Source organism: Macaca fascicularis, chromosome 15 (genome assembly GCF_037993035.2).
Source record: "Macaca fascicularis isolate 582-1 chromosome 15, T2T-MFA8v1.1".
In the NCBI taxonomy this organism is placed as follows: Eukaryota; Metazoa; Chordata; class Mammalia; order Primates; family Cercopithecidae; genus Macaca; species Macaca fascicularis.
In genome coordinates, this window is record NC_088389.1 from 61704881 (window position 1) to 61822229 (window position 117349).

The 117349-nt window shown below is 45.0% G+C and overlaps 2 protein-coding genes across 7 annotated transcripts; both read left to right on the forward strand.

Moving 5' to 3' along the window:
* Positions 1–26134: 26134 nt before the first annotated feature.
* Positions 26135–30424, forward strand: TOMM5 (translocase of outer mitochondrial membrane 5). Its single transcript, XM_005581267.4, has 2 exons — positions 26135–26338; positions 29909–30424. Exons 1-2 carry the CDS (start codon positions 26218–26220, stop codon positions 29941–29943), a joined length of 156 nt encoding a protein of 51 aa, XP_005581324.1. The 5' UTR covers positions 26135–26217; the 3' UTR covers positions 29944–30424.
* Positions 30425–44303: 13879 nt separating this feature from the next.
* FBXO10 (F-box protein 10) lies at positions 44304–112484 on the forward strand. Of its 6 annotated transcripts, XM_045373476.3 has the most exons (12): positions 44304–44443; positions 44942–45076; positions 79022–79612; positions 83177–84010; positions 90047–90196; positions 93134–93270; positions 97187–97257; positions 99512–99664; positions 100969–101238; positions 104796–105109; positions 107310–107491; positions 110666–112484. In XM_045373476.3, the coding sequence occupies exons 3-12, from the start codon at positions 79028–79030 to the stop codon at positions 110838–110840; spliced, it is 2871 nt and encodes a 956-aa protein (XP_045229411.2). In that variant the 5' UTR covers positions 44304–44443; positions 44942–45076; positions 79022–79027; the 3' UTR covers positions 110841–112484. The 6 variants fall into 6 exon arrangements, with proteins under 6 accessions (XP_045229411.2, XP_005581322.3, XP_005581323.3 ...); XM_005581265.5 differs by lacking the exon at positions 44942–45076 and having other exon boundaries at positions 44304–44761; XM_005581266.5 differs by lacking the exon at positions 44942–45076.
* The last annotated feature ends 4865 nt before the right edge of the window (positions 112485–117349 follow it).

Here is a 117349-nt window from a genome sequence, read left to right on the forward strand (position 1 = left end):
CATGATCTCGATTTAATCAAAAGATAATAATGGCTAATTTTACTGAGCATTTACTATGTGCCGGATACTTTTCTAAGCACTGGATCTACATTAGCATATTTAATCCTCACAATAATTCTATAAAGTGAATGCTATCATTTCTCCATTTTACAAGTGAGGAAACAGGCACAGAGCCAGCAAGACTTATCCTAAGTCACACAGTGGGCAAGTGGTAGAGTCTGAATTTGAAACCAGGCAGTCTGGCTCTGGCATGTGCTGAATGCAACACTCTCCCACCTGTCTGAGGTCAGAGTGTCTCTTGTTCTCATCACTCCGGCCAGCAGAACTGGAGGACAGAAGAGGCCTGAATTGTAACATCTCATTCTGAGATATGAAAGTTTGTCGTCACGGCATAAAGGGAAAAGCTTAGTTCTGCAGCCAGACAGAACTTCTTAGAAACACATTTCCATCATATTAGTGATCTTGGGCAACTTACTTAGCCTCTAAAGGTTACAGTTTCTTGGGCGTAGGATAGAGATTAAGAGCAAAATCACATACCTAGGCCTGAGCCTGGCATAGTGTGGGTGCTCAATAATGACTCTTATCGTGGTCTGTGTGCAGTCTGCAGAAAGCAAGCAATGCATAAGAATGGGTCCTTCTACATCCAGCAGTGTTTAGAGGAAAAGACTTCTGAGTCTAAGAGGGATTGTTCAACCCTATGTTTCCTGTAGCTTGGTGGTAATATCCCCCAGGAACATCAGCCCCCTTTATTCTAACTCTAGGATAACTGTTGTGCCTTCCAGTCTATGGTTCGGTCTTTGTTCCTGCCAACTCTGCCCTGAGGGGTCTGTCTAATCCTGCTGTTCTATCTCCTAGAGATACAGAGGGACCAGACCCATCTACAGTACTGCGAATCAAGCCCTACTTCTGATACTAGAATTTTCAATCATGGTTTCATGCTAAACCTCAACATCTGACTTCTGTGCTTGACCTTCAAGTGGGTAAATCTAACAATAGTATTATCTGTTATTTCTTCTCAGTGCAGGTGAAATTTATAAGAAAACTCTGTTCTTTTTCATGGTGCAACAGCAGGATGCAATAGAAAGTGGCCTGTCTCTCTGAGCTCTGTCTCTACCTCTTATGTGTGACCATGAGCAACTCCAATCCCTGCCCTTTCCCTCAAGAGTTCTTAGGATGATGGAATAAAAGAACAGACGTGGGCTGGGTGCGGTGGCTTACACCTATAATCCCAGCACTTTGGGAGGCCAAGGTGGGTGGATCACTTGAGGTCAGGAGTTTGAGACCAGCCTGGCCAACATGGTGAAACTCTGTCTTTACTAAAAATACAAAAATTAGCCGGGTGTGGTGGTGCACACCTGAAATGCCAGCTACTCAGGAGGGTGAAGCAGGAGAATAGCTAGAACTCAGAGGCGGAGGTTGCAGCGAGCCAAGATTGCACCACTGCACTCCAGCCTGGGCAACAGAGTAAGACTCTGTCAAAAAAAAAAAAAAAAGACGAGCACAGTGGCTCACGCCTGTAATCCCAGCACTTTGGGAGGCCAAGGCCGATGGATCACTTGAGGTCAGGAGTTCGAGACCAGCCTGACCAACATGGTGAAACCCTGTCTCTACTAAAAATACACACAAAAAACTAGCTAGGCATGATGGTGGGTGCCTGTAATCTCAGCTACTTGGGAGGCTCAGGCACAAGAATCACTTGAACCTGGGAGATGGAGCTTGCAGTGAGCCGAGATCGCGCCATTGCACTCCAGCCTGGGCGACAGAGGGAGACTCTGTCTCAAAAAAAAAAAAAAAAAAAAAACCCAGAACAGATGTGTTCATGTGTTTTGATGACAAAGAAACACATGAATGGAATGGAAGGAGGGAGTTATTATCACTGAGGTTTTACCTAGTTTGGGAAATCCTGGAAATGTTAAATAAGATTGCTTTAAGCCATCTGGGGCTTGGGGTACCCTAGAATCTTGAGGCTGTAAGTGTTGTCAGTACTAAGGGCAACAGTGAGTGATCCTGAAAGAATTAGAAATGAGATTGTCCTCTGAGAATTAAAGTAGGACATCAACACATAATGCATTAGAGATTTGCTAAGTCACCTTAAAGAAACAGAATGGTCCTCAGACCAGGAAAGCTTGATGAAATCTCATTGAAAATAGTAATACAGATAAAGAATAAAAGCTCAATCAGAAGGGAGGTTGATGAGCTAAGAAAACGCTAGAAACCGGTGCAGTGGCTCACGCCTGTAATCCCAGCACTTTGGAAGGCCGAGGTGGGTAGATCACCTGAGCTCAGGAGTTCAAGACCAGCCTGGGCAACACAACTAAACCCCATCTCTACCAAAAAATACAAAAAAATTAGCCAGGCATGTGGTCCCAGCTACTCAGGAGGCTGAGATGGGAGGATCACTTGAGCCTGGGAAGCCGAGGTTGCAGAGAGCCGAGATCACGCCACTGCACTACAACCTGGGTGACAGAGTGAGACCCCTGTGTCACCAAGAAAGGAAGAAAGAAAGAAAGAGAGAGAGAAAGAAAGAAAAGAAAGAAAAGAAAAGACTAGAAAAGGTAGCAACCCTGCAAGGTCAGACAAGCAAGTCTTGGCAATGTTCACCTAATACCATCCAGGGCAGAGGGGCTCTGGTTAAGAAGGAGATTTGGGTAATTCTAATGACAAGTATCTCCCTATTATAGAGGTCTAGGCCAGATGCCTCTAAACATTCTTTTAATTTTTTTCCCCTTATTTTAATTCCAAACTTATCAAGCAATCTAATTATAGTTTAGCTTCTCATGTAGATCCACCTACAAGAAATAAATTCATTAGCCATTGGACTTAGGCATCCCTTGGCAATTGTATTTCTTACCATGAGTTAATAAACTGACACCTGATTATAATATGACTTCTCATGTGGCCTACTTAATTGGCTAGAATGCTCTAGTCATAGGCCTTGAACATTTGAAACCTTCAGCAATTCTAGTTTTCCTTGTAAATTAATAAGCTAGCGTCCTGGTTATGTACAGTAGCCTTGTGAGCCTAGACACCCTTGAGGGCTGACAAATTAGACTTCTTAACCTCAGGGGCAAAGGGCCAGAACCTGGACCCTGCCAGCTCATTAAGGTAATGCCCCACCGTGAAGGTTTTTTGGGAAACGTTTCAGCTGGCCTTTCCCTGGAGTCATTCAGTCAATTTCATTGCCCACACCATTCCTTTTGAAACACTACAGAAGGAACTGACTCCCCCGTGCAATGCAGGGATTCCCTCTATGGCAAAGCCTACCAACAGATGAATACGAATAAGCCCATATTCTTCATCCTGCCTGTCTCATTGGGGTCCCAGCCTGCCTTCCCCATGTTATTTCCCAATTCTTCTCTATATGCACTCTGAATTCCAGACTTGGTGTCTTTGCCTGTGTTGTCTATTTCTGCCTAGAATAATCTTTTTCCCTCTACCCCTTAGTCCCGTATGCCAAATCCCATCTTTGATTCAAGACTTGGGCTAGGTGTCTACTCTTCCACAACCACTTCCATGATTGCTACCCCATCTCTGAAGTCCCATAGATCATTCCTGTTCACTTGCATTTTCTACCTATGTTAGAGTGATGCCATAAAAGGTCTCTAAGAATCTCAGAAATAAAGTCCCCTCTCTGCTGACAGCATTTTTCCCTTGTAAGAAAATCTTCCTGGGAAGTCAGATTCATTCAGTCTTTCATGTATTTATTCAGTCATTTGACAGATATTTCCTGAGTGCCTCTATGTGCCAAGCGGTAGGAGGCAAGGGTGGATGAGATGGACAGGGCTTGTGTCCTCATTGCAGTTTCCAGTCTAGTGAGAGATGACATACACTAAATAAATAAACAGTTAATAAATTATGGCTGTAATAAGTGCCATGAAGCAGTACATGGTACACAGTTCTCTGAGAGTACAGAAGAGGTTTTCCAGAAAAGTTATCTTTAAGTTAAACCTGCAGGTACATAGGAGCCAAGAGAAGAGAAGGTGCTTGAAAGAGTGTGAGTTGAATGATCTCAGTGGCCAGCGTCACTGAGCTGTGGCAGCCTGATGTTTTCAGTCCCTGGTTGACTACCCTGTCTTCAGATAATGCTAGGAACAAATTTAAAAACATTTTTCCTCTGCCCCTCTGTTTTCTAGCTCCAAGCAGACTATCCCCTTTACACAAACAGCCAGCAAAGTATCACATGATTTGTTGTATTTAAGCTCTCTTAGTTATAATTACATTCCTATCAGCCAATTGATTTTGTTGGTTTGTTTCACATTAACTTTTCCTAATTTCATTCTCAAAGGGTAACATTAACTTCATGCTTTAGGGAATCTTATTGTCAATCTCATCTACCACCTGTAAGGTACAAAAATCTTTGTTTTGTTATCTGTTGCATCTGCAGTGCTATGATGCCTGTCACATACATAGTAGGTGCTCAGTATATATTCACCAAGTGAATGGATGGATGGATAGATGAATTTTATCTTCCCTCTTACACCAGGAGCACACTACTTGCCTAGTTCACATTTGGGCTCCTCTAGCACTTAGGACAATGTCCTGCACATGGTAGGTAATCAATCAATAAGTTATTTGAAAATGAAAAATCACCTTGCCTTTGCTTGAACGTTTTCATGACTGGAAAGAACTTCTTGCTTTTTCAGGCAGTTGGTGCTAGTTGAACTGCTCTAGCTATTAAAGTTCCTCCCATTCTCAGGTTAACATCTACCTCCCTACTGGTCCTAGTTCTGTCCTCTGGACCCATGAAGGACAACTCCTCATCCTCTGCCCCGTGGCAGTCCTTCTGATATTGGGAAGAGTGACCAGGTTCTCGTAGTCACTTAAAAACAGGACATCTCTCCAGTGTGAACTCAAATCCTTTAAAATACTTTGAAGTAGGCTGGGCACAGTGGCTCACGCCTATAATCCCAACACTTTGGGAGGCCAAGGCACACGAATCACCTGAGGTCAGTTCGAGACCAGCCTGGCCAATGCAGTGAAACTCCGTCTCTACTAAAAATACAAACATTATCCCAGCTACTTGGGAGGCTGAGGCAGGGGAATCGCTTGAACCCGGGAGGCAGAGGTTGCAGTGAGCTGAGATCGTGCTACTGCACTCCAGCCTGGCAACAGAGCAAGACTAAGTCTCAAAAAAAAAAAAAAAAAAAAAAGGAAAAAAAAATAGCTGGGCATGGGGGCACATGCCTGTAATCTCAGCTACTCAGGAGGCTGAGGCAGGAGAATTGCTGGAACCCGGGAAGCAGAGGTTGCAGTGAGCTGAGATCATGTCACCGCACTCCAGCCTGGGCAATAGAGCAAGACTCTGTCTCAAAAAAACAAAATAAAACAAAAAAAACTTTGAAGTACTCCTAGCATACTTCAAAGGAGGACACAGCCCTCATAGGTTTGTGGGTGTTCTGAACTCTCACAGAGAGCCACTGGGCAAGCAGGTTCTCTCTCCAGGTCAGGAACCCAGACCGGAAACAGTGCTAGCAATAATGAATGTTTACTTCACAATTAATAATGGTTTACTGGTCAATCCACATCACACCCCTGGGATATAGGTCAGGGTTTCTAGGCCTATAAATGGTCGAGGAAAGGAAGCAGAAGATAAGGGCTTAAGTGTATTTTGCATACGTGCTGGGGCCTGAGTGGAGGAGAGAACCACTGAGCTGAGGGCTCAGGAAATCAAGAGCCTATATCCAGGCTGATCCACTGGGAATCGCCACTGGCCTCTCTCCTAGGCTGAGAGAATCACTGTAGGTCCAATGTCACTATAACCAGATCTGTGAAATGCTGCACGTTCTAAGATAAGGAGTAAAGGGAAAAAAGAAAACAGAAGATAGACATTGAAGGCTTACTGTGTGCCAAGCTCTGCAGTAAGCTCTGTGCACTAACATATGTCAAAAATGTTTCCAAATACAGCACCTTAAACATAACAGACCCAAAGCTATGCATACAGGTTTAATATTATTTGAAATAAAGGGTGTATTACCTGGAGGCTCAAATATCTTTTTGTTACACATAGCTTTTATTGTAGTGGGATTTGCTCCAAATCCTCTTAGAACCAATACACTTGGGCAAAAAAAGAGTCTACCAAATAAAATAAGTGCACATCTTTGATTTCATCAATTTCATTGTATCGTAAATGCACAAGACATTTTTAGTGATTCCCTTTGAAAATCAGAATCCTTTCAAAATCATTTTATAATTTGAAGAAATCCCTTCTTTATATTAGATCTTCAAGAGTAAGGCTTCCTGCAAGCAATGATTCTTAACCTGTTGGGAAATTTTGAGTCCTTTGAGAATCTGGTGACAGCCCCGCGGGCTGTCCCCAGAAGAACATGTAGATTTGCATAAGCACAAAAAAACTGCTTATACAATTTCAGGGTCTGTGAACTCAAGGTTAAGGACCTCTAACCTCTCACATACATTGCTGATGAGAATATAAATTTTTACAAAAATCAAGAAGGGAAATTTGGCAATAGCTATCAAAATTACAAGTGCTAGATCGGAGGGCACTTGTTCATCAATAGGGGACTGGTTAAATAAATTTTAGTTAAATAAATTTTAGAATGTCTATACACAGAATACAATGTATCTTTGTTTTAAAAAAAGAATGTGAGGGTGGGCGGAGGTGGCTCATGCCTGTAATCCCAGCACTTCAGGAAGCTGAGGAGGGCAGATCACCTGAGGTCGGGAGTTCGAGACCAGTCTGACCAACATGGAGAAACCCCATCTCTGCTAAAAAAAAAAATACAAAATTAGCCAGGTGTGATGGCGCATGCCTGTAATCCCAGCTACTCAGGAGGCTGAGGCAGGAGGATCTCTTGAATCCAGGAGGCGGAGGTTGCAGTGAGCCAAGATCACACCATTGCACTCCAGTCTGGGCAACAAGAGAGAAACACTGTCTCAAAAAAAAAAAAAAGAATATGAAAGTTATTAATGTACTGATATAACACAATCTCTAACATATATGATATGATAAATGAAAAAAGAGAGATATAGGACAGTGTAAACAGTATACCATTTTTTGTTGTTGTTGTTGTTTTGACACAGTGAAACTTCATCTCTAAAAAAATAAAATAAAATAAAGTCAAGCAAGTCCTAAGCCTCACTTTCCTCATTTATTCAGTTATTCAACAAATGGAGTGTCTCTTATGTGCTAGACACTGTTCTGGCCACTAAAGATACCGCAGTAAAAAAAAAAAAAAAAGAAAAAAGACAAAAATCTCTGCCCTTGCTTGAGGGATTGATATCCCAATGACTCTGATTTGATCATTATACACTGTATGCTTGCATCAAAATATCACATGTACCCCGTAACTATGTACAACTATTATGTATCCATAATGATTTAAAACTCAAAAAAAATCTCCACATTCATGGAGCTGACATTCTGTTGTGAGGAGAGAGACAACAAATTAAGAAAACTATGTAGTATGTTCAATGGTGGCAAGTGCTGGGAAGAAACTAAAGTTGGGAAGAAACATGAGGACTCCTGGCCGGGGGGAGTTGTAAACTAAATGGGGCTTCAGGGCAGGCCTTTCTGGGAAAGTGACATTGAACCTGAAAGTGAGGCAGCTCCAAACCCTGTGGATAGGGTGGTGGGGAAAGCAGTCCAGGCAGAGGGAAGAATCAGGGCCAAGACTCTGAGGCCCTGAGTGGGCTTGGCTTTCCTGAGGAAGAGCAAGGAGGCTGGAGCCCAGGAAGCTAGTGAGGAAGGCTGGGGGAAGGACAGCCAGAGAGAGAAGACACGGGCCCCTGTGGAGCCTCTGCAGCCACTGTAAGGGCTTTGATTTCCACTCTGAGTCAGATGGGAAGCCGCTGAAAGGTTTTGAACTTGCATTTTAACAGGAGCACTTTAGCTACCGTGATGAGAACAGACTTGAAGGGGGTGAGGGTGGAAGGTTACTGCAATCATCCGGGTGAAAGGGGATGGTGGTTTGAAGCAGGGATGTAACAGTGGAGGAGTGAGAAGTACTCTGATTCCCGATATGCTTTATGAAGGTGCAGCAACAGGATTTGCTGACCAGATTGGATGCAGATGTGACAGCAAGAGAGGAGTCAAAGATGACTCCAAGGTTTTGGGCCTCAGCAACCTAAAGGCTGGAGTTGCCACTACCTGGGATGAGGAAAACTGAAGGGGAGGAAGTTTCTTGGGGGCAGAGGAACGAGAAGGAAATATTAGGAGCCAAGTTTTAGACGTTTTAAACTTGAGATGCCTTTTTTTCTTTTTTTCTTTTTTTTTTTTTTTTGACGGAGTTTCGCTCTTGTTGCCCAGGCTGGAGTGCAATGGCGTGATCTCAGCTCACCACAAATTGCGCCCACGGGTTCAAGCGATTCTCCTGCCTCAGCCTCCCCAGTAGCTGGGATTACAGGCATACGCCACCATGCCTGGCTAATTTTTTGTATTTTTAGTAGAGATGGGGTTTCTCCACGTTGGTCAGGCTGGTCTCAAACTCCCGACCTCAGGTGATCTGCCCGCCTCAGCCTCCCATAGTGCTGGGATTACAGGCGTGAGCCACCGCGCCTGGCCTGAGATGCCTATTAAACATCCAAACAGAGATGTTGAGTGGACAGTTGGATGTTTGGTCAGGAATTCTGGAGCATGGTTGGACTGTAATAATATTCATCTGTAAAACTGGGATAATATAATAACACCTACATAATAATACTTATTATTGGGAGGATTAAACAAGACAATCCATGTAAAACTTTCAGTGTACACAGGGCCTAGCACACAATATGCCCCCAATACATTTCAGCTATTATTCTTATTGAAATTTAAATACTGTCAGTATTTTTATCATTACTATGAAGTTATGAATATGGTTGCTTTTAAGATTAATAAGTTGTTTCTGTGTCAATTCCCAGGAATGATTTGCAAAAGAAAACTAAGTCTTGCCAGGCACAGTGGCAAGTGCCTATAGTTCCAGCTACTTGAGAGGCTGAGATAGGAGGATCACTTGAACCCAGGAGTCCAAGTCCAGGCTGGGCAACATAGTGAGACCAACTACCCTCCTCCCATCTCAGGAAGGAAGAAATATAGTGGAAGAAAAGAAGGGAGGAAGGAAGGAAGGAAGGAAGGAAGGAAGGAAGGAAGGAAGGAAGGAAGGAAGGAAGGAAGGAAGGAAGGGAGGGAAGGAAAGAAAGAAAAAAGAAAGAGAGAAAGAACAAAGAGAGAAAGAGAAAGAAAGGAAGAAATGAAGAAAGGAAAGAAAGAAAGAAAGAGAAAGAAAGAAAAGAAAGAGAGAAAGAAAGAAAAAGAAAGGAAGAAGGAAAGAAAGAAAGAAAGAAAAGAAAAAAGAAAGGAAGGAAGGAAGAAAGGAAAAGAAAGAAAGAGGAGAAAGAAAGAAAGTAGGCAGTGCCTTTGGAATTGGTCTCTAGGCCCCAGAGTTTAAAACTCTGAAGAGTTGGGCATTCATCCTAGTCCTTATAAGTTATGCCATGTTTCTTAAATAATCAGTATGTTACTTCATCAACCCAGAATTTATGTCAAGCTTTGAAAAGGGTTTGACATGGAGGATGAGGCAGTTTATCAGGAGAAATTGAATACCAGCAAGGACCCTGTGGGGAAGACATTCCCAGCCTGTTCATGTAGCCTTGGTGACACAGGGTTTAAACGGAATGAAGCATGAGAACTGACTACCCCATCTCGCCTTCAATAGCTGTAGATGTTATCTCTGGCCACAAGTTTATCTGGCTCCTTTTAAAATTGATTCACAAAAGCCACGACCCATGTCTTCCTGAAATAGCAAGCTTCTCAGAGGAACTTCCCTTGAAGAAGCACACCCTCGCTATCGTCTATTAATTTATTCAGTGTTCTTTAGCTGTTTTATGTCGGGGAAGTAGAAACGAGAGCTGGTATGGTTTTATTACACATTTCTAGATCTTTGAAGCAGCGAGCTTCTAACATGAAAACCTAAACAATGAGGTTTCTCATTATTTTCACTTCTCTTTGAATTTTGACTATAAATCCTTGACTCTGTAATTCTCCTTAATATCTATGACAGGCTTGATGCTCAATAACTACCTATTAAGAACCCTCCTAATCTCCATTTATATGCAAAGGAAAGAGATGTTGAAGTGGTTCAAACAGTCCAAAAATGCTTGTGTAACAAATAGATGACGAAGGTCACATATAATCCCAGATCTTGTTTGATGAATTTAGCAATGGCAACACAACCACACGGATACAGATGGACGTACCGGTGAGAGAGAGAAGGAACAGTAACACGAAGGAGGCGCTTTTTCCCCTAATCCTTATTTTTCTTCCGTCTTTAAATGAGGCCATGTAAACTGAACTGACTGCCGCTAATGAGGAGGTCATTGCTCAATTAAACCTCATGAAACACCACTTTCATTTCTTTCCCCTGATTCTTTTGTTTCTAATGATTTTTTTCTTTTTTTTTTTTTTTTAGATGGAGTCTTACTTTGTCACCCAGGCAGGAGTGCAATGGTGCGATCCCGGCTCCCTGCAACCTCCGGCTCCCTGCAACCTCCGCCTCCCGGGTTCAAGTGATTCTCCTGCCTCAGCCTCCCGAGCAGCTGGGATTACGGCACGCGCCACCACGCTTGGCTAATTTTTGTATTTATAATAGAGACGAGATTTCACCATGTTGGCCAGGCTGGTCTCGAACTCCTGACCTCAATGATCCACCTGCCTCGGCCTCCCAAAGTGCTGGGATTATAGGCATCAGCCACTGTGCCAAACCATGTTTCTAATGATTTCTATATTCACGGTTACTATGCTTCAAGCAGTGGCTTCATGTGAAAAAATAAAAATAAAACAAAACCCTTCTCCCTTCTCCCAGGAGTCAAAGACTAACCCCTCAGGGTCTCATAGCCCAGAAGGACATGTGAGGGGCCAAGGGCTCCCTTACATCTCTGGTTCCGTGTGGACACCCCTACTCCAGCCTCTCTCTGGCTGTGTGTCCCACAACCCTGGGTGGAGGAGAGCTAAACAATCCAAGAACTGATCATTCTGAACTGAGCCAGTCAAGCTGATCTGTGGCAAGAACTTAATAAATTCCTATCTTGTATCTGTTTTTCTGTTTTAAAGGGAATCATTTTTGTTTTCTATTAATTTTAAAGTAAATTTTAGTTTTATATTTCCAGCAAAGCTAAGAGGGAAAAGGAAAGTTTTATGCATATTCAGCATCGTCGTGACAGAAGAAAATGCTATTTAGCAAGCGGTGCTTTATACACCAACCTCCCTTTGGCTTTAAAATTTGAACTCAGGGCCACCAGAAAAATACAGGTGTCTTTTTTCCCTTGGGCAGTGTGGCCATAAAGTTTGTCATCCAACCCAGAATACTACTGAGAGTGAAACAAAGCAATACAAAGAATGCCACCAGTACAACAAGCAAATCAGACATCACTTTCATCACCAAGTAAGTCCCTAGTCTACAACAATTTTTTCATTGCTCAAGAGGCTTGATCCAATAGACGGTTCCATGGCTAGCACACAGAATAAATGCCCTCTTCCACCGGGATAAATATGCCCTACTGTTTTAAGAATACAACAGCAGGTTTCTTTCCTTCTCCTTTCTCTTATCCAACCATCTCTACTGCCATTTTAATTACAGAGTCCTGTCGCAGATTCTGTCTAACCAGACCTGCCATAACCTTAGCCCCTACATCCTTGCTCCAAAAAGTTCATCCAGGGGTCTAAAGATTATACAACCCATCTCCTGAATTCAGTTAGTGGGCAGTGAGCTGAACATTTAAAATTCCATAAGGCTGAGTGTAGCAGTTCATGCCTGCAATCCCAGCTATGTGGGAGGCTGAGGTGGAAGGATCATTTGAGCCCAGGAGTTCAAGACGGGCCTGGGCAACAAAGTGAGACCCTGCTTCTACATAAAATTTAACAACTAGCTAGGCATGCACCTGTAGTCCCAGCTACTCAGGAGGCTGAGGTGGGAGGATCCCTTCAGCCCAAGAATTTGAGGTTGTGGTGAGCTATGATCATGCCACTGCACTTCAGCCTGGGTAACAGAGTAAGACCTTGTCTCATTAAGTAAGTAAGTAAGTAAGTAAGTAAGTAAGTAAGTAAATAAATAAATAAATAAATAAATAAATAAATAAAATTCCACCAGAGTGACAATACAATTTAGAATTAGTCTTATCTGCTATATAAACCAGGACAGAGGTGTAAGGCAATTTCCAAAGTCCTATCAGATAGGTGCCCTTTCTCGCCATTAGCAGGGGGCTCCTCTAAGGCACAGAATATGCACAATCTAATTCTATATTCACGGTGGCTAGTGCCCAGAGCAGGCGCTGGTGTAGAGTGAGTTCTCAGTATGTGCTATGGAATGACCAGGCTGCTTTCTCATCTCCATCACCTCTGGGTTTTTGAGTGCCCATGCTTTTCCTCCCCCTTTCAATGCAGTGAAGGAGAGTCCTGCCATGATCTGTCAGCTGGCTGGGGTGGGCTTTGTTCAGCCCTCAGGGACTGGCTAGCATTCTGCATCTCCCAAGGATTGTGCTGAGCCAAAGAGAGCCTCCCACAGACTCCAGGTACCAGGTTTGGGCACAGGCTGAGTCTGCTGGGTTCCATTCAGTTCAGGAACATCCAACAAAGTCCATTACCTTCCCAGCCCCAGGCTGGGTACTGGAAGCACAGCCTGAAAGTCATATACAACATTGAAAGGTTATATATGCACTGAAGCACGGTGACTAACAGCAACAACTCCACAGTCGGTTTGTATTCCAGCTCCACAATGTACTATCTGATTATCCCTGGGTGAATATTTAACCTCTCTACGCCTGACTTTTCCATTTGTAAAGTGGAAATAATAGAGCCTGCCTCAGAGGGTTGATGTGAGAATTACACACAATGATTTAGAACCATGCTTGGCACAGCAGAGATGCTCAATAATGCTAACTATTACTATTTTGGGGTTTTGGCTCCTCTTCCTGCGGCCCTAATGCTTGGCCCACTTCCCTTCATTCTCCCTGGTTCTGGCTGGTTCCCCCATTTTTCAGGAGGGTCTTTTCTTTGCTCCTGGCAATGCTGAGGACCAAGGACACACATCTTCACGCTAACATTTGGCTGGTGCCTTGTTCATCAGGATTTAAATCTGAAACCTTTATGAGGTTAAGCAATTATCTACCATCCCTGAACACAAGTGAATCATTACATAACTATTTTTCTAAGAAGGAAAGAAAACTTGGTCCACACAGAAGGAGGACCAGATTTGGAAGGAGTTGCTCTGAGCCAGAAGCCCCTGTTTCTAAGCATACCTTGTGACTACATATTTCCAGTTCTTTCAGGGACAAAAGTGGGCGTTTCCACCCACCTCTCAGAAATTCTGATACCAGTGAACAAAAAGAATCTTCTCAGGATTTTTAACAATCAGGCTGTTATTTCTTCTCTACCCACCCTAAGTTCTCTACCAGGTACTAGATCATCTTAACTAGTAATGATTGGTTATATTTATTCAATTAGGCAAATGGACACTTTTCTTTGTGCTTCCCAAGAAATCTTTAATATAATCACCAAAGCCACTACTACCTAGTCAAGAAAGGTAAACTTTGAAATAAACTGGATATTTTTCACTTAGATTAAGAAAATTCTGAATTTTTATAATTTTATAGTTCATAGCCTCAAACTCCAAATAATTTTAATTCACACACTTAACAGCTGCATTCAAAAACACTGCATTGCTGCCATGCTTGCCCTAGCCAAGTTCCAGGTGGTACCCTTTGTATCATCTCCAACACTTAAATTATAGATAATTTCAGTGAAAAGCAAATAATCAAAACTATTAGGCCAGGCGCAGTGGCTCACTCCTGTAACCCCAGCACTTTGGGAGGCCAAGGTGGGCAGATCACCTGAGGTCAGGAGTTCAAGACCAACCTGGCCAAAATGGAGAAACCCTGTCTCTACTAAAAATACAAAAAATTAGCCGGGCGTGGTGGCACGCACCTGTAAGCCCAGCTACATGGGAGGCTGAGGAAGGAGAATCATTTGAACCCAGGAGGCAGTGGTTGCAGTGAGCTGAGATCACGCCATTGTACCCCTGCCTGGATGACAAGAGCAAAACTCCGTCTCAAAAACAAAACAAAACAAAAAGCTTATTAGCCAATAAATATAAAAACCTCCCGAAATGTGATCATTCTATTAAGTATAAATCACCACTGCTCTGCCACCCACCTCCCCTACTCCAGTCCTTAGGAATGTTTCCTTCTGATGGATCTGGATTAAATCCTTAAGACACAACAGTTGAACTATTGTGTCCCAGAAGTCTCTACTTCCAGGATGACTTAAACACATCTCTGACCTAGCTCGTTTTTTTTTTGGTTTTGTTTGTTTTTTTGCTAACGATGTCTGCTGACCTGAACCAATGGTCAGTTGCCATATGCTCCTAACACACACTTACCTCCTTCCTTCCACCAGTGTCCACAGTCTTCACACTGATCACCAAATCCCAGCATCAATCCTGGAAGAGACTGTAGAGACCGGCCAATCCAAGCCCTCATTTTACAGATATGGACTCTGGAGCAACTAAGAGATAGACACTTGGCCAGGGTCATGCAGCTCATTAATGCAAGAGCTGGGACTAGAATTGCTTAACTGGAGATTCATCTCCCTGTGGTGTCATTCTTCTTCCAACTGGTTCTTTTGCCCTCTGCCCTAGTTGGCTTTCCTGCACTCACACACAGTCCACGCCCTCCTGGGATTTGGCAGCAGCCTGTGAGGCTCACCTGGAGTGAACTAACCCAGCTCAGCTGGCCTGGGACTCTACCTGCAGAGGAACAAGGATCACGTGGCTCTCCCGGAAACATAAATATTGTGTGGGGATGCACAGGATGTTCAAGTATATCCATCACCACAGGTCTGCCAAGTCTGCCATGCTGGGAAGCAAACAGAGCTTACAAGTCATTTCTAATATCTGAGACTGTTAAGTTCTTTCTTCCTATAATTTCAGGTTACCCTGCAATAAGAGCTTTGGTAGTGTCCCCTAAAATAAACTTGTTTACAATAAACATTTACTTAGGAGATAACCAAACAGCTGTCATTTGCTAGGCACTGTGTTAGCATCAGAGATACAAAAATGAGAAGACGTGATTCCCACCCTTATTTTGGTGGAAGAGAAAGATGCATAGACAATGGTAAGATGTTATGCTAAGTGTTTTGACGCTTGGACAAGAGTAGGCACAGGTCTCACAGACATGCAGAAGCAGCAGCTGAGCCAGCACAGGAGGGCTAGTGGAATTTTTTTCATGACCTTTTTATTTAGAATAATTTAAGATTTATAGCAAAGTTGCAAAGATAATGCAGAGAATTCCATATACTTCTCACCCTGGTCTCCCCAGTATTAACATCCTATATTACAGTGGTACCACTGTTACAACTAAGGAACCAGCACTGGCATGTAACCATTAACTAAACTAGTAAAGACTTTTTGGAAAAGGTGATATCTAAGGTGATTTCTTTCATTTATTTATTTATTTATTTATTTATTTATTTATTTATTTTCGAGACAGAGTTTCACTCTTGTTGCCTAGACTGGAAGGCAGTGACTCAATCTTGGCTCACTGCAACTTCTGCCTCCAGGGTTCAAGCAATTCTCCTGCCTCAGCCTCCCAGTAGCTGGAATTACAGGCTTCTGCTATGACTCCCGGCTATTTTTTTCTATTTCTACTAGGGGCAGGGTTTCACCATGTTGGCCAGGCTGGTCTCGAACTCCTGACCTCAGGTGATCCACCCGCCTCGGCCTCCCAAAGTGCTGGGATCACAGGTGTGAGCCACCACACCTGGCCAGGAAAAGGAATTTTAATCAGAAAGAATTCATGTACAAAGACCTATCTTCCTCAACAACATCATCCCTTTTTACTCTCTTCCTCAACCTGTTGACTCTTCTTCACTCTTCTTCTATTCTTCTCTTTTCCCACTCAATCTCCCACCTCTATCTCCACATCTGCTGGATGTTCCCTGAACTCACCAAACTCTTTGCTTTGGGTCTTTGCACTATAAAATGTATATTTAGGAAGATCACTCAGGCTGCAGGGTAGAAAATGCACTAGCGAGGATAAGACAGAATAAAGAAGACCAATTAATGGGTGGCCTGAGCAAAAGTGGTAGTAGTGGGAACAGAAAGAATATAATGACTTTTAGAGATATTAAGGAGATAGAATCAATGAAACTTAGTGGTTAATTCAAGGTAGGGCCTATGGGTGGGGCAAGAGTCAAGTCGACTCCCAGATTTCTGGCTTTAACAACCAGAGGGAATGGATGGTAGTGCCAGTCATTGGGCTAGACAGCACAAGAGTTAAGATGGATTAGAAGAGTGCTATGGTTTGAATATGTCACCAAAAATTCTTGTGTTGAAAATTTAATCCCCAATGCAACAGTATTAGGAGGTGGAATCTAATGGGAGATTTAGGTCATGAGGGCTCCACTCTCTCGATTGGATTAATGCTCTTATGAAAGGGCTTTCAGGAATGGGCATTCTCTTCCCCTCCCACCTTTTGCGATGTGAGGATACAGCAAGAAGGCCCTCACCGGACCAGATGCCACCACCTTGATCCTGGACTTCCCAGTCTCTATAACTGAAAGAAAATAAACTTCTGTTCTTCATAAATTACCCAGTCTCAGATATTCTGTAACAGCAGCCCCAAATGCATTAAGACAGATGGGAAGAGGATTGGTTCTGCCTTGAACAGGTGAAGTGTGTACCCACGGGACATCCGAGAAGACAGTGAAGTTAGGAGGTTGGTTGGATATACAACTCTGTGTTTCTGGAGAGAAGTGAGCTGGAGACATATGTGGTAAATCATTAGCCTAAATACGGCATTTGAGGCCAGGCGAGATTACACATGAGTACAGAAGAGAAGGGGATCCAGGAGAGGTCCTTAAAGAATGTTGCCATTTAAGTGTGACCCAAGGAAGAGTGTGGAAGGAGGCTATGGAGCATCTAGAGAGGTGAAAAGAAAGCTAGAAGAATGTGGTATCCCTGACGCTAAGAGGGGAGGCCTTTCCTCAAAAGGCCACATGGCCAATAGTGTCAAATGCTGCAGAGGGTTTGAGGCCCACAAGAATCTCCTGGATTTGGGAATAAGGACTTCTTTCAAAGGAGGAGTTTCAGAGAACAGATGGGGCCAGAAGCCCAACCTGTCCTTAGGCTGCAGAATAAATAGGAGGTGGCTGGGCATAGTGGCTCACGTCTGTAATCCTAGCACTTTGGGAGGCCGAGGTGGGTGGATTACTTGAGGTCAGGAGTTTGAGACCAGCCTGGTCAACATGACGAAACCCCATCTCTACTAAAAAAAAAAAAAAAAAAAAAAAAAAATTAACCAGGCATGGTGGCATGCACCTGTAGTCCTAGCTACTTAGGAGACTGAAGCAAGAGAATCACCTGAACCCAAGAGGTGGAGGCTGTAGTGAGCCAAGATCGTGCTACTGCACTCCAGCCTGGACAACAGAGTCTCCATCTCAATGAAAAAAAAAGAATAAATAGGAGGTGAGGAAAAGAGGACTGTGGGTGCTCTGCAACTTTTTAAAGAAGATTTACTGTGAATCAGAGGCCAGAGATAATTTAAATGGGACTGGCAAATGATAGTAGATACTGGGAGTTTTTTGGTTTGGGTTTGACAGGGTCTTGCTTTGTCACTCAGGCTGGCATGTGGTGGCACGATCATGGCTCACTGCAGCCTGTATCTCCCAGGCTCACATGATCCTCCCACCGCAGCCTCTGGAACAGCTGGAACCACAGGTGTGTGCCACCACCATGACCAACTAATCTTTTTATTTTTGGGTAGAGATGGCGTCTCACTTTGTTGCTCAGGCTGGTCTCAAACTCCTGAGCTCAAGTGATCCTCCCGCCTCAGCCTCCCAAAGTGCTGTGATTACGGGCATGAGCAACCATGCCCGGCCTTTTAGATACTGTTGTGGTAAATAAATAAATAAATAAAATAAAAATAAAAAACACCTTCTCCATTTAGAGTATGCTTAATTCATAATTTTTCTATTGAAAAATTATGTCTTATGGTTAGTAGTAGCTACTACCATTTATAAAGTGTCCACCATAAGCCAGGCACATTATGTACATAGTGTCCACCATAAGCCAGGCACATACTGTTTTATTTCACTCTTTAAACAACACTTTGAAGTAGCTACTATATCCTTCTGTTACAGTTGAAGAAACTAGAGCCCAGAAAAGTTAAGCATATGGCACAAGGTCTCAAAACAACCTCAGAGGAGCTGGAACTTAAACCTAACCTTCACTCCAAAGCCCATGCTTTTTCTACTGCAACTGTATTACCTCTCCTAAATACTTCCTACAGCTGGCCTTCATTTCACAGTGCAAAACACAAGCACTAAGCAGGGGCCAGGAATTTCACCCACCACTGTGAGAGACCTGAGGGAAGAGATGGATAACCCAGACACACACTTCTTGTTCAAGGACAATCTCTGAGTAAGGAATAAACAGTCTCTGGCTTTGAATTCCAGAGCTCCTTGCGGGGGACTCAATATGTCCCTTTGGGGTTTTTTTTTTGGGAGAGTGGGGGGAGGCTTGCGCATGTACATGAGAGGAGGTAGAGCCAGAGAGCTCAGAGTAAATCAATCATTGTTAACTAGAAAAGTGGAGCTGTGAGTATGGGAAAATTGCAAAATTTTATGATAATTTTGCAAAAATTGTTTTTCACCTGGAGAAAACAAGTGTCAAGGAAGACCCAAGCTGCCATGAGGAAGAACGATAAGCCTTGCATTTGAAACTCTGGAGGACATAACTGGGGCCAGTGGGGACGTGGTATGGAAAGGCAGGTTTGACTCTAATAAGAAGAGTTGCCCATCTAATAAGAAGAGTTGCCCATCTAAGGGTGGACAGAACTGCACCACAAAGTGGTGTTTCGTGTGACTAGAGATAGTCAAATCGAAGCAGGGGTGTGGAAGTTAGGGGCCAAGCATTAAAGAAGGCTTGGATGGCATTTTAGACTATCCTGGATCTGAGATTTTGAGAGGCCCTCTGAAGAAAATGGTTAAGACAAGGTTTCACATACAAAGGCCTGGCCTTTATTCTCCCCAAATGAATTCTAAATATTATGTAATGGGAAGATTGGCATGTTCCTTTATTCGCAATCTGTACAAACAATGTATAGCAATTTAACTTTGCTAAGAAAGAAAGAATGTCTTCCTACCTTTAGGAAGCTCTGTGTCTTTTCTAAGATGAGACAAGTGGTTATCTACTGGTATTTTTAGCCAGTAGATAACCTTGTCATCCTGATAATGTCAGGGACAGAGTGTGGACAATGGATACTGGTAGCCTTACCCTTGTTTCTCATGGAGATTAGAAATAAGGAGTTCATTTCCTACTTTCTCAAAGGGCTCTTGACAGGGGGTTACAGCAAGCCTAACAGAATAAGAGGAAGATCTATAAGCACTAAATCAATAAACGATCCTTTTCTTCTGTCTCTTTCTTTCACTGGATAAATATTAATTGAGTACCCTCTATATTATAGGCACTGCATTTTTATGGAAAGGCAAGGAACTATACCCAGCTGTATAAGCACATTTTCATAACATATGCATGTATCTTTTGTGTAATAGGGATGGGATGGAAATGATGGCAAAATCAGCTCTAACTTCTGCAGGGAGATGGCTATAAATTAGTATGTGCTCTAAATGATGTCAATGCAAACTAAGCCCTCAGTACATTTTACTTTTCCTGCTGCAAAATAACTTCTAGCACAAGAAAGCAAACCTCTTCTAAAAACAAAATCTTCCATTCCCTTGTTTGTAGTTCTAAAGGCCTGGAGACCTGACATCTACACCCTTGGTCCAGAAAAAAGAGGGTCACCAGGAAACACTGAGAACTCTGAATTTAAGGTAGTAATTCTAATGATCAGGGAAATTTTTAAGTTTGCACAAAATTAGTGCTACAAGGATGTTCACTGAAGTATTATTTATACAGAAAATATGGAAGCAACTGAATACCCAAAGGAAGAGATTTAGTAAATAAATTATGGTAAATCCATATACTGGAATGCCATACAGCCATCATTAATGATGTTCAGAGGAATATTTAAAGATATAGGAAAATAGTCAATATCACTTAATGAAAAATGCAAGTAAAAATAGCATATACTAAATGTTCTATTTTTGTAAAAATACATAGATACAAATGGGTATGGAGATTATATATATATATATATGGCTGCACACACACACAAGAAAGAGCAAGAGCTATACATGTATATGATAGAAGAAAGGCCAAAAGAATTACCACCAATGTGAGTGGCTGTAGTATCATGGGGAATTACTTTTTTTTCTTTAATTCTGTATTGTCTAAATTTTATTATAGTAAACGCATTTTTTTTGTAAAAAAAAAAAAAAAGCAAGTTATTTGAAGTTTGATAAGGGTTTATATAATTATATTGCTATAAATAAATACAAGCAAATACATTTTAAAGTTCATTCTATAACTCTGCCTATGACAGACTAAAATTATTTAATTGATTTTTATTTAGTCAAACAAAAACAATCTGTTCTAAAAGAGTGAGAAATAAGTAACTATATAAAAATAATATGTAGGGTCAGGTATGGAGGCTCACGCCTGTAATCCCAGCACTTTGGAAGGCCAAGATAGGTGGATCACTTGAGGTCAGGTGTTCGAGACCAGCCTGGCCAACATGGTGAAACCCCATCTCTCCTAAAAATACAAAAATTAGCAAAGCGTGGTGGTGCACACTTGTAATCCCAGCTACTCAGGAGGCTAAGGCAGGATAATTGCTTGAACTCAGAAGGCAGAGGTTGCAGTGAGCCAAGATTATGCCACTGCACTCCAACCTGGGCAACAGAACAAGACTCTGTCTCAAAATAATAATAATAATACTAGTAGGATTTGGGGGAAATTTCTTTTGGGGACAATTTCCTTTCAATCTAATATACAAAGCCACCAATTTTTAAATTCTAAACACTAGTAGATATGAAATGCATTCATTCACTCATTCACTTGGGGGTACTTACTGAGTTTCTACCATGTAAATATCTGTATTTATCCTCGGTTGCTTGGAGGATGACAGAATGAGCAATGACATGTTCCCTGTACTTGAGGTACTTACAGTCTACATGGCAAGAGATCAAATATTCATGAATTATCCAGACAACAAAGCGCTAAAGGTTAGAACTGAGAACGGGGTGTCATAGAAAGCAAATGCCAGTGAGGTGAAGGTTATCAATATTCTACCTCTCCTTTAAGGTTCAAAGGGCCCCTCTTCCTGAAGAGGCATCTGTCTCTTAGTGAGCAGTAATTTCTAGAAGTAAGTTATCCTCTCTGCTAGGTGAGGACTCTGGTTAGCATCTATCACAAAACAACCCTTACTGAGAGCCCAGGGTCCTTTCTTTGTCCTGACCCTTATTTCATTCATCTTGGGTCCAGAGTGAACTTTAAAGTCAAGTTTATTTTAGGAATTCCAGGCCATGTTCACCTCCTGAAGGAATGAGGAAGGAGAGGTGTGGGGCTGGATAATAACACAGTCCAGATTAACAACTGGTGATGGGTGAGGTAATGTGGAAAGAAGGGCTGCCTTTAGTCTCTTGATGAGTAACAGCCACCTCTTATCCTGTCCCTCCCAAGCCCGGGTTTAACAACACTCCATTCTTTTCATCGTTACCTCTGAGGGGAGGATTGTCAATGAGAATATTCACAGTTAAAGTATCGAAACCAACAAAGTGCAATGGGGAAAGGTGCTAAACTGGGAGCCCAGAGACCTATCCTAGTCCAAGCCAGTTCTAACTAGCATCCCTTTGGGTCTCAGTTTCCCCATTTGCCAAATGAAGGGGTTGAATTGTTCAATACTCAAAGCCTATATAGCTCCCTATAAATTAGGAATCACAAGCTTCCTGTGATTTTATGTTGGATTTATTCCCCAATCATGAGTCATCAGTCAATCTCTGACTTTGCAAATACAAATTCCTCACCAATGATGGAAATTAAAGCACTTAATTCTCTTATGAGTAGGTTGCACACTCTGAATGGTGTGTACTGTACTGTCTGGGAAGTTGAGGCAAAGGAAATGGCTCTTTAATCCCTCCTGGGATCTAAATGGAAAACAAGACAGGCTGTGACATCAGCTCCCATTTCCTCTGCGATCAGACTAAATAATACAAATATCAATATTAAATTATGCATGCATACTTTTTATTTTTGCCTTCCATGGCAAATCACAGTGAATCCTTTGCTCTTAGCTTTTAGTTCAAGGTTATGTAGGAAGAACAGGAAAAATGAACACAGAATTACAGCATATTTAGAGCTGCGGGCAACTTTAAAGATTAGTCCCAACCTCTCATCATCCCATCATTGAGGAAAAATGAGGGGTCCAAGATGTGAAATAGCTCCATCCAATGTTGACTTCCTGAAGCATATTTTCTCAATTTGCCTCACCTAAACCCACTGTCATTGGACAATACCACCACCTACATGCCAAATACATAAGCACTTTTTTAAAAAGCCAAAAAAGAGAAGCGAATCTCTTTTCATGAGTTTCCTTCATTACAACTAGATGAACCATGCAAGCGGAAAACTGAATTCACCAGGAGGAATGTATCTGAGACAGGAATGGGTCATCCTCTTAGACTGTATCCAACACCAATTCTTCACTCCAAGATCTAGCTACTCCGTATTTCTATCCCCTACCTACTTCTGTCTCTACAGGTATGCAAGCACCAGACCTAAGGAAATTGTTATGAAAATAATATTGCCCTTTAACAGGCTAGCCATTTGCTACCATATCACCTACCGGGTGTAAAGGTGCTGCTTTAGCTGGGCATGGTGGCGGTTGCCTGTACCCCAGCTACTTGGGAGGCTGAGGCAAGAGGATCCCTCGAGCCCAGGAGTTTGAGACTAGCCTGGGCAATATAGCAAGACCCTGCCTCAAAAAATTAATTTAAGAAAGTACTGCTTTAATTTAGGAAATAAAATTCAAATGCTTAAAATCTGTTCTTTTCACCAAGAAGCATGATTTCTGCTAATTTACCCCATCTTTCATTTCCTGTGAAAGTTACTCAAAAGCATCTCTGCAGAGAAAATAAATTAATTGATAGTTTCATATGTAAGCTATTTTTCTAAACTTGGTCAGCATTAGGGGTTGAAGTTACTGGAACCACTTAACAAGATCTCATCCCTTCCCAATCACTTTGCCTCACTATTCGGATGGATGAGATATGCCTTATTGTTACATCCATCCTATTGTGGAACACACACTCTTATTTTTTAACAGATGAAGTTTTGCTCTGCCACCCAGGTTGGAGTGCAGTGCTGTGATCATAGCACACGGCAGCCTCACACTCCTGGGCTCAAGCAGTCCTCCTCCTGCCTTAGCTTCCTCAGTAGTTGGGACTACAGGCATGTGTCACTACCCCTGGTTATTTTTTTCTATTTTGTTAGAAATAGAAATATTTCTGACCACATTCGATGACATTTTCATAGTCAAGCGCTCCATACCAGAAAGTTCAAGATGACAATAAAATTCAAGATGCATAGGTTGTTTTAAAAAATGCATAGACTGTTAGAACTGGAAGAAACTTTCAAAAGCGTCTCAGTATATGCCTTCCCTTTCCAACTAAAGAAATGGAAGAACTGGGTGCGGTGGTTCATGCTTCGGTCAGGAGACTGAGGCAAGAGGATTACTTGAGCCCAGGAGTTTGAGACCAGCCTGGACAACACAGCAAGACCCTATTTCTAACAAAATAGAAAAAAATAAGCAGGTGTAGTGGCACATGCCTATAGTCCCAACCACTCAGGAAGCTAAGGCAGGAGGAGGACTGCTTGAGCCCAGCAGTGTGAGGCTGCCATGAGCTATGATCACACCACTGCACTCCAACCTGGGTGGCAGAGCAAAACTTCATCTCTTAAAAAATAAAAAAGAAAACTAGCCAGGCCTGGTGGCACACACCTGTAGTCCCAGCTACTCGGAAGACTGAGGCAGGAGAATCATTTGAACCTGGGAGGCAGAGGTTGCAGTGAGCCAAGATCGTGCCACTGCACTCCAGCCTGGCGACAGAGCAAGACTCAGTCTAAAATAAATAAATAAATAAGAAGAAAGAAATGGAGTTGCAGTGAAATCAGATACTCATCCCTCATCACACCGCTAGTTGGCAGCAGTGCCAGATCTAGTGTCCATGTCTCCAGTGTTCATGTTCTTTCCACAGTCCTTGCTGCTTTCAGCATCACTGTAGGCTTTCTAAACACTCACGAAGGGTTGGCTGGAGGCTATTCCTTGGGAGTCAGCCACTCCCATTCCAGAGCTGCCTCTGCTATTCCACTGCATGAATTACAGATGCAAAAGGTTGCTAAAGCTGGAATAAGCAGATGAGTTTCCTTTCTTGCCCCAGTGTCTTACATTCTGTCAACCAGAAAGGTGACTGTGCTTATAGTTTTTAGTTGCTCTCATAGTAAATTATTGTCCTGATTTATCCAAAGTCCATTGCTGCTATGCAATATGCAATCAAGAAGGAACATTCTGGTTTTGAATTATGTGAGCAATTCAGTCATCTGGGCTTGTGTGTAAGAAGTAGATATGGCTAGTTGGCTTGTGTAACTTGGGGCAGCAGCCTACTCACTCGGTTTGGATGCTTCTGTGACAGGAAATCTGGTTGCATCAAACTCCTAACTCCAGCGATGTCCATTCATGTGGGCACTGTTAAAGACTAACAGATGAGCAGTAGGGTGCAGGGGAAAGATAATTCAACTTGACATGATAATTTTCTGCATTAGAACCCTGTCCTGTGCATCACCAGCAGAATGACTTCAGACTTTAGTGCACTTTAGACTTCAGCTGCGATGTTCCAGATCAAGGGGCTCACACCAAAGCTGGACTTGGTTTCTGAGCCTCCTTCTACTCATCTGTAAAATGCTGATCAGATTTGAACTTGCTTTATACATATTGTGTTACTTGGCTAACAGTATTTTAAAGACCTCCGTGCTTCAATAATCTGTAAAAAGGCCAGGTGCAGTGGCTCATGCCTGTAATCACCGCACTTTTGGAGGCCGAGGTGGGCAGATCACCTGAGGTCAGGAGTTTAAGACCAGCCTGGCCAACATGGTGAATCCCCGTCTCTACAAAAACTACAAAATTTAGCCAGGCATGGTGGTGCGCACCTGTAATCCCAGCTACTCAGGAGGCTGAGGCAGGAGAATCACTTGAACCTGGGAAGCAGAGGTTGCAGTGAGCTGAAATCGCGCCACTGTACTCTGGCCTGGGCGGCAGAGCGAGACTCTGTATCCAAAAAAAAAAAAAAAGTTTCATCTTTGTCTCTTTGTTTTAACTTACGTAAAATTTCAAACACAGTCAAGAAAGACTAGAATAATTAACTAATATGAAGTCACCAGTTTTTAATATTTTGCTGACATCATTTATCTCTCTCAATACTTTTTCCCCTCTGAGGTATTTTTAAGCACATTTGGGGGCCGGGCGCGGTAGCTCACGCCTGTAATCCCAGCACTTTGGGAGGCGGGGGCGAGAGGATCGCTTGGATCCTGGAACCCAGGAGTTCCAGATCAGTCTCAACAACAACAATTAGCAATAAAAAATAAATAAAAATCAAAGCACATTTGAGCAAATTGTTTTAAAGATCTCTGTGCTTCAATTTTCTAATCTAGGAAATGACGATTATAATATCGAATTCACAGGTGACAATTATACTGAATATTCAATAAATGTTAGTTATCACTGTTTACAGTGGTACCTTATGTGCACAGCCCCCTCCAGGGCGTAAAAGCACTTTGCAGCGCAGCGCTCCAGGTTCAAGACAGATGTTATCGTTGTTGTTGTTATTATTATTATTATTATTATTATTATTATTATTATTATTATTATTTTGAGACGGAGTCTCGCTCTGTCGCCCAGGCTGGAGTGCAGTGGCGCGATCTCGGCTCACTGCAACCTCCGCCTCTTGGGTTCAAGCGATTTTCCTGCCTCAGCCTCCCGAGTAGCTGGGATTATAGGCACGCGCCACCGAGTCGGGCTGATTTTTGTATAAGATAGATGTTATTAAAGACAGCGTGGAGAAACCCAAGTCTGCGTTGCTGAGATTGCTGCCGCCCGCCTCAGACCGCACTTCAGATCCGCTGGGTCAGGACGTGGAATGTCCCTTGCAGGCATCCATCGTCCAGTGTGGCAACGGGGGGGGGCGGGAACAGGAAGTGGGGATAGGCCCAGTTCCGGGCGCGAGGCGGCCACTGGGAAGAGGAGAGCGCGGCATCTGGAAACTGCAAAGTCAGAGCCGCGATGTTCCGGATTGAGGGCCTCGCGCCGAAGCTGGACCCGGAGGAGATGAAACGGAAGATGCGCGAGGATGTGATCTCCTCCATACGGAACTTTCTCATCTACGTGGCCCTGCTGCGAGTCAGTGAGTGTCTCCCGGGCTGTGACTGTGAGACTAGCGGGGAGCTCACCGGCGGGCACCCCTTAACTCTAATCCTACAGGCCATCGGGGCCCTTGAACTGAGCTGAACGGTAGCGGGGAGCAAGGAGGGTACGCGTTGAGGGCGACGGGCATATGCGCGGTTTGAGGTCTGCGGGTCAGGGTCGGGGCACTGAAGTGCACGTGGTGGCCCGGCGCGCGTGGTTAATCATCCTGGTTCTCCCAGCTTTAAGAATGTTTGAGCTGCCAGGCGCGTTGGCTTACGCCTGTAATCCTACCCAGCACTTTGTGAGGCCGAGGCGGGCGGATCATTTGGGGTCTGGAGTTCGTGGTGGCGGGCTTCTGTAATCCCAGCTCCTGGGGAGACTAAGGTGGGAGGATTGCTTGAACCCAGGAGGCGGAGGTTGCAGTGAGCCGAGATCGCGACACTGCACTCCAGCTTGGGTGACAGAACAAGACTCCATCTCAAAAAAAAAGAATGTTTGAGCTGAAAGAGCTTAAGTAATGATCCCTAGAGGAACTCCCTCGTTTTGCAGACAGAGAAACGGAACCAGAGTAGGGAAGGTCACTCAGCGATTCAGTGAATGATCTTGACCTAAAATCCAGAACTCTTAACTCAATACTAGGTTCCTTCCCTCTCTTTTCTTTTCTTTCTTTTCTTTCTTTCTTTTCTTTCTTTCTTTCTTCTTTCTTTCTTTCTTTCTTTCTTTCTTTCTTTCTTTCTTTCTTTCTTTTCTTTCTTTTCTTTCTTTTCTCTTTTCTTTCTTTTCTTTCTTTTCTTTCTTCTCGAGACAGTCTTGCCTGTTGCCCAGGCTGGAGTGCAGTGGCGCAATCTCGGCCCAGTGCATCCTCTGCCTCTCGAGTTCAAGTCATTCTACTACCTCAACCTCCCGAGTAGCTGAGATTATAGGCGTGTGCCACCACGCCCGGCTAATATTTTTATTTTTAGTAGAGATGGGTGTTTCACCATGTTGGCCAGGCTGGTCTCGAACTCTTGACCTCAGGTGATCCACCTGCCTGGGCCTCCCAAAGTGCTGGGATTACAGGCGTGAACCAGCGGCCAGGTTCCTTCCCATTCAAAAGTGCTGACCTTTGAAATCCAAAAAGTTTTGCTTCATCTCTGTTTCTTTGTATAGAGGGTGAAGTAAATGATTACTTTTTTGGAAGAAATGGGAAAAAAGAATATGAATCTATAGGATTAATGCAAATATTTGAGGGTTTTTTTTTTTCTATATTTTACAATTGACAGGAAGTTACTCCCATTATATAGTCTTGACAGTGGACCTTTGAGGGAGGCAGGGCCTAAGATTCTTCATATCATTTTACATATGAAAACTTGATTTTCAGAGGGGACTTAGCAAGGAAGGACGGTATCAGAGTTATAGGAACACTGAACATAAGAACTGGAAGCAGCTTTATGATCAGTTCTCGAATGCCCTGCCTTCTCATTCTCAATTCAGTATGCTTTCCATTGTTCCTTGCAGTATATTATTGGCCAGCCAGTCTGGATGGAGTGGCAGGGATGGTTCAAATAAATGAAGGCCATACCAAGGTCATCCTATTGAAGGCTCATGTTCGGCCTAGGCTGAGATCTCCCTTATTGTGTGTCTCTTTCACTGTCTGTGGTATTACTCTGCTTTCACAGGAGATCAAGTCTTGGGGAACAGAAACACCCATGTCATCCTACTTCAACAGCTTCTTGCAACTCCCAAATTTACTTATTTCCTGCCTCCTGCCTTTTTCATTGATCTAGCTGCCAGTAAAATATTTGCTGCTTCTCAGTGATCTTTGTATTTGATATGAATTGTTTATTTTCACTTTTAAGTTGAAATATAATTTGTACATTATAAAATATACCCATTTAAAGTGTACAATTTAGTGGTTTTTAGCAAAGTCAGTTGTGCAGCCATCACAATTTGACAATATTTTCTTTCCCCCTAGAAGAAACACCATATGCATTCATTGTTACCCCATTTTCCCTTTTCTACAGCCTTTCACAGCTACTAATCTACTTTTTCTCTATGGATTTGTCTATTCTGGATTTTTTTTTTTTTTTTTGAGACAGGGTCTTGCTCTCTTGCCCAAGCTAGAGGGCAGAGGTGGAGGCTGCGGTGATCGTGACTCACAGCAACCTCGACCTCCTGGGCTCAAGTGATCCAACTACTTTCAGCCTCCTGAGTAACTAAAACTGCAGGCACACGCCAGCACGCCCTGCTAATTTTTGTAGACACGAGGTTTCATTTTGTTGCCCAGGTCGGTCTCGAACTACTGGGCTCTATCAATCCTTCTCATTTCTACCTTCCAGTGTGTTGGGATTACAGGTGTGGGCCACCACACCTGGCCCTGGATATTTCATTTAAATGAAATTGTCAAATGCATGGCCTTTTGTGTCTGGCTTATTTCACTTAGCATAAGGTTTTCAAGATTCTTCCATGTTGTAGCATGTGTCAGAACTTCATTTTGATGGCTAAATAAGTTTCCATTGGAAGGATATATCACATTTTGCTTATCCATTGATTATTTCACGGATTTTTTTCTGTCGTTAAGAATTAGTAGAAAAGGTTGGATATACTGCTGACTTTATCAGCTTCTGACAGATCTTAGTGTCTTCAGTTTAATATTAACAAATTGAGCTGAGTGCAGCGGCTCAATGCCTGTAATTTCAGCACTTTGCGGGGCTGAGGAGGGCAGGTTGCTTGAGCTCAGGAGTTCAAGACCAGCCTTGGCAACATGGCGACCCCGTCTTTTAAAAAAATACAAAAATTAGCCAGGCATGGTGGCATGTGCCTATAGTCCCAACTACTCGGGGGACTGAAAAAAAAATAATAACAAAGTGTTCTATTTGTATGAGTATTGAGAAAGAAGGTGATTTGAGTAACTTTTTTTTGGTCACAACACTTTTACACTGAACAGTAATATCACTTCTTTAGATCTATATGTTGACACTTTTCTAGACATTTCTATGTACATGATCTTATTAGACCCTCTTAATGACTGAGGTAGGACTGTATCAGATGTAATCAGAGTATGTAAGTGATACAGAGCTAATCAGTAAGAGACCCAAAACATATTTTCCTCCTTTTTTCTCTAGCAGTGTCCAGCTCTTCTGGTTCTCTAGTCCAGTGTTTTCCCATAACTTCTGCCTTTCAAATGAGTTTTTAAAGGTGAAAAATACCCATTTGTTTCCTCTAGAGTTCCTTTTACAGTTAAAATAAATCGCCAGAGTAAAGGATTGTCATTTAAAAGAGAATTGGATTTATACTTTATCGTCCTAAGGGGCAACCTATCTGGAGAAAAGGTTTTACATAGTATAAGAATGAAATTTACAGTAATAGATGAATGACAGTAGAATGGGCTGCTTTGGAAGGCAATGAGTCCCTTTTGCTGGGTTGTACAGGCAGATGCTTGACCATCACTTGGAGTTATTTTCAAAAACATTTTGAATAAACCTATAAGGTTTCCTTCCCCAGTCTTATAATTCTATAATGTAGAATTATAATGTAGCCTATGGACTAATAGATTTGAAAACTAATTTTAGATTTATTTTTCTTTCAGCTCCATTTATCTTAAAGAAATTGGACAGCATATGAAGACTGGACATCTCATATGAATGCACGATATGAAGAGCCTGGTTACAGTTTCGACTCCTCTCTGCAAGTGAATAGGCCCAGAAAGGTGTAAGAGACTCTTTGAATGGACATAAAGTTCTGCTTGTTAAGAACAAGTTTGGCTCTGGTAACTGACGTTCAAAGCTAAAATTTAAAACTATTTGGGAAGTATGAAACGATGTCTCATGATCTGGTGTACCCTTATCCCTGTGACATTTCGCCTCTGACAATACTGGTATAATTGTAAATAATGTCAAACTCCATTTTCTAGCAAGTATTGAGGGAGCTGTGTCTGAAATGGCACTGTCTTGTCAGTCATTTCTGTTTACCTTTTCTGCCCAGAGTATATTTGTGAAGAGTCTCTTAATAGTTATGTTTCGTGGAAATCAACACATAACCACAACGACTTTTAAGCACAGGATCATTAGTCTATGTTTTTAATAAACATATCGATTAAGAAAAATTGGGTTTCTATTTTTCTTATCCTACTTTTTGCTGCAATCACTAGTGAGACTATTATAATATTGAGATTATTGCAAGCTTCAGTAAGTTCGTCTTATTTTGGACTAGAGAATTTGCCAATCCTGATGAAGCGTCATTGTGTTTTATTGCCAGGCAGTCTTAATGAAAGGTAGCATTACTGCTTGATGCTGAGTATATGAAATATTAGTACCACCAAAGGAAAAAAGTACTATATTTTTAAGCCAAATAGTTCTCCAAGTTTGTTGTGTCGGTGGGGGGATAGTCCTTAACCTTCTCCCCAGGAGCAACTACATACACCTCTTTTTAGCTGATTTTATTGGTATTTACCTTTTTGTCTCTAAATAATGTGATGGTCGTGATTGGGATTTAGGTGTCTTTCCTCTCTTTAGCTCCATCACTCACATATCTTGTCATCTCTTCCTTTCAAAGGATAACTGTGGGGAAAAGAAAGAGAGATCAGACTGTTACTGTGTCTATATAGAAAGAAGTAGACATAAGAGACTCCATTTTGTTCTGTATTTGAGATGCTGTTAATCTGTGACCCTACCCCCAACCTTGTCCTTGCAAGAGACATGTGCTGTGGTGACTCAAGGTTTAAAGGATTTTGGGCTGTGCAGGGTGTGCTTTGTTAAAAAGGTGCCTGAAGGCAGCTTGCTGGTTAAAAGTCATCACCATTCTCTTAATCTCAAGTACCAAGGGACAGGTACACTGCCAAAGGAAGGTCGCAGGGACCTCTGCCTAGGAAAGCTAGGTATTGTCCAAGGTTTCTCCCCATGTGATAGTATGAAATATGGCCTCCTGGGAAGGGAAAGACCTGATTGTCCCCCAGCCTGACACCTGTGAAGGGTCTGTGCTGAGGAGGACTAGTATAAGAGGAAAGAAGGCCTCTTGGCAGTTGAGATAGAGAAAAGCATCTGTTTCCTGCAGGTCCCTGGGCAATGGAACATCTCAGTGTATGTTCTGTTTACTGAGAAAGGAGAAAACCGCCTTAGGGCGAAAGGTGGGACTTGATAGTGCAATGCTGCTCTTTGTGCACTAAAAAGATTTATGGAGATGTTGCCATATGCATATCAAGTCACAGCACTTTTCCTTAAACTTCAGTCACAGAGATCTTTTTTCATATGTCTTACTGCTGACTTTCTCCCTACGATGATCCTATTATCCTGCCACTTCCCTTTTTCTAAGATGGTAAAGATAATGATCAGTAAATACTGAGGGAACTCAGACCGGGCAGGCATGGGTCCTCTGTATGCTAAGGGCGGGTCCCCTGGGCCCACTTTTTCTTTCTCTATACTTTGTCTCTGTGTCTCATTTCTCAAGTCTCTCGTTCCACCTAAGGAGAAACGCCCACAGGTGTGGAGGGGCAGGCCACCCCTTCAGATAACATAGTGTGATTTGAGTAGGTCAGTATCATTAGGAATGATTCTGAGTATAGTGCCTGGTTTTCTTTTGCTGTATATCCTTTTGTTTTTTTTCTAGGCTTGGTTTTTCTATGGAATCTCCACTAAATCAACTAAACTTTTTGCCATTTATCTAAATCATTCACAGCAATCAGCTTTATTAGGTACTCTGTTTCATTTTCCTGAGTAAGCCTTTCCTGGAGTCTTCTGACCTGCCCCTGACTGGACTGATAGCCTTCTATGCCTGATGTGTGGCTGTATTCTGGGAACTCCCTTCACTATTGTTTGGGAATTCTTTTTCTTCTCTTTTATTGTATCTCATGTTTTCTGTTACCTAGTGTCTTGGTTTACTCCATTGTTTGATGGAGCATTTTTTTCTCTAGCAGTGTCTTCCTGAGAAAGGTGACATAGGAGGTGAATGACCTTGCTGGTCTAAAAATGTCTCTATTTTTTTTTTTTGACACAGAGTCTTGATCTGTCAACCAGGCTGGAGTACAGTGGCGTGATCTTGGCTCACTGCAACCTCCACCTCCCAGGTCAGTTCAAGCGATTTTCCTGCCTCAGCCTCCCAAGTAGCTGGGATTACAGGCACGTGCCACCACACCTGGCTAATTTTTGTATTTTTAGTAGAGACAGGGTTTTGCCATGTTGGCTAGGCTAGTCTCGAATTCCTGACCTCAGGTAATCTGCCCACCTCAGCCTCCCAAAGTGCTGGGATTACAGGTTTGAGCCACCATGCCTGGCCTTAAAAATGTCTTTATTCTATAGTTTGCTGAATATAGGGTTCTAGATGAGCAATCATTTTCCTTGAGAATTTTAAAGCAAAACGTCTAGCTTTCAGTGTTACTGCTGAGAAATCTGAAATCATTCTGATTCCTGATTTTTTTGTGGGACTAAATTTTTCGTCCTGAGAAACAAGGATCTTTGTTTCTAGTATGCTTGTGTTCCATGATGACATCGCTTAGTGTGTGTTTATTTTAATTCACTGTGGTGGGCACTTGGTGAACCTATTTAAACTTGAGACTTGTATCTTTTAGTTCTCAAATTTTGTAGGTTTTAAAATAATTTTATTATTTTTTATGGGTACGTAAGTATATATTTATGGGGTACATGAGATATTTTGATACAGGCATACAATGCGTAATAATCACATCAGGATAAAGGGATTATCTGTCACCTCATTTATAATTTCTTTGTATTACAAACATTTCCGTTAAACTTTTAGATATTTTTAGATGTACAGTAATTATTGACTGTAATCACCCATTATGCTATCAAATACTAGAACTTATTCATTACATCTAACTATATTTTTGCGCCCATTAGCCATCCGTGTTCCTCCTCTAACCTTTCCCAGTCTCTAGTAACCATCATTCTACTCTATCTCCATGAGTTGAGTACCTCCCACCAATGAATGCTTGTAGGTTTTTATTGATTTCCTCTCCTTCTTTTTCCTTCTGCTCTCTTTTTAGAATGATAGTACTTTTAATGTTTTCTTTTTCCTTTATAGTCTATTTTATCTATAATTACTTTTCTTTTTTTTGTTTGTTTGTTTCATATTAGATGCTTCCGTTGGTTGTCTGCTCACATTAAAAAATTGGGAACCAACATGGATTAAAGGCTCGGAGTAGAGCTTGTTGATGTTGAACTTTGCCAAAGGGCCATCTATTGGGCCATTTTTGTTGAGAAAACTTTTTGTGTCTGTATCTTTAGTTATTCCCTATTGAGCTGGTCATTCCTCAGAGAACAAAGACTCTTCCAATCTCCCAAGTGCTGAATGAGGCCGTGCCAATGTTCTGGGATTCAAAGGAATGGGGCTGTGGTGAGGCTCAGGAGAGAGAGGTGTGCGTATGTGTTTCAGTATCCAGTATGCATTTGCTCACTGTGTCTCTCTTTTGAGTATAATAACTCTGTGCAAACTACTTGGCATCCTGTAATCTAGAGACCTTCTATTTTACCCTTTTCAGAAAATAAACTTTTTATTTTTTGGAGACAGTTTTGCTCCAGGCTGGAGTGCAGTGCATGATCTCGGCTCACTGCAACCTCTGCCTCCCTGACTCAAATGATTCTTGTGCCTTAGCCACCTGAGTAGCTGGGATTACAGGCACATACCACCATGCCTGGCTAATTTTTGTATTTTTAATAGAGACCATGTTTCATCATGTTGGCCAGGCTGGTCTCGAACTGCTGGCCTTAGGTGATCTGCCCATCTCAGCTTCCGAAAGTGCTGGGATTACAGGCGTGAGCCACTGCCTGGCCAAAAAAAAACTTGTAATTTTGAGAGGGCACTGTGTAATGGAGGCTGTTTAGCTGCATAGAGTTGCAGAGAGCATCTGATTACTTAAACCTTGTACCAAGTCTTATTTTAATGTGTACCCTTCTACCCCTTATTTCTAGAGGCACCTGAAGCCACCAGTTTCTGAGCCTTTTAGGGATTCCATGATATAAATTAGGTTGTGAGTTTTTTGTTGTTTGCGGGTTCCTGTGGGGTTTTTTTTCTTTTCCTACTGCTGGCTCAGAATTCAGTTTTTCAGTCTACTACATTACTTACTGTTGATCTACCTGTTTTCCAGCTTCTAACATTTTATTCCTGTTTCCTCTTTTCTTCCATCCTTTTAGGTTTATATCTTAAGACAAAACTTTTACTGTCATTTAACGGGATTTTTGGGAGGGAGTGGAGGTAGATACATGTGCTTAATCTACCATCTTTACCTGGAAAGCACGTATTTTAATTCTGTGGTTCTGCATTTATTTCTTAAATTAAGAAGGTGTAGTGTGTGGCACTGTGGTCATATGAATACTGGCTCTAAAGACAGGCAGATTTGATTTTGAGTGTTGGCTCCAATACTTACGAGATGGGTGATTTTCAGCAAGTGAGCCTCTCTGAATCTCATTTTCTTTATTTTTATTTTTTTTTGAGACGGAGTCTCGCTTTGTCGCCCAGGCTGGAGTGCAGTGGCACCATCTCGGCTCACTGCAAGCTCCGCCTCCTGCGTTCATGCCATTCTCAGCCTCCGAGTAGCTGGGACTACAGGAACGCACCACCACGCCCGGCTAATTTTTTGTATTTTTAGTAGAGACGGGGTTTCACCGTGTTAGCCAGGATGGTCTCGATCTCCTGACCTCGTGATCCGCCCACCTCGGCCTCCCAAAGTGCTGGGATTACAGGCGTGAGCCACCGCACCCGGCTGAATCTCATTTTCTTTAATGATAAAAGTAGGATAATAGAAATCTCTACTTCAAAGTGTCATAAGGATTAAGTGAAAAAAATGCGAGTAGAGCAGTTGGCACAATTGCTTGACATTGGTAAATGTTATTAATGGCTAGTCTTTGGTATAAGGCATTTAGAAGTGATTTGTGCTGGCATTCATGGCATAGATAGATCTCATTGCTGTTTACAGATGCTCTGAGATAGCATACTCATCCTCTAATTGTGTACAAACTTCAAACTTACCAAACACTTAAGTTCATTATCTAAAAATAGCCTTAACCAATCAATATTAAAGCCATTTTACAAATGGAGAGGTTGAGACTGGAAGTTTCAGTGGCCAATGAGTGGCCAAGGCTTAGGGGACTTTTTTTTTTTTTTTTCATTAAAAAAAATTATTTCTAGTCAGTCTGTGCTTATCCAGGGGACTTTTAATGTTTGTTTATTCCTTGTACCCCATCTTTACGTGCTTTTCTTGGAGGAAAATAGTGTAATTGTTACCCTGGATTCCAGTGTATGTTCAGGCTGGAGTAAGAGAAGATGTGATGGTTGAGTTTTTATGGCCAACTTTTTAACATTTAGGCCATCAGCTCCACAGTGGGGTTCAATACTTGGAATAAACAGTTCTGAAATACTTGGAGAGATATATACAGTTGGAGAGATATATACAGTTTATTTGAATATGTAATGTGAAATAAGAAAGAACCATAGCAAATCTAAATTTGGTAAACTCTTGAAAGGGTTGCATTGAAAGAAATGGGGATAGTGAAAAATGTTTATTCTCCACAAACAGGTTACCAGCTTAGTAGGAATGTTGCTCCTAAATTAAGGTAGTGTTCTTCCTGCTGTCAATGCAACATTAAAAAAAAAACAAAAACTGCTTTATCATTGCTCTTTATAGTTCTGTGAAGTAAGTTAGCATTACAATTAACAATGTGTTCAGCAGTTCACAGGCTGGAAAATTTGGGCCTACATTTGGAATGAAGAACAAGTACAGGAATCAGGACTTCTTTTTCTCTTCCCCCTCTTTGCTTGAGCTAAGCTTGTCTCTTATAAGATCCAGGCACCAGTCTTTTTACTCTATTTTGCTTTTATAGCTTGATTGTGTCATAAATTCCGTATGTAGCTGTCGTCAAGCCGCTAAAGCAGGGGTTGGCAAGCTTTCTGTTAGGGTCAAATGGTAAATATTTTAGGCTTTGCGGGCTCTTATGATCTCTTTTTTTTTTTTTTTTTTTTGAGACGCAGTCTCGCTCTGTCGCCCAGACTGGAGTGCAGTGGTGGGATCTCGGCTCACTGCAAGCTCCGCCTCCCGGGTTCACGCCATTCTCCTGCCTCAGCCTCCCGAGTAGTTGGGACTACAGGCGCCCGCCACCTCGCCCGGCTAGTTTTTGTATTTTTTAGTAGAGACGGGGTTTCACCGGGTTAGCCAGGATGGTCTCGATCTCCTGACCTTGTGATCCACCCGTCTCGGCCTCCCAAAGTGCTGGGATTACAGGCTTGAGCCACCGCGCCCGGCCTCTTATGATCTCTTAACTCTGCCAACTGCGGTTGGTAGTATGAAAGCACCCACGGACAATATGTAAATGAGTGGGTGTGGCTGTGTCCCAGTAAAACTTGATTTACAGAAAAGATGGCTGACCAGATTTGTCCTACAGGACATCTAAAGTAAAGAGCACAATTTGGCTAAGTGTGAAATGGTCACCAAATCACTGTTTTATTACTTTAAAGATTTCATTCTATCATAGATCAAAGCGCTGAGATTACAAATTCATTCATCAGCGTTATTGAGTTCCTGCTATGTGCCAGGCACTGTGCTAAGAGTTGAGGATATGGATGGGCAGGGGGACTGCCTTTTTGAGATCTATAATATGCCATAAGATGCCATGTGAGTAAATATCTCAAAGACCTGAAAACCTTGCTGGAGGCTCAGAGAGAATTTCCCTGAAAACATGATATGTAAAGGAACCTGAAGGGTTAAGTTCAGGTTATCTAGGGGGAATAGGTAAAGGGAGAGTCAGGCAAAGATCATGTTGATCAAGGTGGGGAGTTCAGAATTGTCCACTTAAAACAATATTGGATGCAATATGGGTACTGTATTAGAAGGAGAGGTCAGAGGGGTAAATGAGCAGCTCAGCGTTTATTTAGATATGTGTAGTGAGGAAAGAAAGGCATCAAAGAAGACTCCCTGATTTCTGGTTTAAGCAGCGGGGTTGATGGTGCCATTTGCTGAAGTAAGGAACAAGTTTCAAGGGGAAAATAATGGGTTCAATTTTGAGCCTGGGAGGCAGTAGGGAGGACTTCCTTAGGAAGAGACACATAAAGTAAGGTTTGGGTGAATAGGAATTGGCCAGATAGAGTGGGGAGTCTTTGAAAAAGTGTTAAAGCAGATGTATTTGAGGAAGAAAGACCAGTGTGACTGAAGTGTGTAGTGCACAGTGCAAGAAAGCCTCAGTCCTTCCAGAAACTCCTGTTATTTATTGTGTTTTCATACTTGAGTCTTAAGAGATTCCATTCTGACATCTGCTGGCTATTTTATATACTGCAGTTCCAAATTCCACTACACAAGAACAACCTTTAATAACGTATTTCTTGAAATTTGTCATAATAAATTTGAGATAAAACACAAGACCTTTTCCTTACTCCATGTTATGGACATTACCCAGGAGACAGTGAACAGTTGTTACTTACATGCTACTTGTGTGCGCTCAGTATTACAGATATGCATATGTGGTGCCAGTTGCCTACTTTAGTATAAGTACACAAAACATAGAAATCACATATATAAAAGTTGAATGTACTTGTTACTGAGATGTAAAACATTACAAAATCATTTATGCACTTTGTCTTTTAAACATATGAAATATTTTCAGAGTTAGGAAATGTGTTCTTAAATTGTTTCTTTCCTTCAGAAATACAACATAGCTGGTTTTAGTCCAACAGTCATTATAAGGCTAAAAAGATCTACTTTAAGCATGTCTAATAGTTTTTCATCTTTTTCTCAGTCACGTTAGTAATAGAGTTGACCCTCGAACGACACAGATTTGAAGTGCACAGGTCCACTTACATGCAGATTTTTTTCAATAAATACATTGAAAAATTGGAGATTTGCAATAATTTGAAAAAAAAGCACACATATGTAGCCTAGAAATATTGAAAAAAATTAAGAAAAAGTATGCCATGAATGCATAAAAATATGTAGATCATAGTCTATTACTGCCATAAAATGCATACATCTATTATAAAAAGTGAAGATTTATCAAAACTTATGTACACAAACAGACCATATATAGCATGATTTGAGTTCAAGAGAAAGATGCAGTATTAAATCATAACTGCATAAAATTTTGTTTTGTAATAGTGTACTACAGTAAATCCATAGCCACCTCTTGTTGCCACTGCAGGGAGCTCAAGTGTTGTAGGTGTCCACTTAAAATGCCATGTGACGCTCATCTCTGCATGAGCAGTTCCTCTCTCCAGTATATTGTGAATCAAAGTAAAAGTGATCCCTCTCTGTTCTTGCGTATTTTTTGTGTTTAATGCCATACCATAAAACCTTGAATAACTCCATGAGATCGATACAGAGTGCCACTAGTGATGCTGGAAGTGCTCCCAGGAAGCAGAGAAAAGTCATTACATTACAGGAAAAAGTTGAATTCTTGATATGTACTATAGATGGAGGTCTGTAGCAGTAGTTGCTCCGATTTCAGACAAGACTAATCTTGTAAACAGACAACCTAAACTTACAATCTAAATAAATACAGTATAGTACTGTCAGTGCTTTTTCTCTTTGTAATTTTAACATTTTCTCTAGCTTACTGTGTTGTAAGAATACAGTATATAATAGATAGTGATACAAAATATGTGTTAATCTATTTTTTATGTTATTGGTAAGGTTTCTGTAAGTTTTCGGGGAGTCAAAGTTACATGCAGATTTGTGACTGTGCAGGTGTCGGGGCCCCTAACTCCCACGTTTGTTCAAGTGCAGTGTATTTTCATTTCCACTTAAGTCTACAGAGGCCAAAAATGCAAAAAAGAAAGAAACTATTAGATAAACAGATGTACAAAGATACTACTGCAATTGAAACTAAACGTTCCACAGGCAGCTGCCTCACCATACAGTCACTTGAAATGTTCACTAATCGGATTACATATCCAAGTATAAATTCGGTGAACAAAATGATTTAGGGACATCAATATGTAACGTAGAAATTGTGGGTTGTTGACAAGTAGAGATCTGTCTACATGAAAAGAACACTAGAATTAGGATTTCAAAGTCCTAGATTATAGTTTCAGCTCTGCTATTTTTTATGTGACTGTGTGAGTCAGATTTTTTAGTTGCAAACACCAAAAAAATTTTGACAGAAAAAGAAAAGTATTTTATTAAAAGGATAATAGGGAGTTCAGCATCACCAGGAGGCCTAAAGAATCAGGCTTGGAGAGTAGGCAACTGGAACATCACCCTTTGTTCCTTGGTCATACTCCACAGAGCTAGGGCAGTGAGGACACCATTTCTGCTGAACATTAGGTGCCACCGCTTACTTTGCCAAAGCCACATGCACAGAACCCTGGATCATGGCCACCAGTGTTGCTCTAAGAACCTGCCGCACTTGCCATGGTCCCAGAGAAAATTGTTCCAGAGACTTTACTGTGTCTCTAGTTGCTAATTCAAAATCGAGAGTAATTTGTAGCATTATAGGATCACAAGGAGAAGCAGATAAAATATGCGGAATTTCCACTTCTATAGTGAAAGGCATGTTCTGCTTCCCAGCAAACTCATAAACAAGGAATTCCCAAGTGTAGGAAGGGACCTCAGATCCTGGGCAGCCAAAAAGCATGGCATGTCCACTATGTTGACCATGGACACCACTCTGTGTGAGCCTACTTTTTCTGGAAAGCAGAGTAATTAAAGCTCCCATGGTTGAGGAGATTGTGTGTGTTCACTTACTCATTTGCCAGTAAACACCAACCAGGTGCCAGGGATGAGTAAGTTTCCTCTTGAGTTTAATGGTAGGACAGAGGCATGCAGAAATGAGATGAGGGCAGAAAGAAGAGAAGGCTCAACTGTAGTTTATGAATGATGTTCTTATATTTAAGTAGTTATATTTTTGGCCAGGCGCGTTGGCTTACACCTGTAATCCCAGCACTTTGGGAGGCCAAGGCAGGTGTATCACCTGAGGTCAGGAGTTTGAGACCAGCCTAACCAATATGGTGAAACCCTGTCTCTACTAAAAATGCAAAAGCCTGTAGTCCCAGCTACTCGGGAGGCTGAGACAGAAGAATCGCTTGAACCCAGGAGGCGGAGGTTGCCGTGAGCTGAGATCAAGCCACTGCTCTCCAGCCTGGGCAACAGAGTGAGACTCCGTCTCATTTAAAAAAAAAAAAAAAAAAAAAAAAAAGGCCGGGCGCAGTGGCTTATGCCTGTAATCCCAGCACTTTGGGAGGCCGAGGCGAGTGGATCACGAGGTCAGGAGATTGAGACCATCCTGGCTAACATGGTGAAACCCCGTCTCTACTAAAAAATTACAAAAAATTAGCCGGGCATGGTGGGGTGTGCCTGTAGTCCCAGCTACTCGGGAGGCTGAGGCAGGAGAGTGGTGTGAACTTGGGAGGCAGAGCTTGCAGTGAGCCACGATCAACGCCACTGCACCTCCAGTCTGGGCGGCAGAGTGAGACTCCATCTAAAAAAAAAAATCCCTGGCCAGGTGTGGTGACTCACACCTATAATCCCAGAGCTTTGGGAGGCTGAGGCAGGCGAATCACCTGAGGTCAGGAGTTCAAGACCAGCCTGGCCAACATGGTGAAACCCCGTCTCTACTAAAAATACAAAAATTAGCTGGGCCTAGTGGCTGGTGCCTGTAATACCAGCTACTTGGGAGGCTAAAGCAGGAGAATCGCTTGAACCTGGGAGGCGGAGGTTGCGGTGAGCCAGGATTGCGCCATTGCACTCCAGTCTGGGGGACAAGAGCGAAACCCCATCTCAAAACAAACAAAAAAAATTCCCATGTGGCATGTGATGCTTGCACCACTAATAAGGAGGACATATTGCTCTTGTAGGACGCTGCTGTAGCACTTTGAAAGTCAGCTGTTTTATAGAAACACCAAAATGATAATGTTAACTGGCACAAATCCAGAAACTCAAGCTTTTGATTGTTTATTGACCATCATATCTGAACTGCCAGTTTCATGGAGTAGGATACTTTTCAAAGGATTAAATATGGCATAGCTATTCCAGTCAGCAAGGTAAATCATCAGGCTCATTGCAGTGTGAGACTACCCCTGTGGTCTTTCTACTCTACCTAGCTACTGCACAACTTTGTGTCTTAAAATAAATTGTTGGCTTTAGGTTTTAGTGTTTGGTTTTCCCATTTATAAAAGAGAACACTACGTGGTAACTTAGACCTCACCTAGAATCATACCACATTCATCATATGGTAATAATAGATGGAATACATTTTTATGGAATATATTCTATAGAACCAGGGACTGAAAAAGGTCAGTAGGACCACGGGGTCAGTTATTTCAGTCCACAATTTGGTGTAATAATTTCTTTTTCATAGTATTCTTGGTAAATTATGTTTCTGTAGCTGATATTCTCTCGTAAATTCCAGAGGTCTATATCCAACTGCTTTTTTTTTTTTTTTTTTCCCCAAGAGACAGGGTCTTGCTTTGTTGCCCAGGTTGGTCTCAAACTCCTGAGTTCAAGTGATCCTCCTGCCTCCTGCCTCAGCCTCCTGAGTAGCTGGGATTACCTGTGAACTGCTTTTTTTTTTTTTTTTTTTTTTTTTTTTTTGAGACGGAGTCTCACTCTGTCGCCCAGTCTGGAATACAGTGGTGCACAATCTTGGCTCACTGCAACCACCAACTCCCAGGTTTAAGCGATTCTCCTGCCTCAGCCTCCTGAGTAGCTGGGATTATAGGCACACGCCACCACACCCAGCTAATTTTTGTGTTTTTAGTAGAGACAGGGTTTGACCATGTTGGTCAGGCTGGTCGCAAACTCCTGATGTCATGATTCATCCGCCTCAACCTCCCAAAGTGCTTGGATTACAGGTGTGAGCCACCACGTCCGGCCGTGAGCTGCTTTTTAAATCACTCCACTTGGATGACACACAGGCATCTCAAAATTATTTTTAATTGATAATTATATATATTTATGGGGTGCATGTGATATTTGACTCATGCATACAATGTGTAATGATCAAATCAGGGTATTTAGGATATCCATCTCAAAAATGTATCATTTATTTGTATTGGAAACATTTAAATCTTTTAGCTATTTTGAAATATACAATAAATTATTGTTAACTATAGTCACAGTCACACTACTGTGCTATCGAATGCTAAAATTTATTCCTTCTTTCCACTTCTGTACCCATTAACCAACCTCTCTCTATCCCCTTCCCCTCCCAGCCTCTCTGGTAACTGTCATTCTACTTGCCAACTCCATGAGATCAACTTTTTAGCTCCCACGTATGAGTGACAACATTCAATATTTGTCTTTCTATGCATGGCTTATTTCACTTTACATAATGACGTCTAGTTCCATCTGTGTTGCTGCAAATGACAGGCTGAATAGTATTCTGTTGTGTATATATGCCACATTCTTTTTATCCATTCATCTGTTGATGAATACTTAGGTTGCTTCCATATCTTGGCTATTGTGAATAGTGCTACAATAAACACGGGGATCCAGGCATACCTTTGATATACTGATTTACATTCTGGATAAATATCCAGCAGTGGGACTGCTGGATCATATGACAGTTCTAGTTTTAGTTTTTTGAGAAACCTCCATACATTTTTCTATAATGGCTGTATAATTCAGTGTATGAGAGTTCCCTTTTCTCCATGTCCTCACCAGCATTTGTTATTTTTTTTGTCTTTTTGTTAATAGCCATTCTAACTGACAGTGTCAAATTTAACAAGTTCAAATGGGAGTTCTTGATCTGCCCCCACTTCCAAATATGTTCCCCTTACAATAGTTCCCATTTCAATAAATATCACCTCCATGGGCCCAGTAAGTAGGTTAAGCTACCAATCTCTGCTTCCACTCTTAACTCCTGTCTTCACATAGTAGCTGACATACTGTTTTAAAAGGTATCAAATCCTCCACCCCTTCAGTGGCTTCCTGTTACATACAATTTTAAAATCCTTATCATGGCCTACTAAGTGCTGCATGATCTGGCCCCTGTCTACCTTTCTGATCTCACTTCTCCCCGTTAAAAAGCTTCAGAGAAGCTAGACGTTTTCCATTTCCACAAAGAGCAATCTTTTCTCCTTCAGCCCAATCCACTTGGCCCAAGAGCTTTCACAGGGCTTACCCTGCCCCGCTTCCATTTGGCTCTTTATCTTACTCTGAGAGGTCTTCTTTGACTACCCTTCCTTGGTCCCTAATTTACTTAGTTTTATTTTTGAAACAAGAGGCTCACCCTGTCACCCAGGCTGGAGTGCAGTGGCATGATCATGGCTCACTGTTAACCTCGAACTCCTGGGCTCAAGCGATCTTTCCTCCAGCCTCGGCGTCCAAAAGCGCTGGGATTACAGGCATGAACCACCACACCTGGCCCCTATTTATAAATTACAGTTCCTTCCGTACATTTTCTACAATTTTAAAGATATATTGGTTTAAATGACGCTGGATTACTACTTTCTCCACTACAGAATTAACTTAAGGAGAATAGGAACCATACCTGCTTTGTTCAGTTTTGTGCTCGTAATAGTAACGGCACCAGCAGCAACAAACATACAGCATTTACTTTGTGGCAGGCATTATGCTAAGCGCCATACATACAACTAATTTAATATGTACTCCTAGTATATTGTCTGGACGTAGCCAATGGTCAGGTTGTTCAATGAATGAACCCAGCCCCTACATGCTCACCTACAGGGAGCCTAGCACCCCTGGAAACTGCTCCTTATACTGTTAGATAACTGGTGCTCGCAGGAATCTTATTTACACCGTATTGGCCTTAGCATGTCTCCCTGCAGTTTCCACCCACTGGTTCTATTTCTGCCCCTTCTGGGGCCACGCAACACGAGCCTGAATCGTCCTTCCGCAAGCTCGCCTTTGCAGTACCCGAAGACCCACGCGCCCCCTCCTGGTCTCCATTCCTCCCACCTCCCGGTGCCCCTCCGGCAAATACAGCTTTTCTGCGCGGTGGTCGGGAAGCCCAGCCCCGGCTAGCCAGCTGCTCCCGGCATCCTTCGCCGCCTTGCGCGTCACGTGACGGCCGCGGCCCCACACGATCCCCAGGCAGCTGTCCGCCCCCGGGCGGGGCTGGCCGCACGCCGCAGTCCTACCGGCTGCTGCGGCTCCGGGGCGGGTGGCGGGTGGCTTCCAGGGCACGGGCGGCCGCGGCCCGGACTCCGTGGTGGGCGAGCGCCCTGCGAGGTAAGCGGCCGGTGCGCAGAGGCTGCGGGCGAACTTGGGCGTCGGGGGAGGGGACCCGGGGCGCTTCCCCAGGCGACCGACCCAGGAAACGCCGTTCGGTCCTGGCCGAGACTGAGCGTCTGGTCGGGCTTCGGGCATCAGGGGTCTGGCAGAAACGTGAGGGGTGCCCTCAGGCCGCCCGCGGCTCCGCGCTCTCCCGGCACCCGGAGGCTCAGGCACCCCGACGGAGAGCTGTGCCTTGGTTTCCCCTCCCGTAAAACTACCGGACGCCGAGGATGTATCTCAGCGGTGCCTCCAGCCCTGAGATTTTTCGAGTGTGTAAGTGAAGTCGAAGAAGAAACTGACTCTTGGGATGGGGAAGACCCTTCACCTAGGAACGCAGGGGCAAATATGGGGCTGGGCATCCACTGTGTGTTTTATGCAAATCGCAAGGCTCTCAGAGACGGTTTCTTCATTTTTAAACAAAAAGTGATAACGCCTGTCCTGCCTCGCTCTTAGGACTGCAGTGAAGAACAGAGGGGAAAGTCATTTGAGGAGCCAGAACTCGAGTCAGCTGTGGGTTCAGATCCCAGTTCTGCCACTTATTGGCTTTGTGACCTTGAGCCAGATTGATTCCTCATCTGTTAAAAGGAGGTAATAAGCTCATAGGTTGCTGGGAGGATTAATTGTAAAGGGTTTAGCACACAGTGTCTAGCACAAAAGCCTCAGTAGATAATGCTGTTAATATAAGCATTATTAGTAAGCTAGAGATTGCCCCACGTAAGGGTTTTTTTGGTTTTTGTTTTGTTTTGTTTTAGGCAGAATAATCACTTTTGTTTCTATATTTTTAGTCCTGAAAACTGCCGTTTTGGTTTTAAGACCTCTTCCCTTTTTCTCATTCTGGGCCCCCTTTGCCTTCTCTTTTACAATTGGCATATGAACCTGTTGTTCCTACTATATGAGTCAGGCTGGATGGGAACGTCAATTTACTTGAGCAGATGGGTATCGGATTCCCTCTGAGGGGAGAGAAAAGTGCCAGGCATGTGTTGCCACCAAAAAAAACCAGAGTACAGTGATTGACTGTCAGAGCTGGAGGATGCCTGGGAAACCATCTAATCCAGCTGTCTCCTTTGCAAATGGAGAGACTGGACCCAGAAGGACGACAGGACTTTGATTTTGCTCAGGACCCAACAGAGTGTTGGCAATGGGTAGTGGAGAGGACCGACCTTTTACCAGGCGCTGTGCTTTCCCTCAGTTCTAATCTCATTCTGCGTTTATTCAGCAGCTATATGGAACCCTTACTGTGTCTTGTACACCTACTAGGATCTGGACATAGAGCAGTGAACAAGACACACATGGTCCCTGTCCTCACGGGGCTTTTTCTAGAGCTAGCTGTGTTAGTTTGAGGTTATATAATGTTATATGTATATATATCCATCTCCCTGCCCGTTCTCATTACATTTTAAAATAACAATAAGCTGCAGCTCGCAGTGAGCTTACCTCATAGCAGCTGGCCTCCAGGGATAGGAGCACACAGAGAGACCTGAATTATTTCAGGATCCCTCACACCAGTTCCAGAGCCCTTGTTGGAGCCTGGTGAGATTTGAGAGACTGGAGAAAAAGCTGCTCTGTCAGGGCTTTTAAGAAAGGATTTCCTTCTGCCCTGGAGCACTTGGATTTCTTTGTATTTCTGGTTTCAGGCCTCTTATTGTTTTTAGATTTCTGAAAAGAGCCGACTTCACCATAGTGCCTTCATTTTGGTTGCCGTGGTTATCAGGGGAATTGTATTTTTGTGATCGCACAAGTAGCTGTTAAGCAATAAATGGTCAAGCAGTCACCAGTTCACCATGAGTTTCCGTTCTCTGGTTTGTTTCAGTTGCAGTGCAGTTACACTGTTCCTTCCTTCCCTCCCTCCTTTTTTCCTTCAATAAACTTGCATTGATGGCCGTGCCAAGCGGAGTGGGAGTGAGTAGAAATAGATAAAAACATACGTAGACTTTGGCCTTAGGGACCTCAGATTCTTTGGCAGGGATAAAACTGAGGGCAGATTAGTGGGGGCTCTAATGATGTAGATAGGGAGTCAGCAAGAGCTCTCAGAGATGGGAGGGATGGTGTCCTGGGCAACCAAGAAGACATCACTTGCTTTTCACAGGATGATGTGAAATAAACAAATTCCTTTTACCTGCTTCAGTCAGGAAATAGATGGAACAAGCTTTGTTCTTTCAGTTTGCCTTAATGAATGAACCTATTCTTGAGTTACCTGTCCTGGCTTTTGTTTGAAATGTCTGCTAGTTTCTCTCATTACCCTCTTTCTGTTAGTTTAGTGATTATTAGTTTCCCAGTCGTCTAAAATGTTTGATATTGTATACATAAAGGAATGTATACAAAGAGACATTTGATTAAGATTTTTGTCTATTTCAGTTTAGATGTTTAACATAGATGTCTCATTTCACAAGTTGGGTTTAAATTCACTCATATATTTCCTTATTTTTTCTAAGTAGACTCCCAAGTCCTCTGTAATGCCCTTATTAGTGAGAATTCCAGTGTCTCCTTCTCCAAGCTCTGTGGGGCTTATACATTCCAAAGAGGTCAGTCTTACTGTCACTCTCCAGAGGGGAGAGAACTGCATTGTCTGAGGAGTCCACACACATTGTCATTCCTGACACCGCTATATGGCATCACTGTTGAGCTGTCCTACACAGTCCACGAATGTGTGATCACTGCTGTCCAGCGCCCTTATTGGACTAAATCTCTGCTAGCATGATTCCATGCTTGGTTTCCAAGGTTAGAGCTTGTTTTATTTATGCTTGCGTGCTCAGCCATTCTCCCCAAAGCACCTCACTCTGGGCTTTTTGTTGAGCTTTTCACCAGGCTGGGTTCCCCTGCTCTCCTGGAGAGTTCTCTTTTAGGGCATTTGGGGCCCTTCCTGCTAGCAGCCTTGGTCATGGTCATCTAGACCACCCAAGAGATGTCTCTGTTTTCCAACTTCTTATCAGAGTTTGCGGACTTAATCCCTTCTCTTCCTAACCTTAACCCAAATCCCTTTGGCAAATTGGTTCCGCATACTCTCCCGGGTTCTGCCTACCAAGGATGCTCAGGAATGACAGCCTTCAACAAGGTATCTACCCCAGGACTTTGGGTGCCTACTCACCCTACTTTTCCATATGTAAAGTGGGGTCCTCAGGTCACCCTGAGCAACATAGATGTAGGCATTCTGGAAAATTTACTTGGCGTGTACCCCGTTAGGGATTTTGCAGGCAAGTTTTTAATTTAAAAATAAAGGATTTTAGTTTTATCAATTTTTCTAAGAAATAATAATCAGTATATTTATTTCATTTATTTGTCTTAAACTTTTTGAATGTGAAATACAGCAAATATGCATTAAAAAACCACAAATATATAGTTTAGCAAATAACTATAAAGGAAATACGCATGTAATCACCAACATGTCAAGAGCCAGAACATTGCCAATACTCAGTGCCTGCTTCCAAATCATAATTTCCTCCCCCAGAAGAAATCATCTTGACTTTTGTGATAATCATTTTTTTTTTGCTTTTCTTTGTAATTATATCACCTATGTATATATCCCTAAACAATATAGTTTAAGTTTTTTAACATCACACATATAGAATCATACTGTTTGCATTTTGTGTTTTGCTTCTTTTGCTCAGCTTGTTTGTGAGATGCATCCATGTGGCAACCTCACTTATTTTCATTGCTAACAGTGTTTCATGGTATGACTGTGCCACAATAGATGTATTCATCCTGTGGTTAATGGATACTTGAGTTACTTATAGTTTCTGACTGCCAAGTACATCCTTAGATATTTTCTGTTGTATTTGAACAAGTTTCTTTAGGTTATATATGTTAGAGTAGAATTGCTTTACTAGATAGTGTCAGACAGTTTACTTTCCCACCAGGAGTATATGAGAGTTCCAGTTGCTTCATATCCTGGCAAATAGTTGGTTTTATTGGTTTTAATGTTTTAACTATTTTCATGTGTGTATCACGATTTTCTTGTGGTTTTAACTTGCTCTCATTGCTTACTCTTGAGGTTGAGCACTTTTTTCTTTTTTTTTTTGGAAACAGGGTCTTGCTTTGTCACCCAGGCTGGAGTGCAGTGGCATAATCATGGCTTACTGTAACCTCAACCTCCTAGGCTCAAGCGATCTCTCCCACGTCAGCCCCCTGAGCAGCTGGGACAGCTGGATAATTATTTTAATTTTTTTTTTTTGTAGAGACCAGGTCTTGCCATGTTTCCCAGGCTGGTCTCAAACTCCTGGACTCAAACTGGTCTTCCACATCAGCCTCCCCAAGTGCTGAGATTATAGGTGTGAGCTATGCCCAGCCCTTGAGTAGTTTTTTGTTGGTTAATTGGATTGCCTCTTTTGTGAACTGTCTATTGTCTCTTGCCATTTTTAAATTTTTTAGCCGGGCGCGGTGGCTCAAGCCTGTAATCCCAGCACTTTGGGAGGCCGAGACGGGCGGATCACGAGGTCAGGAGATCAAGACCATCCTGGCTAACACGGTGAAACCCCGTCTCTACTAAAAAATACAAAAAACTAGCCGGGCGAGGTGGCGGGCGCTTGTAGTCCCAGCTACTCGGGAGGCTGAGGCAGGAGAATGGCGTAAACCCGGGAGGCGGAGCTTGCAGTGAGCTGAGGTCTGGCCACTGCACTCCAGCCTGGGTGACAGAGCGAGACTCCGTCTCAAAAAAAAAAAAAAAAAAATTTTAAATTGATTTTTCAATAAGGAAATATATAAAGGAAATCTATTTCCTTTATTTTTTTTTTCAATAAAGGAAATATATATCCTTTATATATTTTGGTTAGTGGCCCCCCTGTCCGTTGTACATTTTAAAAGTATCTTCTTATACTGTATGGCTCTCTTTTCACCTCTGAAATGGTGATATCTTAGATCCCATTCTGTAGAAGCAGGGCATTATTAAAATAGGGATTCTTGTTCAAGTGGGACTGTGGGAGAAGCGCTCAGGAAGAGGAGTATGAGGAAAGCTGGATTGGGGGAGGAGAGGCACAGCCTGGTGAGGGGGCAGTTGCAGTTCTCTGGAGAAAGGGACATCTGTGAGTTGTTCTCAGGTGATACCACATCTGAGTGACAGGTGTGCTAGCCAGTAAAGAGGATCTGGGTGGAACCAGTAGTATTCTCCACAGTCCACTTCTTGCACCATACAGATAGGTTTGCTTCTTTTTTTTTTTTTTTTTTTTTTTTTTGAGACGGAGTCTCGCTCTGTCGCCCAGGCTGGAGTGCAGTGGCGCGATCTCGGCTCACTGCAAGCTCCGCCTCCCGGGTTCACGCCATTCTCCTGCCTCAGCCTCCCGAGTAGCTGCGACTACAGGCGCCCACAACCGCGCCCGGCTAATTTTTTGTATTTTTAGTAGAGACGGGGTTTCACCGTGGTCTCGATCTCCTGACCTTGTGATCCGCCCGCCTCGGCCTCCCAAAGTGCTGGGATTACAGGCGTGAGCCACCGCGCCCGGCCTAGGTTTGCTTCTTATATTAAGTTCACTCTATCCAGGTACAGCTTCTCCAGGATTTAGGTTAATCACAAATCCTGGGAAAACTTATAAGAGGAAGGTAAGTGAGACAAATTACAACCGTTGGTCCAGAAATCTAACACATGCCCATATCATCCTCTTCCACCATCCATTTTAGTTTCCCCTCCTTTGAGCCTTGAATGTATGATAGAACTTGGTGATGAAGCCACCTGGGCTTGGAGGTGTGAAGTGTATTTTCTTTGCAATCTTATTTTTGACCACAGATTCAATGTCTTTAATGGTTCCAGGGTGATTTTGTTTTTATATTTCTTAACTAAGTAATATTTTCCTGGGAGTTTATCCCTTCATATTTATTTACATAAAGTTGTTTATAATATTTTCTTTTTTCGAGACGGAGTCTCGCCCTGTCGCCAAGCTGGAGTACAGTGGCGCGATCTCAGCTCACTGCAACCTCCGCCTTCCGGGTTCAAGCAATTCTCCTGCCTCAGCCTCCTGAGTAGCTGGGATTACAGGCACGCACCACCACACCCAGCTAATTTTTTGTATTTTTAGTAGAGACGGGGTTTTACCACATTGGCCTGGATGGTCTCGATCTCTTGACCTTGTGATTTGCCCACCTCGGCCTCCCAAAGTGCTGGGATTACAGGTGTGAGCCACTGCACCCGGCCGTTTATAATATTTTCTTATCCTTTGGTGTACAACATCTGTAGGGATATCCCCTCTTCCATTCTGATTTCATTTTAATGCTTTTTTTTTTTTTTTTTCCCTTCTTCGTTGGTTTTAGTAGAGGTTCTTTTCAGAGAACCTGCTTTGATCATCAGTGATAGTCTTCATAATAAATTTGTTTTCTGTTTCCTAAGTTCTGCTCTGTTCTTTATTTTTCTCTTCTATTTTCCTTGGATATATTTTGTTCTTTTTCTGACTTCTTGAAATTGATGTTTAGTTTCATTAATTTTTATCTTTTTGATTCTTTCTATTTAAGGTTATACATTTTTTTCCAAATTCTGTTTCAGCAGGAGTTCACAAGTTTTGATATATGGTATCTTTGTTGTTTATTTCTTTTCTTCTTTTTTTCTGAGACAGACTTTCACTCTTGTTGCCCAGGCTGGAGGGCAGTGGCACAGTCTCGGCTCACTGCAACCTCTGCCTCCTGGGTTCAAGTGATTCTCCTGCCTCCTCAGCCTCCCAAGTAGCTGGGATTACAGGCATGCGCCACCATGCCCAGCTAAGGTATTTTTGTATTTTAGTAGAGACAAGGTTTTACCATGCAACAGGTTTTTACCATGCAACAGGTTTTTACCATGTTGCTCAGGCTGGTCTCGAACTCCTGACCTCAGGTGATCCACCCGCCTTGGCCTCCCAAAGTGCTGGGATTACAGGCATGAGCCTTCTTAGTTGTTTATTTCTAAAAATATTCTAATTTCCATTGTAATTCTTTCTTTAACCAATAGGTATTATATTCGAGAAATGTGTTTTGTAATTTCCAAACATACGAACATTTTCTAATTATCCTTTATTAATCAACTGTGGTCAGTGAGCTTGTTCTGTTTTTTGTTTGTTTTTGAGACAGCCTCACTGTCTCCCACATTGGAGTACAGTGGTGTGATCATAGCTAACTGCAGCCTTGAACTCCTGGCGCAAGCAATCCTCCTGCCTCAGCCTCCCCAAGTAGCTGGGAGGACTACAGGTGTGAGCCACTGTGCTCGATGCTGTATAATTTTAATCCTTTGAAATTTCTTGATACTTCTGTTAGGGCTGTGTTTATGGTCAGTTTTTATAAATGTTCCATGTGTATTTGAAAGTAATGTGTATTCTACAGTTACTGGATTCAATGTCCAATGAACTGCCATTAGATCAAGTTTATTAATGGTGTTCAAATCTTCTTTATCCTTACTGAGTGATTTTTTTTTCCTATGTATTATAGAGAGATGTGTTTAAATATCTAACTATAATTATGAATTTGTCTACTTCATCTTTTAATTATTTATTTATTTATTTATTTATTTTTGCTTTATATCTGTAAGGCCATATTATCAGGTACATACAAACAAAGTTGTTTTATCTTCTTGGTGAATTAATTTACTTTTTATCATTATGAAGCTGCCTTTTTTGTTTCTAATACTTTTTTTTTGCCTTATACTTTATCTGACAGTATAGCTATACCATCTTTTTAAAAATCTACACAAGGTATATTTTTTCCATTACTTTTATCTTTTCTGTAACTGTGTTTTAGGTAAGTCTCTTATAATTGGGTTTTGGTTTTTTAAACCCTGGGAAAACTTAAAAGGAAGTTTTTGGGTTTTGGTTTTTTAAACCTTGGGAAAACTTATAAGGAAAATTTATAAGGGAAAACCCTGACTTTCTTTGTCTTTTAGTTAGAACATTTAGTCCATTTTCGTTAATAGCACCACTGATGTATTTTTGTTTAGGTCTGCCTTATTTTATGCTTTCAATCTGTTTGTCCTGACAGTTCTCCATTTCATTATAGCTGTCTTCCCTTCTTTGGGGCTATTTTTCATCATTCACCTTTTTTTTTTCTACTAATGTGGATGTGATACACGTTTTCTTAATGATTATGCTTGAAATTTCAATTTGACCAAAGTTGATAGATTTCGGTTATAAGTGGTGAATATCCTTACTTTTTTGGACAGATAGGACAGCAACCTTAGACCACATGAACTGCATTTATCCTTTTTCCACCTTAGGGTAGATGAGATGTAAATACAATGTATCAACCTTGATTAGAGTCTTACTAGCCTACAGAGAGAAAAAGGAAGTGAGTAAAGAATTCACCTGAGAATCAACAAAGTAAATTGGGCGGGGGGGGGGGGGGGGCGGGGGGGGGGGGCGGGCAGGGGTGTGCCAGTGGCTCACACCTGTAATCCCAGCACTTTAGGAGGCTCAGGTGGGCGGATCGCCTGAGGTTGGGAGTTCGAGACCAGCCTGGCCAGCATGGTGAAACCCCGTCTCTACTAAAAATACAAAAATTAGCGGGGCGTGGTAGCAGGCGGCTGTAATTCCAGCTACCCGAGAAGCTGAGGCAGGAGAATCACGTGAATCCTGGAGGCGAAGGTTGCAGTGAGCCGAGATCGGACCATTGTACTCCAGCCTGGGCAACAGAGCAAGACTCCATCTCAATAATAATAATAATAATTTACTTGAGAAAACTGTGTATTTGTCAGGATTTGTTTGCTTGTAGGTGATCAGCTTAAACTATCTGAACTTGAAAAAGATTATCAGCTGGCTTTAAAAAGAAAATGTTTCTGTGTCCCTGGCCCTTTCATCTCTTGCAGTCTCTCACCTTGATTGTCTGAGTCTGGCTTCATTCCTCACATGGACTCTTTCGAGTTGCCCCATTCCTTGCAAGGGGATGGGGGATTCTTACTGTCTTCTTTGGGTTAAGTATCCATCCTGTGAGGCAGAGGACTGCACCACTCTCACTGGCAGCCCCAGCAGGACTAAATAGAGTGGAAGCAGGGTTTCCCTGATGATGCAGAAGAGGGAAGATGCTGGGCAGACATAGCTAAGGCCAGGTACAGTGGCTTGTGCCTGGAATTGCAGCACTTTGGGAGGCCGAGGCAGGTGGATCACCTGAGGTCAGGAGTTCAAGACCAGCCTGGCCAACATGGTGAAACCCTGTCTCTACTAAAAAATACAAAAATTAGCTAGGTGTGGTGCCTCCTAGTTCCTTTCTTGGAGTACTGGGGTTCCTAACTTGTGAAGTGATGATATACGAACTTCTAGCCTCACCATCACATATATATAAACTCATAGATCATGAAATAAGAATGAATTTGATCCTGCAGTTGTTATGCACTAAAATATCACTACACAATAAATGTTTACTCATAGGAATTGAGGATAAACATACTACATTTTGGTTGTTATAACTGCTCATTAAGATGATGTGTAAGGCTGGGCATCGTGGTTCACGCCTATAATCCCAGCACTTTGGGAGGCTGAGGCAGGAGGATCACTTGAGCCCAGGAGTTTGAGACCAGCCTAGGCAACATAGTGAGTGACACCTCATCTCTACAAAAAAAAAAAAAAAAAATTAGCTAGGTGTGGTAGCGGCTGCCCATAGTCCCAACTACTCAGGAGTCTGAGGCTGGAGAATCACTTGAGCCCGGGAGATTGAGGCTGTAGTAAGCCAAGATCACATCACTGCACTCCAATCTGGATGACAGAGCAAGACCTTGTCTCAAAAACAAAACAAAACAAAAAAGACATATAAAAAACACCTGGCATTTAGTAAGCCCTCAAAACACCCTTGCCTGCCCCTTCAAGGACATGCAATAAATTTATGTGAGAATCAGTACTAAAACCCACATCTGGGGACCCCCCCTACAACTCCCCTTCTGTCTCCTAGGTAAACCAAAATGAACAGGCAGTGCATTGAAAGGAGAGAGGGTCCTTATGGCTCCAAGCCCACTCAGAAAGCACTATCAGAACACAGCTTTCTGGTTTATGTCATCAAATTTCAAAGCTGAAAATAAACAGATGGTTATTTCTCAAGCTAAAGAGAGCTATGGTTTGAAGAAATGATGACAAGCCCAGCTGAAGTTTTTCTCATCTTCAAACTTAGGTTTTGTCTCATTTTCTTTTTTTTTTTTTTTGACACGGAGTCTCGCTGTGTCTCCCAGGCTGGAGTGCAGTGGCGTGATCTCGGCTCACTGCAAGCTCCGCCTCCCGGGTTCACGCCATTCTCCCGCCTCAGCCTCCCAAGTAGCTGAGACTACAGGCGCCCGCCACCACGCCCGGCTAGTTTTTTGTATTTTTAGTAGAGACGGGGTTTCACCATGTTAGCCAGGATAGTCTCGATCTCCTGACCTCGTGATCCACCCGCCTCGGCCTCCCAAAGTGCTGGGATTACAGGCTTGAGCCACCGCGCCAGGCCTTGTCTCATTTTCAATGGTGTGTGTAGAGGGCTCTTTGGGGTTATAATATTTTACTATTACTTTAAAACAGTTTACTCCACAAACTAAGGACATTTACTTTGATTTGAAGAAAGATTTTAAATCATTAATCCATTACAGTTGCTCAGTTAATGCAGTTTGTAGTTATTTACACTGGTGCTTGTGTGCTTCATAATGTTGGAAGAGAAATTTTTTCGTTTCCTGTCAATACTAAATAGAGTTCTGAGCAGCCCTTGATTTATTTTTTTTCCACTTTTTTTTTTTTTTGAGACAGAGTCTCGCTTTGTTGTCCAAGCTGGAGTACAGTGGCATGATCTCAGCTCACCGCAACCACCGCTTCCCAGGTTCAAGCGATTCTCCTGCCTTAGCCTCACAAGTAGCTGGGATTACAGGTGCCCACCACTATGCCCGGCTAATCTTACCTTTTTATTAGAAACTAAATTCCAACACTTTGATACTAATATGGCCCTCCGTGGGTAGAAAGTGTGTTTCCCTTGTTAAACAAACGTGGGACATGAAACAAGAGTTAAGTCACCTGCCCTCAAGATTAGTCTGCAAGGGAGAGGCAGAGCCCAAACTAGAGTGTGAATGAAGCCTGTTGGGTCCCTTTCGTCTGAGTCATTTCCGCACGCATAGGGCCTTTTGTGCTGGGACTTAAGGCAGCTCCCCATGGTCCCCCAAATTAACTAGAAACTGTTTACCTTTGGCTAAGGGTGTTCCATGTGAACTGATACAACTGGCCTTTCTCACTGATCCCTTCAGACTCCTGGAGCTGCAGCCAGACTGAACCTCCCAACATGTCCTAAGCCCAGCTGAAGGTTTTCTACCTTGGGGGCTTTTGCTGATGCTGTTTCCTCTGCTACAGACCCCTTTCTCCCTCCTCTGAATGTCCCAGGCCTATGCAAATTTCAGAGTCCAGTTCAGATACCAGCTCCTCCATGAAGCTTGGCTTAGTGGTTAAAAACAGAGTCTTTGGGGTCAGGCTGGGCTTCAGCGGCTCTGTACCTCTCTAACAAGTGATTGGGGCAAGTCATTTGTCACGTTAAGTTCTCTTGGGCTTAGTTTCTTGAACTGAAAAATGAAGACAATATTAATTTCAGTCATCGCTTCTCAAATTTAGGGTGCACATAGGTTCCCTGGTGATGTTGTTAAAATGCCAAATCTGATCCAGGAAGTACAGGGTGGTGCCCAATGCCTGCCACTTCTAACAAACTCCTAGGTCCTGGGAGCACATTTTGAGTTGTAAGGCTTGAAGAGTTCTTCAGGGAATAAGATGAAATAATGCATGAAAAGCATTCAACATTGTGCCCCTCAAATAGCAGTACTTAGTAAAAGTACTGCTGCTGTTTTTGTTGTCTTCCATTATTATTGATTTCCCTAGCTGGAGGTCACATTTTTATTCTTTAAACAAGGACTTTCCCTTTTTTATGGCACTGTATTAGTCTGTGCTCACGCTGCTGTGAAGAAATATCTGAGACTAATTTATAAAGAAAAGACGTTTAATTGACTCACAGTTCAACGTGGCTGGGGAGGCCTTAGGAAACTTACAATCATGGTGGAAGGCACCTCTTCACAGGGTGGCAGGAGAGAATGAGTGCAAGAAGGGGAAATTCCAGAGACTTGTAAAAGCATCAGATCTCATGGGACTCACTATCACGGGAACAGCATGGGGGAAACCACCCCCCAGGATCCAGTTACTTCTACCTGGTCCCTCCCCTGACACATGGGGGTTGTGGGAATTATAATTCAAGATGATGTTCTGGGCAGGGACACAACCATATCATTCTGCCCCTGGCCCCTCCCAAATTTCATGTCTTCATATTTCAAAACACAATCATGCCTTTCCAACAGTCCCCACAAAGTCTTAACTCATTCCAGCATTAACCCAAAAGTCCAGGTCCAAAGTCTCATCCGAGACAAGGCCTATCCCTTCTGCCTATGAGCCTGTAAAATCAAAAGCTAGTTACTTCCTAAATACAGTGGAGGTACAGGCATTGGGTAAATACACCCATTCCAAATGGGAGAAGTTGGCCAAAGGGGCTACAGGCCCTATGCAAGTCCAAAATCCAATAGGTTAGTTATTAAACCTCAGCGCTCCAAAATGATCTCCTTTGACTGCATGTCTCCCATCCAGTTTATGCTGATGCAAGAGATGGGCTCCCAGCCTTGGGCAGCTCCAGCCCTGTGGCTTTGCAGGGTACAGCCCACCTCCTGGCTGCTTTCACAGGCTGGTGTTGAGTGTCTGCAGCTTTTGCAGGCACATGATTCAAGCTCTCGGTGGATCTGCCATTGTGGGGTCTGGAGGATGGTGGCCTTCTTCTCACAGCTCCACTGGGCAGTGCCCCAGTGGAGACTCTGTGTGGGGGCCCCGACCCCACATTTTCCTTCTATATTGCCCAAGCAGAGGTTTTCCATGAGGGCTCTGCCCCTGGAGCAAACTTCTTCCTGGACATCCAGGTGTTTCTAGACATGCTCTAAAATCTAAGTGGAAGTTTCTATACCTCAATTCTTGACTTCTGTGCATCCACAGGCTCAACACCACGTGGAAGCCACCAAGGAGCAGGGCTTGCACTCTCTGAAGCAATAGCCTGAGCTATACCTTGGCCCCTTTTAGCCACGGCTGCAGCTGAAGCAGCTGGGATGCAAGGCACCATGTCCCAAGGCTGCACAGAGCAGGGGGTCTCTATGCCTGGCCCAGGCCCATGAAACCATTTTTCCCTCCTAGGCCTCAGGCCTGTGATGGGAGGGGCTGCCTTGAAGGTCTCTGACATACCCTGCAGACATTTTTTATCTTGGTGATTAACATTCCTCGTTACTTGTGCAAATTTATGTGTTGGGCTTGAATTTCTGCCCAGAAAATGGGGTTTTCTTTTCTGTCACATCCAATAGGCCAGTCATTAAACCTTAAAGTTCCAAAATGATCTCCTGCAAATTTTCCAAACTTTTATGCTCTGCTTTGTCTTGAATGCTTTGCCATTTAGAAGTTTCTTCTGCCAGATACACTAAATCATCTCTCTCAAGTTCAAAGTTCCACAGCTCTCTAGGGGAGGGACAAAATGCTGCAAGTCTGTTTGCATAGCAAGAGTTACCTTTACTCCAGTTCCCAAAAAGTTCCTTATCTCCATCTGAGACCACCTCAGCCTGGACTTCATTGTCCATATCACTATCAGCATTTTGATCAAAGCCATTCAACAAGTCCCTAAGCAGTTCCAAACTTTCCACATCTTCTTGTCTTCTGAGCCCTCTAAGTCTCTAGAAGTTCCAGAATTTCCCACATTTTCCTATCTTCTTCTGAGCCCTCCAAACCATTCCAGCCTCTGCCTGTTACCCAGCTCCAAAGTCGCTTCCACATTTTCAGGTATCTTTACAGCAGCTCCCCACTCTCTGTGGTACCAATTTACTGTATTAGTCTGTTTTCATGCTGCTATGAAGAAATACCCACAACTAGGTAATTTATACAGAAAAGAGGTTTAATTGACTCACAGTTCCACATGGCTGGGGAGGCCTCAGAAAACTTACAATCGTGGCAGAAGACATGGCAGGATTGTGAATGAGTGCAAGCAGGGGAAATGCCAGATGCTTATAAAACCATCAGATCTCGTGAGACTCACTATCACAAGAACAGCCTGGGGGAACCGCCTTCATGATCCGATTACCTCTACTTGGTCACATCCCTGACACATGGGGATTTTGGGGAGTATCATTCTGGATGAGATTTTGGGTGGGGACACAGCCAAACCATATCAGGTACTAAGCATTTTTCCCCTTGAATTGTGGGGTTTCTTTGGTTTTCTTTTTGTCTTTCGGGTGTTTTTTGGTAGACATATCTTTGTTTTGCCAGACTTGAGAGCAGGGTCTTTATCTGATTCCCACTGACTCACAAGGTGCTAGCCACTTGGTCTTACACACAGCAAGTGTTGAATACATACGTGGGTTCTTATTTACTTCTTTTTTTATTCCACAGGGATCTGTGTGGCAGCAGGGAATCTATAGCTAATGATTTGAGTAGTCTCAGCTCTGCTAATATACCAGATAATGATGAGGGTGATTATTTATTCAGTAAATGATTGTAGAGCACCTGCTATGGGCCAGGCATAGTTCTGAGCATAGTACGAAGCAGTGATACAAAGTTTCTGCCCTTCAGGAGCTTACATTTTACTCAGGGGAGACAGACAATAAATGAAGAAAAGCATTTAATTCCACAGTGAATTTCCTCCTAGAGGTGCCCAGGCTCTGTCACCCGGCGCCCTGGGTCCACAGGTGTGTTTCCTTTTTCCCATGGTTCATCCCTGTGGAATAACTCAGCACTTCCTGTGTCCCCTCTGCCCCCTCACAGATCCACTCACATAAAAGCATTCGTGAGCAACGGAGACATTATTAGAGAGCTTGTGGGGAGCCAAAACAAGGGCTTCACTTTATACTCAACTGTTAGTACCAAAGAGTTCCCCTGTTGCCACTTCCTCCCACCACACAGTTCCCAAGTGCAGCTCCCTGAGGGATGTTTTTATTCCTGACCCCAGCCTGCCTGCCCGTCTTGGTGCCTGGTGAATGGCACATGGAGCCCACCCTTCCCGGAAGCAGTGGGAGTCCAGATAGCAAATGAACAAAGCAGCAGCCTTCCTTCCAGTGCCCCACAGGTGCAGAGCTCTGGACAGTGCTATGAGGGAGGTTGTTCCCACTTTCCCCTTTACAGATGTGTTTCCATTTCATCCCTTTAGATGTTAGACTGGCTGAGGGCTTGTTCATCAGACCACTTCTCTCTCTCAACTCCTTCACTAGTGATCTCAGTCCATGCCATGGCTTTAAATGTCATTCAGGTCTCTATTCAAACGTCACTTCCTCAGAGACCTTCCTTGACAACGCTGTCTGAAATAGCACATGCGTGCATATATACCCCTTAACCTGCTTTATTTCTCTTTGTAGCATTTATGTTAATATCTTTTTCGTTTATTTCGTTTATTTCGTCTGTCTCTGAAGGTAGGGACTTTCTCTCATTTACTGTTTTTCAGTTCTTGGAACAATGCCTGGCACATAGTAGGCAATCAACGAATGTTTGTTGAATAAATGATTTTTTTTCTCTGGAAATTCTTAAAGTCTTCATGAGGTGTATCAGGCCAGCCATTGTCAGCCTCAGTTTAGAGGCAAGGAAATAGGTTCAGAAAGGTTCAAGGACATGCTGAAGTCACAGGGCGAGGCAGCAGCAAGAGCCTGCTTGTTGACAGCCGAGTCTTATGGGACTTGCCTCCTGAGAGGGTGGCCTCTGCCTCTCCCGCTGAGGCTGGGACACCAGGTGGCCCAGAGGCATGTGGATACCTCCAGTGGGAGGTTAGGAGAGTGCTACACAGAAACTCTGAGTTCGAACACTCTTGGGACCATAAAAAATGGAACCAGGCTGGGCATGGTAACTCATGCTTGTAATCACAGTATTTTGAGAGGTTAAGGTGGGAGGATCACTTGTGGCCAGGAGTTCGAGGCTGCAGTGAGCTATGCTCATGCCACTGTACTCCAGCCTGGGCAACACAGAGAGACCTCATTTCTTAAAAAAAAAAAAAAAAAAAAAAAAAGATTTTTTAAATCAAAAAACGGAACCACTTGGGGCCTACTTCAGACCGTGCTCCCTCCATCCCAGACAGGCTCCCATCATTGTTTTTCCAGTTCTTCACAGGCATCATGCTCCAGGTGCACAGGCTCTGGGGACATTTGTTACTTTTAATTCCACATGCAGAGGCCCCAGTGGTAAAAAGGAAGGGCAAAACTTGAATGCATTAAAAAAAAAAAAAAAAAGTGTCACCTTGTTCTAAGAAATCCCTGTTGCTTCATGGATATCCATGGATTAGTGTAAAGATACAGTAAATAAAGCCAAATGGAATGACAGGGAATGTGCTTGTGTGCTCGGAGTCCAGAGGGAGCAATTGTTGGCTTCATTGTAGATTCAGAGCCCTGGAGTTGGGCACACAGGCAAGTCTGGGGGAAAGCAAGTGCTGAAGGGTAGACAGTAACCTGCTAGGAAATCCCCCTTCCCCTGAGAGGCCAGTGACTAAACCATGTACTTCCTACTATAGGTGGGCTTCTTGGAACCCCAAGAAAACGGAAGCTCCAGTAGTTTCTACCTCAGGTGGCTTGGCCCAAAATCCCCCAGACACCCTCACGTCATCCTAAGGGAAAGAAATTATAATTAATATTTGCAAAATTGTGAGTTCCTGCCCTCACTGTTCCACCTAAATACCTCTCCTGGATGGATCTCCTTAAAGTATAGCTCTGGTCAGGCCACTTCCCTTCTGAGGAATCTATAATAGACAAGTACAAGCTTCTTAGTCTGGCATTCAAGGCCTTTCCCATCGTGCAACTTGTGTAAGAGGGTAGAGCACCAGTGGCTCCAAGGGGTCAGAACTGATACCACCCGGGGGAGAGTAGTGCAGTCAATCTCAAGGTGCCCAAGGGCTTTATAATAATACCCTTTAGAGTTTCACATGCTCTTTCAGCCAGAAATGGCTGGGCTCTGCTATGATAACAAACAATCTGCAAGTTCTTAGTACCTTAACCCAAACAAAGGTGTATTTTTCATGCATGGTGTATGTCCATCTTGGCTTGGTCAGTGTCTCTGCTTACTCTAATCATGTAAGGATCCAGGTTCCTAGAGTAACTGTCATCTCAAATGTTGCCAGTTGCTGTGCCACAGAGAAAAGCAAGCTCTGAATGATCTTGCATAGGCAATGAAGTGCTCTAGTTGAGAAGTAATGCACATCTCTTCTACTCAAAACCCATTGGCTAGTACTAGCCTTGTGGCCCCATCTGACCTCAGGAGGGATCAGATATACAATCTTGTCATGTGCCCAGAAGGAAGGAAAACTGGAAGTAGTTGATGAAGAGCATTGATTCACAATACAATGTGCGTTGGATTTTTTAATCATCACAGCAAGGCTTTGGGGTGCTATCAAGGACCCCAATTTATATGTGAGGAACCTGAGGCCAGAGAGGTTAAGTGACTCATTCAAGGTCACCTGCAACTGGACCCCAGGTCTTCTGGCTTTGAAATGATTGGTCTTTCCATGATACAGAGAGAGCCGCGTCACTGAAAGGGTTGAAGCTGAGGAAGAAGGATGCTGCATCAAAGTGTGGGTGGGGCCCTTTATCACAATCACCAGGGAGCTTGTTAAAAATGCACATAATTGGTTCCACTCCAGAGATTCTGATTCTGGAGGTCTGAAATGGAGCTAGGAATAGGCCCCAGGTGATTCTTAGGTGATGGTTGAAGAGCCACAATTAAAGAATCTCTGCTATGGGAGATCCTACTAAGTCTGGCTTAAAGAGTTTCTTTTTTCGGCCAGGTGACGTGGCTCACGCCTGTAATCCCAGCATTCTGGGAGGCCGAGGCAGGTGGATCACCTGAGGTCAGGAGTTGAAGAGCAGCCTAGCCATGGTGAAACCCCGTCTCTACTAAAAATACAAAAAATTAGCCAGGCGTGGTGATGCGCACCTGTAATCCCAGCTACTCAGGAGGCTGAGGCAGGAGAATTGCTTGAACCCAGGAGGCGGAGGTTGCAGTGAGCCGAGATCATGCCATTGCACTCAAGCCTGGGCAACAAGAGCGAAACTCCATCTTAAAAAAAAAGAATTCTTTTTTCTTGATCTCTATAAGCTGCAATAGTGCTTAATTCTTTCTGTCTCACATTGTTATCAGCTGTGACAGCAAAGGTTGCTATCACCTAATGGGCAATACATTAATTATTCACCTAAAATTTGAGGTGGGGGCACGATGGGGGCTCCTTTCTGCTTATTCATTTACTTAAAAACACTGTTATTAAGCATGTACTTTGTGCTGCATATTGGATGGTATGTGGGGTTCTTGCTATATTCTCTATAACTGAATTGTGATAGCCTAGCGTATTCCTTATTGATGAGCTACTATGGGAAACGTGGCAAACCCATCTGGAACAGAAATTGTCAGTGCTGGGTACTATGGGATGTCACATGGGGCACACGATGCATTGACTGGGTTGAACACTTATAGAGTAAAGTAAACCAGGCTCAAGTTGACAGGGAAGCAGAGATGCATTTATGAGGGTTGGTGGTTGCGATTTGGGTCTCTCTTATAATCCCTCCTGAGACTTAGAATACTGACCATTAGCAATAAATTCCAGGAGAACCCTACTGGAAAGTCCTGCAAAAAGACCATATGGAAGCCTCTCACCTGGAAGGCTGTGTAGGTTAGGTTCCTTTAGTGTTAGCTGATTTCACTCTTGAACACCTGTCAGAGTTGCCGCTTGTGGAAGGAAAGAACATCATGGATAAAGCATCTCAGAAAGCGCACAGTGTGGTGCTCCCTGAAAGAAGAGTATAGGTTATACTCAGAGGAGCCGAGAAATCAAAAGCAGACTGGGGATTATGAGAACACAGAGCCTAACAAGTAGGTCAGAGCTCTTAGCAGTGATTAAAGATACTCCTTTCAGATGCAGCAGTTGGTCCTGGTTAAGATGAGATCGCCCACTGGGAGGAAATGTTTGGGTAGTTTGATGGTTAGCATACTTTCATATGGAAGGTTATGAAAATGGGGATAATGATGTCCTTTTGGTGGTTTTAAATTGAAGTGGCTAAATAATAAGGAAAGAAGAAATGAAACCAGGACAGCTAGAAAAGTGTTATAGATGAGCCCGTCTTTATAGGGAGATAGATAAGAAATGTAGAAAGATAAATGTAAATGGTGTGGGGACATAGTATATGTAAGCTGTTATGTGGGAGGGAGATTATCTGAGCTAGCTAGAAATGGATTTTGTGAACAGTCAAGGCCAGCTAGATGAAATGTAATATGTGAAGTAATTGAATTCAGAGAACCATGCATAGGTCACCAAAACTTTATGGAAAGACAGCAAAATAACATTTTAAAATTACTTCTCAAGTGAGGCAAGCCAAGAACATGGTTGGAGGAGAGGGCCTAACTGAGGCTGAGCTGCATCTACCCCACTCAGGGGTCCTGGCAGAGCTCCTTCCTTATGAGAATGACTTTGTGAGGAGAAAAGCAACATTCAAATTAAGTAATTAGAGGCAGAGCCATCCAAGGCCTCCGAAGGGGTAAAGAGGTCTGGGGTAAGGTTCAGAAGGGATGTAGAGTGCAAGGATATGAAGTTGTGAAGGAAAGAGTGAGTTATGTGAGAGTTCAATATAAAAGGGTTCATTTGAGCTGCCAGAGGTACTGCTCTCTTGTGATGATGGTCAGATCAGTTGTAGGTAATCATAAATCATCACTTACTGGCATCATTGCCTGAAAGAACCCATAGCCTGGGGAAAAAATCAGAATCCTACTCTCATAGTGCATGGACACGTAGACCCAGTATTGGAATAATCTAGGCACCCCGTAGCTAAGAATGCTCTCCTTATCTTTTCTGTTGCCCTGAGTAGTTGTAATAGAGAAAGGAGTCAATACCAGGTATTGAGTCTTCAGAAAGAAAAATACCCAGTCCCTATTGTAAACAATCCAGTGGAGGACGCAGAAGGCTTAGAAACAATGACCAAGCCAGTAGAAAAAGCATCTCTAATACCCCCGTTGTGGTTTTGACATATTCCATTAAAGAATACAGAACAGGCCGGGTGTGGTGGCTCACACCTGTAATCCCAGCACTTTGGGAGGCCGAGATGGACGGATCACCTGAGGTCAGGAGCTCAAGACCAGCCTGGCCAACATGGTGAAACCCCCATCTCTACTAAAAATACAAAAATTAGCCAGGCGTGGTGGCACATGCCTGTAAAAACAAACAAACAAACAAAACAAAAATATCTTCAACCGACTTATTTTTTGACAATACAAAAGCAATTCAACAGAGAAAGGATAACCTTTTTAACAAATGGTCCTGGGACAGTTGGATAGCCATAGGCTAAAAAGAAAAACTTCAACATAAACTTTACACTTCAATAAGAAATTAACTCAAGATGGACACAGGCTTAAGTATAAAGTGTAAACTATAAAACTTTTATAAAAAAAGACAGCAAAAAACCTTTTTTTTTTTTTGAGATGGAGTCTCGCTCTGACGCCCAGGCTGGAGTGCAGTGGCGCGATCTCGGCTCACTGAAAGCTCCACCTCCTGGGTTCACGCCATTATCCTGCCTCAGCCTCCTGAGTAGCTGGGACTACAGGTGCCTACCACCACAACTGGCTAATTTTTTGTATTTTTAATAGAGACGGGGTTTCATCGTGTTAGCCAGGATGGTCTCAATCTCCTGACTTCGTGATCCGCCCACCTCGGCCTCCCAAAGTGCTGGGATTACAGGTGTGAGCCACTGCGCCTGGCCAGGAAAAAAATCTTTAAGATCCAGAGCTAGGTAACAAGTTCTTAGACTTGACACCAAAAGCATAATTTATAAAAGGAAAAAAAAGTAAAACATGTGGTGATACTGTGGTGCTGGCGTAAGGATTGACAAATAGATCAATGAAACAATAAATAGTCCAGAAATAATCCCACACTACCATTGTTTGATTTTTTTTTTTAAAAGGCACCAAAGCAACCCAATAAGGAAAGGAGACTGTTTTCAACAAATGGTGCTAGAATAACTTGATATCCACATAGAAAAAGAAGGAACCTCAACCACTACCTCATACCATGACAAAAATTAATTCATGATGGATCATAGAACAGTATGTAAAAGTCAAAACCACAAAGCTTTTAGACAAGAGAGTATATCCATGACTTAGAAATTAACAAAGCTTTCTCAGAGCGAAGAAAATAATCATAAAAGGAAAGAAATGGTAAGTTAGACTTCATTAAAATTAAAAACTTCTTACCAAAAGATTCCATTAAGACAATGAAAAGGCAAACCACAGATTGGAAGAAAATATTCAAAGAACATATATCTGGCAAAGGACGTATAAAGAAGTCCTATAATTAAATATAAAAAAAAAATTAAAAATAGACAAAAGGACCGGGCTCAGTGGCTCACACCTGTAATCCCAGCACTTTTGGAGGCCAAGGTGGGAGGATCACCTGAGGTCAGGAGTTTGAGACCAGCCTGGCCAACATGATGAAACCCCATCTCTACTAAAAATACAAAAATTAGCCAGGCATGGTGGTGGGCACCTGTAATCCCAATTACTTGGGAGGCTGAGGCAGGAGAATCACTTGAACCTGGGAGGCAGAGGTTGGAGGTTGCGGTGAGCCCAGATCGCACCACTGTACTGTAGCCAGGGTGACAAGAGCGAAACTCCGTCTGAAAAAAAAAATAGACAAAACATTTGAACAAGTACTTCAAAAAGGAGATATATGAGTGGCCAATAATCACATGCAAAATATCTCAACATCGTGTGTTATGAAGAAAACGCAAATTAAAATCAAAATGATATACCATTACATACCCACCAGAATGATAAAATTTTAAAAACCAGCAACAGCTGGGCATGTTGGTTTGCTCCTATAATCCCAGCACTTTGGGATGCCGAGGCAGCAGGATCACTTGAGCCTGGGAATTCGAGGTTGCAGTGAACTATGATCACAACACAGCACTCCAGCCTGGGTGACAAAGTGAGACCCTGCAAAAAACAAACAAAAAACACCACAACAAATGTGGAGCAACTGTGCTGCTTATTCTTTCTTGGTAGGAGTGTAAAATAGTATAGCCTCTCTGGGAAAAGAACCTAGGAATTCCACTCCTAAGTACTGACTCAAGAAAAATTAAAACGTGTCCACAAAAACACTTGCATAAGAATATTCACAGCAGCATTATCCATAATAACCCCAAACTGAAAGTAATTCAGGTTTCCATCAAGGAGAATTAATTTTTTTAAAACTGTTGTATATTAACACTTAATACAATGAAATACTACTGAGCAGTTAAAAAGTGAACTACATGCAATGAAATGAGTGAATCTCAAAATATTATGCTGAACGAAAGGAGCCTTACACAGAAGAATACATACTGCATGATCCCATTTATATGCAATTCTAGAACAGACAAAACTAATCTGTAGTAGAAAATCATGATAATGGGAATTTGAGGAGATAAGAGAAAAAAAAACAGTGGTTGCCTCTTGGGGTTGGGGTTGGAACTTGACAGAAGAGTCATGAGAGAACTTTCTAGGGTATTCCATTTCTTGATAGGGAGTTGTATTGCACATACGAATGCATTTGTCAGTTCTGCAAATACACACTATGGTACATCCATAGCACGGAATAGTCCTCAGCATCATAAACTTTTGATGCACACCTCAAGTAGGATGAGCCTCCACTGAATTACACTGAATGAAGAAAAGCCAGTCTCAATAGGTGACACACTGTATAATTCCACTTATATAACATTTTTGAAATGATACAATTTTAGAACTGGAGGACAGATTAATGGTTGCCATTAATTAATTCTGTTAGGGACAGAAGAGAGGAGGCAGGATGGAGATGTGTATAGTTACAAAAGGGCAACACAAGGGATCCATATGGTGTTGGAACCATTCACCATCTTTACTGGTAGTAGATACACAAAGTTACACAGGTGATAAACTTGTATAGAACTTAATACACATGCACAAGTGAGTACAAGTAAAACTGGAGAAATCTAAATTAGATGTTGGACTATATCAATGTCACTATGCTAGTGTGATATTATACTATAGATTTGCAAAAGGTTACCATTGGGGTAAACCAAGCAAAGAATGCAAAGGATCTCTATTGTTTCTTATAACTGCATGTGAATCTACAATTTTCTCAATGAACATTTTTTAAAGACAGCTTCTTAAAGAAGCTGTTATGCTATCTTGACATACCACATAGCAAGGAAGCTATCAAAGGGTACAGGGGTTGTGCCAGAAGGACTGAGGAACCAATGTGGGGCCAAAGATAGCTTTGTTTGAATTTTAATAAAAGTAGGTATTTCAAAGACTTGAAACTCATAAAGTACGTTTTAGTCCATGACTTCATAATAATAGTTTTAAAATATACACTTGGCCAGGCGCAGTGGCTCACTCCTGTAATCCCAGCACTTTGGGAGGCTGAGGCAGGTGGATCATGAGGTCAAGAGATTGAGACCATCCTGGCCAACATGATGAAACCCTGTCTCTACCAAAAATACAAAAATTAGCTGGGCATGGTGCCCCGTGCCTGTAGTCCCAGCTACTCGGGAGGCTGAGTGAGGAGAATCGCTTGAACCCAGGAGGCAGAGGTTGCAGTGAGTCAAGATTGTACCACTGTACTCCAGCCTGGTGACAGAGCAAGAATCCATCTCCAAAAAAAAAATATATATATATATAACCTGAATTCCTGAATTGTTCACTGCTGGTCTGAATATGTCCCCCCAAAATTGATGTGTTGGAAACCTAATCCCCAATGCAACAGTGTTGGGAGGTAAAAGGTCATAAGGGCTCTTCCTCATGAATGGAAGGGTTTGTGGGGATGCATTCTCCATTCTTCTGCAGTGTGCAGACACAGATTTTTATCCCTCTTGCTTTTCTACCTTCCACCATCTAAGAACAGAGCGAGGACGTCCTCACCAGGTGCCAGCACCTTGATCTTGGACTTCCCAGGCACCAGAACTGTGAGAAATAAATGTCTGTTTTGTTTTGTTCTTTTTTTGAGACGGAGTCTTGCTATGTCATCCAGGCTGGAGTGCAGTGGCGTGATCTCGGCTCACTGCCAGCTCTGCCTCCTGGGTTCACACCATTCTCCTGCCTCAGCCTCCTGAGTAGCTGGGACTACAGGCGCCCGCCACCACGCCTGGCTATTTTTTTTTGTATTTTTAGTAGAGATGGCATTTCACCGTGTTAGCCAGGATGGTCTCAATCTCCTGACCTCGTGATCCACCTGCCTCAGCCTCCCAAAGTGCTGGGATCACAGGTGTGAGCCACCGCGCCCGACCATAAATGTCTGTTCTTTATAGATGAGTCAGATTCAAGAATTCTGACACAGTTGCACTAAACAGACTAAGACATAAATTGGTACTGGAGGAGTGGGGTGTTACTATAACAAACACCTAAAAATGTAGAAGCAACTTGGAAACAGATAATGGGTAGAGGCTGGAACAGTTTTGAAGCAAATGCTGGAAAATACTTCATTGACATGAACGCCACATTAAGGGTGGTTCTGGCCAGAGCCTGGGAAAAGAAGGGATATAGGGGAAGCCTCATTCTTCTTACAGATTACTCGAGTGGTTGCAACAGTGAAGACTAGTCTGATGAGGTCTCAGACAGAAATGAGGAATAAGGTACTGGAAACTGGAAGAAAGGTTATCTTTCTTATAAGGTGGCAAAGAATTTGGCTGAATCAATGTCTGTCCTAGGACCCTATAGAAGGAGAAAAGAGAGAAAGCTAGGAAAGCTAGGTGATTTGGCAGAAGAAATCTCTAAGCAGCAAAACATTCACAATGTTGCGAGACTGCTTCTAACTGCTTATAGTAAAATGGGAGAAAAAAGGATTTAAAGACAATTTATAATTAAAAGGGAAGCAGAACACAAAGATTTGAAAAACTCTCAGTCTGGTTATGTAAAGAATTTTTAAAATGGTTTAGAAGAGAAAACCAAGGGTGTGGCCAAGTGACCATTTGATTTTCAAGGCTGCTTCTGCCGTCACAGGCCTTGAATGCTAATGCTATGAGGGCAAACCAGCTTAAAGGGACAGGCCCAAGGTACTCTTGGAACCTTGGAGCTCATTGCTTAGGGATGTTTCAGGCCTCTGTTCCCTGGTCACCCCACTGGTGGCTCAAGCAGGCCCAGGTGTGGCTGGGCTACAGATCCCAGGGCACAAGCAGTCTACCTTGGTGCTATCCCCGTGGGGCTAACTGTAGACTTGCCGAGTGCAAGAGCTGTGGAGTCATGTGTGCCTCTACCTAGATTTCAAAGGATGCTGCAGGGAGCCCCTATTTGGGCTCCAAGTAGAGTGACCTAGTGGAGTCTTGGAAGCAGGGCCACTAGCACATAGCACCAGCCTGGGAAAGCCACAGGTATTAACTGCAAACCTTCAGAACTGTGTGGGCTATGTCTAGCAATGCTGTGGAGGCAGGGCCTTCCAGGGCCTTGGAGACCCAGCCCCCAACCCATTGTGTCCAGAAGGTTGGACATGGAGTCAAAGAAGATTATTCTCCAGCCTTAAGATTTAGTGTTGTTTGCCCTGTTTTGGACTTACTTCAGACCAGTGACTTTTTTCTTCTTGTCTGTTTCTCTCTTGCAGTGGGAATGTCTATCCTGTGCTATCCCACCATTGTATTTGGAAGCACATAGCTTGTTTGATTTTACAGGCTCACAGCTGGAGGGGAATTTGCCTTAGGATAAATCATGCCTTGACTGTCATCCATATCTGGTTTAGATGAGACTGTGGACTTAGACTTTAAAATTGATGCTGGAACAAGTTAAGACTTTTTGGGGCTATTGGGATGGATGCACTTTGCATGTGAGAAGGACATGAATTTTGAGAGCCAATCACTTTCAGAGAACAACAGGGAACCCATTCATTATCTTGAAAACTGAGAAATAGGCTGGGTGCAGTGCCTCATGCCTGTAATCGCAGCACTTTGGGAGGCTGAGGTAGGTGGATCACTTGAGGCCAGGAATTCAAGACCAACCTGGCCAACATGGGTAAACCCCATCTCTACAAAAACTACAAAAATTAGCTGGGCATGGTGGTGGGCGCCTGTAGTCCCAGCAACTTGGGAGGCTGAGGCAGAGAATCGCTTGAACCTGGAAGGCTGAGATCATTGAACCTTCCGTGAACCTGGAAGCCAAGATCACGCCACTGCACTCCAGCCTGGGCAGCACAGCAAGACTCTGTCTCAAAAAAAAAAAAAAAAAAAAAAAAAAAGAGGCTGGGCACGGTGGCTTATGCCTGTAATCCCAGCACTTTAGGAGGCTGAGCTGGGCCAATCACTTGAGGTCAGGAGTTTGAGACCAGCCTGGCCAACACAATGAAACCCCGTCTCTACTAAAAATACAAAAATTACCCATGCATTGTGGCAGGTGCCTGTAATACCAGCTACTCAGGAGGCTGAGGTGGGACAATCACTTGAACTTGGGAGGTGGAGGTTGCAGTGAGCCAAGATCATGCCTCTGCACTCCAGCCTGGGCAACAGAGTGAGACTCTGTCTCAAAAAAAAAAAAACACCAAAAAACGGAAACAAAACAAAAGAAGAAAACTGAGAAATAAAAGGAAAGCATCAAGCTGGCTCTTCCTGTATGTACTGTGCCACTGGATAACCAAATAGTGGATGAATAGAATTACAAAATCTCCTTATAAAAGTATTTCAGCTAATCAAAGCCAAATGAGTTTTGATGGGGCTTGGTTTTTGTTTTGTTCTGTATTGTTTTTGGTGTTCTTTGGTAAATTAAGAGCATTAACATTTCGTTACCACCAATGAATTGCTGGATAGAGGCATTGAGCACCACTGGCTACTAACATCAAAAAAGAGACAACCAGAAATGTGGCTCCTAATAAAAAGGTGCAATGCCACTTGTAGTGTTGCTAAAGGGGTTGAGCCTGAGTTTGAGCAAGCCTCTGGATCCAGCTGCCAGCATGCAGGAAGTGCAGGTGACAGGAACAAGTGAACTCTCCTTCAAGTAATGCGTACTGTCAGCAAAATTCAGACCATGAGAAACTCTGGTCAGATGAGTCAGGGTTTTCAACAAATAAATTGTAAAGAAAAGATAGAGGGGAACCGGCAGATGAAATGAGAATCAAGACCTATCAAAGCCACAAACTTGGCCGGGCGCGGTGGCTCACGCCTGTAATCCCAGCACTTTGGGAGACTGAGGCAGGCGGATTACGAGGTCAGGAGCTCGAGACCATCCTGGCTAACACAGTGAAACCCCGTCTCTACTAAAAATGTGAAAAAATTAGCCGGGCGTGGTGGTGGGCGCCTGTAGTCCCAGCTACTCGGGAGGCTGAGGCAGGACAATGGCGTGAACCCGGGAGGCAGAGCTTGCAGTGAGCCAAGATCCCGCCACTGCACTCCAGCCTGGGCGACAAAGCAAGACTCCTTCTCAAAAAAAAAAAAAAGAAAGAAAAAAAAAGAAAAAGCCACAAACTTAAGGACAAAACTAAAAACTCTGGCCTCTAAGGATGCATAATGAGGTGATAAAACCATAAAGAAATGCTCAGATGTGAATTCTACACAAATCAAGACTGAACTTACTTTTTGAGGAAGGGTTGGAATGGGGGACACAGAGAGGCTTTTAGGGCGCTGGCAACATTTTGTGTTTGATCCAGGTGGTGGTGAACAGGATACTTGCCTTGTAAAATGATTCCCTGAACTACACATTTGCTTTGTGTGATCTGTGTTTTGTTTCACGTTTAAAATGTTGGCTAGAGCTGTTCTCCGGGTGCTATAGGAGCCCAGGGAGTCACTTAATTTCTGAGGGGAGAGGATAAGGAAAGGTCCTCTGAAAGGTATTATTGGGAAGGTGAGGGTAGGTTGGGAGCAGTGTCAGAGATGAGGCTAGAGAAAGACAAGCTCACAACTGATCTTCTGTACTAGGCTTGACCCAGGACTCCATGGGGAACCACTGAGGAATTTTAAGCCAACAAGTGACAAGATCAGATTTGTATTTTAGAAAGATCCCCGGGCGCGGTGGCTTACACCTGTAACGCCAGCACTTTGGGAGACTGAGGCGGGCGGATCATGAGGTCAGGAGATCAAGACCATCCTGGCTAATACGGTGAAACCCCATTTCTACTAAAAATACAAAAAATGAGCCGGGCATGGTGGCACATGCCTGTAGTCCCAGCTACCCAGGAGGCCGAGGCAGGAGAATCGCTTGAACCCAGGAGGCAGAAGTTTCAGTGAGCCAAGATGGCACCACTGCACTCCAGCCTGGGCAACAGAGGGAGACTCTGTCTCAAAAAAAAAAAAAAAAAAAAAAAAAAGAAGAATCTGTCATAGTAATCCAAACCAAAGAAGTAATGCAGGGACAGGGAGGTTAGTGAAGAAAGTATTGATAGGAGAGATTGCTTAAGGAGGCAAAAACACAGGACTTCAGAGAATATTGCGTAGAGAGGGAGGGAAGGAGGGAGAAAAGAAATCAAGGAGGTTTCTCTAGTTCTGTCTTGGGCAGCTAGGTGGAAAATGATGGTGTTATTATTAACCTAGGAATACAGTACAGGTGGTGGAGCAGGGATTGGGAAAGATGATAATATATACTATTTTAAAAATGGAGATGATGTTTACATGCAATGATATGCACAGAGCTGAAGCATACAATCCAGTGAGCTTTCTATTTTTTATTTTTTATTTTTTGAGATGGAGTCTCGCTCTGTCACCCAGGCTGGAGTGCAGTGGCACAGTCTTGGCTCACTGCAACCTCTGCCTCCCAGGTTCAAGTGATTCTCCTGCCTCAGCCTACCAAGTAGCTGGGATTACAGGCACGCACCATCACGCCTGGATAATTTTTGTGTTTTTAGTAGAAACGGGGTATCACCATGTTGGCCAGGCTGGTCTCAAATTCATGACCTCAGGTGATCCACCCGCCTTGGCCTCCGAAAGTGCTGGGATTACAGGCATGAGCCACCGCACCCAACCTCCAGTGAGGGTTTTTTGATGTATGCACCCATATAACTAACACACCAGTCAAGATATAAAACATTTCCTTCACCCTAAAGTTCCCTTGTAACCCCTTCCAGTTAATCTCCACCTTGCTGGCAAGCACTGTTTTGTTGTGTTTGTTTTTTGAGACAGGGTTTTGCTGTCGCCCAGGCTGGAGTGCAGTGACACCATCAGCTTATTGTAACCTCAAACTCCTAGACTCAAGGGATTCTCCCACCTCAGCCTCCTGAGTAGCTGGGACTACAGGTGCACACCACCATGCCTGGCAAAACTTTTTTAACTTTTTTGTAGAGACAGAGTCTTGCTATGTTGTCCAGGCTGATCTCAAACCGGACTCAAGCTGTCCTCCCACCTCAGCTTCCCAAAGTGCTGGCATTACAGGGGTGAGCCACTGTGCCTGGCCTAAGCGCTATTTTGATTTTTATGACCAAGGCTAGTTTTGTCTTTTTTGTTTGTTTTGTTTTGTTTTTTGAGATAAGTGGCTTGCTCTGTCACCCAAGCTTAAGTGCAGTGGCTCAATCCTGTTTCACTGCAGCCTTGATTTCCTGGGCTTAAGTGATCCTCCCACCTCAACCACCCTAGTAGCTGGAACTACAGGTGTGCGTCACCACACTCAGCTAATTTTTTGTTTTTTGTTTTGTTTTGTTTTTAGAGATGGGGTCTCAGCATGTTACCTAAGCTGGTCTCAAACTCCCAAACTCAAGTAGTCCACCTACCTGGACCTCCCAAAGTGCTGGGATTACAGGCATCTGCCACTGCGCCCAGCCCCAGCATATTATTTTCGAGGTTCATACATGTCCTTGTCTACATCAATGGTTTATCCCTTTTTATTGCTGAATAGTACTCGGTCATACAAATACACCAGAACTTGTTTATCCACACTTCTGTTGATGGACATTTGGGTTGTTTCCAGTTTGTTTGTTTTACTATTATGAATACAGCTGCTGTAAACATTCTCGTCTAAGTCTTTGTAAACACCTATTTCCATTTATCTTGTATAAATAACTAGGAGTGGAATTCCTGGGTCATAGGATAGGCCTGTATTTAACTGTAGAAGAAACTGAAACACTTTTCTAAAGTGATTCTAAGGCCAGACGTGGTGGCTCACACCTGTAATCCCAGCACTTTGGGAGGCCAAGGCAGGCGGATCACTTGAGGTCAGAAGTTTGAGACCTGCCTGGCCAATATGGTGAAACCCTGTCTCTACTAAAAATACAAAAATTAGCCAGGCATGGTGGCACGCACCTGTAGTCCCAGCTACTTGGGAGGCTGAGGCACGAGAATTGCTTGAACCTGGGAGGCAGAGGCTGCAGTGAGCAAAGAGCATGGCCACTGCATCCAAAAAAAAAGAAAAAGACATCTCTAGGAGTTACTCCATGATTTCTCAACCTATTAGTGAAGGTCTTTTGCCAACTTTGTTTTGTTTTGTCTTTCACTATGTCTTCTCCCCTCTTATTAAACTGTCAGCAACTTGAGCACAGAGACCATGTCTTAATCCCGATTTATTAATATTTTCTCTTAGGATCTGTTACATAATAAGGCTTAATAGATGTCTATCGGATGAGTGAACGAACAAAATTAAACACAGAAGTTAAGTGGAAAATTAGAATAATTTTCATAGCAGGTGATCCCTACTACATCCGATGAAGTCTTGCCTTGAACATATGCAGCCCAGCCTTCAGCCTAGGAACTGCCCCTCCTCCCCCACCCCCTCTGTGCTATTCAGTCTATTCTGGTACCTCACCTCACAAATGCAAGCCTCTTCAGCAGCACAGAACTCAAATCTGCCTTCCTGGTGGGACTGCCACTCTGCTTGGGCTCCATCTCTTTACACCATAGTAAGAAAGTGCCTCAGAATGAACGCCAGGATGTTCTTGGCACTCACCTCCTATGCTTCCTTTCTTTCAAAACTCAGTCTTTTTTTTTTTGAGATGGAGTTTCGCTCTTGTCCAGGCTGGAGTGCGATGGTGTGATCTCAGCTCACTGCAACCTCCGCCTCCCGGGTTCAAGCAATTCTCCTGCCTCAACCTCCTAAGTAGCTGGGATTATAAGTGTGCACCACCACACCCGGCTAATTTTGTATTTTTAGCAGAGACAGGGTTTCACCATGTTGGTGAGGCTGTTCTTGAACTCCTGACCTCAAGTGGTCCACATACCTCGGCCTCCCAAAGTGCTGAGATTACAGATGTGAGCCCCCGCACTCAGCCAAAAGTCACAGTCTTGAGCAGCTTACTGCTCAGTGCCTGAAAACACATATTCACTTGCCTCATATATTTTGTCCAGCTTTATAGTTGTTTATGGCAGGAAGGGAATATCCAGTTTCAGTTATTCTGTCATGGCCTGAAGTGGAAGTGAGGGTTCCATTTTGGACATGATGTTCAGTTTTTGGTATCTATGGAACATCCAGGTAGAAATGTCCAAAAGAAAATTGGATATTCACGTGTGGAGCTTGAAAGATGATTGGGGCTAGACATTTGGATTTTGTAGTCATGCATTTCCAGTGGTAGTTGAAGCCAAGGGAATGGACGTGAATTGCTCAGCTACAAAGTGGATAGAGAATGAGTAGAAGAACAATTTTCTCTTAAAAAGCCTGAACGGCCAGGCATGAGGCTCATGTCTGTAATCCCAGCACTTTGGGAGGCCAAGATGGGCTAGATCACAAGGTTAGGAGTTCGACACCAGCCTGACCAACATGGTGAAACCCCATCTTTACTAAAAATACAAAAAAATTAGCCGGGCATGGTGGTGCACACCTGTAACCCCAGCAACAGCTACTCAGGAGGCTGAGGCAGGAGAATCACTTGAACCTGGAAGGCAGAGGTTGCAGTGAGCCGAGATCGCGCCACTGCACTCCGGCCTGGGTGATACAGCGAGACTCTGTCTCCAAAAAAAAAAAAAAAAAAAAAAAAAGCCCAAGAATGTATAACTAAAGAAATAAATGAAGAACAGGAAACATCAGTGTCATAGAAGCTGCCATAAATAAACTGGTGTCCATCTTGGGGAGTGGCAGATGCCAACTTTTCTCTCTTAGTAAAGTCTCACTGGTGATCATTAGAGAAGAACCTACTCACCTGGGCTCCAGTATGAATCTGCAGAATTAAAGCCACGCCTGTCTTGAGGAAGCTCAGCATTTCTTCCAGACATAATCATACATTTGTGCTCCTAGCCTTCTTGGGGCTTAGATAACTGACAAGTATGATTAGCATTTTCATAAAATTGAGAGGATACCCAAGGCCCTAGAGAGGTCAACAATTTGATGAAGGTCAGTTGTTTCTAGTCCTACTTTATTTATTTATTTATTTATTTATCTATGAAATGGAGTCTCACTCTGTCACCCAGGCTGGAGTGTAGTGAGGCAGTCTTGGCTCACTGCAACCTCTGCCTCCTAGGTCCAAACGATTCTCCTGCCTCAGCCTCCCAAGTAGCTGGGATTACAGGTGGCCACGACCACGCCCGGCTAATTTTTGTTTTGTTTTGTTTTGAGACAGAGTCCTGCTGTGTCGCCCGGGCTGGAGTGTAGTGGCACGATCTTCACTCACTGCAACCTCCACCTCCCGGGTTCAGGCAATTCTCCTGTCTCAGCCTCATGAGTTGTTGGGACTATAGGCACACGCCCCGAAGCCTGGCTAATTTTTTTGTATTTTTAGTAGAGGCAGGGTTTCACTATTTTGGCCAGGCTGGTCTCGAACTCCTGACCTCAGGTGATCCACCTGCCTTGGCATCCCAAAGTGCTGGGATTACAGGCACGAGCCACTGCACCCAGCCAAATTTTTGTGTTTTTTAGTAGAGACGAGTTTTCACCACGTTGGCCAGGCTGGTCTGGAACTCCTGACCTCAGGTAATCCACCCACCTTGGCCTCCCAAAGTGCTGGGATTATAGGCGTGAGCCACCATGTCCGGCCATTTTTCTAGTTTCTACTTTCTAGTTGTCTAGGGACTTGGGTTTCCGACTTGGAAGTTGCTCTAGGTCATCTACTCGGTCCCCTTTTTTTTTAAGTGGGAAAATTGACACTCATAAATGAGAGACCTTGAACTAGGTATAAAAACAAGTAAATGAAGCCAGCTTACATTATCAGGGATATCTGATGGCATTCAAAGGGCAAGGATAAAGCTGGGCTTTGAGAATAGACTAGAGCCATGACCTGCAGTGCTATAGAAAACTGGACGCCCCTTGCTTCTGCCCTTTTCTCTGCTTTTTTCTGTGTCTCTAATTTATTCTTCTCTCAATGTAGATCAGCTTCTTCTGTCTTTTCTCCTCCTATGCCCCAGCCTGGGGAAAATGATCACCAGAGGCTATTCCTGAGTTTATAGCTTAGGAAAGAGGCCACTCATTCCCCACCATTCAGGAATGAGGCCAGCCTGATTCTAGAATTGCAACTCCTGTTCTCCTGGGAAATGTCTCGATGGCCCCTTTAGAACCATCCAGAGTCCAATCAGTAGCAGTCAAGGGGTCGGGGATCCTTTGTTCTACACACACATCTGCTGGGAGCCTTACCTCTATAATCATGTGATTTAAATCACTGGTAGGGGAGAAGAAGATTTTCCAGAAAAAGCAATAGGTAGATGGCTGGGCAGCCAGCCCATGGGGGTTCAGAATAACCAATTAACTGCTCAGGATAACCAATGGCAGAGCCAGGACCAAAACCCACAGCATCTGATTCAGCAGTAGTCTTTCCTGGGGCTGCCCCACATGGGGAAACAGTAATTACTTGATCTGGGAATGAGCAGAGACAGACAGATGGACAGTCACTGCCTCAGTTCTTTCCTAATAGTATGAAGAGATAGAGGTCTCTTCCCTGAGAGTGTAGGGGATCCAGAGCTCTAGGAGCCTAACAGCCAAAGGTGTGTTCCCTCTTAGGAGTCCAGACTCTTCTAGTTGCAAGTCATAGAAACCCAAATCAAACCAGCTTGAGCAAAAGGGGGATTTAGTAGAAAGCCATTAGGATATCCTACAAAATTGAAGGAAGAACTGTAGATTCTAAGACATCTTTAAGAATCTGGAATCGGTGCTATCAGGACACACACACGCATGTGCTCACCTTGTTTTCTTCCTCTTTTTAAAGTGTCATATTTCTGTTTGGCTTTTATACCACAAAGTTTCTTCCACACGGTGGTGAACCTGGCAGTTCTGGAGTCATAGCCTTATAACATCTGACCATAGAGAAAAGAGAGTCTTCCTTGCTAATTCCTGGTAGAAAAATCTAGAGTAGGATTCACATTGAAAGGATGGGTCCTCTGACTGGCTGGGCCTTGTTTATTTGCTCACCCTTGGGCTCAGGAGATGGCAGGGGGTATTTTAAGAAAGGTACTGGAGGCCGGGTGCGGTGCCTCACACTTGTAATCCCAGCATTTTGGGAGGCCAAGCCGGGCAGATCACCTGAGGTTGGGAGTTTGAGACCAGCCTGACCAACATGGAGAAACCCGGTCTCTACTAAAAATACAAAATTAGCCAGGTGTGGTAGTGCATGCCTGTAACCCCAGCTACTTGGGAGGCTGAGGCAGGAGAATCGCTTGAATCTGGGAGGTGGAGGTTGTGGTGAGGCCGAGATCGTGCCACTACACTCCAGCCTGGGCAACAAGAGTGAAACTCCATCTTAAAAAAAAAAAATTTAAAAGGGGGACTGGTAAGTAGGGTAGACAGAGATCTCTTTTGTTTTGTGTCTGTCTCCTAGGTGACCATGGAGGCTGGTGGCCTGCCCTTGGAGCTGTGGCGCATGATCTTAGCCTACTTGCACCTTCCCGACCTGGGCCGCTGCAGCCTGGTATGCAGGGCCTGGTATGAACTGATCCTCAGTCTCGACAGCACCCGCTGGCGGCAGCTATGTCTGGGTTGCACCGAGTGCCGCCATCCCAATTGGCCCAACCAGCCAGATGTGGAGCCTGAGTCTTGGAGAGAAGCCTTCAAGCAGCATTACCTTGCCTCCAAGACATGGACCAAGAATGCCTTGGACTTGGAGTCTTCCGTCTGCTTTTCTCTGTTCCGCCGGAGGAGGGAACGACGTACCCTGAGTGTTGGGCCAGGCCATGAGTTTGACAGCCTGGGCAGTGCCTTGGCCATGGCCAGCCTGTATGACCGAATTGTGCTCTTCCCAGGTGTGTACGAAGAGCAAGGTGAAATCATCCTGAAGGTGCCCGTGGAGATTGTAGGGCAGGGGAAGTTGGGTGAAGTGGCCCTGCTGGCCAGCATTGATCAGCACTGCTCAACCACACGCCTGTGCAACCTCGTCTTCATGCCAGCCTGGTTCTCACCCATCATGTATAAGGTGGGTGTCCACATCAATAGACGGCCTTTCTAGTCCTGACCCCAGGGGCTTGGCCTCTTTTCTGGGTTTTTAATCCCTTTTTTGGTTGGAATTGAAAGTTAGGAGTTATTATTATACTCCTACTCCTCTGAGTGCTGAACCAGTTGAGAAACAGGCACAGTGATCAGTAGAGCTCAGAATTCTGCTTTATTCCTGGTAAAGCTGTATTTAAAAATGGCTTGGGCTTGGAACCAAAATTCTTTTGCACCTCTTCCCTTTCCAACTGGACCAACTGGAGCCACCAGTGGAGCAGCTAGGCGGGAAAGCCGGGTTCTGGGAGCATGCCACTTAGTGACAGGAAGCAGAGAGCACATTAGCTGCTCATGGAGGCAAGCCCGAGCGAGAGCCACAGAGGAAAAAGGCTATACAGGACTAGTCACCTTCAGCACATGAACCCCACACCCTGTATGGGATCAAAGGAGGGCAGGCTTTTACCATGATTTGCTAATTCTCAAGGGCGATGGTGAGAAGGTCAGGAAATATTTGTCCAACACATTCCTTCTGTGAACGCAGAGCCAGAAGATGGTTCAAAGTAAAGCAGGTATCCAGGTGTTGGTAGTTCCTGGCAGAACAGTCTATAGCTTATACATTGCCTAGAAACTTGGATTATGTAGGCAGTCAATTACATCGCTTTCCTGCCTGCTCATAAAAAATAAAAGATTTTTGGCCGGGCGCAGTGGCTCACACCTGTAATCTCAGCACTTTGGGAGGCCAAGGCAGGTGGATCACCTGAGGTCAGGAGTTTGAGACCAACATGGTGAAACCCTGTCTCTACTAAAAATACAAAATTAGCAGGGCATGGTGGCAGCAGGAGAGTAACGCAGGAGAATCACTTGAACCCGGGAGGCGGAGGTTGCAGTGAGCTGAGATCCTGCCATCACGCTCCAGCCTGGGGAACAAGAGTGAGACTTCGTCTCAAAAAAAAAAACGGCCAGGCGCGGTAGCTCAAGCCTGTAATCCCAGCACTTTGGGAGGCCGAGATGGGTGGATCACGAGGTCAGGAGATGGAGACCATCCTGGCTAACACGGTGAAACCCGTCTCTACTAAAAATACAAAAAAACAATTAGCCTGGTGTGGTGGCGGGCGACTGTAGTCCCAGCTACTCTGGAGGTTGAGGCAGGAGAATGGTGTGAACCCGGGAGGCAGAGCTTGCAGTGAGCTGAGTCACTGGCCACTGCACTCCAGCCTGGGTGACAGAGCAAGACTCCGTCTCAAAAAAAAAAAAAAAAAACTATATATATGTATATATATATGTGTGTGTGTATATATATATAAAAGATTTTTTTAAGTATATTGTCATTATTACCAATAACAATTGTCTCTCATGTTTGTAATGATCCTTATACCACTGGTCATTTATAACAGACATATGTCATATGCATGCCATATGCCTTATAGCCATTATCTCATGGGTTCCTCTCCACATGTCTATGAGATAGGTAATGTCATCTGATTTTATAGATGAGGAAACGGAGGCTCAGCAAATTGTCATATCAAGGTCTCAGACTTAGTAAGATCCAAAGCCTATTCATAATCTAAGTGACTTTCCATCTGTCACCTCATTGGACCCCCACAGCAAACGTGTGTAGATGAAGTAGATGTGGTATCCCTATTTTGCAAATGAGGGCTACTGAAGCTCAGAGATGGTAAGTAACTTTCTCAAGTGGGTAATTAGGGAAGTTAGATCCCAAATTCAGGCCTTCTCATCTAAATGCTTATAAAATTACATCATGCTATGTTACCTAAAAGCTTAAAAGCCTATGTTTTAGCCCTAGAGTATTTCAGAAGAACTGATGAACTTCCCGGTGCTGCTCTGCAGGCCCAGAAGGAGAGTTTGTTTCTGGAAAGAAACAATGTTCCAGACCCTTCACATTTTGTAATGCATTTATTCTTAGAGTAATATTTTGATTTCAGCCTCTACTTCTCCCTCAGAAGTACAACCATAGATCCTCAAGGGATGAGGCCTGGCATTAGACTTGTTCGTAGCCTGCCCTCTGGCTTAGTGCTTAGCATATAACATACGTTAGTTAGTATTCAGTCCGTGATTGTTTTTCAACTAAAGCAGGCACGGGGGCCTGGGATGGTCTTGCCTGAAAAATGCAAAGGCCAAGGCGATTTCACAGCAGTTTTCAGTGACTTCCAAGGAGAACCTTAGCAGTGGCTCTGCATCTCCAGAGAGCTGGCTTTTATCTTTAGAGAGAAAATGGATTTAAATAGCAAGGAAAAATTAGGTTAGCCATAAGGAAGAACTTAGAGAAGTTAAGGGGGCTTAAATTCTGGGACAATCTATCAAAGATCACTGCTAGAGAATTTTAAAAATTGTTCAAGGGGTAAGTACGTCTGGATTATTAAATAGAATCATGAGATAGTCCCTCATTTGATGGTTCAAATACATCTGATGAAATACGTGTGAAATCCAGAAACAGGTCTTTTTCAGGAATAGAGAGTGAATGGGCCTCAGTAAGACTGCTTCTCAGTCGGGCCCAGAGAGCCAAGGGGGCCAAATGAATTAGGCAGGAGAGTTCAGCACTGCCCCATCTCCACCCCAGACTCTTGAGGACACTCTGCTCCTTGTGTCCCTGACCCCAGATGATAATAACTGACTTTGACTGAGTGCCAAGTTTGTGCCTAGCATGGTGCTTTGTGAACTAGTGAGCCCCATGCTGCAGACAAGGAAACTGAGGCTTAAAGAGGTGAAGTCATTTGTCCAAGATAACACTTGCAGTCAACCCCCAGAGCCCATGCTTTTTTTTTTTTTTTTTTGACACTGAGTCTCGCTCCGTCGCCCAGGCTGGAGTGCACTGGCGCAATCTCGACTCACTGCAACCTCTGCCTCCCAGGCTCAAGCTATTCTCATGCCTCAGCCTTCCAAGTAGCTAGGACTATAGGCGCATGCCACCACGCCCGGCTAATTTTTGTATTTTTAGTGGAAATGAGGTTTCACCATGTTGACCAGGCTGGTCTCGAACTCCTGACCTCAAGTGATCTGCCCATCTTGGCCTTCCAACGTGCTGGAACTACAGGCATGAGCCACCACACCTGGCAGAGCCCATGCTTTAAACTACTGTTCAATGCTTCCTGGCAATGGCAGTATACTTTGTCCCCTCTCTTTAGAGACATATTTTGCTGTGCACCACATGCATCAGTTGCCACACAGAACTCTTTGCCAGCACATGTGGCCAGGCCTCTCTCACTGCCTGTCCCAGCCCTGGTGCATGGCTTGAGACTTGAGGTTTTAGGAGGAGTCATGATGCAGTGTGAACTTCTCTGCCATCATCTACTTGTCTCCCTTCCTTTGAGATTAGAAGGATGGAGGTGCAGGCAGCTCCAGTTTCCCTCCCTCTCCGATGCAGAGCAGCTCCCCAATTTGTTTTGGGGACAGCTGACGTCCAGACCCCAGTGGGGAGGGGAAGATGATCAGCAGAACAAATGGCCTTTCCATGTTCTACCCTCCTTAAAGGGCAGCTAGAGTCCAAAACAAATCTCATCCCTCTTACAGCCATTTTCTTCTTTTCATTCCCCAGACAACATCAGGTCATGTCCAATTTGACAACTGCAACTTTGAGAATGGGCACATCCAGGTCCACGGTCCGGGTACTTGCCAAGTGAAGTTCTGTACCTTCAAAAACACTCATATCTTCTTGCACAACGTGCCCCTGTGTGTCCTGGAAAACTGTGAATTTGTGGGCAGCGAAAACAACTCTGTGACTGTTGAGGGTCACCCATCTGCAGATAAGAACTGGGCCTACAAGTATCTACTAGGGCTTATCAAGTCCTCACCCACTTTTCTCCCCACAGAGGACTCTGACTTTTTAATGTCCCTGGACCTAGAGAGCCGGGACCAGGCCTGGAGCCCAAAGACCTGTGACATTGTTATCGAGGGCAGCCAGAGCCCCACCAGCCCAGCCTCTAGCTCCCCAAAGCCAGGCTCCAAGGCTGGCTCACAGGAGGCAGAAGTGGGTAGTGATGGTGAAAGGGTGGCCCAGACCCCAGACAGCAGCGATGGAGGCCTGAGTCCCAGCGGTGAGGATGAAGATGAGGACCAGCTGATGTATAGACTATCCTATCAAGTGCAGGGCCCACGCCCTGTATTGGGGGGCTCATTTCTGGGCCCACCTCTACCAGGAGCATCCATTCAGCTGCCCAGCTGCCTAGTGCTGAACTCACTGCAGCAGGAGCTGCAGAAGGACAAGGAGGCCATGGCACTGGCCAACTCTGTGCAGGGCTGCCTCATCCGCAAGTGCCTCTTCCGCGATGGGAAGGGAGGCGTCTTCGTCTGCTCCCACGGCAGAGCCAAGATGGAAGGAAACATCTTCCGGAACCTGACTTACGCAGTGCGGTGTATACATAATAGCAAGGTGCTGTCATGACTTTAGATTGGTCAGGGGGCTTCTGGGACTATATGTAGGAAGGGTTTGATGGGGCTATTTTGCATTTTAAAAATAATTTTCTTTAAACTTATTCACACACACTTGACGTCATGTCCGTCATCTGATTTGGAAAGGGCAGAAACAATTTTTCTCATTTCACAGAAAGAGAGGCCCAGAGAGAGAACGTGGTTTACTCAGGGTTACATAGCAAGTTAGGCAGAATTGAGACTAGAAATGTGGGTCTCCTGCCTCTTTTCACTAAGTCACACATCTCACCCATGTCGGAGTAGGAGAAACAAAGTCTTTGGCCTGAATAAGAGAAAATTCAGGGAGATATGATTACTGCCTTCACTCCAAACTGGAGTAGGGTTGTTGAGAAGGCTTCCCAGAAGAGGAAATGTGTGTGCTGGGTACAATGAGTACAAGGTCCAGAGAAAATTGGACACGTGATGAGAAGGGGTGGAGAGTGAGGGTGTCCCAGCAGCAGGAACATCCTGTGCCAGGGCCTGGGTGTGAGGTTGAATTCAACCATGCAGTGGGGATAGGTTGAAGGATGAAGCTGGGGGTGAGTAAAAACTACCTTACCCAGGCCTGGAATCCCCCTTAAGACATTTGGACCTTATGCTAAGAACAGTCCTAGCCACTGCTGCAATCGGCACCTTGTATGTGCTGGGACTTAGGGCACCACAGGACCATCTGCAAATCCTGTAAATGGCTGATGACAGGAAGGCCTTCTGAAGGGAAAGACAACCCATGCAGAAGAAAGCATGGCATAGCACCTAGGTTCGAGTCTCACTTCTCCACTAACTCGCTGTAAACATGACCTTCACTTCTGTAAAATGGAAATAAGCATCCCTATTTTTCTCCTCTCACTGGCTGTTGGAGGTCCCATGCCGGAAGTACTCAAACTAAAGAACATTGTACAAAGGTCACTCATGAGTGTTGCAGGCTTCTAAAATGGTTCATAGCAATCACATTTCAATTAATTTAAATTTAATTGTGTTTTCCCCAGCCCACTTCCAAAGAGGATTTCAGGTGATGTTACTCTGAAAGCATAATGCAAGACTACTGTACACAGAATAAAAGAAAATGGCCAAATAAAAAGGGAAAGGTGATAGCTTTGCTGTCGTGAGTACCATGATGAAAGGATCTGGTTGAAGCCCTCAAGGAAGGCATTCTTCCTTGCATAGTTATTGAGAATAAGGCTTTCTAGTTAAATTCTGGCTCTGCCCCTTAAGTCCTGTGGACTAATGTTACTACCTTTCTCCAGGACGTGATGAGGATTAGCTAAGGTCACAAATGTGAAGTGCTTAGCAGTGTGCCTGTTATATAGCAAGTGCTTGATAAATGTTTTAATTGACTTATTTTTTTAAGATTACTGCAGTCCAGTTTGAGAGGCCCTATGATAGAGGTAAACCATGGGTGGCATAAAAGCCCAGAAAAGTGGGTACCTGACCCAGCCTCGAGGAACCACAGATGGTTTCTTGGAGGAATGGTGCCTGGACTGAGCTGCCCAAAAGAAGAATAAGAGTTGGCAGGGGCCGGGCGCGGTGGCTCACGCCTGTAATCCCAGCACTTTGGGAGGCCAAGACAGCCAGATCACGAGGTCAGGAGATCGAGACCATCCTGGCTAACATGGTGAAACCCCGTCTCTACTAAAAATGCAAAAATATTAGCCAGGCGTGGTGGCGGGCACCTGTAGTCCCAGCTACTCCAGAGGCTGAGGCAGGAGAATGGCGTAAACCCGGGAGGCGGAGCTTGCAGTGAGCCAAGATCATGCTACTGCACTCCAGCCTGAGTGACAGAGCGAGACTCTGTCTCAAAAAAAAAAAAAAGTTGGCAAGGTGAAGATGCGAGGCAAAGGAGGTGCGTGTGAAGGCCCAGAAGTGAGGGGAGACGCACCCTTTCACCCTTTCAAGCAAGGCCTTGATCCTTGCTCCTCCGCAGAAGGCTGTCACCTCTCTCTGTCCTCTAGAACATCCCAGGAGGGTAAAGACTGGCAGGAGGAGCCTGATTGCTTGAGGCTCCAACAGGAAAGGTGTTGGCCGGGTGCTATGACTCAAGCCTGTAATCCTAGCACTTTGGGAGGCCGGGGCGGGCGGATTGCCTGAGCTTAGGAGTTTGAGACCAGCCTGGGCAATACGGTGAAACCCCATCTCTACTAAAATACAAAAAAAAAAAAAAAAAACAAATAGCTGGGCACGGCAGTGGACATCTGTAGTCCCAGCTACTCCGGAGGCTGAGGCAGGAGAATTGCTTGAACCTGGGAGGTGGAGGTTGCAGTGAAAGCCAAGGTCGCGCCATTGCACTCCAACCTGAGTGACAAAGCAAGACTCTGTCTCCAAAAAAAAAAAAAAAAGAAAAGTGTCACTGACTGTGATTTTCTTCTTTATGTGTCATAAATTTTAGTTGGAAGTCAGATAGCTCGTGTAGGACAGTGGCGACTGAGGTCAGTAATACTTTGTTTGGAAATGGGCACACCTCTTCTTTTGCCTGGCTTTTCGGGGGTCTATCTAGTTAGGAGCTGAGCCCGTTTGAATTATGGTGGTGATAGGATTATCCTCGGCTTCCTGTAGGCTTCAGCTGCCTCCAGCATTACCTCATGCTAGTTTTCTCCACTTCAGGTCATCCTTTGCACCCGCTCCTCAGAGGTGATCTCTCGCTGCTCTCGCCCTCCCCCAGCAGTAGACTGCCATTATTTATCACCCTGCATGATGGCAGGGTTTCTCTCTTGTCCTGGGTCATCCTTAGTCTAGGTAGGTGCTGTGACTGTGGTCTTGAGAGCAGGACTTTTTCAGTGACCCTGGCTCCTCCCCAGCACTAGGGGACCTCTGATGATCTGGCCTAAGTCGCTTTCCTCTCGACATCCCCAGAGATAGAGTTTTTCCCCCTGTTTCTTGATGCGAAAGGTTTGTTCTGTAAGAAAATTAGGGGGAAAGAACACATGGGGGGCTTAATGGCTCTCTCACTTTCGTCCCCAGCCTGCATCAGGAGGGTGCTGTCTCCAGTCTCTCATCTGCCCCCGGTTTTCTCCATGAGCACCTAGTGAAGGCCACAGAAAAGTGAACAGGTGCAGCTACTCCGAGAGTTTCTGCACTCACACTAGTTCACAACTGACCTTTAACAGTGTTAGCTGAGTTCTCCTCACTGGCTTGTGTGACACATGCAGCCCTGCATTCAGCAGGGAAGTGCTCAGGCCTCGTCTCCTTGGAGGCGCCTGTCTTTTTGCAGCATTCAGGCTAGCTAGTTGTCCAGCAGCCTCAGCTCTGATGGGTTCCAAAAAAGCTATGTTTGTGTATATCATCTTCTTTCTACTTTCTCCATCCTAAGCAGAAGCTGAAACCTTACAATTTATACTCTTGTTCTACTTTAGTCTTCACAGAATTTTATCTTAATGCAACATATTATTAGTAGCACACAATTTATAATAATGTATTTTATTATTAATCTGTAATTGTTTAAGACAACATAGATAGATGTATTCCAGATTTTTTATATATTATCATGCTTTGGTATCCGTAGGGGCTTGGTTGCAGGATACTAAAATCCACAGATGCTCAAATCCCTTATATAAAATGGTGTAGTATTTGCACATAACCTGCACACATCCTCCCACAGTTCAGTCATCTCTAGATTACTTATAATACCCAATACGATGCAAATGCTATGTAAATAGATCTTCTACTGGGTTTTTTTTTTTGTTTGTTGGTAGGTTGGTTTTTTTTTTTGTTTTTTTTTTTTTAATTGAGACGGAGTCTCCACTGTGTAGAGTGCAGTGGTGCGATCTCAGCTCACTGCAGCCTCCGCCTCCCGGGTTCAAGCGATTCTTCTGCCCCAGCCTCCCAAGTAGCTGGAACTACAGGCATGAGCCACCATGCCCAGCTAATTTTTTGTATTTTTAGCAGAGATGGGGTTTCGCCATGTTGGCCAGGCTGGTGTCAAACAACTGACCCCAGGTGATCCGCCCACCTCAGCCTCCCAAAGTGCTGGGATTACAGGCATGAGCCACCGCATCCGGCCTATACTGTTTGTTTGTTTTTTTTTTTTTAATTCAGTTTTATTTTATTTTTGAGAAGGGTCTCACTCTGTTGCCCAGACTGGAATACAGCGGCGCAATCTCAGCTCATTGCAACCTCTGCCTCCTTGATTGAAGCGATTCTCCTGCCTTAGCCTCCTGAGTAGCTGGGACTACAGGCGTCTGCCACCACGCCTGGCTAATTTTTGTGTTTTTAGTAGAAACGAGGTTTCACCATGTTGGCCAGGCTGGTCTCAAACTCCTGACCTCAAGTGATCTGCCCACCTCGCCCTCCCAAAGTGCTGAGATTACAGACATGAGCTACCACACCTGGCCTGTTTTTTAATAAATTTTATTATTTATTATTTTTAATAATGTATATTCAACCCGCAGTTGGTTGAATCCATGGATGTGGAACCCACAGATATTGGGAGCCAACTGTGCTTATTAAATATAAAAAGAAAATGTCTGGGAGGCTGAGGCAGGAGAATGGCGTAAACCCGGGAGGCAGAGCTTGTGGTGAGCTGAGATCCGGCCACTGCACTCTAGCCTGGGCGACAGAGCGAGACTCTGTCTAAAAAAAAAAAAAAAAAGAAAATGTCATTGGAAATATATCCCTTTATTAGCAGGTTGCTGGGTTATGGTACCTTGTCTGAAGGAGGCTTTGTTATACCAATATTTCTAATCATCTCTTGGTTTGGCGTCTCAGTAGTTTTCCACCCGAGGGTGATGCACCATGAAAGATTTAGGATGTGGAAGAACAGGTCTTTGTTTTATAAAGTGGAAGGGAAGGTGGGAGCGGAGAACCTGTGTGGTACCTTACTGTCCATGCCGTCTCAGACAGGTGGATTTTAGTGGAGGTGCATTGGAAGTGGTGGACCTGGAACTTTTTTTCATTAAAAGTAGCTGCACCCTTGACCCCTAGGGAAATCTTCATGCAACCTTAGTGCATGTAGAGTTTGAAGACCACTCAATCCCATCTTCCCCTAAGCGTCCTTTCTATCCCATCATCCCATTGTGCTGCTTGCAGGTTCTGAATACGGAGCACAGGGCCATGCTTCGGTCCAGGTTTTAGTTAAAGGACCAGTGTGGGCCAGGTGTGGTGGCTCATGCCTGTAATGCCAGCAGTTTGGGAGGCCACGGTGGGAGGATCGCTTGAGCCCAAGAGTTCCAGACCAGTCTGGGCAACATAGGGAGATTCCATCTCTACAAAAAATAGAAAAATTAAAAACAAAATTACTACAGCCCACATCCATAGTAAAAATAAAAATAAACAAAAATCCAAAAATTAGCCTGTAATCCCAGCTATTTGGGAGGCTGAGGTGGGGAGGATCACTTGAGCCTGGGAGGTGGAGGTTGCAGTGAGCCAAGATTGTGCCACTGTACTCCAGCCTGGGCAACAGAGCAAGACCCTGTCTTTAAAAAAAAAAAAAAAAACCAATGTGAAGACTGTTTTTTTTTTGTTTTTTTTTTTTGTTTTTTTTTTGTTGTTGTTGAGACAGAGTCTCGCTCTGCCGCCCAGGCTGGAGTGCAGTGGCCGGATCTCAGCTCACTGCAAACTCCGCCTCCCGGGTTCACGCCATTCTCCTGCCTCAGCCTCCCGAGTAGCTGGGACTATAGGCGCCCGCCACCTCGCCCGGCTAGTTTTTTGTATTTTTTTAAAGTAGAGACGGGGTTTCACCATGTCAGCCAGGATGGTCTCGATCTCCTGACCTCGTGATCCGCCCGTCTCGGCCTCCCAAAGTGCTGGGATTACAGGCTTGAGCCACCGCGCCCGGCCGTGAAGACTGTTAAGGAGCCTGCAGGGCAAAGCCAGGCAGGGCCTGGAGATGGCTGTGTCCTGGGAGCACACAACGGGAGCATGGCTGTGCCAGCATTGAGGCGTTTCTCTCGCCTATGGGGTAAATGGCATGGATGAGGTGGTGAGGAAAAGACTCAGGTGTTCCTCCAGTGGTTTCTAAGAAAATATTTGTAACAGGAAAATAAATGGCTTTCTCTTTTCTTCTTAGATCATCATGCTCAGGAACGACATTTACCGCTGCCGAGCGTCAGGCATCTTTCTTCGCTTGGAGGGCGGTGGCTTGATTGCCGGCAACAACATTTACCACAATGCAGAGGCTGGTGTAGACATCCGGAAAAAGTCCAACCCACTCATACTGGTACTTTGTGTTCGTTCCCTATTCAGGGTGACTCTTGGTTTTCAGAAACCTTTTGTGAGGATATTTAAATACACGTGGCCCTCTTGTATTTACATGCTTCCTGTTTGCAGGTGGCTCCTGCTCTGTGTGTCCTTGTGTATTAGCAGTGACTTTGGACAAGTCATTTTCTGGTCATCTCCCCATTAATAAGGAAGAGGACCAGAAAGACAGGAAAACCTCACAGGGCCCTCAGCCCTTGTATGCTGTGGTTGGCTTTGAGTTTGATAAGGATAAAGAGAATGATGTCTGCCCTAAAGACACTTGGATCCAAAAACAAACAACAGCAGCGAACCCCACCAAGTTAGTTTATTCATTTGTATAAAAGCACATTTCGGATATTTAGTTCTGAAGATTATTTGTTTCATGGTTATTGTGAGGCCATATTGAGTTCGATTTTCTACCAGTGTGAAAACCACTTAAAATCCTAGAGTATGTGGCCAATGACATGAGAGCAGCTTCTTTTCTGCTCTGGCTCTTCCTGAGAGGCGGGTTTGGGGGTTTTTTGTTTTGTTTTTACACAGATTTATGGGGTATGGGAGAAATTTTGTTACATGTGTACTGAGAGACAGATTTCCCAGAAGTTGGGAAATGTAACAGAATTTTTTTGTTTGTTTGTTTGTTTTTTGAGATGGAGTCTCGCTCTGTCGCCCAGGCTGGAGTGCAGTGGCGCAATCTCGGCTCACTGCAAGCTCCGCCTCCCAGGTTCACGCCATTCTCCTGCCTCAGCCTCCAGAGTAGCTGGGACTGCAGGCGCCCGCCACTATGCCCGGCTAATTTTTTTGTATTTTCAGTAGAGACGGAATCTCACTGTGTTAGCCAGGATGGTCTCGATCTCCTGACCTCGTGATCCGCCCGCCTCGGCCTCCCAAAGTGCTGGGATTACAGGCATGAGCCACCGCACCCGGCCTGTAACAGACTTTTTATGGGCTTGAAAAAATAATAGCCACCGTTAATGCATAATGCTTATTATATACCAGATACTTTTTTAAGCACTTTGTAGATATTTACTTATCATTTAATGCTTACAGAACCCCGTGAAGAATTATTATTATCCCTATTTTGTAGTAAAGATATAGAGCACAAAGAGGAAGAGGATCCTGCCCAAAGTCCTACACCTAGTGACAGAGCTGGGATTTGAATCCAGGCAGTCTGACTCAAGGGTGATGTCTGAACCCATTATATCTTGACGCCTATAAAGATACAGAGAGAAGGCTGGGCACAGTGGCTCATGCCTGTAATCTCAGCACTATGGGAGGTCAAGGCAGGAAGATCCCTTGAGTCCAGGAGTTTGAGACCAGCCTGGGCAACATAGCAAGACCCTGTCTCTACAAAAAATTTTAAAAATTAGCCAGGCATGGTAACTCACACCTGTAGTCCCAGATACTTGGGAGGCAGAGGTGGGAGGTGGGAGGATCGCCTGAGTCTGGCACGTCGTGGCTGCCATGACTATGGCATGGTAGTGAGCCATGATTGTGCCACTGCACTCCAGCCTGGGCAACAGAGCGAGACCCTGTCTCAAAAAAAGAAAAAGAAAATACACCCAGCTAGCCAGTGTCTCCTGCCCACCCCTTCCCCTCACTGTGTTTCTGCCACGCAGCTAGTGGTAGATGCATGGCCTTGGCTTAGGAAATTATTGCCCCTCTGGCTAGAGAGATGAGAGGGGTTTGCCCTTCTGAGGATAGAGGGACAGCAGGTGGAGGGGGGAAGGGAGTGGTACATTTTAGTCCTGGTGTTGTAAAAGGGTACGGGGATGGAAACACCACTGTGCACTCCTTTCAGAGCTCTTCAGCCCTGTGCGGGACTTCCCTTAGGCAGTGGTTACCCTGATGAGCCTACCAAATCCTTCAGGAAAAATCCAGAAAGAGTAAGAATAAGGAGAGTTTGCGCACGAAACACTTTAAAACCAACTAGAACTTTATTTCTGTGAAATCGTTTTGGAAGAGATACAGCTAACTTCCCAATTTGCAAAGTATAGAATTGGCCTTCCGCTATAAATTAACAATTAGAGTGAGACAATAGTATTATTCTAATCTAAAAATATTAAGTCACTGTGCAAAAGCAACTAACTGGAATGGGAAAGAGAAAAACTAGGCTTCAGATCTGGCTCTTCCACAAATGTACTTACTATATAATCCTGCACCTGTTTTCCCATTCACACAAAGAGATATCAGAAATGAATATCTTGCTGGGTGTGGTGGCTCACACCTGTAATCCCAGCACTTTGGGAGGTCAAGATGGGAGGATCACTGGAGGCCAGGAGTTCAAGACCAGCCTAGGCAACAAAGCAAAAACCCTGTCTCTACCAAAAAAAAACAAAAAAAAACCAGAAAGATATCTGTTGGCATCCTGTAGCTCATACACCTTCTAAGACCTTATGCCCCATGGGACAGCTTGGCACCCCAGTGTCTGCATCTCCCGCTGACCCTTCCTAAATGAGAAAGGACTAGAAGTCAAATGACTCTGACCCCTCTGTGGATGTGGCCCCTTTAGGACTGCACTTGGCCAACATTTGGTTGCCCTGGGGTGCTGCCCTTCCCCAAGAGATGGCCTGGAAGTTATGGCCTGGCCAAATGATTGTGTGTTTGGGGGACTCATTAGAGGCTCTGAAACTTTCAGTAGCCTGCCTTGCAGGTGAAGACCAAGAGCCCTCCTAAGAGGCTGGGCAGCGAAGACTCCAATCTTCATAGTCTCCCTTACAGGTTTTGATGTGTGTACTGGTGCAGGAAGGGCATGGTGGCAGCACGACCCGTTCCCTTTGTCACGGGCTAGGGATCTTACAGTGAAGTCATTTTTTCCACTGTGTTCATCCCGCCATGGAGATGTGGGCGGCAGTCGGGCACTCTGCTTCTCACCGGCATGTCTGATCTGGCTTCTGTGGTGTCTCATTTTCACTTGCAGTGTAACCAGATCCACCATGGCCTTCGCTCTGGCATTGTCGTCCTTGGCAATGGGAAAGGCATCATCCGGAACAATCAAATCTTTTCCAATAAGGAGGCTGGCATTTACATCCTGTACCACGGAAACCCCATCGTGAGGTGTGTGCTGCTGTTTCCCTCCTTCGTCTTTGTTAACCTCCTCCCTGTCTCTCCTCCATTTGAAAACACTCTTTACAGAAACAACTGTACAGATGCAAGCACAGAAGCGACTTCACTCATCATCCCACGCCAGTAACACAGCTGCTTTTGTGTTTATGTGCCCTTCCAGTTAACTCTGTGTAGGCGTTCTATTTGGCAGTCACTACTGAGCACTTTCAACATGGGCAGAGTCTGCTCCCTGGGAGCTTACTCTAGCCTGGAGAAATGGGCACAGAAGTACCCCAAGGCAGGGATGGAACATAGATTTCAGCTCACCTAACAATTTCAGTTAGTTCCTAGTGGTGACTGGAGGAGCTGTGTCAACATCCTGGTGCTGGCCCTGGCCTCAGCACGAAAGCATGTATGGTCAGGGACTGATATAAGTGATAGGTGGGAGGCGGCAGTGGCAGTCCTAGGACCCTGTCTGCCGTCGCAGCTCTAGTATGGGGCAGACTGTGATAAATGCTGTCAGAGTGGTACCAGAAGGAGAGACTCATTCTGACTAGGAGGATGTGGGAAGGCCTTATTTAGGAGGTAGCATCAGAGTCAGACTTTGGAATATGGGTAAGACTTGACTCATGCAGATGGGGGCAGGGAGGGGTCGGTGGATGTTCCTAGTAACGGGAACAGCATGAGCAAAGGCAGCAGGGCACAGCAGATTCAGGGGTTAGCAAACTGTTCATGGTGGCTTGAGAAAAAATCTGACATGGTGTGACAGTGCTATAGAATATTTTAAATTGGGATGGTCCCAGAATATCTTGGGCCCTGTGGTCACCACAGCATGACCCTTGATGTCCTTGTGGCAGACCATCTGTGCCACACAGCAGAGTGGAAAGGAATGATGGAAAGAAAGGCTTGGGCCAGATGAGGAAGGCCTTACGTAGACCAGGCTGAGGCTGGGGAGCCTGTTCTGTCTACACAGCAGGGACTCATTAAAGGCTCTGAGCAGAAGGCTCACACAGTTATGTCTGTGCTTTAGGAGAATAGCTGGCATTAATGGGCAGCAAGTATATTCAGAGCGCTTTCCCCCCTGCATTATTCCATAGGCACTTCGTTTCCATGTTGTTGCATGCATGGCCTTTCTATTCATCACCTTGGAAAGTTTCACCATATTCCAGTATTTTGATATGCCATAATTTTTGAACCAGACCTAATTGCTGGTTCAAAAATTATGGAATTTAATCCTGTTTTTCACTGTTACAGACAGCTTACTAAAAACAATTAGTGGTCATAGAGCTCGTTCCCTTCTTCTGCATTATTGCCTGAACAGAGGAGTATTTGTATGTATGTGTGCCGTTCACTGAACACACATTCCAGCCACCCTGTATAAGGGGGCAGTGATACACAACATGTATAAGAACAGTCCCTGCCCCGTGGAGTTGACAGTCTCATGCTGGAGACGGACACACACTCACACAGCCATGATAGAAGACTCACCAAAATGAGCACTTTACTAGGCATTCGTGCAGACTGCCTGAAGAGCTCAGCCGTGATCTCAGCTGAGCATGTCAGGGAGCTGACATTTGAGTTGTGCTTCAAAGATAAATAGGATTTTATGGCCAGGGGAAAGGCATTCTGGGCCAGAGGCAGTGAAATTCAGGGTATGTCTGAGAAAATGGTGAGAAATGTGGTGTGTCCGGGCACGAGATGCCAGAGGGATAGTGCAAAGGCAGGCTGCTGCTGGACGGCAGAGGACCTTGAATGCCAAGCGTGACAGGCAGAATAATGGCCCCAAGGATGTCCATGTCTTAGTCCCTGAGCCCTGTGCATATATTGCCTTACAAGGCAGAAGGAACTTTGCAGATTTGATTGAGTGAAGGACCTTGGAGAAAGATGAAGGGAGGTTATTTTGGATGATACAGGTGGGCCCAGTGTAACCACAGGCCCTTATGAGAAGGAAGCAGGGGAATCAGGTTAAGAGAGCAGGGGCCGGGCACGGTGGCTCACGCCTGTAATCCCAGCACTTTGGGAGGCCAAGGCGGGCGGATCACTTGAGGTCAGGAGTTCGAGACCAGCCTGGCCAACACGGTGAAACCCCATCTCTACTAAAAATACAAAAATTAGCCAGGCGTGGTGGCAGGTGCCTGTAATCCCAGCTACTCGGAAGGCTGAGGCAGGAGAATCGTTTGAACCCGGGAGGTGGAGGTTGCAGTGAGCTGAGATCGTGCCACTGCACTCCAGCCTGGGTGACAAGAGCAAGACTCCATCTCAAAAAAATAAAATAAAATAAAATAAAGTAAAATAAATAAGAGAGCAGGAGATGTGAGGACAGAAGCAGAGGTCAGAGTGATGAGGCCACAGCCCAAGAAGTGCAGGCGGCCTCTAGGAGCTGGAAGGGATGAGGAATGGATTCTCCCTGGAGCCTCCAGATAGAACACAGTCTGCTGACACTTTGATTTTAGCCCTGAGAAACCCATTTTCAACTTCTGATCTCCTGAACTGAAAGACAGAAATTTGTATTGTTTTAAGCCACCAAATTTGTGGTAATTTGTTATAGTAACAATAGGAAACTAATACACCAACCTGAAAAGTCTGGGCTTTACCTTGGAGATGCTGGGGAACCATTAAAGAGTTTTGGGTGAGGAACATCATAATCAGATCAGTGTTGGGTTTATAAAACATAGTCATCTTGAGAGAATAAGTTGTGCTTTTTTCCTTTGTTTCTTTGCAATGAGAGATAAGAGTCTGGAGCAGGATACAGAATGAAGTTTAAGATCCCTGAAATGGCCTGGATGAGACAAACCATAGCATATATTTTTGCAACAGAAAGTTACATAACCTATTATGTTTCTCTTTTTTCCTTGGATGCAGAGAAGCACAGGACTCAAATTGTGCTCATCTGCAGTTAATATCCCATCCCGGGCTCTTAGTATGCTGATCTGTCTGCTTCTTCTAAATGTTTTCTCATCCCTCCTGTATCTTTATTCTGCTTGCCCCATGTACACACATACACGTTTCTCCAAGTGGCCACGGATCCTTTCTGGAGGTGAGATTTATAGTAAAAATACGCCAGGGCTCAGTTACTCACGCTGGTAGTCCCAGCTACTTGGGAGGCTGAGGTGGGAGGATCACTTGAGTGCAAGAGGTCGAGGCTAGCCTGAGCAACATAGCGAGAACCCATGTCTTAAAAAAAAAATTGTAAACATTTTCTGGCTCAAACATTTGAGGGTTGGATAAAATACATATAAGGCCAGGCGCGGAGGCTCATGCCTATAATCACAGAACTTTAAGAGGCTGAGGTGGACGGATCACTTGAGGCCAGGAGTTCGAGACCAGCCTGGGCAACATAACAAAACCCCATCTCTACAAAAAATACAAAAAATTAGCTGGATGTAGTGTTGCACACGTGTAATCCAGGCTGAGACATGAACATCTCTTGAACCCAGGAGGTGGAGGTTGCAGTGAGCTGAGATTGTGCCACTGCACTCCAGCGTGGGTAACAGAGCAAGACCTCAAAAACAAAACAAAACAAAAAATATGTGTGTGTATATATATATATATATGCATGGGTATATATGTAGATGACAGTCAGGTGAGGCTACAGTGAACTGGATATCATTGTGCGTGTATAGCATAGTTGGGGGTTTAGTTTTTGGTCAAGCTGTCCCAGTGACAACTAAACATTTTATATGCCTGGAATATAAAGGGACTTTGGGAAATGCTTTTATGCTGCTGTGGACTTGAGCCATAGGGAGGCTCAAGTGATCCTCTACCCCAACCTCCCAAGAAGCTGGGGCTACAGGTGCACACCACCACACCTGGCTAATTTTTTGGATTTTTTGTAGAGACAGGGTTTCCATGAAAGAAGGCGGTCTCCTGGAAGCATGACATTGATGCCCTGGGCTCACCTCTTTGTTTTGTTCTCCTTCCACTTTAGCGGGAACCACATCTTCAAGGGCCGTGCTGCCGGCATAGCAGTGAATGAGAACGGCAAAGGCCTCATCACAGGTATGGATGGAACTGCCTGGCACCTGGCAGCCAGGCCAAGGTCCCCTGGCATCACCTCCCAGCTTCAGGACCTCACACTGTTCCTTTACCCCCACAGACGATGGCCTCTTTCTCTGACTGTGGGCTGGAGCTCAGGGACGCCAGCTGCATGGTGGCCGTGCTTCTTACAGGAGGGCCTAGCACAGAGTGGGTGTCTGTTCCTTCCAGGCCCAGAGTCGACAGGCCATCACCAGGTGCCTCACAGATGTTTCAGAAGCACCAATGCCCAGCCACCTATCCGAATCCCTCCTCAGTCTTTGTTCGGACCTCTGCCTGCTCTGGAAACCTCCACCCGGCTAACCCTTGCTTATACTTTGGGACTTAACTTAATTGTCACTTCCTCAGGGAAACCTTCCCTGACTTCCCCATCGTACACAGATACACTCACTATACCCAGGATGCCTCCTTTCTAGGGCCTTTGACTTAATTTCTTAGTGGTTTGTGGTGTCCGTCTCCTCTGTTATAAAGCGGTGAATTCCACAAGGCGAGGGTCAAGTCTGTCTGGTACATCAGTGTAGCCTCAGCACAGAGCAGAGCTAGGCCTGGGGTATGAAAGGGATTCCACAAATGCTAGTCCAGGGAATCCCGTTGACTGTACTTACCAGACATAGATTGAGCACGTGTTGCATACAGGCCGTATTCCAGAAGCTACAGGTGCAGCAGTGAACAAGGCTCTCAGCCACTGACATTTTAGGAGAGGAAGCGAATAAATAAATCAAAGCCTACATATATGAGCAGAAAATATCCTATCTGAGGGTGACAAGTGTTCTATGGATAATTAAGGCAATAGAGGGACTGGGTGGGCATTTGGGATTGTGTGGTCAGGGCAGCCCTCTGAAAAGATGACAAGGAAGCCAGATCCCGAGTGGGAGTGGCTGGAGGAGCTGGGAAAGAACCTTCCGTGTAGGGCCGCCTGTGAGAACAGACTTAGCATGTCCGAGTGGACATCACTTGTGGGACTGGAGTGTGGTGCGCAAGGGGCCTGCAGTGGGGTCATGGAGACAGGAAGAGGCCAGTCACACAGGCTCCTGAGCCATTGCACCTCAGTCCCAAGAGGCTGCGTCTTCCCTGCCAGTGTTGGAGCAGCAGTGTCATGGACTACCCTTCTGACCCATGACTCTCTCACCTACCCCTGAGAGATGGTGGCTCCCAGGAGGAGGAGGGGATGGGTGTGGTCAGAGCTGAGGCTGAGAAGGACAGGTGAGACTAGCGCCTTCTCACAGGCTTGTGGGTAGATGGCCACATTCTGCCTCTGAGGGCTCTAAAGCCAGTTTATTCTTTTTTTTTTTTTTGAGACAGAGTTCCATTCGCTCTTGCTGCCCAGGCTGGAGTGCAGTGGCGCAGTCTCGGCTCACTGCAACCTCTCTACCTCCCGGGTTCAAGTGATTCTCCTGCCTCAGCCTCCCGAGTAGCTGGGATTACAGGCATGTGCCACCACGCCCAATTTTGTATTTTTAGTAGAGACAGGGTTTCTCCATGTTGGTCAGGTTGGTCTCGAACTTCTGACCTCAGGTGATCTGCCCACTTCAGCCTCCCAAAGTGCTGGGGTTACAGATGTCCAGCCTATTCTTTGTTTCGTTTCCTTTTTGTTTGGTTGGTTGGTTTTTTGGATACCAGTGTCACTCACCAAAGCTAGTTTATTCATTTTTTTTGAGGCAGGGTCTCAGTCTGTCATCCAGGCTGTAGTGCAGTGGTGCGATCATAGCTCACTGCAGCCCTGACCTCCAGGGTTCAAGTGATCCTCCCACCCCAGCCTCCCAAGAAGCTGGGACTACAGGTGCACACCACCACACCTGGCTAATTTTTTTGTAGAGACAGGGTTTCACCATTTTGCCCAGGATTGTCTGGAACTCCTGGGCTCAAATGATCTACCCGCCTTGGCCTCCCAAAGTGCTGGGATTACAGGCATGAGCCACCGTGCCCGGCCAAAACTAGTTCATTTTTAATCATCAGTCCTCAAGGCCATTGGGTAAAGTAGGTGCCGGGGAGATAGGAGTGCACAAGATAGACACAAGCCTTGCCCTTGGGGAAGGGAGTCAGCAGATAAGTCCCTGAAACGTCAGACAGCAGACAAGATTTACAGTGCTAATTGCTGGCAGGGTAAGGCCAGGGCCTCCTCCTCTGGAGTGGCCTTGATCGAAACTGTTCAAGTCCTATTTGCCAGCACTGGAGCTGGCCCTTGGGTACTAACCTTCTTTTCTGCTTCTCTCCATAGAAAATGTCATCCGTGAGAATCAGTGGGGAGGTGTGGACATCCGCCGTGGAGGGATCCCGGTTCTGAGGAGTAACCTCATCTGCTTTGGCTATTCAGATGGCGTGGTTGTGGGAGACGAAGGCAAAGGCCTCATAGAAGGAAATACCATCTACGGTGAGGAGCTTGTTCCCAACCGGGCCAGGGAGGCAGGAAACCCAGTTTCCATCTCCAGTTTGTGGGTCCTGAGAAGGTCACTGCCTTTCCCCGTGCCTCAAAGACCTCATCTGAACAGGCATTCTCAGGCCACAGTCACCCAGGCCCTCTCAGAACAAAGAGCCTCTTATAAATCATGTTGTAGTCCAGATTGACCCCGGGGGTTAGCAAAGCAGAAGGCTTTATCCCCTTTTAAAATAGCAAAAGACAGGAGTTGTGTCATGTCTTAAGAACAGGACCATTTCAGCCCTGGCTCATGTACATCTAACTCCTCTCATCCTTTCTTTTTTTTTTTTTTTTTTTTTTTTTTGAGACGGAGTCTCACTCTGTCGCCCGGGCTGGAGTGCAGTGGCCGGATCTCAGCTCACTGCAAGCTCCGCCTCCCGGGTTTACGCCATTCTCCTGCCTCAGCCTCCCGAATAGCTGGGACTACAGGCGCCCGCCACCTCGCCCGGCTAGTTTTTTTTTGTATTTTTTTTAGTAGAGACGGGGTTTCACCGTGTTAGCCAGGATGGTCTCGATCTCCTGACCTCGTGATCCGCCCGCCTCGGCCTCCCAGAGTGCTGGGATTACAGGCTTGAGCCACCGTGCCCGGCCTCATCCTTTCTTTTGATCCAGAGAACTGAAAATATAATGGGAAAACAAGATAATCACAGGAAGAAAACTATTCTCACTCAGTGACTTTGGGCAGAGCCTTCATCTGTCTGGACTGTAGCTCTAATAATACAGTGATGATAATAAAGGTGACTCAGGCCCACCTCTCTGCTCGGCCCTTTCTATGCACAATCGCATTTAATCCTCATGATTGCTTTCTGAAGGAGGCACAGTTGTTAACCCCATTTGAAAGATGAGAAAACTGAGGGACAGAGAAAGGTTTGGTAACTTGCTCAGGGTCTCACAGCTGGCAAGTGGTAGGGCTGGGATTCCAACTGAGGCTGCCTCCTATGCAGGGAAGGATTGGTGCCCCCTTGGCACTGTCACTGTGGGTTCATGTGCTTCTGATGTGGACATGTGGCCCTGACAGTCCTCAGAGCGCTTTCACACTGTGTGGAACGAGCCAAGCTTGTGAGGTTCACCTGATCCTGACGACCTCTCTTGTGTGAAGGTGAAGTCTGCAGCTAGAGCTATGAAGTGGCTTGTCCGAGGTCATTAGCAAGTCAGGGACTCTCTCCCAGGCCAGTGGCTTTTGCTTCCCCTCTCAGGGAGACTCAGGTGCCGCTTCACCTGAGTTCAGTGTCGGTGACCAGCTCCTCTCACTGTTCCAGCTAACAAGGGCTGTGGTGTGTGGATGATGTCGTCCAGCCTCCCCCACGTCACCAGCAACCACGTCAGCTACAATGGCCTGTATGGAGTGGCAGTGTTTAGCCAGAAGGATGGCTCCAGCGAGTTACCTCGAGGCCATAGGGCTCAAGAGAACTTCAGCGAGGATGGGGACGCCATCCTCTGGGAGACAGAGCTGGAGAAGGAGGACGACCCACTGCGCCGGCCCATCACCATAGCTCTTGTTGAGTCTAACAGTATTAATCACAATGGAGGTGAGTGTACCCCCTCAGCCCCTGCTCAAGAACCTTTCATGGCTCCCCACTGTTTTTTTTTTTCTCCAATTTAAAACTCTTAATTTAATTTTAATTTAAAACTTTTAATTTAATGTTAATTTAAAAGTAAACTTTAATGTCAAAAATGCAAACTTGGGGAGGGCAGAAAGATCACACACAAGGTCGCCACTTCACACTTGGAGGGTTGCACAGCGGCCAGGGAGAGGCGCTCCTCACTTCCCAGACAGTGGGGTGGCTGAGCAGAGGCGCTCCTCACTTCCCAGACAGTGTGGGGGCCAGGCAGAGGCGCTCCTCACTTCCCAGACAGTGTGGGGGCCAGGCAGAGGCGCTCCTCACTTCCCAGACAGTGTGTGGGGGCCAGGCAGAGGCGCTCCTCACTTCCCAGACAGTGTGGGGGCCAGGCAGAGGCGCTCCTCACTTCCCAGACAGTGGGGTGGCTGAGCAGAGGCGCTCCTCACTTCCCAGACAGTGGGGTGGCTGAGCAGAGGCGCTCCTCACTTCCCAGACAGTGTGGGGGCCAGGCAGAGGTGCTTCTTACTTCCCGGACAGTGGGGTGGCTGAGCAGAGGCGCTCCTCACTTCCCGGACAGTGGGGTGGCTGAGCAGAGGCGCTCCTCACTTCCCGGACAGTGGGGTGGCTGAGCAGAGGCGCTCCTCACTTCCCGGACAGTGGGGTGGCTGAGCAGAGGCGCTCCTCACTTCCCGGACAGTGGGGTGGCTGAGCAGAGGCGCTCCTCACTTCCCGGACAGTGGGGTGGCTGAGCAGAGGCGCTCCTCACTTCCCGGACAGTGGGGTGGCTGAGCAGAGGCGCTCCTTAATTTTTAGACGGTGCAGCCACCAGGCAGGGCCTTCTGCAGACTGATCCCAACTTGCCCTCAGGCCTCATCAGCCACTTCCAGCCTGATCCCCAATCCCCCTGCATTTATTCACTAAACTTGAATCCATTCTTTCCTGCCTCCTAACCTGCTGACCTCACTCATGCCGTTTCTCCCATCCACATGTCCCAAACTAACGTGAACTTCAAAACCTGCTGTGAATGGATCCCTTCATTCCTTCCTCCTTTGAACCAGGCCCTCCCCAGCCCCACTGGCATTTGTTATGGGGCCTCATGGCTGTATTTATTTCTGTGGCTGTTCCATCAACACTGATAGGCCATGAACTTGAGACAAAGAACTGAAGTCCACCCAGCTCAGTGCCCCTGTCCCTGCAGTACCAAATCCCACCTCTGGCACATACACTTTTAATCAATGCTAGGATACATTTCTCACAATTTAACACCTCTCCTGAGATGCATATCATGGTTGAATTGGCAATGAGTTTTCTTTCCTAGGCAGAAAATAAAAATGTTTTAAATCTATGTTATCCTAAACCTGATGAAAAATGGAGGCCAGGTGCCAGGGATCACGACGCCTGTAATCCCAGGACTTTGGGAGGCCAAGACGTGGGGATTGCTTGAGGCCAGGTGTTGAAGACCCGCCTGGGCAACATAACAAGACCTGGTTTCTTAAAAAAAAAAAAAAAAAAAGAAGAAGAAAAAGAAAAATTAGCTGGATCTGGTGGCATGTGCCTGTGGTCCCAGCTACTCAGGAGGCAGGAGGATCACTTGAGCCCAGGAGCTCAAGGCTGCAGTGAGGTATGACTGCACCACTGCACTTTAGCCTGGCAACAGGAGTGAGATCCTGTCTTTAAAGAAAAAAAAAAAGGTGTTAGAAGATGTTTGATATTTCTTGAATTAAAAAAAATTACTGTGTAGTTCATCTAACTCCAGGGCTCCCAAAGCTAGCTGATTATCAAAATCACTGTGGGGTGGGGGTTGGAGGGTAGGATGGATGGGTGGGTCGGGAAATGGAGGAAGGCTTATTAAGAACAGATTCCTGGGCCACGTGCAGAGCTCACACCTGTAACCCTAACACTTTGAGAGGCCAAGGCAAGAGGATCGCTTGAGTTCAGGAGTTCAAGACCAGCCTAGGCAACACAGAGATCCCCATCTCTACTGAGATAAAAAATTTTTTCAAATTAGCTGGGCGTGGTGGTACATACCTGTAGTTCCAGCTACTAGGGAGGCTGAGGTGGGAGGATGCTTGAGCTCAGGACTCAGAGTTTGAAGTTGCAGTGAGCTATGATGGTGCCACTGCACTACTGCCTGGGCAATAAAGCAAGACCCTGTCACAAAAATAACAAAACAAAACAAGATTCCTGGGCCTGGTAAGCACTTGCCTGTGGTAGTGGTAGAGGACAGGGAGATGGATAACCAGCAGCCCTAACCCAATTATTCGGAAAATGAGTTCTGTCCCCTCCCAGGTCAGTTTCCTCCATGTGGCCATGCTGTCTGTCCGGTACGACAGGGAAAGCCGGCTACATTCACAAATACTTATTTTTGTTATTCTCAACCAAGCCAGGAGAAGCAACAGGCTGGTGCCACGAAGAGATTTGAGCTTGCAGGCTCGTGGCTCCACACTGCTGCAGGGCCCCAGTCATTGTCCTGCACACGACCTCCCCCAGCACTGCCCCAATAGGGGCTAGGGCAGTGGTGGGCAGAGAGACCTACTGCAGAGCCCTCCCCTCCTCATCCCCAGATCTGGCTGCCCTACTGTCTTTTCCTGGCAAGCCATGGGGCTCTAATCCTGCTGACTTGGGGCTTTTCTCTTTTTTTTTTTTTTTTTTTGAGACGGAGTCTCGCTCTGTCGCCCAGGCTGGAGTGCAGTGGCGCAATCTCGGCTCACTGCAAGCTCCGCCTCCCGGGTTCACGCCATTCTCCTGCCTCAGCCTCCCGAGTAGCTGGGACTACAGGCGCCCACAACCGCGCCCGGCTAATTTTTTGTATTTTTAGTAGAGACGGGGTTTCACCGTGGTCTCGATCTCCTGACCTTGTGATCCACCCGCCTCGGCCTCCCAAAGTGCTGGGATTACAGGCGTGAGCCACCGCGCCCGGCCTGGGGCTTTTCTCTTAATGTACCTAGTGTCTCTGAGTACACACAACCCCAAGCATCAGTTTCCCTTTCCCAAATTTCTAACACATTTTTGACACATATTTCTTCGCTTAGTAAGTTTTCTACTCCAAAATTACAGAATTTTCATTAAGAAGAAAATTTCCCCAAACAGTAGGGAGGCAGATTCCAGCTTAGTGTAGGAAGGAGAGCAAAGCAAAACCTTCTAACGAGTAGATCTGCCTGTCCAGAGGGGGAGTGGGCACCCCGTCAGGGAGGTGGAAGTGGCAGTAGGATGGCGGTGGTGCTGGAGGCATTCAAGCACATGGTGGGAGCTCAGGCCAAAGGAGCCTTCTCACATCATGTTTCCCTGGCTACACTGAATAAGGACTTCATGCAGAAGAACCAGAGTTTTGTTGATGCACCTGGATTTCCTCCTGTTTCATCAGCTTGGAAGATGCAAACTCAAGGGGTGGTTCTGAGTGTTGCTACCTCTTCTTCTCCACTCTGTTCTCCTGGAGTGCACAATTCAGGGAAGGCTTTTCCTGACTGCTGGTGTCAGGGCTGACCCTGGGACCCCCCTGTGCTTTCCAACCCCTCCACCCATAGCCTCAGGACTCTATGTCCAGAGCAGCGAGGCACTGCATGTCATCACCAATGTGATCCACGCGAATGGGGACAGAGGCATTACTGTGGCCCAGAGCAGCCAACCCACCCGAGTGGCCAACAACAGCATCTCCTGCAACCGGCAAAGTGGGGTCAAGGTTGAGGCCCAGTGCAAAGTGGAGCTCCGGGGCAATGGTATCTATGACAACAGAGGCCATGGCATTATCACCAAGGGCGACAGCACCATCGTCATTGAAAACGATATCATTGGCAATCGGGGCAGCGGGCTGCAGCTGCTGCCTAGGTCCGACACTAAAGTGAGTATGTGTGCGTGTGTGTGACATGTGGTGCCCACACAGGGCACAACCCTGGGACAGTCCTCGTGGCCTCTGCTGAGAACAGAACCGTAATCACTCAGCACTACAAGGGACAGTATCCCTCCTGCCAGGACTCAGCCTGGGAAATGTGGGTGGGACTTCCCACAGGAGGGGACAGAGAAACCGAGTCCTGAAGGATGAACAAGGGCTCACCAGCAGGAAGCCAGGGATGGGGTGTCACCTTGTCATGGCGTTGGGAGCCTCCTGAGGTATCTTCATGGTCTCCAGGTCAAGGTCAGACTATTTCAGCTCTCTTTCCTTAACAGAATCTTGCACAGTGCCTGGTGTACAGTAGATGCTTAATGAGGAGAGAGATCCTGCCTTGGGGACTTTGCACACACTCTTCCCTATATACCCCACATATCCCCTGCCCCCCTTGCACTACAGTCCTGCAGCTTAGCTGTGTCTGTTCAGGAAGAGTACCTAAGCCCCCACCTACCACCCGAGGCTGTTTGAGGTACCCCTTGTCTGGTGCTTTTGCCCACCCCTACCTCACATATCACTCTCCACCGTGCTCGGTCCTCACAGCACTCTCCGCCGTGCTCGGTCCTCACAGCACTCTCCGCCGTGCTCGGTCCTCACAGCACTCTCCGCCGTGCTCGGTCCTCACAGCACTCTCCGCCGTGCTCGGTCCTCACAGCACTCTCCACTGTGCTCGGTCCTCACAGAGCGCTCTCCACAGTGCTTGGTATCTCTTCCTTTACCTATTTGTCTCCCCGCCAGACTGAGCTCTGAGCACCTTTCTATGCAGAGCCCTGTTTCATTGTGGAGCCAAACAGACCTTGTCCCTGCCCTTGTGGAATTATGATCCCAAAGGCTCTATTTTTATTTTTAGTTTAACAGTTTTGGGGGTACAGGTGGTTTTTGGTTATATGGGTAAGTTCTTTAGTAGTGAATTCTGAGATTTTGGTGCCCCTGTCACTCAAGCAGTGTACACTGTACCCCATATATAGTCTTTTATCCCTCACCCTGCTCCCACCCTTCCCCCCGAGTCACCAAAGTCCATTATATCTTTCTTATGCCTTTTCATCCTCATAGTGTAGCTCCCACTTATAAGTAGTAAGCAAGTAAGGACATAGGATATTTGGTTTTCCATTCCTGAGTTACTTCTCTTAGAATAAAGGCCTCCAAGTCCATCCAAGTTGCTGCAAAGGTCGTTATTTCATTCTGTTTTATGGCTGAGTAGTATTCTGTGGTGTGTGTGTATATATATATACACATATATATACCACATTTCTTTTTTTTGTTTTTGGAGATGGAGTTTCACTCTTCTTGCCCAGGCTGGAGTGCAATGGCATGATCTCGGCTCACTGCAACCTCCACCTCCTGGGTTCAAGCCATTCTCCTGCCTCAGCCTCCCAAGTAGCTGGGATTACAGTCATGTGCCGCCATGCCCAGCTGATTTTGTATTTTTAGTAGAGACAGGGTTTCACCATGTTGGTCAAGCTGGTCTCAAACTCCTGACCTCAGGTGATCCACCTGCCTTGGCCTCCCAAAGTGCTGGGATTACAGGCACGAGCTGCTGTACCCAGCCTGTACCACATTTCTTTATCTACTCTTTGGCTGATGGGCAGTTAGGTTGAATGCATATTTTTGCAATTGTAAATTGTCCTGCTATCAACGTGCGTGTGCATATGACTTTTTCATATAATGACTTTTTTTTTCCTTTAGGTAGACATCCAGTAGTGGGATTGCTGGGTTGCCTAAAGCCTTTTTACAGTTCTGCAGCTTCATAGGTTAGTGACTTTAGGCAGGGAGTGAAGAATTCTGGGGCTTTGCCTCTGAGCACCGCGGGAGCAGAGGAAGGGAGAGAGGGACACACTTTTGTCTCAGCTGGGTTGTCAGTGGCCCTGACTTCTGACACTAGGTCCCCTCTCTGCAGGCCTTTGCATATTGTTTCTCCTTCTGCAGCAGCTCTCCCTGTTCTGCATCTCATAAATGCCTACAACTTACCTATCACCTCTTCCAGGAAGCCTTCCCTGGCTCCCCCAGACTGTTCTTGGTGCCCTTCTTTGAGCTCATAGGCTCTTCATTGACCTGCCTAGCATGTTCCTGCCCCTCGGTTTTAGAACTGATCATTCACTTGCCTGCTCAGTCTATGAGTCCCTGAGGTGTGACAATCTTTGGCTGCCTCTCCCAGGTAATAAAGAACCGGATCCACTCATTCCGGGCCTATGGCATTGCAGTGCGGGGCCGTGCCAAGGCCCTGGTGCAGGAAAACATCATCTTCCAGGGCAAAACAAATAAGACCATCTTTCAGCAGATCTCAAACAACCGAGAATGTGTCATGCAAAACAACAAGTTCCTGGTCTTCAAGAAAAAGTGAGTGCCTGGGGTTGCCTGAACCAGTCCTCTAGAGCCACAGTAAGCTCCCCGAAGAAGCCAGGCCCACACCCGGGGATTATGGTTGCCCGGGCTCCCTGCAACACTGCCAGCTGTCGACTCCAGTCAGAAAAAGGCCTGTGCCTGGCTCTGTGTCAGGCCGGGGCTGAGGATTCACCGGGAGGGAACAAGCTTTTTAAGAGTCAGGGGTACGTGGTTTCAAATCTCAGCTCTGCAGGTTACTGGCTGTGTGACCTTGGGCAACTTACTTCACATCTCTGAACTTTAGTAAAATCCATTTAATAAGATCACGTGACCTGTCTGAATCTCTGAGGGGTTGTAAAAATGTTAGTTGCTGCTGCTGCTGTCCTTTAGTCGCTCTGCCTCAGTGTATCACAATTGCTGCCACCCATCTTCCCCAGACCTCTCTGTCCTTTCATGTTCCCCATTTCAGCGACATCACCATCTAGTGTTCTCACAACAAAACTTCTGCTCCCTTTTTCTACCTAATCTGAAGATGTCCAGTCACTCACCAGGTCTTGTTGATTCTGCTTCTAAAATGTTCCCTTTTCCGGCACCTCCTCTTCCCCAACTGCTGCCACCCTACTTCAGGTCTCAGCACCGCTTACCCTAACCTGTACCGCCTATATTACTGCAGTGCACAGCTGTTCCAGCTGCCTCTGCACGGGCTGTGTTCTGATTGGTCCGTGCTTTTGCTTTCCCATTCTGGTTGTAAAATCACACTGATATTTGCTGTAGTTGGTATCACTCCTGCACTGCCAATGTCACCTATCCCCCCGCAGCAGCCTCCTGCCAGTCTCCCTGCCCATGACTACCCCCTGCTCCACTCTGGAAGTTGTCCCATGTATCCCGCCAGTTTAATCTTTCTAAGTGAGAGCTCCGGTCACATCGCATCCATGGTTAAAAACCTCTCATGGATCTTCATGTTCTGTAGTAATGATCTCCATACTTTTTGTATTACACACACACTCAGGAAAAAATATTCTTTGAAGAAACCCCCTGATGTAGGTATACCTATTTATTTATTTATTTATTTATTTATTTATTTATTTATTTGGAGACCAAGTCTCGCTGTGTTGCCCAGGCTGTAGTGCAGTGGTGCAGTCTCGGCTGACTGCAACCTCTTCCTCCCAGGTTCAAGCAGTCCTCCTGCCTCAGCCTCCTGAGCAGCTGGGATTACAGGTGCCCACCATGACTCCTGGCTGATTTTTGTGTTTTTAGTAGAGATGGGGTTTCACCATGTTGGTCAAGCTGGTCTCGAACTCCTGACCTCAGGTAATCCACCTGCCTTGGCCTCCCAAAGTACTGAGATTACAGGTGTGAGCCACCGTGCCTCACTGGTATACCTATTTATAACTTCTATGTGTTTATTCTAGCAGTATATTATTTACATTATAAACTATCTCCAAAATATAAAATGTTAAAGTATAAAGTTAAAAAAAAATCAAAATTCTAGTATTTTCTTCCCACATCCCAGCAGATTATATTGTGGACTCCCTGGGATCCACCTCCTCCTCCCCTTTGGAGACCCCAGGGTACAGGGTATAGCCCGGACTTTGCCAGAGGCAGCGCTGGTATTGTGCACTGTGTACCCTGAGGTCCTAATTGTCTTTTCCAGCCTCTCATTTCATCTCCTTTTCAGTACTGATCTCCTGCTGCCAAACTCAAATATACACAGTCCTCCCAACATGCTTAGGCCTTTTTACTCACATGCTAGTAACCAACCTCTGATTCCGTCCACAACTTTCTAATCCTTTCACTGTAACATCATTATCATAAAAATACATATAAGACAACGTGTTGCCTTAAGCAAATGGAGATTTAGCGTGTAAAGTTGGTTCCTTGTAACTCAAGCATTAGAAAACTGTGACCACAGCTTCACTATCATTTTATTTTTCCCGGCCCTCCATACTCTCTACAAGAGTTTGGGTGACTGGAAACCCACTAAATTCTATCCTCCGTAGATTTACATTTTCCCAGATGTCATATAAAAGAAATCGTGGCTGGGTGCAGTGGCTCACGCCTGTAATCCCAGCACTTTGGGAGGCCGAGGCGGGTGGATCACCTGAGGTCGGTTATTTCGAGACCAGCCTGGCCAACATGGTGAAACCCCGTCTCTACTAAAAATACAAAAATTAGCTGGGTGTGACGGCACGCAACAGTGGTCCCAGCTACTTGGGAGGCTGAGCCAGGAGGATCACTTGAACCTGGGAGGAAGAGGTTGCAATGAGCCCAGATCACACCACTACACTCCAGCGTGGGTAACAGAGCGAGACTCCGTCTCAAAAAAAAAATAAAAATAAAACCCAGAAATCCTGCAGTATGTAGTCTTTTGAGTCTGGCTTCTTTCACTTAGCCTAACATGCTGGAGATTCATTCATGGTGTTGCATGTAAGGCATTCATTCCTTTCGATTGCTGAGTAGTCTTCCCCTGTATGGGTGTACTGCACAGTTTATTCACTCATCAGCTGAAGGGTATTTAGGTAGTTTCCAGTTTTTGGTGATTATGAATAAAGCTATAAACATTTGTGGTCATACAGCTGAAAAGAAATGAAAGAGGAAAAGTTGGGCACTGTTGCACACACTTGTAATCCCAGCTACTTGGGAGGCTGAGGCAGGAGGATCACTTGAGCCCAGAAGTTTAAGACCAGCTTGGGCAACATAATGAGACCCTGTCTCACAACACCCACCCTATGATCTTATCCAGATTCTTATTTAAAGAGGGGAAATCGGCTGGGTGCAGTGGCTCAAGCCTATAATCCCAGCACTTTGGGAGGCTGAGGTGGGAGGATCACTTGAGCCCAGGAGGTTGAGGCTACAGTGAGCCATGATTGTGCCACTGCACCCCAGCCTGGGCAACAGAGTGAGACTGTGTCTCAAAAAAAAGTGGGAAAATTTAGGCCTGTAGGGGGACCTTGTCCAAGGCTACATGCAGAGTTGAAGGCAGAGCTGGACGTGGAATGCAGGGCTTTTGCCCCTTAGTTTCTTATCCTCCCACCTCTTTGGGCTAACACTAAACTGGAAGATAAAACCTACATCCAGATTTAAACACCTGGATCCACCAATCTGGAACCAAAGTTAAGATTGTGCAGGGCATTCAGCCAGCACTGCAGACCCCTCAGAAGTTCACTGACTTTTGTTTTGCACCTCCAGGTCTGATACATGGCGCCTGGTGAACCCGCCAGCACGGCCCCACCTCGAAACCTCTCTGAGACGCCCCTCGGCAGCCCACAATGGGCAGAAGGTGACAGCCATGGCAACAAGGATCACGGCCCGGGTGGAAGGTGGTTACCACAGCAACCGCAGTGTCTTCTGCACCATCCTGTGAGGACCCAGACCTGCTTCAGGGCCAAGCCTGGATGGGTGCTCAGAGGAGCTGAAGTGGAAATAGTGCCTGAGAAGACTCCGCCCCTTCCCTCCCCCCCCACCAACAAATGGGTCCCAGGCCTTCAAAACACAGTACCTCCAGAACACTTCAGCTCCACAGCCCGTAACAAGAAGGAAGTGGGAAATGGTTTTCAAGAAGGGATAGAAGTTGGTGGGTTTCCAGTCACTCAACGTCTGTAAAGATTGTGAAGAGCTGGGGAAGCTCAAATGCTGAAGCTTTTGGTCAGGATTTTCTTTGAGTTCTAAGGAACCGTGTTTTACACACACCAAACCCAGACTCTTCTCAGGAAATAACAGATTTACTTCTGATGGTGGGAAGTGATTCTAGTGAGGTGGAGAGAGACAACTGCCCCAGAATTTTCCCCTTTGCTAGACCTGTCTCCCTCTCAATCTCTCCAACGACCCTACCACACCCTCCCAGTTGTCTCTGGAGGCTGGAGAAGTTGAGTTTGGTTGACTTGAGGACTTGGACATGGACCTGGGAGGGAGGGAGGACGTGGGAGCAACAGGAGGCCGCACGGAAAGGCTGCCCAGGGATGAGAGAGGGACACACTGAAACAGGTGGGGCTCCAGCGTGCAGGCAGGTGCTCGGCTGGGTGGACAGGGATGCACAAGGCTCTACTCCATCCCCAAAGGCTCCCAAATGCAGGAGGTTTCAAACCCCACGTCAGCGCGCCCACACCAGCCACCCTTCTTGGCACCAGGCTGTCCAGATGGGGGAACCTGGGCCTCTCGTTTGCATCTGTGTTCTCATGGATGAGCGCTGGCCTTTACTGACCCTCCCGAGCCTCCCGACTCTGTGCCTTGGCTCATGCTTTTTCCTCCTCCTGGCATGCCCTTCTCCCCCATCTCCGTGTCCTCCTTTCCTCAAGGTTTAGCCAAGACACTGCCACCTCCACATAGCTCTCCTCGCCCTCTTTCCCCCTCTGGGCCTCAGTAGCCTTCTCTGCTCCCTCTCAGGGTACTGAGCACTTTCTGCCTTGTCCTTGAGCTATCTGGGTCCATAGCCTGACCCCCCACTCACCTGTGTGCTCCCTTAGGTAGGGCCACATCTGACTCCGTGTCCCCAGATCTCAGCTCTGGGGCTGGGGTGGGATGAGTGGCCTGAGTGAGGAGAGGAAGGCCAGCTCCCAGAGGACTTTACTGAACCGTACTGTGAATATGTCCAAGTCCCAAAGCCAGGCGAGCTCAGACCCCACTGCTTGAGGAAGGGGGCTGGATGCAGGGCCAGCTCAGCCTGAACAATCCCCTCCCACTCGGCCTTTCCTGTGGGGCCTTCACCAGCCTGCTGGGGTCACTGTCGTGCACATGGCTGCATGGCTGGTTCTATTGGCCCTAGGTGCTGCTCTGTTGGGTGGGATGGGAGAGGGGAGAGGGAGCCAGGAGCACTGGGTTCTCCCTGAGAACACTGGGCACAAGAGTGCTGGCCTCTTCTATCCCTGGCGCTTCCTTTGCACTTGTTTGGTGGCCCCAATGTGAGTCGCTGTAGAAAATGCTGCCTTTACTATTTTCTAAGAAATTACTTTTCTGTGAACCAACAGTAACAAAAACCTCAGTAACCAAAATAAAGTTCTATATTTTAAAAGAGGCACTTTGGGAAGCCTTTCCTTGGTCTGGGCATACCCTGGGGCTCCCAGACGGCCAGGTCCAGCACTGTTTCCTCTGGAGGAGACAGGAGAGTCCTGGGGCTATGTTGTTGGGTCCGCTGGTTCCTGTGACAGTTCCTGTGACAGCTCCTGATAGAGAGCTGGGGGGCTCGATCGGGCTATAATTCCACTCCTGCCTGCTTGCCCAGTGGGCTCTGTGAAGACAACAGAAACAGGCTGTCCCCGTGGATCACTGGACCGTCAGCTTAGGGACCTCAGACCCGGGAGCACACTTCTCCAACTTCACTTAGAATTTTTGCTATATCCATATGTCACCTGAGAAGTTAGTACTTTTTCCTTTAAATCTACTTAATTTTTAGAACTTTTAAATATGCAGAAAAATTGAGCAGATCGATGGTTACGACAGAGTTCCCATACTACCCTTGCCACCCCCAGGTTTCCATGTTATTAACATCTTATGCTATCAGTGTACATTTGTAAAAATTCATAAACTAGTACTGGTACATTACTAACTAAAGTCCATGGTTTATTCAGATTTCTTTCTTTTTGAAATGGGATCTCACTCTGTTGCCCAGGCTGGAGTGCAGTGGCGTGATCATGGTTCACCGCAGCCTTGACCTCCCCAGGCTCACTCAGGTGATCCTCCCACCTCAGCCTCCTGAGTAGCTGGGACTACAGGCATGCGCCACCACACCTGGCTAATTTTTGTATTTTTTTGTAGAGATGGGGTTTTGCCATGTTGCCCAGCCCAGTCTCAAATTCCTGGGCTCAAGTGATCCGCCTGCCTTAATGCCCCAAAGTGCTGGGATTACAAGCATGAGCCACTGTGCCTGGCCTTAGATTTCTTTAGTTTGTTACCTAATGTCCTTTTTCCATTCCAGGATCCCATTCTACAACATGTCTTTTTTTCACACACTGAAAAGACTTTTTATATAAATAAACGTTAAACTATTAAAATGAAAATATTCTCTTGTTTTGGTAGTTACTAATATTTGCTGCCCCTCAGGGAGAGTAACATGCCCTATCATGTTGCCATGTAACCTGATTTGCCCAGTGAATGTGGGCAGAAGTGGTTAACGGTCACTTCCAGGCAGAAGTTTAAGGGCCATCAGAACTTGCCCCGATCGCGTGTCCCTCTGCCGTTAGACCGCCATGTGTCAGACACGGCAGCCTGAGTCCCGGGCTGAAGCTAACCCAGAGCAGGGCCCCAGCTGCCTGCTGGCTGACAGACATGTGCAAATGAACTTCTGTTGAAACCAGACATTTGAGGGTCATTTGTCACTGCAACTTAGCCTAACCAGCAGAACACGAGTACTTTGCTACATTCCTGAGCCACCTACAATCATCTTAAGTTCTGTCAATAATATATTAAACATTGACTTGGCGAGGTCATTGTCCCCATCTTGGAGGCTGGGAGTGCTGATGCTCCTGAGACCTGGTAGGGGCAAGTTCCCTATCAGATGTTAAGAGCTTGTAGGGGAGAGGTGTGGGGAGCGCTATCGCCTGGGGCATAGGTGGCAAGGAAGGGAACAGCTGGGACACAATTTCCCTCCAGGTCATTTAGAGGCAGAAGTGGGAAGAACAACACCCACCTTGGCTCTTGTGCATTTGGGGAAGAATCGGGGAGTGAGAGTGCTTTGCACAACAGGTCAGACCTGCCCAAGAAAACCCAGCCCATCTAACTGTTTACTTGAGCCAAAGTCTCTCTCCCTGGCTAAATTCTACCCCTCCTTCAGAAGCTCCCTAGTCACTACTTCTGTGGGACACCTTCCCCGGTCTCTGCAAGTATCAGTTCAGTGCTCCTTCTCCACGCTCCTGTGCCCGCTCAGCCACACGCCACCTGCAGATGGCACAGAATCCTCTGTATTTTCAGTCTGTTGGTTTAGGGCAGGGATTTTGCCCATCTTGTTCACTGTTGATTCTCTATGCCCAGCACAAAGCTCACTAAGTGTTGGATGGATGGGTGGACAGACAAGCAGACAAATGAGGAAACAAACCCAACCTCATTCCTAGAATCTCTACCTCCTGGGGCCCCCAAAGGACATCTCTTCACTCTGTTCTGTGACAACTCTTCAGATATTTGCAGGCAGCACCCTCATCCCCCTGGGGTCTGCTGCCCTCCTGGGTTCCTCTCATATGTGCCAGTTTGCAGGGTGTCTCTTCACCACTCTGGTCATTTCTCGAGACTCATTCCAGTGGCCTGGGTAGGTCTTGGAAAGCCCAAAGCGGCAAAATGGAGGAGTCCTGTCCTGCGTCTTAGGAGGAATGGCCCAGCTCCATGGGCAGCACTCATGGATCTAAAGAGAATTCTCTAAGGTACTGTGTTTCCTTGGAATCATTTGCTTTCAGTCTACAGTAGCAGCTTATACTGTGTCCTCCCTGGACTTACCTGTTGGTCAGTCAGGCCCCAACATTGATGTCTGCTGATGGGAATGTACAAGCACAGCAAACACCAGTATGATTTCATCATCTAAGCCTCCTGGTTTTGGTGAGGCCACTGCCCTGGTGTCCAAAGGAGGTCCTAAGTACAGCACATGGTGGACGTGGTATGGCCAGACCAGGCAAGAGCCAGAGTTGGGCCTTGGAACAGCACATGAGCCTATACTGTCAACAGCACCCCTGGGCTCCCCTTCTTCAATCTCCCTTCCAACAACACAGAGAAAGCTCTCTCCAAATGCTTCCTCATGGTGGGCTCACTGGGGCATGCTGGGCTTATTCCTACCCTGATCAGCCTCCTGACACAGGCATGCTCGCCCCATTGGGACCTTCTCACTACCCTCCAGACCTCTGCAGGGTGCCCTTCATGGAGCTCCTGAGCCTATCAGCTGTGGTTAGTGTGCTTTTAAAATGAAGTCAAAGCTAGCACGGCCTCCTGGTGCAGCCTGAGCTACCCATCGTGGAGCTGTCACCTCTACTCTGAGCCCAGTTGTTGGCTGAGTGCAGCTGAAGATCCCATCTGTCTGGCAGTCAGGATTGCATTTCACTTCCTGCTTTGGGCCCATCATTCATGTCATCTGCTATTCTCCACTAAAAGGCCAGAGCTCCTTGGATAAAAGACTGATTCAAAGCTGGGCATGGTGGTACATGCCTATAGTCCTAGCTACTCAGGAGGCTGAGGCAGGAGGATGGCTTGAGCCCAGGAGTGCAGTGAGCTGACTGCACCACTGCTCTCCAGCCTGACTGACAGAGCAAGACCCCGTCTCTAAAAATCAAAACCAAAACAAAAGACTGACTCCAGGGCTGCAGCAGGGAAAGTACAAGGTAGGCCTGGAATATCTTATGTCAGAAAGGAAGCACCCTTAAAATGATGGGATCCAGGAGGTTTCCTGAAGGAACTCAAGATTGGCCAAATACGTACAATCCGGGCATCACAAGGAATCACAGTAACAGACTCGACTCCACACAGAACACAAGACTCTTGAGTCTATGCCGATAACCAAATGAACACAAAACTTCTAAGGGCGAGAAACAAGCTCTGCCTTATAAGAGCATGCCAATAATTAGAATAATTTACAAAATCACCATTTTGCAACCATCTTGGGAATGCATTCAGCAAGAATCATCCATTGAGGCTGAAACTAGTAGGTGAAAGTTTGATGAGGAACAGGATACTTAGTTTCAAAGTATCCCTCCACAAATTACTTATGAACTAAAAAGGAAAAACAGTAACTTCACAAAGGGGAAAACACCTTAACTAATACAAGTTAACAGCAGCAAGGAAAGCACAGCCCCACATCCTGGGCCCCTAATGTGATGCACTTGGGTGAAGCATCACTTCTGTGCTATCCTGCCAAAAATGGAAATCCTGATCCGATCACAGGGAAGCCCCAAATGTCAACTGACAGACAACCTACAGAATAACACCTCACTCTCCAAAATGTCAAAGCCAAGAAAATCCAATACAAATCTGAACTGTTTCAGATTGAGCAAGACCAAAGAGGCATGGTGATTGGTGAAATTTGAACATGAACTGTGGGCTAAGTCATAGTATTGTATTAGTGTCTTATTCCCTGCATCTGGTAGACCGTGGTTATGGAAGAGAAAGTCCTGATTCTCAGGATGTATACACTGAAAAGTACTTATGGGTAAAAGGGTAGGATGTTTTCCTCAAATAGTTCAAAGAGAAATCTCAAAATATCTAAAGCAAATAGTAAATGGGACAAAGTATTACTAGTTGGAGAATCTGGGTAAAGGATATACAAGAGTTCTTGCAAGTTTTCTGTGTAACTGTACCAAAATACTTTCTGAAAAGAGAAGACACTTGAAAGAATGTTATGTAATTCACTATTTCCAGGTTAGGGTCTCCTGCAAATGTGGTAACTATGCCTTCTTGACCCCATCCCAATTAACAGTGTCCAACAGGTCAGGGCAGCAAGCAGAGACTTCCCTCCAAGGAACGACTTCATTCTGTTCATCGAACCCTGCAAGTTAAGACTATCCCACAAATTACAAATCTTCAGGGCACCAGCATCTGGCTCACAGTCCCCCTTTCTTCAAGGAGGCCATCAGGAGACATTCTGGCAAATAGCTTGGTGAGATCAAGGTATCTTCTGGGAAGCTATTAGTAAACAAATGGGCTTCTACAGCCAGAAGAAACCCTAGTACAATTCCATTATTCTGCAAGTGTTTTCTACCTAATAACCTGCCAAGGAAAGTCTGACTCATTCTGCAGACACTGACCACTTTTATGTCAGGTATTGTGCTAGGTAGAGCCCTCTTCTGAGCCTTTCCTAAGGATTCACAATGTCCTAATATACAGAAATTTGCTTTTTAGCCCTGGGAATGTATCCCCGACATTTAGCAAGATACACCTGTTGACAAACATGACAAGTATTTGCCCGCC

What these genes read in the sequence shown, in the direction of transcription:
- TOMM5 (XM_005581267.4), top strand. Translation starts at nt 26,218, where the DNA reads ATGTTCCGGATTGAGGGCCTCGCGCCGAAGCTGGACCCGGAGGAGATG. An exon ending in CGTGGCCCTGCTGCGAGTCA is followed by an intron (nt 26,339 to 29,908) that starts GTGAGTGTCTCC and finishes TTTTTCTTTCAG; the next exon opens with CTCCATTTATCTTAAAGAAA.
- FBXO10 (XM_005581265.5), top strand. Translation starts at nt 79,028, where the DNA reads ATGGAGGCTGGTGGCCTGCCCTTGGAGCTGTGGCGCATGATCTTAGCC. An exon ending in AGTCCAACCCACTCATACTG is followed by an intron (nt 90,197 to 93,133) that starts GTACTTTGTGTT and finishes TTTCACTTGCAG; the next exon opens with TGTAACCAGATCCACCATGG. An exon ending in CAGTATTAATCACAATGGAG is followed by an intron (nt 101,239 to 104,795) that starts GTGAGTGTACCC and finishes CTCCACCCATAG; the next exon opens with CCTCAGGACTCTATGTCCAG.